The sequence below is a fragment of the Danio rerio genome, chromosome 6 (genome assembly GCF_049306965.1).
Source record: "Danio rerio strain Tuebingen ecotype United States chromosome 6, GRCz12tu, whole genome shotgun sequence".
In the NCBI taxonomy this organism is placed as follows: domain Eukaryota; kingdom Metazoa; phylum Chordata; class Actinopteri; order Cypriniformes; family Danionidae; genus Danio; species Danio rerio.
The window spans coordinates 9,398,793-9,524,854 of NC_133181.1; the positions used below are offsets into that span (position 1 = coordinate 9,398,793).

The window sequence follows — 126,062 nt, forward strand, 5'->3', positions numbered from 1 at the left end:
AGATTTAATTCCACTTCCACACACGTTCCAACATTTTTTTTATTGCAGTTACTTACTTAAATTAAGTGGAGCGTCTGTTTCCTGAGGAGCCCAGAGGGGTTTGGCGGAGGCCAGAGAGAGGGAGGTAGATGGACTGCTATCACCAATTCTGGATTCAAGAGCCTTCGGAAGAGACGAGGCCACAGGACTGGACACTACAATCTTCTTTGAAGATTTTTTACTAGTCTTCCCTACAGCGAAAGTCAGACCAGCCAGTGATCCTTTTACAGCAGAGGGGGCAGACGATGAGGAAAGAGCATATTTCTTCTTTACAATGTTGGATATTTTAATCTTCAGTTTGGGCCCAGGTTTCTTTTTGAGGATGTGGGACGGAAGTTTACTTTTTTTAGCAGGCTTGGCCTTGACCTGGGACTTGTGTTTGTACTTTTTGACAGGCTTGGCCTGTTTTTTGAACTTAGGTAGAGTTCCACCTCTTTCCTTCATGAGCTTGGACAGAAGGTCTATAGGAGCTCCACTGCTGTCAGACACCGCCACTCCCAGCTGCCGAAGATGAAACCGTGCATGACTAGAGAGGCCAGGTCTGGTTTCAAAATTGGTCCCACAAAACTCACAACTGTGGATGCCTGCTGTAAGAATGTGAGAATGCATAAAGTGAATATATCTGTATGCCGGGTTCAGAGCTTTTTTTCTACTGGTTCGATCGGGCCAGAGGTTCAGGTTTTTACTTGCCCTGCCAAAATTTTCACTGGCCCCACCAAAAAAAAAAGGGAATTTAATAGTTATTTTTTAGCCACATATTTTAAATAATGTGTCAAAATTGAAGTCTGTGAATCTAGAATTTCAATACTTATTTTTTTTTTTAAATAAAAGTGATATGCAAACAAAAAGAGCAGAGGAAAATGTGGAGGTATTTTATTGCGGTTCGAAATTTTTTAACAAAAGGTGGCTGACTTGTCAAACTGACAGCAAACTGTGCAAAACATTACTTTTTTTTTTTTTTTTTGCTTCCAAGACGTTAAAAAATTGTTTTAAAACATTTCTTTTAGCCTTATAATTTGATGTTGCCGCCATGTTGCCGTTTCTTCACTGTACTGGCTGTTACCAGGTTACGGAAAAAAATAGCATGCTCAAAACATCAAATCAGATAAGAGGAACTGGAGAGCAATATGGTGTTTACGGCATCACAGAGAAGGTGGTGTTTAAAGACAAAAAAGCACAAACTTAAAATGCACACAATTGACAAATAGTCGCAGACAAAATAGATGTTAGTGACAAGGCAGCACTGTCCCAATCTGGCCAGTAATGATCCTGTCTACTGTCCCAAGCGTCTCTCACGCTAGCCCTGGGCCACCGGGCAGTACTTATGGTTGAGCCCTGGTATGGAATGTGAACATTTATACTGTTTTATAGATTTTTCATATATAAACAAATACCAGGGCACCTATTTGCCATATATTATGCAAAATGTTGCTCATATTTGGGAGTTTTTGAGTTCGCCTGCAAAAGGTTTATTAGCAACCAAGGGCAAACATACATTCAAAAATTAGCTAATGTGTCAAAATCTCAAAATGATTGGTTTGATTTCTCTTATTCTTCGTAAACCCCTCCATTCCTACTCTTTCTCATTACCGAATCTGCTTATGAGGCTTCTTTACCTCAGTGATTGTGAACAACATAGACAGTAATGCTGTGTTCAGACCAACTGCAAAGAGAAAAATACCATTGTGCCACTCACTCTAGTTTATTTGCCTCATGCTAATTTTTTACTCAAGACGGAAATTGAGGTGAACACTTCACAGTCATGTCATTAAGGCCATCCAGTGGAAATTTGCCTCTGTTCGCTTATTTGCACTGATTTTGTAAAATCCAGCATAGCAATTTTACTATACCATTTTCAGCCACCGTTTAATTATTAAACGCTTGATTAACCTAACCCTCCAATACAAGCATTCCACTGGAAAGTTTTTAAATTGTGGTATAAGATAAAATCTTAATACAAGGCTTCTAAGCTTAACGTTGACAACATAAAGCAGATACAATGTTTGATGCTGGGCCAAAGTAAACATTGTTTGTGGGCAGTCAGTGAAGAGGAAAGGCTGGATTTTTGGAAATGTTTTATGGATTTATGTTCAACTTGTTGCATGTAGACAACATAGTGATATTGAAACATGTTTGGTATCCTCTAACTGAATAAAATAAATGAAGTAAAAAAAAACATCTGTCTCTGTCATGCATGCTGTTTTCTGTGCAATATGTCAATTCTCAATATCTGCAGGCTGGCTCTAACTTTAGGCAATGGGGCAAAAATCAAGGAATTAAACTGTTGTGTATTCTAGCATATTTAAGTACTTTATTATACCATATCCAACTATCATAGCCAACTATGTAAATTCAATCATTGATGTACTTACAGTCTGATTCGTCTTTATGCACTTCTGACACCAGAGGCTCTTTGGAAAAGGTGGCTGTGCTTGTCTTTGCTGTGTCTACGGCTGTATTCTCCATGGCTGAAAACTCCTGGATCTTAAAGATAATAAAGTTTAAACACATGTAGATCAGTCTTTTTTTAAATACCCACATTTTAAACGAAAAGACAACTAATAACAGTCGGTAAGAGGAAAAACACACTCAAGTTATACAGTAGTTCCACCAAAAATAAAAGCTCTGTTGGTTGTTTACTTCCCTTTACTTGTCACAAAGATGTTTTAGTTTCTTTCTTCTTAAGATAATATTCTGAATAAAACTGGAATCATTGACTTCAATAGCATTTGTTTTCCATGGAAGTTGATAGTTACTGGTTTCCAGCTTTCTTCAGAATATCAGCTTTTAGGTTCAACAGGAAACAGACACTCTTGAAGCTGTGGAACCACTTGACGGTGAGTAAACTGCGAGAATTTTTATTTTATTTTGGGGGGTAAACTATCCCTTTAAGCTTCTGTAACCAAAACGTAATAGTAACTACAGCTAACGTTAATTCTACATTAGCATAACATTGTTTGCATCCTATTAGGAAACATGTATTAAACATACCTCTAACAAAACACCAAATAAAATCAAAGAACCAAAGCAAAACGTACTGTTTTACCTTCGGTAAGCATTAACATGATCGACTATAGTATTTTGATTCATGACTGCACTTTTCTTAGCAATGTTTACATCTTAGTGTGACACTGCAAATGCACGTGCAGCCACTCATGTCTCGGCTATAATATTAAATGGTTGAATTTATACGCAGTCATTAGCTTTAATCACAACAGGAGATGTTAGTGTTGCAATATTATGAGGAACCAAAAGCAAACTTTCCATCTCGAAACATTTCATGCGTCAGTTTCAGCCATTTAACACAATGGACGCGCGCATGCAGCTAGCATGAGCAATAACTGATCACACACTGCAAGTACAAAAAGCGTTACGAGTGTGTAACGTAAAGCCACAAAACATACGGGCGGTTCTGCTACATGTCGCCAGTTCTATTAAAAACAAAATGAAGAAACACATAATGCTAAAAAGCATACCTTTTAAGTTGCGAGGTTTCTGTTACAGTAGGAAAGCCAGCCACTCTAAACAACACAGCACAGTCGAGCTGCAAGGCAAAAGCAGTCGATACCACTTTCGGAAAACACCACGTGAGGGCGAATGAATCACAGAGGCGTGACTGCTGTCACAACACAATTATCATAGATTCATTCTTATTCATTTATTTGATGTTTTGGATGAATGTGAAAGCTTCTTCCCTTTTTCTTTACTGCTTACACAACTATATTGAATCTGCAAGACCACAACTATAATGAATGTGCAAGAACAACGCAAAGGCCATGTTGGCAGACTTTCATTTCATGTTTAATTTGAAGACATGAACTTGTAATAGCAGCATGTATAAGTTTACGGGTAAGCTGCAGGTAAGTTATGTAAAATATTACAAAACATTATTATAAAATATTATTAATAATATTACACAATAATATTATAAAACATTATTGTGCCGTTTAGCCTGTAAATACTGTAATATGACAGATTTATTATGAAACAATATAGCTTAACAGACAGTTCCATATTTGGTGGAAAACAAAAACCGTGGGTTTTCTTGTAGTCTATCTATTCAGTGTTTGACACACAAATTTCCTCATAAAATGGAAAAATTAGTATTTCCAAATTTCCCAAAATGGAAGATTAGCATTGCTAGCTTACAGTGCATTTTCGGGGAGGAAACCCCAATCCATACAAGCTAATGTACAGGAAATACAATTATTTTAAATTTATGTGCAAAAAACTTGACAATACTTTGAGTCAAATTGGCAAATTAGTTGCAAATGGTTAAATACTAAATAATGAATTTTACTAATCATTAACACAGTCATAGGGCCCAAAAGTTCTGAAATGCACCTTTTCTATTTTATTTATTTTTAATTGATTTATTTTGACAGGGCGACACAGTGGCGCAGTAGGTAGTGCTGTCACCTCACAGCAAGAAGGTCGCTGGTTCGAGCCTAGGTTGGGTCAGTTGGCATTTCTGTATAGAGTTTGCATGTTCTCCCTGCGTTCGAGGTGGTCTCCGGGTGCTCCGGTTTCCCCCACAGTCCAAAGACATGCGGTACAGGTGAATTGGGTAGGCTAAATTGTCCACAGTGTATAAGTGTGTGTGGATGTTTTACAGAGATGGGTTGCGGCTGGAAGAGTCCAAAAGCTTGCTGGATAAGTTGGCGGTTCATTTCGCTGTGGTGATCCCGGATTAATAAAGGGACTAAGCTGAAAAGAAAATGAATGAATGAATGATTTTATTTTTTATTTATATCACTCAATCACCCCTTTCTACATTTTGTCCTAATGTAAAATAATGACACGTAAAGCATCTTGCAAAACGTTATAAATCATTTGTTTTCTTAAAACGAATTCCTAACTAAAAGATATGTATAAAATATTTAGTTTTTAAAACTAAATCTTTACCTAATTTGACTGCTGGACTTCTCCATGATTGTTGCGCAGATGTAATAAACATTAAACATTTATTTTTTTAGACAGTCATCATAAAAAATATGACAGAAAAGGATGTTATATATTATTTAGAGGTATAATTTATACTTAAATGTATTTATTTGGGGGGCCCTCAGATTTCCTGGAGCGTGAAGGAGTCTAGAGGCCATTTATAAAAGTAGGCCAATCAAGTAGAGGCTTCACTATGCTGAATAAACTGCTAGTTTGGTTTAATCCCATCTCAGAGTTTACATTAAAAAAGCTGTTTTATAAGGGAAGTACTTGCAAACGGTCATAAGTACTGTTCAATTTAACGTTTACACATATAGGCAAGACTGTTAAAATCTCTGTGTATTTGCTTCGTCTCATTTACTGATGATCCATAGGCAGGTGACTTGCACAAACTTGAGACAGCGGTAGTCCAAACAGGACAAATTCACATCTACAGGGCAGTTTAAAGTGAGGACAGCTTTGGCCAACATATTAAAGCAGGGGTGCCCAAACGTCTTCGTGTGAAGGGCCAAAAACTAAATACCGTTGAGATCTGTAGGCCGAAGATAAATCTAACAAACTATTTTACATTAAAATTGCCATGGGAAATTTCCTATTTCATGATATTTCAAAATAAATATAAAACATTACTTTAAATTGTATTATAGAATGTAGTATAACTTTATTTTTTTAATTGTTTAGATGATTACGTATTGCAATAAAATCATAAACAGTCACATGTATAACACAATTGTTGAATGCTAAATACACTAGTCACGCAGAATCTGCATTGGCTTGATTTGCTTACCAAATTCTCTGTCTTGTTGTTTGACGGTATGTACATTTAATTTTTTTTTAATTGAAACATTTAATTTCAGTTTGATTTTAAGAATAAAGCAAGCAAGCAAAGGTTTACATTAAATTTGAATTGATTAAATTGAGTCTCAAAACCATCCCCTTTAATCTCCCTCTCTTCTCAAAAGGGATGGTGGGCCAAATCAAAGGTTACCATGGACTAACTTTGGCCCACGGGTCCTAGTTTGGGCATCTCTGCATTAAAAGGTTTTAAAATGAAGCACTCAAAACTGGGCACTTTAAAGGGCCATAATGGAATGAAGGATATAAAATTAATGGACACTTTTCACTCCTGTGATGCTGCTTTATGCTTAATTTATGATGCAGAATTGGTCCTCTACACTCTTATTCAACAGGACAAAGCCTTTAAAAAGGATTATATCACAGAGATGAGCTTTTAGAAATGGAGCACAGCCAAGGTATACTAAAAACCATTTAAACCATTCAATCATCCCTTCAATCTACAAAAATCCAAGCCAAAATTAAGGCAACTCTAGGGTAGTTAGAAATGTAATAATCATTAAAACACACACCAGTTCAAGTATAAGATCATGTGGTTGTATCACATCTGAAAATGTAATTGTTATATATGAGTTGGTAATAGGGCAACACGGTGGCTCAGTGGTTAACACTGTTACCTCACAGCAAGAAGGTTGCTGGTTCGAGCCCTGGCTGAGTTTCTGTGTAGAGTTTGCATGTTCTCCCTGCGTTCGCGTGGGTTTCCTCTGGGTGCTCCACTTCCCCCCACAAGACCAAAAACATGCGCTATAGGTGAATTGGGTAAGCTAAAATTGTCTATAGTGTATGTATGTGAATGAGTGTGTGTGGATGTTTCCCGTTGATGGGTTGCAGCTGGAAGGGCATCCGCTGCATAAAAAAACATGCTGGATAAGTTGGCAGTTCATTCCGCTGTGGGGACCCCAGATTAATAAAGGAACTTAGCTGAAAAAGAAGATATTTAGGCAACTCTATGGTAGTTCGAAGTGTAATAATCATTAAACACACACCAGTTCATAAGTATATAAGATTATGTGGTTGTATCACATGTGAAAATGTAATTGTTATTTATGAGTTGGTAATCACAGTGGCTCAGTGGTTAGCATTGTCTTCTCACAACAAGAAGGTCGCTGGTTCGAGTCCCAGCTGTGTAGAGTTTGTATGTTCTCCCCATGTTCTTGTGGGTTTCCTCCGGGTGCTTCAGTTTCTCCCACAGTCCAAAGACATGCGCTATAACTGAACTGGATGAACTAAATTGGCTGTAGTGTATGAGTTTGTTTAAATGAGTGTATGGGTGTTTCCCAGTAATGGGTTGCGGCTGGAATTAGAAACATATGCTAGAATACTTGGTTCATTTCGCTGTGCCGACCCCTGATAAATAAGGGACTAAGTAGCCGAAGGAGAATGAATGAATTAGTTGGCAAGGATTCCCTTTACTCTGGCTAGAGTATTCAAGAGTAGGAATGAGATAAGGATATTTACGTCATATTACATTTTTTTTGTCATTCAAATTATTTTTGTTACAAAAGGAATTTAAATTAACAAACGAACAGTTCAAAACCAAGATGAAAACCACACACTTCTATGTAGAATTTAATGAATATTTTTCCTTTTACTTATATTTGACACTTATTTGCCATTGAGTCATTGCAGTGACTAAAGTATCAAAGTTAAAATAATAACGGTGATCCAAAATTTGTTTTATGCACAATTTATTTGCTAAAATCCGCAAAACACAGTCGAAGAACTCTTATGCAGCTCTATTCTTTATATTAAACTCGGAAATATAGACAAATGAGTTTTAATTGTGTAAAAATGTATCTGTTTTACTGTGACAGGTAGCCATGCAAGCTCAGTGAACTCATAAAATCTGACAAAAGCTAATGACATTACGCAATGGCACTCTGTAGCGCACCACACCAGAGTATTTCCTGTCTTGCATCAGGTATTGATGTAAGTCTGTCTTAGGCCATCGGAATTAGCCGCATAGAGGTGGTGCACATCTTTCAACAACCCAGCAAACTGCTCCTCCTGTTAACAAACACACAAATGCAAGTGTTAGTTATAACATATGCACGAGCTAGAATGAATGATGTGCACTTTTAAAAATATATAAAAACACAGTGATAACTCACCAAAACATTCATGCGCTCTACTGCAGCCACTGCAACGTTCAGCTTCCTCTCATCTTCCTCCCGCTCCTCTTCTATGACTCCAAGTCTACACAAACAAGTAAGGAGATACAGAGACATGACCCCAGCTGCCTTATCAGTATTTGCAGATGTAAACATTTTGCCTTTTTATTGCTTTATTTACCTGAAAGTTGCACTTGCTAGTTGTTCTTCACGGATGGCCAAGAGATTACGAAGATCCTGAACCTCTGCCTGTAGCTGTGCATTCTGGTCTTGAGTTAAAACGATGAAGTCTTCTAAGCGCTTGGCCATCTCCAGCTCACGTTCCGTCACCTGCTCCACTCCCATACGCAGCTCAGACAACTCTTGCGCATGCTATGGGATACCAAACCTTTGTCAACATACTGAGGTATTTTGGTCACACTATTTACTCTGAGTATCCTAAAGGCCCTGGTAAACTTAGGGCACAGCCTTCAATTTCCAACATTTTCTAGTTCTGTTGCCAAAATAGCATTGAAATCTCTATTATGATTACTTGTGAGTAAAAAAAAAAATGCGGACACCACATTATCCTAGTACTCTACTGCAGATTAGTAAATCTAAAATATGCACCTTGCAATTGGTTTTTACGCTGTATTGGGTGTTAAGGTAAGTAGCTACTCGTTGTGTTTATAGCACAGTTCCTCTGAATGACATAACATGATTGCTTTGCATTGTGTTTTTACCCTTTCTGCACTCTTCAAAAACATATCAGTTGTCACCTATGCCTTGTTTGAATCGAGTTGCACAGTTTAGTATAGTACAATATGGTACGGTATGGTACAGGTCACTCTTATCAGGCTTGCGTTTCCATTGCCACCAGTAACTATATTTGTTAGGCAGAGTGTATGCCAGAATGAAGTGATCAATGTGATTCTTGCTCTGCACTCTTCAAAAACATATCAGTTGTCACCTATGCCTTGTTTGAACCGAGTTGCACAGTTTAGTATAGTACAATATGGTACGGTATGGTACAGGTCACTCTTATCAGGCTTGCGTTTTCCATTGCCACCACAGTACCTATATTTGCTAGGCATGGTGTATGCCAGAATGAAGCGATCAATGTGATTCTTGCTCGAAGAAGAATGTCACTTAGGTTATTTGCATATAACGTTTTGCTCAAGTTTGAATCATTTCAAATGCAAATAGCTCTCACACACGACAAGTGAACAGTCCAGTAAACAACAATTAAGGACACGGGAGTCAAACTCAGTTCCTGGAGACCCACAGCACTTCACAATTTAGTTCCAACCCTAATCAAACACAAGCTAATTGAGTCTTTCAGGCTTGTTTAAAGCCTCCAGGTATGTGTGTTGGGGCAGGGTTAGAACTAAACTGTGTAGGACCACCTGATTTAGGACAATGGTCTCAAACTCAATTCCTGAAGGGTCGTGGCTCTGCATAGTTTAGCTTTAACCACCTCAAACTCACACCTGCTTAGTAGTCCATATTAAGCTGCGGTCACACTGGACATTTCTCCCCAAAGACTTCCATTCATATGCATGCGAATGCGTCGGATCGAAAACACAAGTTCAGAGTATTCCCCTGCAGAGTTCAAGCCTTGTGAATTCTGATCTGTGAAATTGCATCACTTGACTGTGTGAGGATCAAAACATGACCTTTCTGAGCAGAAATTTAAAATATGGACCAATTGCTTGATTATTTTAAATGCATAGTAATCTTGTTTAATCCCACCCCTTTTCGCAGCGCCGTACTACAGAATTTCGCAAGCACAAGCTCTAGTGTGACCACAGCTTTAGTCTTGAACACTTTGATTAGTTGGATCACGTGTGTTTGATTAGGGTTGCTGCAAAACTGTGTAGAGCTGCGGCCCTCCAGGAATCAAATTTGAGACCTCTGATTTAGTACATACGGCAGATCCTGTTCTTGCTACTTGGCATGCGGCTAGTCGTCACAAGAAAAAAACAGGCTTTGTTTGAGCTTGGGTTGACCGTGGTTCATTGCTGCATGTCGTCATTGTATGCTGTCATGTCTCAGCTCTGTATTTAAAAATGGAGCTTCCTGTGTCTTCCTGTGTTCCCCTATTTGGAGGGTTGCTGCATGCTCAAGTCACGATTCTCAGTAAAACATTAGCATTCAGCTGGGAGTGTAGCTTCACTATACTGGTACTATGCTGTTGTGCCTGGTACTCTTATGAAAAGGTCCCAAAAAAGTGGTATAGTATGTTTCGCTGTTTTGAACTTCTGACAGTGTAGATAGACATAATTACGTACTGTACCGGTAACTCTTCTGTCTATTTATGTACAACATTAAAATACACTTAAATCAGTCAGTTTTTAAAGCATGATAAGCAGACTCACCTTATCCAACGTGTTTGTCTCCTCTCGATCTTGCCTTCTTACTTGACAGGTCTCACTACCGTCAGGTTGTTTGATCCAGTGTACTTTTGCTGCTGCGGCGGCTTTGGATTTTTCGGGCTACATTCAAACAAAAAATACACATCAGTGGATATATTTGAAAGCAGATGATTGCCAAAATGTTTGGTAGATTTTAACCAGTCATACTAACATTGCTAGGGGGTGAAATTTCTAAACGGTGATCTTGATTGTCGTCCGGGCACTGTGTAGGTAGCTCTTCATTGCTTGCCTGTCTCTTCATTGGTTGTCGCTGCTGCCTTGATGGTCTGTTAGGCACACTGAATGCCCTCTGCACCTGCCTCCGCTGACGTTCTTTGGTACATTGGTTGGGTTTCGAGTCTATGGGAAGCTGCTGCATTGAGGTTTGTAATGGACTGTACTTGGGGAGATCCCTTGGAGGTACATATATAGGCTTTGGCATTGCTTGGTTGCTGTTTCAGAAAGAACGGTGACACAGGTGAGTGGTAAGTAAAAGTAGCTTGCATGAGCATTAATTTGATACCACATATGAATACTGTGTATATTTAATATAACTGCACCTGCTAACAGGAATCTGTTGTGCATCATGGCCAAGGAATTCAGTGATCTGGTTAAGAATTCTAGGCAAGGGATGTAGATTGTCTATTTGGTCCTATGAAAAAATATGTGTTATTGCTCATGAGCACATTGTTTAATAAATTAAGTAAGTAATCTCATGACAGCAAAGGACTTGTTTAAAAGAAACTTAATCTTTTGGTACCTGTTTCATGACAGATATAATATCAACCAGGAGATTGTGAAGGACAGCTAGACGAAGAGGCAGGTCTACATAGCCGTCAAATCGAGACATGGTGATTTCGCTCTCTGGATTAGAGACTTTCTGTAAGAAGTCTCGCATAGGCTCCCAGTGTTGTGTTAGAAAGTCATTCATGAAAAACATGTACTCCTCTTTTTCACCAAACCTGGTGGACATTGAGATGAAATGGTAATGTAATTATGCTAATTACAAGAGAGCAAACCATACAAAAAGTAAATTCAGATCAAATATGACTTACAAGGTGAAGTTTGCAAGGTTTTGAATGACTTTGGCTGTTAAAGTAAGAGTGCGAAGGGTGTTTGTCTCTGGATAGGGTTGGGTAAGGCCAAAGAGTGATGGACTGAGGATCGCTGGGCATAAGAATCGAAGGAACAGAGATGCTGATATAAGACGTTGTCCAATGTCCTGTTGACCTCGATCCTCACAATCTGATACCCAACTGGAAAATATGTCATTCAGCTCTGCGGGGAATGACCTGTTTGCAGGCAGGTGAGAATAGAGTAAGTGGACATGGTAAATCTAGTCACTATTAACCCTTCATCTGTAGTTTGAATGACAGGTGATCTGGTTAATCATAACGTTAATATTCAGTGCCCCGTTACTGTGTCATTTTGTCCAACAAGCAAAACAATCCAATTAACCGGGCATAGACGAAAATGTGAAAATGGACGTGTATGGGATGGCAGACAGCAGATAGGGATGTGGGGACTCAGTGAGGGGGACTGGTGGGTGGATGGGAGGTTGAACATCAGTTTGCTATGAGAGAATTGTGGTTTGAACCGTAGAGGGCATATGCTGTTTTTTTTTTTTTTGGTTCAGTTTGAATATCATTACACCCCTATTCTGTTCTATCACTATTTATTATAATATACTTTGTAGTGTGTGTGTCCATTTAGGTTGATCTTACTCTTGCATGTCAGTGATTCTTTTCACAACATCCTCACAAGTCTCTTTAAGATGTCTCTGGTTGATTGGTAGATCAGAGGGCGAGCATTTTAGCGGGTCTACCTCACAGTTCTCTCCTCCATTGTACAGTCTTGCTATAAAGTCACCTATGGGTGAAGGTGGTTAAACAGGAGATTAGAGGGGGGGAAAAGTAGTTTCATAAGAAGATGCAACTTTCCTTACCAAGTGTGTCAATGAGATACTTCTGGCCCACCAATTTCATATATTCATCAATAGCTTTTGTAGCCAGAGTATTCTCCCTGAAAATCAAAGCCTCATTTTCTCCCAAGCGTTGAACTTCTGCACTACCAAGATCAATCAGGAACTCCTGCAAAAAAAAATTAAAAAATGTTTAGAAATTTGAAGAACTCTGCCCAGTCCTACGATTTGTGCTGTGCTAATTACCTTAGCTTTCCCAATGCTTTGGAGCACATGAACAAGTGCTCCAGCTAGTTCTTCTTTCTCCCGCACATTGAGAAGGGGTTCAAGGCTGCTACACATATCCACATAATTCACAGTGACATACTCTGCAAATTCCTTGTACCTCTCAATAGGTAGAATTTTCAGGTTCTTGAATTTGGCCTTGACTCGAATTGAAGCCTGCAGTTCAACCGAATCCTTTGCTGTACTTGTTCCCGGGGGTTTATAGGCAACAATTCGATACCATTTCTCTTGATAGGCACGTCCTTTTATGTCTGCCAAAGGGAGAGCTACACTTCCTAAAGGATGCAGGGTAGCGTCGTCCCTGGAATGCCGTTTCTTCTTGGGGTCTTCACCTTTAAAGAGGTGCAGGGTGATCTGGGTGACAGGGGGCAAGTTGTCAAGTTCAAAAAATTCACCCCAGAACAACTGGCAACCTCCTGAAGTACCACCACTGCCGAACGCTCCAGATCCTCCATCAACTGCCTGGCTGGAGCGTTGGACAGACTTCCCTACAGCCCGACTACTTGTACGAGCAAACAGTGTACCATCAAGGTGGACCTCACAATAATATCTCTTCTTTGGGGGAAGGTCTTTTGCTTCATTGATCCAAAGGCACAGTGAGTTTTCAGTGCGCTCACAGTTGTCCTTTCAGAACACAAGAGTACAAATAGATAGTATTAGAATAAATAGAAATAATATAATTTAAATTGGATATTAAAATTGAAAGATATGCTATACCTTATTTGGATGAGCCGTACGACGCAAGTCCTCAATCCAGCGGTCTCTTTCTGCAGCTGAAGTGCACCCAAAGCAGTGGTTATTTTCTGAGTTTATAACCTATCATGGGTTGGATGTAGAAATACCCAGAAAATATGGCATTGGTTTGAATTATGGGGTGTCATTTGAAACATAAAGTGTGTCCCAAATTGCATACTTATGCACTATTGTACGCCATTTTATAGTATAAATAGTGTAAGAAGTGCATTAACAAGTACACTTAAAATACCTGGATGATGCCGTTAAAGTGAAGTGTGGAATGTTGGACACTTCACGCACTCAACAGCCGCTGCTTTTCTCATGTAGCGAAAGGGGTGGGGTGGGGGTGTGGGGGGGGCACTTTCGGTTGCTGATGTTGGATTACTTTATTTACTTTGGATTGTAAAAGCAAAATTCTCCACCTCCCGATGGTAAATGCGGTTATACTCACGGCAGGTATTATTTGGTAGTTTGGTCATTTATTGCACTAATCTGGCAACCGTCAAACGTCATCTAAGAAAGTTTTTGCTCGATAAAAAAAATTGTTAGTGTCCTATTTAGTACGACACTACATACATGTACTATGCCAACGTGATCTCACAGCAATTCGTAACTTTTTGATTTAGTGGCTAATTAGTATCAATTCGTACAATTTAATACGATTTACTTATCACCCAATGATGGTTGGGTTTAGGGGTGGGGTTAGGTTAAGTTCCATGCCGCCTTTTAAAATCAAACAATTTCGTATGACAAAACGTAAAATACTTACGTTGTCTCTTGAGATCAGACTGACAATGCTGTTGAGTGTGTAAGTGCATAAGTACATAGTGCGTAGTGTGCCATTTGAGACATAGCTATGGTCTATATTAAAAGAAATCATCTATCTATACCCTTAAATAGTGTCTGAAACCATAGTAGATGTTCTGAAGTGGACTCGATCAACACCACAATACAAATTATGTACAACCAATGGCTTGTGAATACCCATAATGCACTGTGAGAGTTTAAGTGGCAAATGATTTTCGTGCCTGACCACAAAATGGGAATTCTATTGAGGTAAGCTTCTATATAAAGTACTATTTAATTAGCGTTTGTATACATGTCAGAAATCAAAATATGTTGTCACTAATAGAGACCTTGCTAAATGTTAAATAATTATCACAGGGTCTGACCAAGAAGTTGAAAATCTGATCCATCTGAGGAATTTATCCAGCAAAGCACAAACAAAATTACATTCTTGAAGTGGACTATATTAGTGGACTAATGTAGGGAATAGTGAATGAGGGTGAAGGGTGCGATTTTAGATTCACTGTAATTTGGATTTCACTGTAATTCGCAACTGCAAGGTCTACCTGAAAACAGTACTTCTCCCCTAGAATAGAGCTGTGGACCGGCCTGATGACAGTGGTCTGGTCTGCACTCAGATTAAGGCTCTTTGCAGCACTGACTGGGATGGATAAAGATTCTTTGGAACCATACCTTGACAGAAAGTGTAATAGACTGGTAAGTAACATTGTATAACAAGTTGTTAGATTATACGTGTTCCAATTGAAATGAGACATTGTAACAGTTTCTTCACCTTGCAGCAACACTTAATCCTGCAGTATTGAGCTGGGTGCTGCTTTTCCGTTTATCATCACCCTGTAAGCGGCGCTTGATTAAACCCTAGCATGAGAATAAGAGGGAATGTCAAAGAAAGCCATACATCTAGTTTCTGATTGTACTGAATGTACTAATCTATACTCACTTTGACTCCGCCATCTTGCCCTTTTAATTTGGTACCACTTGAGGGGACCACAGGATCTGGGTTTAGCTCTAAAGAGAGTCAAAGAACACTTTCCATGACTTAAATTCTTTTGCATTGCAAATATCAAACATGTTTTAAAAAAAAGAGACATTTACAACAAACATGTTCATGTATGTCTTGTTTATTTCATTCTAATGGGAAAAAATACTGCAGAAACCATGGCAGGAAGCATAGTCATTTCCTTCCTCATGTGTATCAGATCAATAATTTCCAGTTTAACCGAAAATGTGTTTGTTAAATTCTGTTAACACAAAAACAGAGCAGACATTTGGGGTCTTATTTAATCTTTTTGTGAAAAATTAGCATTCCCTTGATCATCCATGTGCCTTTATGAAAGCTGGAAACCAGACAAGCAGAACCGTGCAGAGGATGCTCTCCCAATTTTTGGATTTACACGATTACAAGGGACAAACTTAAGGGTGCCATTATAAATCACAAATGCAGAAGTGGCAGCTCTAAAAAATGAGTCATACTAAGTAGGCAGTTTATTAACATATGCCAATTAAAGTCAGAGAGCTTGCACTTTGGCATGAATTTTAATAGCAACTTGAAGGATGCAAGTTATTTTGCAAAGATGTAAAAAGCACAACCTTAGTGCAATCTTAAAAAATGACAAGAAATTTAACTAAATAAGCGACCACTCAATACAAAATTAAAGCTATAAGCTGTGGTACTAAAAACACTGAGCTTTTACAAGTATGCTCAGATTCCTTTCAACAAAATACAACATGCAGTGCATCAGGTTAAAGACAACAGCCTTCATATTAGAGTCTTTAGATTGTGTGATGTTTCTAAACCAGCACTAAAAATAAGCACTAAAAGAGTTTTTTTTTTTTTTTTTTTTTTTTGCAGTACTGCAATAGACGAACCACAAAAAAACCTTTTCACTTCTTGAAAGGACCATTTATTTCTTAAAGTGAAAAACAATTTAAGGATGTAGAGAACTTTTTCAACATTAAAGAACCTTTTGAGTTGTTATAAGCAGGGTTCCCACACTTCTTAAATGTACTTGCATCTCAAACATATGGATTCAAGGTCCGTGAAAGTGCTCATATTAAAATGTTTATGGTGTTATTATTGTGCTTCTGTCATAAACAGAACTAAAAAATGACATTACATTTAAATCTTGTACACAAACTTTGACAAACAATGCACATTTTATCAATATTTCAGAAACCACATTTGAATATCACCAAGTTTGACTCGGTCAAATTTTTGAAAATGACACATCCAAAACATCATCATTACTCTGACTTTTTAATGTAAATATTAAGTGTAAGTGCAGGCCCGTAACAAGGTGGTTCGAAAGAAACAAAGGTCCACAATTTGTCCCATACATGAACTCATTTGTCTTTAAGACAAGCGGAGGCTTGTCTTAGGCTTTAAAATCAAGCGGAATGCTCTGTTGCCCATCACACCGGTGTGACATCAGCTAATCAGTTTTGGCCAATGAAAACAATTATTTATAAAGAGTCCAACATCCAGCCGTGCAAGAAAACACGCAGTCTGACGAATGTGAAATCATCTTTTGCTACTGTATTGTTGTCAAAAATGAAAAACATTTGACAACTTTTATTCTAAATCTGGGAGCTTCTTCTTGAAATCTTAAAACCATATAAAAAAAGTTTTATTATTCAAAGGGCCTGACTGAGGATTGTTGAATGTGCTTGCCAGTTTGTTATTTGCCTAACAAATGACAATAGACTACAGTTTTCAATCAAAAACTTTAACAGATTCCTATTTTTTTCTAATGTAATTTGTATTTTAAAAATAAGTATCTATTCAGTATTTATTTCGTTATTCTAAATCTTTCTGAAATACTTTGGTACATTAAAAAGTGTGGTTATGTTGACCACCTGACAAGCTAATCCAGCTAGTGCTTAAAATATCACTGAATTAAATAGAAAATGAGGCGAATAACTGCAAAAAGGTCCACATTTTGAGAAAAAAGAACAACCCCTTTCATCAGGCTGGCTACGGGCCTGAAGTGAGATGTTAAGTAGGGACTTTCATTACGCTACATATGCTTGGAGAATAAAAAGGTGTTCATTTGAATATAATGATGCTTTAAAAAGTCCTTGAATCTGCTGTTCATGAAGGAGTGGGAACCCTGGATAAGATTCCATGTATTTTTTAAAGGCATTTTTAAATATTGCATTAAAATGTACACACTGTCAATCTTAATCTTTTAAATGACCATCTCTTAATATCTTTAGATATTTATGGAAGCAAAGAAACTCCCACCTAAATATGGATAATTATTTGACTCGAAAAATCCTAGAACGACTGAACTCAAGGTCAAACTCCACTACCCTCTTCATATAAAGAATCACAGCTTTAAAACATCAGTTCAATATTCAGTATCGACAACTCAATTACCTGAAAACGAAGGCCAATGTCAACTCAATTAAGCAGTCTGCAGTCTCCTTAGATTTGTTTTAATACTGATTGAATTTAACATGCATTACACTCGCCGTAAAAATAATTACACTGAATCAATTGTAAAGAGAAATTTAAAATTATTCTGCTTACCTAGTGCCCCTCCACATACTATCCAGCGCCTGAAACCCATGCTTTGGTGCAGCTTAGATTAATCTACCTCCCACTTTCAGACCATTAGTTCTTAAAATCCCCCTTTTTACTTTTAACATGAAGGCTCTGCATGAGTTAAAGTAAACTAGACAGCACAGCCCATCAGTCTCAGTCGTCCTCTGCTAGATGGAACACTCAGTTATGATGATATCTTCACAAACTCGAAGGAAGCAATTTTATAAGCACACGCACACACAACCACGTCAACCATTTCCTGAGTCAATATGTTATCTAGCTTCACTTTAGTCACTGGCAGAGAGTCATTGGCTAGATAGAGACAGACGATATACCTCTCATCTCTCAAAGTCATCTCCAGATTTGTTATTGTGGAAAGATTTATGTCGTTATTTCAGCAATGCGTCCTGCAGTCTTCCCAATGAGCTTTATATAAGATACATTGAAATAATAATTATGTACATTTGGGTTTTGGGGGGCTTAAATATGAACCACACGTATAAATGTGCACTGTAAAACCCAACAGTCAACTTTATCAAATTAAAGGAGTGTGGTTAACTTAAAATGTACTGTTACTTAAGTTAATTCCTCTCATTTAAAAACAGTTTTGAACTCAGTGTTGAAGGTAATAAGTTAATTAAATACCTCATTACTTCAACTTAAATGAAGTAAGCTCAACTTCACAGTACTCATATATATTCGTTTTCTAATTCAAACGGTTTGAGTTACCTTAATTCATTGGGTTTTACAGTACTCAGTTGGTTTGAATTCCATTTATTGGGTTTTACTGATCAAATTGCTTCGTATAGTCAAATGAATTAAGTTCACAGCACTCATAATGATTAGTTTTTGAACTTAAATGGTTTGTTGTAATTGGTTTCCTCAAATGGTTTGTGTTACCTTAACTTATTGGGTTTGACAGTGATATTATTGTTTTAGATAACAAAATACCAAACCAAACTGACCACTACCCCTTCACCTACCACCAAGGCATTCGAAATTATTCGAATTATAGTCAAAATTCTAAATTATTAACCTCCTGTGAAATTTGAATTCTTTTACCCAGTTCCTATTTCCCAGTTGATGTTTAACATCAATAGAAAACACAATAACTACTTCCACTGTATTAACTTTTTTCTGCTGGAAAGGCTAGTTTGTCTGTAGTATATATTTTTTGTTATGTATATATATATATATATATATATATATATATATATATATATATATATATATATATATATATATATATATATATATATATAATTATTTTTTTATTACAACTGTCATGACTGAACTGAAGTGTCAATTTGCAACATTACACGTGGAATATTAAAAATATTTATATTTTAAACATGAATATTTTTAATATTAGTCTATAATATTAGCGTCCTTAATACATTTTTTCCCTATTGGCTGCAGAACAAACCACTTTTATCCAGTGACTTGCCTAATTGACCTAATTAATTCTTTAAATTGCGCTTTAAGTTTAATATGAACATCTGGCAAAATAACTAGTAAAATATTATGTGTATAAGTTAGTGCTGGGCAAAAATAAATTGTGATTAACATTGTTTTTGATGTGTGTGTGTGTGTGTGTGTGTGTGTACACACACACACACACACACACACACATATATATATATATATATATATATATATATATATATATATATATATATATATATATATATATATATATATATATATATACAGTTAAAGTCACAATTATTAGCCCCCCTTTTAATTTTTTTTTCTTTTTAAATATTTCTCAAATGATGTTTAACAGAACAAGGAAAGTTTCACAGTATGTCTGATAATACTATTTCTTCTGGAGAAAGTCTTATTTGTTTTATTTTGGCTAGAATAAAAGACGTTTTTAATTTTTTTAAACCAAGTCAAAATTGTTAGCTCCGTTAAGCTACATTTTTTGTGATAGTCTACAGAACAAACCATTGTTATACAATAATTTGCCTAACTACCCTAACCTGCCTAGTTAACCTATTTAAGCCTTTAAATGTCACTTTAAGCTGTATAGAAGTGTCTTGAAAAATATCTAGTCATATTTTTTTATGTCATCATGGCATAGATAAAATAAATCAGTTATTGGAAATGAGTTACTAAAGCTATTATGTTTAGAAAAAATCTGCTCTCCGTTAAACAAAAATTGGGGAAAAAATAAACAAGAGGGCGTATATATATATATATATATATATATATATATATATATATATATATATATATATATATATATATATATATATACATACACATACATAGAAGCAAATCAAATTTGTTACAATGATGTTTCAATTTATAAATCATTTGTATGCATATCCACATATTTTATATCTAAATATTAAAAAAAACTATTTTATTAAATATATACATGCGTGTGTGCATTTACATATACAAAATAAACAAGCATAGTTCATTCATTCATTTTCTTTTCAGCTGAGTCCCTTTAATAATCAGGGGTCGCCACAGCGAAATGAACCGCCAACTTATCCAGCATATGTTTTACACAGTGGATACCCATCCAGCTGCAACCCATCACTGGGAAACATCTATGCACACTCATTCACACACATACACTATGGACAATTTAGCTCACCCAATTCACCTACACCACATGTTTTTACAAGAAGGTCGCTGGTTTTAGCCTTGGCTGGGTCAGTTGGCATGTTTTCTCAGTGTTCGCGTGGGTTTCCTCCGGGTGCTCCGGTTTCCCACACAAGTTCAAAGACATGCACTATAGGTGAATTGAACAAGCTAAATTATCCGTAGTGTATGTGTGTGAATGAGTGTGCATAGATGTTTCCCAGTGATGGATTATGGTTGAAAAAGTATCTGCTGTGTAAAACATATGCTGGATAAGTTGGAGGATCATTTTGCTTTGGCGGCCCCTGATGAATAAAGGGACTAAGCCAAAAAGAAAATTAATAAATATTTGTGTGTGTATGTGTGCTATCATGGCAAAAGAAAAAAAAATTGTTTCAAAATTTGTAAAAAAAATTATTATCATTTTTCGTCTTCATATTTAGTATGATCACCTATTTTTAAAATACATCATAATAAGAATTGGTCAGAATAAGTACGCTGCTTTTTTATTTTTTACATATATATGTTTTGCTGAATAATTTTTGATTATTCATTTTTGATCATTTTAACAACACGCTATTTTAAACACTACCTGTATATGAAATGCATTCCATTTCTATGTAATTCGACTTAGTTTGATGCGGACACCAAAATAACTCTCTTATCTTTGACACCCACAAACATTAGTTATTATATATAACTGATACTGACCAGCATGACTTCCGCTTATGTTCTGCAGACTGACGCTGAAGAGACAACTGCTGGCCCGGTTCCGCACTGTCATCATAGGCTGAAATGAATAAAAAAAAAAAAAAACAATCATACACTGGCAGCATCAATCAATCCATCAGCATTTCCAAACTAACTTTGGCACGCATCCAGCATCTCAATCTGTTAAGCACAACGCCTCATCTTTTGACATTATTGAATGTATTAGATGTCCATTACCTCCTCTTCACGTGGGATAAGGATCTGTCCATCCTGAAGAAAGCAGTTGCTAATGTCCCAAACGGGAACTTCTTGTGGGGGGGCCCAGGATAGCCGAACAGGGTCTTGGAGCACATAATCAGGTTCACACTTTTCTTTGTTTTCACATAAAAGGAAAAATATGTCACTTTAAATATTATCAATAATAATAATTCATAACATTTATATAGCGCTTTTCTGGACACTTAAAGTACTTTACACATTGGAGAGGATGTTCTCATCCACCACAAGTGTGCAGCGTCCACCTGGATGACGCGATGGCAGCCATATTGCGTCAGACTGCACACCACACACCCGCTGATTGGTGGAGAGGCGACAGAGTGATGAAGCCAATTATAATATGAGGATGGTCAGGAGGCCATGATGGACAGAGGCCAGTGGGCAAGTTTGGCCAGGATGCCAGGGTTAAACTCTTACTCTTTTCGAAGGACATCCTGGGATTTTTAATGACCAAAGAGAGTTGGGACCTCAGTTTAACGTCTCATTCAAAAGACAGCGCTTACTGACAATATAGTGTCCCCTCCACTATACTGGGGCTTTAGGAAACACACAGATCGCAGGTTGAGCGCCCCCTGCTGGTCTCACTAACACCTCTTCCAGCAGCAACCTAGCTTTCCCATGTGGTCTCACATCCAGGTACAGACTGGACCCAGCCCCGCTTAGCTTCAGTGGGCAATCGTGTGAGAGTTGAAGAGAGCTAGCTGCTAACAAAACATCAAATGCCTAACTTTTATAAAGTTAACTTTTGGAACACTTATTAAATAAAGGTTCTTTATTTGCATTGATAGTTAAAGAGCTTTAAAGAGATAGTTCCCCCCAAAATTAAAATTCTTCCATTATTTGCTCATTCTCCACCTATTTGAGTTTCTTGAACACAAAAGAAGGTATTTGGAAGAATGCTGGCGCTCATTGACTTCCAAAGTATTTCTCCCCTAAAATATCTCATGTGTTCAACAGATGAAAGACTTGGTTTAAAACCACAAGATGGAGAATACATTATGTATTTTTCATTTTTGGGTGAACTATCCTTTTAAATGACGTAAAAGCATTATATTCTGGTAATAACTTTTATGAAGTTAACTTTTGTAACACACCATAAAATAAAGATTCTTTCGTGGCACTGACGCTTCCATGAAGAACCGTTAACATCCATGGAGCCTTTTTTATAGTGTATTTTTATTTCTTTTTTAAGGAAGGAAGAAAAAATAATAATAAACAAATATAATAACACATTACCATCGGGAACTTAATTGAACAGACAGGTCACACACTTCCTTACAGCTCACATTAACAAATACATATAAAGATCAGTTTACACAGTGTAAAGGCATAAGTACACTCCATTTCTCCCAATATTGCAGGTATTTATTTGTAGTTTTAATGAAAACGCATCCTCTCTATATTTTGAACATATTGAGATACAATATCTCACCATTCAGATTTTGTAGGGGGGTTGAGTTGTAGTCACTTCAGAATTACAATTTTATTGCTGTTTGCTATAAAGTATTTTTAATAAATACTTGTCTTTTACTATTAAGTTGGCTGCTATATTTCCCAAGTAAATGGTTGTAAAAGAGAAGTCTTCCATCACCAAAAATATTTTGTATTACTTGTATTACATCCTGCCAGTACGAATGAATGGCTGGACAACTACATTTTTCACAAAATATTCTTCAAACTGAAAAAAGTTCTTTGAAGAATCACTACAAGGTGGTGAACCTCTTTAGCATCTTTATTTTTATTCATGAAAGTGGTCAGATGAGACTCTTTCCGCCCGCAATGTTCAAACATGTCCCTGTACGATCATTTTGTGGATGGCAAGTACAAATTTTTTTATGATTTGTATGCTTTGATTCATTGCAGCTTAATGAACAACTTGTTTTAGTGTGCTTTCTGACAACACATCCCGTAACATTCTGGTGTTCGGTCAGCAGGTGGAGAATAGATGGCTTTTTGCATGAGCAATTACACACCGAAAGCAATCTGATTAAATGTGTTTTCCACTACCTTTGGAAGTGTTTAACAACTTAAAACGTTTCACTGATTGGCTTGACGAAAACATCTTAATACCAATACCAACTTAATACCATTACTGACCTCCAATTATATCCAATTTTAACTTTAAAAGGGTTTAAATATAATGATTGCAGTAATAATCGGTAACACTTTATTTTGATGATCCATTTGAGTAGTAGTATACTGCTGCTAAACAGACATTTAACCGACAATAAGAAACTGCAAGTACATGTCAACTTACACTAACCTTAACCACAACAGTCTACTTATAAGCTAATGAGAATTAGTTGGCATGTAGATGTTATGTAACTTAGATTCAACAAACATCGGACCATAAAAATTAAGTGTGACCTAATAATCTTGCTAATACTAATATTTTCTTCAGTGAAGGGATATATCACTAATAAATCACAGCCTTCAACAGTGACGTTTATATTTAACGGAATTGAACTTCAACAGTGATATTTGTATATTGAACTCAAATGCTGGGTTGGGCCAACATGAAGGAATTAAGTTCACTTATTAGATGTTACAAATTTAAGTGGATCGAACATAAAACAATTAAGTTGTCCTTGAAAATCTTTAAGAATTGTGATGTTTGAGCTCATTTTAAGTAAGTAGTTTGTAAAAAAGCACTATAGGAATAAAAATGACTTGACTTGTTGTTTAATATTCCATCTCAATGTCACATCCTGTTGTTGTACCCTCATTCTTTAGCGCCATTTAGTGGCATCTGCATGTGCAATCATTTTAATAAGCAAGTTCACACAGCCGTCCAACAGAGGTACATCTAAAAACCTCCACATATCATAGATTAAATGAAATATTTAGCATATAATTTAATTTGCAAACACATTTTATATGGTGAACACAGAAAACAAACAGCAATAGAAGTATGTATAATTAGAAATGACAATGTAGTATTTAAATAGCATTCATAATTAAAATATGATAATATTAATAATAATACTAAAGTTGGTGATGATAAAAGTAATATGTGATGCCACAAACATGGATATCCATGTTAAGCATGCTGTACTTTTGTGTTTTTATGTTGTTGGTGGTGTTTACATCCTTCCATGTCATGTGTACACCCTATTACTATTGCACACACAAATCTGGCTGTTGTTGACTATCTTGCGTGTTTTTTTTGATAGCTCTTTTTCCTTTTGAACCGTATCATCTAGTTTCATGTATCTCTTTACATAATGATATTCATTCATCATTTATTTTCCACAGTGGAATGAACCACCAACTATTCCAACATATGTTTTACGCAGTGGATGCCCTTCTAGCTGCAACCCGGTACTGGGAAACTGCATAATAATATATAAAATCATAATAAAAAATTAATATATATATCACTGTAAAAAAATTTACTTGAAGCTGCGCCAACGACAAAGTGTGATAAAAATAATAAACCTAAAAATTATGATGTCACAACAATAGTAATAACAAAAAAAAGCATCTAACATTGCATCTCTTACCATGCTCTGTGACAGTACTCTGCAGACGAGGCTTCTTGAACCTCTGCGAGACCGTTTGCAGGTACTTTCTGATTTTGCCTCTCTGTGTCGTGTCCTGGACGGTGGACCCTGTTGCCTGTGCGCTCGAAGACGCGGGGGCCGAGGAGGCCAGGAGGGACCCCGGTGGCTCCGAAAGAGCTCTGCGAAAAGGGTTTTTCCTTGAAGTTGTCGGCTTGTCTGGTTTGGAGGGGCTTTCTCCTCCTCGATTTGCAGTTGAGGACTTTTCCCCGGGGTCTTCACTCAGAGCTTTGCGCCAGCTCTGCATTTTGTTCCACTTGTTTGAAGCCCCTTTCTCCAGCCTTTCAATGGCACCCTGTGCCACTGTTTCAGCCTTGGCTCCAGTGTGCCACTTGTATGTATTAAGCAGCTTGCCATCCTCTGTTTGTCGTGGGTCTTGATCAACCGGGCTGTTCTGTTCAGGAACCAGCTCCATGTCTTCCTCAATCTGCGATGCTGCTCCAGCCTGCTCAGCATTTGACTCTTTGTTTGTACCCATCTCAGATTTCTTTCTCGGTGAACTTTCTGTGAATGTTTTCTTACAGTACCAGAAAGAGTATGGATTCACCTACCAGTTTAAATCCTTTGCATCATCATGAAGTTTTCAGGATTTCATCATCAGCTCACTTCACCTATTAGCTACTTCCTCAAACTGTTTTGCGCATCATCAGCTTTAAAACCTCTCTGGTTTTGAGTGAGTGTTGAGGTTTAATTCTCTTACACTAGTCACTCTAGTCTAGTATTTGCCCCCAAAAATGCTTTTTGGGACTAAATTTGTGCTCCTTATTGTGCAGGTCTTCAGTTTTTATAGGTATGAGCTGTTTTTTTTTCTGTGCGCACTTATCGTGTAGCGTTCAGGAAGTCAGTCAGTTTGTGGGTGGGGAAGTCAGGTTAGGTTTACAGGTTGATGATGCATCTCTCAGCTTTTTATCAATCTGTAAACCTAACCTGACAGAACCAGAAACTGCCTGTCCTGCTTTATTTGCTCCAATTGATCAAAAACTACTGTGGGAGAGCATAATCTTTTATTTAATGTTTGTCTTACTTACAGTTTGAAACAAAAATGGTTTTAAAATGAAAATAGAAAGATTATTATTCAAGCATAACATGATGCTGATTGGATTTAGTTAATAAATGACACACAAGTTTGACGGTTTACCCTAAATACCTGCTTGTTTTGTTCAGTGACTGTTACGTTTCCTGTCACAACAGCAGCACACTTCCTTTCTCACTCTTGGGCCTGCTATGAAAACCACTTCCTGTGGTGGTAAAAAAAGAAAAAAACTAGAAGTAATCGTGTCAACCTTTTCTTCAATCTAGCTGTAGCATAAAAAAATTAAACGAGTAAGACTGGAGATCACAGTTTATTTTTGCACACGTAATTCTCACGTACGCACAGTAATGTTTCATAAATCTCATTTAGACACTCAACCAAAACTCAACCAAGGTTTGGTTTCATGCCGTTGACCTTGCAGTTCAGTGTTAAATTTAAATGTTTGTATGCTTGATTCTGATTGGCTGATTAAGGTTTGCAGATGTTTTAGATAAACACACAGCTAAAGGCCTTGACTGTATTTCAGTTTCACAGTCAAGACTCAAAATCGAACAAAAAGGCTTAGGATGAGATTAGCAAGAATCTAGTCTTATAAGAAGAGGTTTGAGGACAAAAAACAGACAAAAAGTCTTGATACACAACATTTAAAACAGTTGCCAACCTAATTTTACCAAGTAGGACAAAGTTCCTGGATCTATGTTGATCCTGGAACAAAATTCCTCTCAGCCTATCAGAATTAAGGGATACGTTTACAGTTAAGTTTAGGCTAACGGTTAGGTTTATGCACTTCATGATTGTTTTCCAACTATTATTCCCCTCTGATTTTAGGAATAATTTGCTGTTATGGTTGGGTTTAGTGGTAGGGAATAGGTATGAATTACATTTTCGAAACAAAAATTATGTTCCAGGATCAACATAGATTATACAGTGTCTTTAGGTGTGGGGACTGTATAAACAAAACAAATGATTATTATTATTAATATTGTTTCATTCTGCTGTGGCGACCCCTGGTAAATCAGGAAGTAAGCTAAAGGAAAATGAATGAATGAATAACATTGAATTACCATCAATCTTTCCTCATGTTTTTTTCAGACAAATTAAAAGGCTTAGTTATTGTAGCAGTCCTGCACAATAAACCATGACGTGTCAGTGAGATCTCCAATGTTACTTCAAAGGATCCTTATCCTGTAAGAAACATAGTAGAAACAAAAACTCTTAGTTTGCATGTTGTATGTACACTATAAAAATAAAATAAATTCTGTTTTTTGTGGTTCACAAGTGTTTTCCGTTTAAATATGGTTGGTAACTGCATTATGGGAGCTTGATTTCTGCACTGTTGACTTTTGATGTCGAAAATTCAACTCTACAGTTTACTAGTTTAAAATAATATAATGTATAAGAAATAATATATAAAGAAATATCCCAGCAAGCATTTTCTGTGTTTAAAAGATATCTAATAGATGTCTAAAGACATCTTTGCTAAAACAAGGGTATAATTGGCCCCTGTGTCTGTGAGTAAAAATCTAGTACAATAGCCCAAAACTAGACTAGTTATCAAATACACATGATTAAATACTACACATGTGAAGCCTGTATAATCAGTGTATTTGTTGATTGGTCTAATTTTGGGCTATTCTTAGACATTTATTATGTTTTCACTGACAGAAAACTTAGCCTTGTTTTAGTCAAAACATCCATGCTAGACATCTATTAGATGTGTATTAAACATAAAATTGCTTGGTGGTCTGTAAAATAACAGAAAATGTACTGGCAATTTATTACAAGGATTTTGTAGCAAAATATAAACTACCTGACAAAAGTGTTGTCGTCAATCCCAGTTATAAAAGCAATAAATAATAACTTGACTCCTAGTTGATAATAAGGAAAAGTGGCAGAAGGTACATTTCTCTAATGAATCATCTGTTGAACTGCATCCCAATCATCACAAATACTGCAGAAGTCCTATTGGAACCCGCATGGAGCCAGTACTCTCACAGAAATCAGTCAGGTATAGTGAAGGAAAAATCATGGTTTGGGGTTACATTCAGTATGGGGGAGAGCGAGAGATCTGTAGAGTGGATGGGAACATCAACAGCCTGAAGTATCAAGACATTTGTGCTGCCCATCACATTACAAACCACAGGAGAGGGCAAATTCTTCAGCAGGATAGCGCTCCTTCTCATACTTCAACCTCCACATCAAAGTTCCTGAAACAAAGAAGGTCAAGCTGCTCAAGGATTGTCCAGCCCAGTCCCCAGACATGAACGTTATTGAGCATGTCTAGGGTAAGATGAAGGAAAAGTCATTGAAGGGGAATCTAAAGAGTCTTGATGAACTCTGGGAGTCCTGCAGGAATGCTTTCTTTGCCATTCCAGATGACTTCATTAAGTTATTTGAGTCATTGCAGAGATGTATGGATGCAGTCCTCCAAGCTCATGGGAGTCATACACAATATTAATTCTTTTTCCACTGTACCATGACTTTATATTCTATACTGTACATTATTTCTGTTAAGTGACAAGGCTTTTGTCTAAGCAAAGTCAGACCTTAATGTCCTAATTAAATAATTAAATCAAGGCATGATTATATTTTATTTTGGTAAAATAAGCATAATCTAGAGGCCTTTGTCTTTCATATAAGCCACTTCTAACACCAAATGATCAACTAGAAGTCAAATTATTATTTGTTGTACCTAAAGCTTGGATAGGCGGCAAGACTTTTGTCACATAGTGTACAACACAAAGCCAAAATGTTAATAAATACCACAAATTAACTTTCAAAGTTAAAAGTTGTTGGAAGAAAGATCAATGTCCCATAATGCAATTCAAAAGCATAAATAAACTAAATAAAAACATGAATTACAAAATATGTAAAACTGCTGATTTTTAGATTTTTTTAACATTGTAGATGAAAAGTATTTCAAGCATTTAACTGCATTTTTGAAAGATGTTCGATACATTTAAGACTGTGGAATCCTACATACTTTATAGTGCATCCAGGTTGTGATCTCAGAGTAAAGGGCATTTCCTGGGCAGCTGGTGGTTACTACTACTTGTCTGTGTCCGAGAATGGTGAAATCCTCCTGCAGAAATCCATTGTTCACTCCACACTTGACCAGATGATGGCGCACCAGTTCCATGTCATGAGTGGAGGGTAAACGACCAGAGTAATCGCCAATGAAAGCTACACCATACCCCACGTTATTGCGTCCTTTAGTGTGAGCCCCTTGTGACATCCAGCCACGACCTTCATAGATGTATCCATCAGACCCAACCACAAAGCTTAATTAAAAAATATGTAAATAAATAAATAAAATGTGGTAGCATATGCCATGTTATGCATATAACTGTTCTAGAATTGCCTTAGTTAGTTGCAATATATTAACTGAAATGTAAATCTAAATTTGTTTTAAATGCTCTAGATAGACAGTAACTGTGTCGTCATTGATTTTGACTGCTTACTTAAATTTGATTGATTCCTACATTTAGTATTTTGTTAAAATAGCCAGTTGTGAATAAACAAAATCAAATTTTAACTTTGCTGAGCTATGTATACCTAATGCTTTTCAACTTTAATAAAGCAAATGTGGGGAGCACGGTGTGGAGTTTGCATGTTCTTCCCATGTTGGCATGGGTGTCCTCCAGGTGCTCCGGTTTCCCCCACAGTCCAAAGACATGCGCTATAGGTGAATTTATAAACTAAATTGGCCGTAGTGTATAAGTGTGAATGAGTGTGTATGGGTGTTTTCCAGTACTGGGTTGCAGCTGGAAGGGCATCCGCTGCGTAAAACATATGTTGGAATTAGGGCTGCTCAATTATGGGAAAAGCCATAATCACGATTATTCAAAACGATTATCAGTTGAAGTCAAAATTAATTACCCTCCTGTGAATTTTTTAAAATAAATATTTCCCAAATTATGTTTAATTAAATAAATTAAAGGAATTTTTCACAGTATTGCCTATAATATTTTTTTCTTCTGGAGAAAGTCTTATTTGTTTTATTTTGGCTAGAATAAAAGCAGTTTTAAATATTTTGAAACCCAACTTAAGGTCAATATTATTATCGCCGGCGAGGCAGTGACGCAGTAGGTAGTGCTGTCGCCTCACAGCAAGAAGGCCGCTGGGTCGCTGGTTCGAGTCTCGGCTCAGTTGGTGTTTCTGTGTGGAGTTTGCATGTTCTCCCTGCCTTCGCATGGGTTTCCTCCGGGTGCTCCGGTTTCCCCCACAGTCCCACAGACATGCGGTACAGGTGAATTGGGTAGGTTAACTTGTCCGTAGTGTATGAGTGTGTGTGTGAATGTGTGTGTGGATGTTTCCCAGAGATGGGTTGCGGCTGGAAGGGCATCCGCTGCGTAAAAACTTGCTGGATAAGTTGGCGGTTCATTCCGCTGTGGCGACCCCGGATTAAAAAAAAAGGGACTAAGCCGACAAGAAAATGAATGAATGAATGAATTATTATCGCCCTTGAGTAATATATATTTTTGATTGTCTGCAGAAGAAACTACTGCTATACAATGACTTGCCTAATTACCCCAATTAAGCCTTTGAATCGCACTTTAACCTGAATGCTTGTATTTTGAAAAATATCAAGTGAAATATTATATGCTGTCATCGAAATCATAAAAGAAATCAGTTATTAGAAATGAATTATTAAAACTATTAGAACATTTAGAAATAAATTTAGAACATTTAGAAATGTGTTGAAAAAAATCTTCTTTTCATTAAACAGAAATTGGGGGGAAAGGGTGGCTAATAATCCAGGTGAGCTAATAATTCTGATTTCAACTGGATATATATATATATATATATATATATATATATATATATATATATATATATATATATATATATATATATATCACACGAGTAGCAGTGCGATATGGCTATATATCAGCACTGGTGGGAGGCGTGCGTTGGCACCGATTTTATGTTGTTAAATTTAAAAAAAAAAAAAAAAAAAAAGGACTGTGTGTATTTATATCACCCCAATATGACAGTATATACACTTTATCTACACACGTCTGTCCAAACAGCTTTTCACCAACGGTGCCCTTCAAAGTACACTTTTTGATTCTGGATTTGTCAGTGTTAACACACTACTTGCACTATTTATATTTAGAATAATGCACATGGTTTTGTGCCATTGTCATTTACTAATCACCATGACATATATGTCAAGTGGATCCAACCAAAAATAAATATTTTGTACACACTCTAAAAATGCTGGGTTGCTGTAACCCAGTGTTGGGTCAAACACGGGCAAACCCAACCGATGGGTTCAAAAGAGCAATTTAAATTTATTGAAAAAAACAAACTTTGAGTTTGTCTATATTTGACCCAATGTTGGGTTACTCATAATTTTTTGAGAGTATAGTCTAACCCTGGCATACAAAAGTGGACCTACTTAAAAAGAAAGTCACACTGTAAAGTGCATTATTTGATTTAGAACAGAGTATATGTCTCAAATATATATCAAGATGATAGTACCTGTAGCCGATGTCATACCAGCCCCGGTCCTTCTGATGGAAACGCTGCATTGCCCTCATGTTTTGGGAGCACGTCTGAAGGTTTAGACAGGGTTTGCTGGGTATTGCTGTGTGGTGAATGTACAGAAATGACATTGGTGGAGAGAGGAGTTCAAGAGGAACCTGAGGTGGCGCTGCGCCCCATATACATCTAGGAATGATGCTCGGGCAATCTGTAGGAAGAACACTTTTCTCAATGTGGTATTTAGTGGTTTAAAAGATCAGTTCACTTTCTGAACAAAACTTTACTGATAATTTACTCAACCCACAGTCTTCCCAGAAATTCACTTCGTTCTTTCTTTCGTTCTTTCTTTCGTTCTTTCTTTCTTTCTTTCTTTCTTTCTTCTGCTTAAATGCTACAGCATGACGACTGCCAAAAAAATATATATATATAAATTAAAAAATAAATACGTTTTTAGAAAATGACTGATAGTTTTGCTAGGTAAGACCCTTGTTTCTCAGCTGTGATCATTTAAAGCTCTCAAGTCTGCATTTAAACTGCATTTGTAAAGTTCTTGCTACTTCTTGTGATCATGTGCTAGTCCCGACCAGCAAAGAACCAGATTAAAGGAACTTTATTTATTTTTTTATTCAGCTAACTTTACAACGGGGCGAGGCAGTGATGCAGTAGGTAGTGCTGTCGCCTCACAGAAAGAAGGTCGCTGGGAAGCTGGTTCGAACCTCGGCTCAGTTGGTGTTTCTGTGTGGAGTTTGCATGTTCTCCCTGCCTTTGCGTGGGTTTCCTCCGGGTGCTCCGGTTTCCCTAACAGTCCAAAGACATGCGGTACAGGTGAATCGGGTAGGCTAAATTGTCCGTAGTGTATGAGTGTGTGTGTGGATGTTTCCCAGGGATGGGTTGCGGCTGGAAGGGCATCCGCTGCGTGGAAACTTGCTGGATGGGTTGGCGGTTCGTTCCGCTGTGGCGACCCCGGATTAATATAGGGACTAAGCCGACAAGAAAATGAATGAATTAATGAATTTTACAACTCCCTTAGAATTTAACAGTTGGGTTTTACAAATTTTAACCCAATCAGCTGATCTCCAGATCTGGCAGGAGCACTTTTAGCTTAGCTTAGCTTAGCATAAATCTGATTAAATCTCACTCAATAAAAAAAAAGGTTCTAGCTATTTTCTAGGTCAATATGGATAGGAACTATACTCTCATTCTGGAAGAAAATAAAGGAAAATTATCGAAACTTATAAAACAATATTTCAATTTGAGTGAGATGCTAATGGCCTAATCTGATTCAATGATTTATGCTAAATTGATCTAAAAGTGATTCCGCCAAACATGGAGATTGGATGATCGGATTCAAAAATGGTACTCAACTCAACTGTTTAACTATTAGGGACTTGTAAAATGAGCCTACTTTAAAGTTCACTACATGGACAAAATCTGAAATGTTCTGCTCAAAATACATATTTTCTTTATGACTATGAAGCCAAAAATATCTTGGATGACAAGGGGTGAGTAAATTATCTGTAAAGCAGTTCAGAACTTGACCAAGTTGACAGACAGTACCTTAACTTACCCATGTAACGTAGCACAAATTCTTTGATTCCTTTTGCTATAAGACTCTCCAACTCAGCGTCCCCTTGACTAGGGAGTACACCAGCTACCTTCTCTTGAAGCAGCGAAGAACTTGTGATCTTCTGAAAATTCTGTCTGCGATATCGACCTTTCAGATGAGGATCCAAAACATCATCCAGCTCTTCCACAGTCCTTAAGTAGTAACTCCTCAGCAGTGTGCTTACATTCATTTTAGAGCAATTAACAACAGAAAGGTGCTTCCCAAGTATGGCTCCATCCATTCCACCATGAACCACAGCATCAGTGACCAAAGACGGAAAGTTGGAGAGAGTAAAAACCATTGGTGCAGATACACTGTCCCAACAACCCTCTGCACCAAGTCTCACAGTTGGAGTTGAGTTAAGAAATGACAAGCCTAACGTCCTGGCCAGTGGATGTAGGTAGAATCCATTAGGCTGGTTACTGTCGTTTTCTGCTCGTAGTCCAGATTCAAGACCTAAAAGTAGGGGAGCGAGGGCAACCGTTGTGCCATCGGGAGTCAGAACAACTCCCTTTTCTTCATAAGCAGCTGTTATAAAATGATGAAGTGCTTGGCTGAAGAAATGAGAGAGATTGAGGTTGATATTTAGCCGCTCTTTGATTTTCGGATGAGTTTCAGTTTCGTTGTTAGATGATCTCATAAAACCGTGAGTGATATTGTGTGTTTGGTCTGCAATCTGGCATAGATTCGACACTAAAGCCAGTGAACTCAGTTGTGGGTTTAAATGTTCTAAATGTGCAACAGCAGTAATAAAGTGCTCCATGTTTCTCAGATGCACAGCTGTAAAATACATAAAGAATTATTTCAATATAATCAAAGCACAATTAATACTGCCTTCATGTTGAATTATCATAAATGTTACTTTTTTTGGAGTTTGGCATTGGGATCCTGCTGTAGGTGTAGCTTGTTATCATATTAATGATAAAACATAATTTATGATAATCCCCTTACACAAGTGCAGCGTATTTGCTTATAACATGAAAAAATGTTTAATGTTTATTTCAACATATGCCAATATATACCAACTGGAATCAACAACTGTGGTGCTAAAAAACTCGTGCTGAAAAAAACCTCACAATGTAATGTAACGCTATAAAAACATGATCTTATTATCTGTATTAAAACCTCAGATGGTCACATAATAATTCATCTTTTGTAAATTATTTAATTATAGTAATTTGGGGCGATGTATGTTTGGACAAAGTACATCAGCTTAATTAAACAATGCTACTAAATAGCTATTGAGATAAATATACTCGCTGCAAAAAAACAAAAAAAATAAATAAATAAACAAAAGTATATTTACCAATTTCATAGTAAATGCTATAGTTTTTGAACCAGACTATAGTAAAATATAGTAAAACCTACTAAGTATTGTTGCTGACCATGTCCATCCCTTTATGACCACAGTGCACCCATCTTTTGATGGTCACTTCCAGCAGGATAACGCGTCATGTCATAAAGCGTGACTCATCTCAGACTTGTTTCTTGAACATGACAATGAGTTTACTGTACTCAAATGGCCTCCACAGTCACCAGTTCTCAATCCAGTAGAGCATTTTTGGGATGTGGTGGAACAGGAGATTCGCATCAGGGATGTGAGGCTGACAAATCTGCAGCAACCACGTGATGCTATCATGTCAATATGGACCAAAATCTCTGAGGAATATTTCTTGTTGAATATATGCCACGAAGGATAAAGGCAGTTCTGAAGGCAAAAGGGGGTCCAACCCGGTTCTAGTAAGGTGTACCTAATAAAATGGCCGGTGAGTGTATATTATTACATCTATTTCGCATATTTTACTGTAGTACTAATTTAGTGAACTTATAAACGGTAAAAAATACTATAGTGTACTTTAGGTTTTAGTACAAGACACCGGTTCATTTTAAAATATAATTGTAGAAAACCTAGCCCAGTAATGCGTCATTTGTTTATATTAGGCTACTATAGTTTTCAATTACAGAATCACCACAACAGATTTAATCAACTGTACTATACCATAGTATGGTTCAAAAATAACATTTAACAATTAGGTTCCGTCTTCAAATCCAAATTTAACACTTGTCATTAGATTATTGACATGAAAATCTGAATAATTAAATATAGCGTACGTACCTGAGCTCTGCATGCATATTCCAGCCATGACCATAATCCATAATGCACCTGGTGTCATTATTAGTACTAAATCTTACCATTTGCTTCTAAAAGTGTCTGAATGTACGGTAGCCTATGAGCATATACATATGGCGAAACACTAAAGGCGGGACAGTCCAAATTCTGCAATTTACCATTCCGTTATTTCAGGTGTGGTATTCCGCCATGACAAAAATGTTTGTGGTGTTTCCGATGTGTTCGATGTATTATTTGAGTAAATATCTGAAGTGATAAAAGTCTTCCTCGTGAACTGGAGTATAGATTTTTAATGGCAGGGACTCACAGTTCTGCTGTTCTGTTTGTTGTTTAATGATGCGTACCGAGTTACTGGAAATTAGGAAGGTAAAGGTCATAGCTAGGTGGTCTTAACTTAGCAGACTGTTTTGACGACGCAGGGTTGCCAGGTTTTCGCAACAAAACTAGATCATTTGCAAAATTATCCCAATAACAAAACTCTATATTCTACTGCCAATACGTAAAAGGCTTATTTATCCTTGTATTTGTGAAAATCACTGTTTATATTAGCAATTACAAACATTGTTTTCATAAATAAATAAAAAATTTGCAACAAAACTGGACAGTATATGACACAGCAGCACACATTTCACATTTAGTACCCATGCATGGACCACACACACTTGTGCTTACTCTATTTCAACAGCCTAGTTCATTTTATAGCACTCTTAACATCAGTATTTGGTAAAGTAAAACATTTTAACACAAACATATAAATAAAATCTATGCAATCAAACAGATAACACGTGGAAAGTGGTTAAAAGTACAAAATACCGCGGGGAAACAGCGGACTTGGCAACCCTGTAACATTGAATTAAATAAATGCATAGTTGCTGTGATGACTGGCTGACAAGATATTTATTTGATATAATTGAGATAATTAGCAGTTGAATGTATGCCTTGTATTATTTTTTTAAAGACATGGTGACATTGTGGGTATTCAGTAAAGCTTATACAGACATATACATAAATATTGTTTTAATACTGTACAATTTACTAGGAGTATTATGCTAGCCAAAATTACTATAAGTAATGTACCAATTTTGCCTTTTTGTTAATATTTTCATATTTTAACAATAATTTTGCATCACTTTTAATTCAAACATGTGATATAAGTTTAAAAATAAATATGTAACCAAACAGATCAATTTAAAACAGCATTTCGGCATGTAAACATAATTTAAAGAAGAATACAAGAGATTTATTTTCAGACTTTATTTCATGTGCATGTGGTTTCACAAATAACTAGATGGAAGTGAATAAATCCAATGACATGGCATTCCCAATGTACTTTAAATTGTGCCAAGTGAACGTATTGGAAAAATAAAACTTTATATATATTTATATATTTTCAAAGTTCTTTTACAGGCATTCTATGTCAAAAGATCTCTAATCGACTGCATGAATTTGAATTGCAAGTCTGTTACAAATATTGAAACACTTTTAGGCAAATAATAACCATAATATTTGACCGTTTTTAAGAAAATACTTTAAGCAAACATTCAGAGGGAACATAAAATGCTATAAAAAAAACTACAGAGGTTTCAAAGGTACCTGACTGTATGATAAAGAGGTAACATTTCCATATGTTATATTTTATAACTACTTTTCGGGAACGATACATACCTTCATTGATATTATGTAAATATCAATACATTTCATTTCACCGTCCACAAGTACTCGGTGTCTCTACAGTAATAATTAAAAACTAAAAACTTGACACCAAGACACACTGGTAATTGGGAGAAAAAAATCGATGACCTCCAGAATTCCTCAAAACGATCCATTTTGTTGCTTGTGCAAGCTGTATTTCAGGAATATATAGCAAATAAATGAAAAAGTGCAGGAAATTATGCAGTAAAAACAGTGAACAGTCATTTACCTGCAGTTGAGACATTAAAGAATAAAACAAAGAAGATATTTACCTCAAATCTGAGTGAAGGTAAACTCTAAAAACCACCAGGTTTTTAACTAAGAAGAAGGTTTTTAATAAACAAAACACTTGTTTAGATGAAATTTTAGAAGGTCTGCAGCCACAACGATCAATGTAAAAACTGGGGGTTGTGATAAATGAGCTAACAAAACTATAACTGCTAATAAAATAAAATAAAAATATAGAAATCATGACTGGCCAAATGCCAAGTCAGAGCGCAGTGCTTTGTTGCGGTCAAACAAATATATTAGAAACTAAATAATGACCCATGTAAAAGTAGACTTTGGTTGTTTGACTAGAAGGTATTTTGAAAGGTGATGTTTATTCATTAGATTTGGTTCCGTTGTAATCGCTCTGCATGTCGGCATCATCCTCCGCAGCATCCGAGCTGTCGATGATTCCCCGTCGGCCTCCTCCTCCAGTGCGTCTCGGTGTGCTGCTGAAGGATGACGTCTCATTGCCTCGCCTGAAATATCACAACAAATCTTAGCATGCAAATAGAAAGACTTTCATTCTAGGTTGCTTGGTTCCTGGTACATCAGTGTTAGATGTTACACTCTAAAAAATTATGTATGTTGTTTGTTTAAACTACTTATTTAAAATAAGCTAAAACAATTACAAAAACCGTTCCAAAAGGCACACCAACAGTACACAAACGTCAACCTCTTCCTATTCAAACACTCCTGAATCAAACCATCAGAACATTTGAAGAGACTTGAAAACCTGAAATGAACTGTTCTAATAAGGGAGACATCCAATATATGTATTGTTGATGTGCCTCCAGGAACAGGGTTGGGAAACACTCATCTCGAGTAGCGTTCAGTTGCTGCTGTGTTCATACTGCATGATGGATCTGCGACAGGAGGATACACACTGTATGACTACAAATCAATTGCTGACCACTCTGTCTGGCTCACAAACACACACGAGAAATGATAAGATCACTTAACATCCAAGACTGGAAATTGTTCCCTGCAATAAATATTTTAAATGATCTGCTATTCAAATGGTCCACGCACTGAATGCTGAATGATTTACAAAAGTGGTCACCAAACTTGTTCTTGGAGGGCCGGTGTCCTGCAGATTTTAGCTCCAACCCTAATCAAACACACCTGAACAAGCTAATCAGGGTCTTACTAGGTATACTTGAAACATCCAGGCAGGTGTGTTGAGGCAAGATGGAGCTAAACCCTGCAGGGACACCGGCCCTCTAGGACCAGGATTGGTGACCCCTGATTTACAACAAAGGGGCAAAATGAAAAGAAGATTGTGGAGGAGGAAATGTTTAGGGTGATGCATTGAACAAACCGAAAAAAATAAGTGGAAGTCAATCAATAATTTTGACTGATCAAGCAAATGTTCCTTTGTTTCTGTTTAATGTTATTGTAAATTAATTTTTTATATATATTGTGGTCTATAACTCCTCCACTGACCTGTATCCTGCTCTCTCATTGGCTGTTGATCATTGCTGATGCTTTATTCAGTCAGAACTCATTCACACATCATGATTTTTAATCACAGACAAGTCCAGACATTTAGCATGCCAAATATTTTGCAGACCTTGGTGATTGTCTCTGATTGAGTTTTTGATTATTCGCACTGTGAAAATGTTGCCCACGTCAACAAGCAAAAATCAGAGCTAAACGTTTGCAGTGTGAACTTCATCTTCAGATCTACTAGTTAAGTTTCATTCAACTATTCCTGATGAGACCAGTGCTATTTATTTTTGTAAGTATGGACAAATTTGGATAATATGTATATTATATACGTAGACCTATACATTTTATTCATTCATTCATTTTCTTGTCGGCTTAGTCCCTTTATTAATCTGGGATCTCCACAGCGGAATGAATCGCCAACTTATCCAGCAAGTTTTTACACAGCGGATGCCCTTCCAGCCGCAACCCATCTCTGGGAAATATACACACACACACATTCACACACAACGGACAATTTAGCCTACCCAATTCACCTGTACCGCATGTCTTTGGACTGTGGGGGAAACCGGAGAACCTGGAGGAAACCCACGCGAAGGCAGGGAGAACATGCAAACTCCACACAGAAACACCAAATGAGCCGAGGTTCGAACCAGTGACCCAGCAACTTTCTTGCTGTGAGGCGATAGCACTACCTACTGCGCCACTGCCTCGCTCCCTATACATTTTATTTTCTAAATATTATTTTTTAAAATCTGAAATATTAATATAAATATTTCCTAATAAAAAACATACATTTAACTAAAAAAGACTATCACTATGGTAACATTTAAAAATTTGAGACATGAAGTGTACAGCTGAGAAACACAGTAGACACTGAATACTTCAGATACTTCACTGAAATATACATTTATATATAAAAATATTTTTAAAAATTGCAATTTGAAAATAGCATTAGACTAATGCAAAGAAATAACAAAATGTTGTATTGTATTGGTATGCCATCAGAATACAGTCACAAGCATCCTTTACAGTAGAACGTGGAATCAGAACGTGGGATCAGTTAAGGTTTGTTAAGGTTAAGGAATCTGTTAAAGTAAAGTTGTAAGAGGTTAAAGGCAGCGTTAAAACCTCATTTGTAAACCTGAAAACAGGCTAAACGAGGCTGGTTCAGAAAACTGAACCATGCTTGGAGAGCGAAGAGGGAAATATGGTCCAATATAGGCTGCTATTTAATAATAAAAAAACTAATTATATGCTTATATGCGATTACTAAAATACTATTGTTGTGTTTCATTCATTCATTTTCTTGTCGGCTTAGTCCCTTTATTAATCCGGGGTCGCCACAGTGGAATGAACCGCCAACTTAAATCAGCCTTTAAGCCTGGTTTATACTTCTGCGTCAAGTGACCGGCGTAACCCACGGCGCATGCAACGCGCGCAGCTGTGCATTTATACTTCTGCGCGCTCTCTCTGTTGGTCTGCATTAACACTTCCGAAACGCTAGTTGGCAGTGAGGTGTAAATGTTCCTCTGTGTCGAGTTTCTTCGCTTCTGTTTTGCGTTTCCTGAGCACTTCCTGGTTGTAGAAGTGACTCAAACTCGCTCATTTTGAGGCAGGAACCGGCGGACGTGCAACAACTTTAACTATGAGGTAAACACAAAACAAAACTTTCCATCCGGAGCTCCTTCACGGGACTCCACACTTATAACCAATCGCTCGCGCCATTCGCGCGGCTCTCGGTCCCGCCCCGACTCGTCAGCGCTACCAAGCCGACCAATCACAGAGCTTGCGCTACGCATCATTGCGACGTGTAGTTACATTTTTTGAGAGGTGCACGTCAGCGACGCCGACGGCCACGGCGAAGGGCTATGCGTCAGCGCCGTAGCATACGCCGGCGTTTGACGTTGAAGTATAAATCCGCCTTTATCCAGCAAGTTTTTACGCAGCGGATGCCCTTCCAGCCGCAACCCATCTCTGGGAAACATACACACACACATTCACACACTAAAGACAATTTAGCCTACCCAATTCACCTGTACCGCATGTCTTTGGACTGTGGGGGAAACCGGAGCACCCGGAGGAAACCCACGCGAACGCAGGGAGAGCATGCAAACTCCACACAGAAACGCCAACTGAGCAGAGGCTCGAACCAGTGACCCAGCCACCTTCTTGCTGTGAGGCGGCAGCACTACCTACTGCGCCACTGCTTCGCCTATCGTTGTGTTTATTTATTTAATTTTATTTTTTGTTTAGGTTTTTCTGTATATTTTCATTTAGTTTTAACTTAAATATTTTTTAGTTAATTTTTAGTTATAATATAATTACAGTAGGTACCTTAAGTGTTCTGCTGTCCTAAAATATATATAATTCAACTTTTTTTTAGATGAATGAAAGTCTTGTGGGTTTTGCAATGGCACGAGTATGAGTAAATGATAAAGTAAAACAAATTATTTATTGTTTAAGTTCATGTGTGCGCTTTACGAAACATTAAAAGAGTTGTAATAAACCATATTTCACTCTCACTGGCAAGAAACACAGTATACAGTATATTGTGGCAAGTAAAAGGAAAGATTTGTGAAGAGTACATCTTCTGTGTCAAACTTTTGAGCACAGAGGTACCTGCATAGTCACTGTGTGGGTTCAGGATTGCCTCTGCAACAGAGATAGACAATCTTGGGTTTTCAGTTTATAAAAGGAAGAGATCTGGGAAACAAGTGCTGAGAATCTGCTGAAAGCTCGGTCTTGTAGAAGTTACTGGCCAAGCATTTCACTACTTTCTAGATATTAAGGGCCAGATTTACTAAATTATAAGAAGAGCGATACTAATTATAATATAATTATATTATAATATACTAATAATCAACCAACAAATTTCCTAAATTGAGGTCACTACTTAGTCCAATTTGAAAACATCCTAGCAGGACTACAGGAGCAGTTTTAAGGATTCATTCATTCATTAATTTTCATGTCGGCTTTGTCCCTTCATTAATCTGCAATCGCCACAGCGGAATGAACCACCATCTTATCCAGCACATTTTTACGCAGCCCTTCCAGCCGCATCTCATCTCTGGAAAACATCCACACACACATTCACACACACTCATACACTAAGGACAATTTAGCTCACCCAATTCAACTGTACCACATGTCTTTGGACTGTGGGAGAAACCAAAGTACCGAACGCAGGGAGAACATGCAAACTCCACACAGAAACGCCAACTGAGCCCACTACCTACTGCACCAATGCATCGCCTAGTTTAAAGGATATTTCACTGATATATAAGAACACAAAATTAGAGATGATTAATGATTCCTTATAGTTATTTGTATGAAAAGGGCACTTGGTGGTAATTTCCGTAATTGTTCTGACAAACCCTATTTAAAGGGATAGTTCATTAAGAAAATGGAATTTCTGTCTTTATTTAATCTGCATTCACTTGTTCCAAACCTGTTTGAGTTTCTTTCTTCTGTTGAAGACAAAAGAAGTTGGTTTGAAAAATGTTGGGAAAATGTATTCATTGACATCCAGAGATTTTTGTACTTACTATGGTTTTTTTTATTCAACATTCTTCACTATATCTTTTTATCATTATTATTATTTACTATTTTAGTTTCTGTTTGTGTATTAGATGTTAAGTGTTGGTATTTACTGTGTTAACTGTGTCATTCTTGTTGTATGTAAAGGACCATATCATGTCAGAATAAATTAATTCATAATAATAAACCTTTAAACTAAACTATATCTTATTCCTCATATGCTCTGGAGCTGTCCATTTTTGGAGACATTCTGGAAGTTTGTCATTGCAACATCCTCTGAAATATCAATTAATCAAATTGATCCAGATCCTAAAATTTGGATACATCAGTTCACTTAAGTTGACCTACCATAGCGGCTATTTTATTTTGCTTGCAAGCACTGCAGCTAAAAATTTATACTTCAAAAAGGGAAATCTGAGAACTTCCCTAAAAAAAACACTGGATCAATGAGCTTGTATCTTATAGTACTCCTGAGAAAATACTGTATTATGTCAGACAAAAGCCCACCAACTTTAATTATATTTGGGGACCTTTTGTGAACACATTACCTCTGTTAGATTTTAATAATTGACTATTGTGTATAAGTATTGTTAGTTTGGGTAGTGTTTGTTGTTGTTGTTTTTACTTTCTCTTATTTAATGTTATTGTTTTAATTGAATGTTTTATTATACACAGTTAAAGTCAGAATTATTAGCCCCCTCTGACTTATTAGTGCCCCTGTTTATTTTTTTCCCAAATTTCTGTTTGATGGAGGGAAGATTGTTTCAGCACATTTCTAAGCATTAGGTTTTAGAAACCTATTTCTAATAACTGATTTATTTTATCTTTGCCATGATGACAGTAAATAATATTTTACTTGATATTTTTCAAAACACTTCTATACAGTTTAAAGAGACATTTAAAGGCTTAACTAGGTTAATTAGGTTAACTAGGCAGGTTAGGGTGATTAGGCAAGTTATTGTATAACGATGGTTTGTTCTGTAGACTATCGAAAAAAAAAATAGCTTAAAGGGGCTAATAATTTTGTCCCAAAATTGGTTTTTAAAAAATTTAAAACTGCTTTTATTCTAGCTGAAATAAAACAAATAAGACTTCCTCCAGAAGAAAAAATATTATCAGACATACTGTGAAAATTTCCTTGCTCTGTTAAACATAATTTGGGAAATATTAAAAAAATAAAAAATAAAATAAAAGGGGGCTAATAATTCTGACTTCAACTGTATGTAAATGTAATTTATTTGTGCATCATTTTGGACATTATTGTTTAATCTATATTTCCATCAACCATTTCAGCTATCTTTACGTAACATCAAAATGAGAAATGTTTTGACAAAATTTGTGACAATTATATCTTGTATGGATGAGGGGTAGCGGGGTAATGTAATGTAATGTGTACTTATATAGCGCATTTACTGTGTATGGCCATACACCCAAAGCGCTTAACAATCATGAAGGGGGGTGATGATGATGCGACGGCAGCCAAAGGACAACAGCGCCAGTCCGCTCACCACAAACCAGCTATAGGTGGAGAGAAGAGACAGTGATGGAGCCAATTCGGTGGATGAGGATTATTGGAAGGCCATGATCATAAGGGCCGATTGAGGGACTTTGGCCAAGACACCGGGGTTACAGCCCTGCTCTTTCACAAGAAGTGCCATGGGATTTTTAATGACCACAGAGAGTCAGGACCTTGGTTTAACATCTCATCCGAAAGATGACGCCCACTGACAGTATAGTGTCCCCTTCACTTTCACTGGGGCTTTAGGACTCACACAGACCACAGGTTGAGCGCCCCCTGCTGGTCTCTTTAACACCACTTCCAACAGCAACCTAGTTTTACCATGTGGTCTCCCATCCAGGTACTAACCAGGCTCAGCCCTGCTTAGCATCAGTGAGTAACCGGTCTTGGGCTGCAGGGTGATATGGCTATTGTATTTGTGGGTTGTATTAGTAGGTTTTTTTTTTTTTTTTTTTTGCTATTATTATTTGTCTTTGCTAATTGTTAAAAAGTCCTGATATTCTTTGTATTCTCAAATTCTACATAATGTTATATATATTGTCAATAAACAAACTAAACTAAACTATATCTTGTTTTGTGGTTAACAGAAGAAGATCAAAAGTTTAGAAACACTCCATTGTAAGGTAAATGGTGAGAATTGTTTTATTTCTTTTTTGTGAACTATAATTTTAAGTACCTGTCTTAATGCACATTCATCGAATCATTCATTCAAACTATTCATTCAAAATGGCTAAACTGAAATTACATTAAAAAATGAAGTGACTTATTGAATTATGGATTTGTTTAAAAGATATTCTGCTCTGGCTTAATTTAGAACTATTTTACTATAAAACTTATACTTCTGACTCAAGTAAATATCACTGTGTGTCTTTGGTTTTAAGACCAAAAGAGTGTTTGCACTGACATAAGCTGCTGGTAAATCTGGCCCTAGACGTCACCTCTTGGGTTAAACGCTCACATATTGTACCTGAGTTTGCTCTTGAGGGAATTGACCTCACGGCTCATGGCATCGTTAGTCTCGGTGGCCTCGTCCAGCTCTCGCTGCAGTTTCCTGCGGGCCGCAGTGATTCTCTGAGACTCTTCCTCGCTCTCCTCCAACTGCCTCTTCAGCTGCTTGACTCGAGCGGTCGCCTTATCCGCCTGTGAAGAACAAACACTCCTCAGGCCAAGCACAGTTCGGTCATTTAGAACAGTGTCTCTCAACCACATTTCTAGAGGACCACCAGCACTGCATGTTTTGGATGCCTCCTTTGTCTGTCACGCCCATTGCAGGTCTTTTAGTCTCTGCTAATTAGCAAATGATCAGAATCAGGTTTGTTTGGTTAAGGATGAATGGAAAATGTGGAGTATTGGTGGTTGTCCTCTTAGGACGTGGTTGAGAAACACTGATTGTATTTTACTTTTATTTGTAATATGATCAGTGCATTTTACGACAGAAGTAGAAAGTAGAGGCCTGGTGCTGGTTTGAGTTTTTACCTATGTTTAGTTTGAGCAAACTTTGAGTTTTTGGGCTCAAGAAGGTGGGATGGTTTTGATTGAATTTCGTCGGCAATGTTACTTACAGATTTATTCTGGGTTAGAGATCACAAACCCAAACTGGACCAATCAGCTGCGAGTATAATGGCATATCTGATGCTCCCACTCCCAGAGCATCCTTTTTGCTACAAATCAAAGCATTTGTTAAAATTGTCTTTTGTTTATCTTACTTGTTTTTTTCTTATGTGTAAGTTATGTATTTGTGCAAACTCCACACAGAAGTGCCAACTGGCCTAGCCTGGACGCGAACCAGCGACTTTCTTGCTGTGAGGTGACAGTGCTACTCACTGCGCCACCACGACACCGGAATGTTTTATATATGTATCATATTATGTTTATTTTTTTTGTGTTTAGCTTGTGTCATCGATGCTGCGCTGTTCGGTGAGCGCTCTCGCTCAGCACAGTGGAGATTTCTCTAGTTACATCGCTTTAATTATTAGGGATGCGGTGACACGCAGTCAGATATTTTGCCGAACAGATCAGCCACTTTGACGGTTTGCGTATTTAATAAACTACGACAGTTTGCATTTACTGAACGGTAAGAATGATTAATAAATCCATATGAAACAGTCCTTTAGAAGTCACAACTTGCTTTCAATTTCGGGCTTAGGCGCGTTTCGCACTCACACACAAGCGTACTGCGCCAAAGCCCAAGTGAACCGCGCTCAGGCACATCTCTGCCAACTGGGCCAGGGTCGGCCAAGTGAACCGTGCCTGAGCCCGTTTCAGCGCACTCACACTTCTCAAACGATCCAGGAAACAGGCCCGGGCACGGTTCGGATAGCATAGTGTGAGTAGGCCCGAAAAAAATGAAGGCAGCAAGAATTTTTTACAGTGAAGTGTTGTGAAACAACTTGATCTTAACCATGCTGGATTTGTTAGGTTTTGTCAACCAGAAACTTTGGGTGCTTTCACACCTGTGAATCGATTCAGTTGTTCCGAAACAGAGATTAAAATTGTTACATTGTTGCTCTTTGCTGTTGGAGCGGTTTGCTTTCACACTGCAAAGTTTCTAATCGGACTAAAAGAGCTAAAACAAGTCACGTGCGAGTAAACTCTCCTTACATTGTCAGGGTTTATTTTGCAGCATCCCGCTCAGCTGTCAGGAGAGGTGGTGGTTTGGTGGTGATTGACAGGGTGCGCGCGCATGACGTGTCTGAGGAGAGACACGGTGGGGAGGGGTGAGAAGGGTGCGCGACGATGCCTATTTGAGGACTGGGAGAGAGACGCGAGATTACCGGGAGATCATCACTCGTTTGCGGGCATCCGGAGACTCGCGAAACTTCCTGCCCTACTCATAATTCTCTCTTCATATAGCCGTAAGCCTATTACATATCTATAAAACACTGTGATATAACCGCGCTCGGATCGGATCACTTTCTCACTGCAATCGAACCGCTCCAGGGTTCGTTTCAATCGAGCCGAGACCACCTCATTCAAGCGAGTTCAACGAGTTAGTTCAACTTGTTTTGTGCAACAGACCTCAAAGAGCCTATAGCTGTTGTCTGGCTAACCTGGTCTTTATATTGCTCAGCTTGTTTTCGTTCATCCTCCACTTGGGTCATCATCTCTTTCAGCTTCTTGTCCTTCTGGCGAACCGCTTTGGCTGTGTTCTGCTTATCTCTGTGTTAGAAGGAAAACATCAGTAACATCAGTAACTGCACCAAATAAGACAGATACAATACATTATGCAGTCATGCAGTTTGCAACGTGAGGCCTGTTGCACAAAGCCAGTTTGGGTTTTTACCCGGATAGTTTTGTGTTTAGTTTGACCAAACACATTTTCTGGTTCAAAAAGGTTGATTGTGATCAGGTTTCATCACTATGGTAACTTATGCTATGTGGCTAACCAGCTCCGGAAACTGGACCAATCAGCTGTGATTAAAGTAACAATAACATGAACATGAAGTCACTCTCAGTTCCCTGGCGCTAAGTTAAAACCTTTTACACTACATTTTTTGACAAAATTGTAATTTGTTCTTAATGATCATTTACATAATTATTTATTTATATAATCAACAGTCTTTTAAACTGTTGGTGGAATAATAAATTCAACTAATTTGCATTAATATAATACTACTTTTTTAGCCTTGTATATGTGCTTATATTCATTATATTTCTAATAATGATAACTCTTGATCTTTAACAGAGATTATGAATTGTGAATTTTGGTGACTCTCTTCTGAGAACTGAATCAAACTGGCTTTCTTGTGTCTCGTGTGATTGGCTGCTTACTCGACACATCACAAGACTCGTGTGTCGTGTGATTGGCTGTTTGCTGCATGTGTTACACCTTAATGTGCATGTTCTTCAGAGCTAATCCTTAACTCTGGCTTAAACCCTGAGCTGACTGAACGTTTACTGTATATTAAGAGTCGTGAAAACCCTGATGTTAACATGTTTGTATTTCTTTGCATTTGTCCATAGATATATACACTAGATATCGCATAGGGACCCTGAGCATGCGTCAATAGCGCCGCCACATTGGTACAGTGCTCCCAGGACAAATGTCATTCAACCGCACTAGTCAAGACAGTGTTATTACGTGAAGATGCTGGACTTTAGCGCTGTCTACGGGTGTAGTAACGAGCAAACAAAGAAAACAAAGCACAAAGGCAGAACATTTCATAGGTAATATTAAGTTTTTTTCTGTTTTTGTATGTTCTGAACTTTTGTGCTAATCAGGTAACGTTATTGATGATAATAAAGTCACTTACTGCATTCACCATAAGGCAAAGCAGCTCCAACTCGCACTAAACACTCAGCTTATGCTAGTTTTGTTGAATAAAATCAGTAAACAATGCAAAAGAAATATGACAACGAGATGCTGCGCTGCCAGAAACTTGTATTATTGTCGGCTAGTGAAAGAGTCGTTCGGGGGATTCATTCACAAACGAATCGCTCCCTCCGTCAGTATGAGAAGAGAAAGCAGGAGAGGAGCTGTGTTTCAGGACATGATTAGATCAAATTTAACAGGGAGGGTGAATAGTACATTTCTGTACACACAAACACAAGCTTTTTGTCAGGAATGCCCGTGCGGTCACTGATCCATCAATGTAGAAAAGTGATGTAAAATTATAATTTTCGTAATTAGAAAAAAAAAATTTACATACTAACATCCAGGAAAACTCCTGATCATAGATATATGTGTATATGTGTATATCTCTGGCTTTGCATGGCCACAGTCCTCCACTGTACCTTGGTCCCGCATTCATTTCAAAGGAGCGCTACCCTGTACAAAGATGGCGGCGCTATTGACGCATTCCGTCCAATAGACAACAATAGGCCAGGCGACATCTAATGTATATATCTATGGCATTTGTCAACCTGAAACTTACTCTGTAACCCAAAGTTTGTTCAACTCGTTTTGTGCAACTGGCCTATACTATACAGATAAGAGCATATTACATAAAAATAATAATAATAACAACAACAACTTCATACATCAATAAGACAATTGAATATGATTTTTCACTTCAATATATAATAAATAACTTAAAATACTCATTTAAATGCTACAACAATTCAGTTGGCTCTCCTGAGATCTACACCCAGAGCTGTTCAAAAGTTTAAAATATATCTTACGCAATCTTATATATACATAAAATGTATATATAAGTTTTTATATTGTAATTTAATGTTCAACGTTATAAGCAAATCATGGTCACACTTTATTTTGATGATACATTTGTTACATTGCATCTACATGCCAACTAATTCTCAATAAATTATAAGTAGACTGTTAGGTTGGGGTTAGGGTTAGTGTAAGTTGACATGTACTTGCATAGTTTCTTATTGTGAGTTAAATGTCTGTTGAAGGAGAAGTATCAGCAGATATGAAGCAGACAGTCTACTAATTCTCAAATGGACCATCAAAATAAAGTGTTACTCAAACCATTAACTAAGATTTTTAGATTTCTAATTAGCTCATTAATAGTTAGTTAGATAGTAGTTCACTTTAGGTATTGGGGATGTAAAATGGGGTATATGCCGAAGCATGCTAATAGGACTTTTAATTTGCCATTAACCCTGGGTTAAGCGCTTCCGGCGAATTGAATGGCAATGCAAAATCCGGTGCGTTTAAGGTCTGTTTTCTTTAAAAAATCAGCGATCTCCACTAGCTGAGTGATATCCGATTTAAAGTGGGTCTCAGATTGTACAAGAAGCACTGCATTAAATAACATTTCCCCCGCCATATCTTTATAATATGAGCATTTATTTTACCCCAGTATATTCAATGGAGCTTCTGCGTTAGCCTGCTGATTCTGACGGGCGCGTGCGAGTAAACAGCTTTTTGTCTCGTTTTACGCTTGAGCAACTAAATAAATGCTAAATAAATGTTTATTTAACTGAATGTATTTTAATGACATTACAACATCAATGCTGTATAAGGAACCGTATAAAATGAGAAAAAGTTCACAATAACAGGTCACCGGAAGTGTATCAGCATGGGAACAGCCCTAGCTCAGCATATACCCTATTAGATTTTACTTCATCAATGCTAATAAACAGTTAATACCTTAATAATAGCAGGCAATAAGCCAGTAGTAAAAAAAGGGTTATTACTGAAACTTAAGTGTTACATATTAAATTTGTCTGTTATTCCCACGTGACCCATTTTGAAATCTACTTGCCTGCTCTCCTGCTCAAGCTGCTCCTCCAGTTGTGCCACTTTGGCTTCGAGAGCTGAGATGGAGGACTTGAATTTGGATTTGACTTGGTTCTCCATCTCCTGCAGTTTAGCCTTCAGCTCTTTATTCTGCCTCTCCATCAGCTGTCTGGCGCTCTCGTTCTTTTGGGATGTGGTGCGCTCGGCCTGCAGCTCGTTGGTGAGCTGGTCGACCTGAAGGATGAAGAAAACGTTTGAGGAAATGAGATGGCTTTTTTTGTGTTTATACAAACGACATAAAGCTCTGTTTCTGCAATGGCATTTTTCCATTGCAAATAACCACTGTAATTATGTCTAAATGCGCCATTTTAAAAAAAAAAAAGCTCTGGATTGTGTGCAAGTGCTTTGAAAACAATATCTCTGAAATAAATAAGTAATTCTTTTGTAAAGGGGTCCAGGAAAAAACAGGCGTATTCTAGGATTTTTTTTAACATTAATTAGTTCGTTCATTCGTTTATTCTTTAATTCATTAATTAAGCAATCAATCAATCAATTCATTCATTCATTCATTTGTTCATTTATTTTTGAGTTGAAACCTGCAAATACTGTATAATTTTCTTAATAGCCAAATTAGAGCAAATACTAAATGGGGAAACATTTCAAAACAAAAAAAAAGGTAATTCATTTTAGGAACGCCTATAAAGAAATCCTATAAAAAATACTACCATTTGAGACCAAAGATCAGAGATATATGGATACAAACCTGACATCATAGTATATAATTAAGTGTAATATTTTTAATAATAAAATTATTTAATCACAATATTAATTAGGGATGCACAGTGGCTTTATCGATATCGGCCAATTAATGATATTTTTAGACAATATCTTTAAGACGATAAATCATGTATTATTTTAGATGGTTAAACCACTTCACGTCTTCTCTGCCAGCCAATTTTTTATTATTTTACTGGTATTTCCCCAGTACTCGGTTAAAGCTGGAAGTGCATCTGCTGTGTAAAACATACACTGGATAAGTTGGCGGTTCATTCTGCTCTGGCGACCCCTAATGAATAAAGGGAATAAGCTGGAGGAAAACAAATGAATGAATGGTGTTTTGATTTCGGTTAATGTTCAGCAACTTTGTTGCTTTATTTATGCATAATATTCATAAAGAAGGTTGGCCACAGAAAAGAAACAGTTAATTAATTACATTCAGAACTGTTAACTATACGTGTTTTCCTTTAGTTTTTGCAATCATGCAGAATTTTTTTTATCTTTTATATTTATATTTATTGGCCAATATATTGGTCTCCAAATCTAAAGACTATTATTTTTTAATATAATATTCAAAACTAGCAGGCCATTTAACCTATGGACTTTACGCATTTCCTGACCATCAGGCAGGGTCCTGGATTGAACATGAAACAATTATGTTTCATGTTTTGCCCCCCTATTTGCTCTTACAAATAGCTAATGTTATTTTTAAGTGTACTTGGCTGACTCCTGTACTTCATTTGCATACTTTGTTTAGATTTGTCTCAACCTCTATGTATCACTGCCCCCTAAAATGTGATTGAATTGAGTGCAAAGCAGCACTAGTTTCGATTTTTAAATGATGAATACAGCAACCGTAAGTTCTCATTAAAGGATTGTGCTTTGAAGATACCCGAAAAGTCTCCTGGCCTGTCGCTTTTTCAATTCACAACAGGTCAATATTTCCAAATGGGTCCATCCCTAATATTAATGTCTATTTGATGTACTGTAACGCATGTACCTGCTGTGCGCTCTTTCTCAGCCTGTCATTGAGCATCTCCATGTTGCCTTGCTCCTCCTCCAGTTCCTCCTCCAGCTGCTGAATCTTGGCTTCAAGCCGTCTCTTCTCATCAGACAGTGCAGACCTTTGAGGTTCAGTCAAGACACATATTAGTTTCAATCCGAATATATGCACGGAGCACATTTCTGTGGTAATATTTTAGTACATAAATGCTTCTGGTATGTCTAAAAAGTGCAATATTTCACATAACTGAAGTCTAGAACTACTCTCTGTTCCTGTACAAACAGTTAAACTAAATATGCCTACTATTAATTGTAACAGTGAACCACATGTTTTTCAATGGAAGTCAATATATCAGAGGTTTATAATGAATTCCATGGGATAAAACTATTTCAGTGATATTTTGTTGTCATACTCACTTTCCAGATGCATTGCTGGCCAACTCATCAGCCAGTTCATCTCTCTCAGCTTCAACTTGCTTTTTAGCCCTCTCAGCTGCGGCCAGGTCCTGCGTTTAAGGGATTTTAAATCTTATAATCGTTTCTGAAAACTCCCTGAAACGTATTATGTACTTGAATTGCCACTTAAAGGGATAGTTCAACCAAAAACTAAATTCTGTCACTGTAGACTTACCCTCAGCTTGTTATAAAGCTGTCTGAATTTCTTTCCTCCAAGGTTTTTTTTTTTAGTAAACTAAGACTAAAACTACTGGTCAGAAAACATTTTCATTAACTGAAATAATTTATTTTTTTTACAATTAAAAAAAAACAATAGTCACTGAAATACTACCTAAAATGTAATTATAATTAGCTTGTTTTCAGAATTAAAGCACTCATTCTGCAGTGGAAAATCTGACACAAGCAGCTGTAAATGTGCTTTTACAGACAAACTGAATAAAAAAAAAAAATCTTCATTTGCCAACTGCATATTTGAGATTTAATATGAAGCAGTTTAATCTAAAGAAGTTTAACATGAATGATTCTTCAACATGTTTACTTTTCTTTGTGTAAGTTGCATTTGCGTGGGTTTTAGATTCAGTGTTTGTTCCAACAGTTTTATTCAAACATTTTATTTTTATCACCAGGAGATTTGCGCAAGAGTTAATGTAAACTGTGCAAACACTAAACTTTGCTCTGGTCAACACTGGACATGTTCTGTTGAATCTGATAACCAAGAATTACTTAAACTAAAACTGAAGATATACAAAAAAACTTTATACAAATGTGTTTACAAAATCAGCTTAAATAAAATAAACAAAACCATCAATGAAACAAAGTAAAACTAGACTAAAATTGCAATAGAATAAAAATAAAAACTAATTTAAAATGCAAAGCTTTAATTTCCTTGCTTTCCTCTAATGAAAATAAAAGAAGATATTTTGAAGAATGTTCAAATCAGCTTTTTTTCCTACGATGTATATCAGGGGTTACAGGTTTACAACATTCTTTAGAATATAGAATTTTGGTTCAACAGAAAAAAAGGCAAATAAAACAGTTTTGACAGTTGTTTTGGTGTAGAAAATAGTTCTTGGAGCTTCGTATGACTTTTCTCTCTGCTACCCTCAGTCAGACGGTTCCGCAGCACATGGTCACGCACTAGCCGGCTGAAGGAAAGCTTCTTCCCTCAGACTATCAGGCTGATGAATACTTAACACACCCAACACAGACTCTTCCATACCCCTCACTGCACACCTTCAATGTGTAGCATGCAGTGCACTTTAACCAATCCATACTTGAAACAATACTGCCGACAACTATGTGGACACCTATTCATTGTACATATCGCTGACAATTTTACATTTTCCTGTTTTTTTGGAAGTATGCTGTTTTATTTTACACAGTCGTTGTATTTGCCTCGTCTGTATTTTGTACTGTCTGTATTTTGCACTGTCGTTGTATTTGCCCCGTCTGTATTTTGCACTGTCATTGTATTTGCACTCTTTTGTACTGTCTGGAGCCAGCACCTGAGCTTTTCACTCATCATAGCACACGTGCTGCTGATGATATGACAATAAAAGTGATTTGATTTAATTTGATTTGATTTGTATGAGTAAAGTTGAACCACTGAAGCCACATGGAATGTTTGGACAATACATTAGTTTCCTATTCAGGACCCGAATTGCTCATTGCTTTCTATGGAGGATGAGGGAGCTCTAAAATTAATTAATCTATAATATTTTCATTTGTGTTCCAAAGATGAATAAAAGTCTCAGGGGATTTGAAATAAATGAGGTTCATTAACAAAATTTAACTTATGGGTGAACTAACTCTTTTAGTATATAATAGTGGTTCTCAAACTGTGGTACGTGTACCACTAGTGGGCTTCCTTCTAGTGGTACGCGGAGGAATTAAATATGTCATGTACATGCTCCACACATTTCAAAATTCATCAAAAATGATGTATATAATATGCCATAAATGACATATAGCCTATATTTCTGAGGTAATCTGCCACGTTTTTTTTTAACTGTGCAGACTTGTAGCTGCTTTACTGGGCCTACTACGCTACTGTATTTCAATACTGCTCATTTTGGTGGTACTTGGAGATACAATTTTTTTCTGAGGTGGTACTTGATGAAAAAAGTTTGAGAACCACTGGAATGTAACATATATAAGCCTAATTCCACATGTAAGCATTTTCACACACGTATGCTGACACTCAGTGGGTGTAACTGCTATCTTTTTGATGGGGATGTCACATGCATACCATTTATTGAACTAAAGCTCACCTCTTGCAGCTGTAGAAGTTCAGCCTCCAGAGTCTTGGCCTTCCTCTCATTCTCCTTGGCACTGGATAAAACTTCTTCCCTGGCAGCATGAGCATCATCCAGCTCTCTTTGGAAGTCTTTCATTTGAGCCTAAGTTATAAAAACACAGCAAAATGAGTAATAAATGTATCACATTCAATACATTAAAGGTGCTGTATGTAAGTTTTTGACTCTTCTGAAGTATAAGAATACCTTAATTTATTTCAAGATATTTAAGAAACACGCTAAGTGAACATGCTTTATCTAAAAAACAATGCTACAGTCAGATCTTTTTCTTTGAAAAAAGGGTTTCTGTGCCCGAATGTCTGTCTTTGTTTTGGTCTTTATAACCTGCCCACTGCCATTGTTCTCAATTATATTTCCTTGGTGGAAAAAAACTGTATTTTATTTTTTAGTCATGAAGGTTGCCTCAATATATAAGAGCATGGCCAAAAATGGGGCATTCAGAGGACAAAAGAAACAACAAATAATATAAATATTACAAATGTAAACATTAATTGAGCAGCTTATATTGTAAGGCTTGATCGTCATGCACACTTGCTGCTGTTTGAGTCATCAATCTGGCAACCTGCATCTGTGTTGAGTCATTGCAAAGACTATAGAAAGCACAAGACATGTCACTCAAATTGTTTTAAATAGAGAAAACTGTAATGGTAAATATAGAGAATGAAGCCCCGCCTTCTAGTACAGGAGCCAATCATCGATCGATATCCACTGACGATTCTCCTAGGGAGGGGCTCGGACTAGATGTGAGTTTCTGCAGATTTGTGTGATTCAAATGTTTAGAAATGAAACGAAAGAAACAGTTGTTTTTTCATTTTATTGTTGATTCCTATTATGAAATTTAATAGTAAATTTTATTTAATAGTAATAGTAAACTCACATTCTGACCAAAAGTTGTTTTAAAGATGGCCGTCTAACGAGAAATGACCTGCTTTAAAGGGACTTTAGTCACTGTCAGAGGGCACTAGTGGAAAAACTGCCCTCTCCAATATTTAGATTTTGGACTCCAATACCTAGTTCAACCACTAGGTCAATCATAGGTTTTATAAATCCACACGAGGTGGTTTTAATTAGCAAATAATATAAATATTACAAATGTAAACATTGATTGAGCTGCTTATATTGTAAGGCTTGATCGTCAGGCACGCTCGCTCCTGTTTGAGTCATCAGTCTGGCACCCTGCATCTGTGTTGAGTCATTGCAAAGACTATATAATACACAAGACATGTCACTCATATAGTTTTGAACAGGGAAAAGTGTAACGGTCATTATAGAGAATGAAGCCCCGCCTTCTAGTACAGGAGCCAATCATCGATCGATATCCACTGACGATTCTGGGGGTTGGGGGGGGGGGGGGGGGGGGGGGGTGGGGGAGCTCGGACCAGATGTAAGTTTCTGCAGATTTTTTTGTGATTTGAATGTTTAGAAATGAAACTAAAGAGACTGTTGTTGTTATTATGAAATTATTATGAAATTTAATAGTAAATTTTATTTAATAGTAATAGTAAACTTACATACTGACCGAAACGTGTTTTAAAGATGGCCATCGAGTGTAATTACTTGCCTTAAACGGACTTTAGTCATTGTCAGAGAGGCTGAGTGAAAAAAACATTCCCCTCATACTTTAAATTTGGACTGCAATATCGAGTTCAACCACTAGGCCAATCCTACATACTGCACCTTTAATCTGTTCATGAAATGTTTTAACCTGGAGCTTTCGGAGCTGCTTGATGGCCTCGTCTCGTCCCTTGTTAGACGTCTCAATCTGTCCCTCAAGGTCCTTTAGGTCTCCCTCCAGCTTCTTCTTGGAAGCAGCAAGTGCAGTCCTTTGCTTGCGCTCATCTTCAAGTTCGGTTTCCAGCTCACGCACCTGTTGGTGAGGATATACATTTAAACACTTATATAATTGGATATCCCAGTATGGGTAATGAAGAGCTACTGCACCTGCTTGACCAGCTGCCTCTTCTTTTCCTCTCCTTGCTCATCTCTGCCCTGGAGGTCTCGCTCAAACTGAGCCTTCAGAGCCTGCATGTTCACTTCGAGACGCAGTTTGGCATCTTCCGCAGCCTGTAACTCATCTTCCAGCTCTTCCAGCTGTGTCTTCATCTCTTCGACTTGAGCCTCTAAGCCACGTTTTGACTTCTCAAGCTCATGCACCTGAAATTAGGTATAAGTTTGATTGAAATATTCCAATGCAAGGAATGTTTCAAATTTTCCTTTACACTACTGAACTTACGTTTTTGCCCACGTCGTCTTTGGAGCTGACTAGATCCTCCATTTCAGCACGAAGGGCTTTATTGGCTCTCTCGAACTCCTCGCGGGCTTCTTGAGCTTCCTCCAGAGCTCTGGCCAAAGACAGAGCCTTTGTCTCCTTCTCTCTAGCCTCGGCCTCTGCGCGATCTCGCTCATCTGCATACTTACTAGAGATGCTCTTCTCTTCAGCAAGCATCTGAAAGGAAACAGCAGAAATGAACATAGAGCGGGTAAAATAACTATTGAACACTTCACGATTTTTCCTGATAAATGTATTTCTAAATAAGCTGTTGACATGATATTGACCCAGAGTTTGGATAAAACCCAAACAATCCAAACATAGAAAAATCTCAAAAATGTGTTATGAAAATGGAATGACTCAAGGAGAAAGTACTGAACTACTAAAATGAATTTAAAACTGTGTATAAAAGGCTTTTTTTTTTAGGTAAGGACAGCTTTAAGTGGCCTCTTGTATGCAGATTGTAGTCACATGCATTGCTCAGGTGCTATTTTTTCTTCAACAGTCTTCAAATCTTAAAATTTCTGAGGGTCTCTTCTATCAACTCTGATCTTTAGTTTTTTTTTTTCTATCGGATTCAGGTCAGGTAACTAGTTGCTCCATTCTAGCAGCCTATTTTTTTTTCTGAAACCAGTTAAGAGTTTGTTTGGCTGTGTTTGTGATTATTGTCTTGCTGAAATGTCCACCCTGGTTTCATCTTCATCATCCAATGTGCAGGACTGCTAAATATCTGCTGAAAGATTTCAGCTGCTGTCTGGTCCTTCCATGCCTTTTTACACCTTCCTTTCTTCATGTGTTCAATACTTGTTTTTCCCTGTTTCATCTCATCTTATTACATATAACTCAATTTCTAAACTATTTCGTTTTGTTTTCTTTGTATGTATGGATTACTTTGGTTGCTATAAACATCTGGCGAACATTTCAAGTCAACAGCACCCTTACAAATATGCTTTCCGAGAAAAATAGTGAATATTTTTTCAGCTGTATGTCAACATCCAATGAGAAAAAACAAAAACAAACAGAAACCTGATCAAACTTCTTCTGTTTCTTCTCAAGGTTGGACACCAGCTGTCTCTGGTTGTCCAAATCCATCAGCGTGTCCTCAAGCTCCTGCTGCAGTCTGTTCTTGGTCTTCTCAAGCTTATCATAGGCTGCGGCCTTCTCCTCAAACTGAGTATTCGCTGCCTCCAGGTCTCTCTGCAGACGCTTCTTACCCTCCTCTAAAAGCTCCACGTTACCCGTCATTTCTTCCAGCTTCTTCTTGAAGTCAGAGAGCTGTGGCCATAAAGGATAATCACGAGTGAAACATTGATGCTTTTCCAGATGAATAGAGCAAGACTACTTCAGAATACAATGTTAACCTGAATGTTAAGTGTTGAGACATGTCTCTCCACATTTCTCTTGGCTTCTGCTTCCTCGTCAAGCTGCTCCTGAAGGGCGTTGCGGTCATCCTCTATTTGGCGTAGCTTGGTAGACAATTGCAGCTTCTGTCTTGTTTCTTCAGCTAGCAACTCCTAAAAAAGACAGAAACTGTAAAGCAACAACTCCAACTATGTTGAGAATTACAAATGCCATAGCTGATCTATACAGTACAGTTGATAAATCTAATTGTATATGGAATAACATCTCATACAACATTTTGGTTACACTGTAAAAAGCGATTAGTTGCTTAAAGTAGTAAACTTATTGTAACTTAGAACTGTTAAGTTGACTTAAAAGACACAAAAAATACAATTATGTAATCATTTACTCACTGTCATGATCACCAGCGATCAAACCACCAGAGGTCGCTGGTAAACACTCACGTTCACATGAACTACAAATCTGCTGGTAAATGGACTACAAGATCCAGTTATGCTCCACACACACAACCGGTTCCAGATCCTGACTGATTGCATACACACAGCTGATGCTGCTCAAGTACTGATTACACACACATATATACAGCTCACTTTGAATCTCTCATCGCTGAGTCTTGTTATCTGCTATTGTGATACTACAATGCTTTTTCCTTTGTCTTGTTTTGCCGTTTTTTGATCCTTGCCTTGTTTATCTGTGTATTCCTGTCTGCCGCCTGCCTTTTGACCATCTGCCTGTTAATTGACCACGACTCTGGATTACTCTCATACATCTGTTTGCTCCTGTATTGACCACTGCTTGCCTGACTATTCTAATAAACCTGCATGTGGATCCTCACCTCTGTTGTCAGTGTCACTTCCCGTGTTACACTCACCCTTTACTTGTTCCAAACCACTTTCTTTCTTCTAGTAAACTCAAAAGAAGACATTTTGAAAATGTTGTTAAGCTGTAACCACTGACTTCCACAGTATCTGTTTTTCCTACAATGGAAGTCAATGTTTACAGGTTTTTTAGCCTTCTTCAAAATATAATTTTTAGAGTTCAGTAGCATATAGAAACTCATAATGTTTTATAACCACTTGAGAGAGAGTAAATAGTAAGTAAATTTTCATTTTTTGGGTGAACTATCCCCTTAATGTAATTTTTAAAATTATGCAGATGGTTCATTTCCTTATAATTTTTAATGCAATGAGTTTACTCACTTTTTTAAAGTAAAGCCAGCTAATTGCTTTTTAAAGTGTAGCTTCAGTTTTGTCACTATAAATGAAAGTACCATATAAATATATTAAATATAAATTTTATGTTGAATGATGGTGTTCCGTTATTTTATTTTTTTCAATTGCTATTTGAAACATGCATGTAGACACTTTACTTGCATTAAAGATGAATATGCTGTGTATAAATAAATAATTAAATTGCTAAATTTAATTTGATGAAGACACCAAAATAAGATGTCTCGTTTTTGACCCTCATACCTGTGTGTCTTGAACTTGAGAACTCAAGCTAGCCACATCCTTGCTAAGCTTTATGTTCTTTCCCTCAGCTTCATTGAGAAGGTTGGTAACGCTCTCCAGCTCCACCTGCAATAACAAAGGCCACATGTTAAATACACCATTTGCACAAAATGAATGTCAAAAACAAGGGTGTTTCTAGGATTTTATTCGTCCATTCGTAAATTGTTTCTTCGGCTTATCCCTTATTTATCAGCATTTATATATATATATATATATATATATATATATATATATATATATATATATATATATAGTATATATATATATTAGAATTTTTTTTCTTTTTTAAATATTTCTCAAATGATGTTTAACAGAGCAAGGAAATTTTCACAGTATGTCTGATAATATTTTTTCTTCAGGAAAAAGTCATATTTGTTTTATTTCGGCTAGAATAAAAGCAGTTTTTTTTAAAAAAAAAATCCATTTTTAAGGTCAAATTATTAGCCCCTTTAAGCTTTGTATTTTTTCGATATTCTAAAGTAGTGGTTCTGAACTGGTTTGGCCATGGGACCCACATTTTTACATGGTCATAAAGCCGCTACCCAAATTTTTAGGAACCATAATATAATTTTAGGAATTAGAATTAACTTGTGTTTATCTGTCAACATACACAAGTAAACCATAAGAAAATCACCAAGACCTACAAATAAATAAATAAAATATTTAATTGCTGTCATTTAACAAAATGTATTAAATTATAGAAATATTCCAAAGTAAAAACGTCAAATACTGTGAACAGTGATTAGGGTAAGGAAAAGTTCAGTTACCATTAACTAAACTGAACAGTTAATAAAAATTGTTGAACAGAACAAACCAGCAAATTAAAGTAAAATAATTAAAATTATCATAACCCTTTTTATAAAAAAATTTTCTCTTCTGCTATTGTGATAGCTTTCTTGGCCTTTGATGAGCACAGTAAGATGCGCCTGTACTGAGTGCCTGTACTTGTTGAACATGAAGATGTTAGGCACTTCTTAGCTATTGGGAGTCGTCTTTGAATATAGTCCATAGGTTTGTCCTTGCAACTAGGATGTTTGATTTCTAAATGTCGTTTTAATTTAGAAGGTTTCATGCTCTTGTGAGAGCACCTCACTACATACGACACACTGAGGTTTTAAGCCTTTTTTTTTAAGCCGTCGTCAATATAAGTAAATCCACACTTTACATACTTACCCTTTCACATCATTGTTGCCATAATTAAATGAAATTTCACATGTACAGTTGTCTAGCGTACATTTCAAAATAAAAGTCCGATATAAGCAAAATAAGTTTTTTTTTTTTTTGATCACACACTCCCTGACCCACTAAAAATGTTCCCGCGACCCACCCTCCAGTTGAGAAACACTGGTCTATAGAACAAACCATTGTAACACAGTAACTTGCCTAATTACCCTAACCTGCCTAGTTAACCTAATTAACCTAGTTAAGCCTTTAAATGTTACTTTAAGCTGTATAGAAGTGTCTTGAAAAAATACCTAGTATTTACTGTCATCATGGCAAAGATAAAATAAATCTGTTATTAGAAATGAGTTAGTAAAACTATTATGTTTAGAAATGTGTTGAAAAAAAGTCTTCTTTCCATTTAACATATATTGGGGAATAATTATACAGGGGGGCTAATAATTCTGACTAAAACTGTGTATGAATATACCCTCCATCACTCACAGTGATTTTAGAGACCCGATCTCCCAGCTCAGCTTTGTGCCTCTCGCTGTCATTAAATCGAGACTGCAGATCAGCCAGCTGTCCTTCCAGCTTCTTCTTCTTGTGCTCCACATCCTGTTTGCCCTGAGTAAGAGAACGGAGCTCCACGTGGAGTTCTGACGTCTCCTTCTCCAGAGCTTGCTTGGCTTTCTCCAGGTTTACCTTCACCTATAAATCATTTTACATCAGCACTTCAGATTCAGAAAGTCAATCAAACCAACATCATTTAGTTCTGGATATGGTTGCCTACCCTCTTGGACTGCTCCAGTTGCTCTGTGAGCTCCTCCAAAGTTTGGGTGTGTTTCTGTCTCATCTCCTGCACCTGAGCCTCATGGACGCGGCTCTCGTCCTCAATAGCTCTCTTCAAAAGAGTCACTTCCTGCTCACGTTTGGCCCTGAAAATATGGTATATGCAGCCTTATGATTGAGGTAATGGTACAATGATTTTCTTATTTAGAGTTTTTGTCTTGTTTATAGTCCAAATATTTAAAAATTCTTTAATTAAGAAGCATTTGCTTGAGAAGCAAAAAAAAAAAAAAATCTTATTTTCAGAAATAATGTCAAAATTAAAAGTGAATTTATGAATCCAATATGTAAAATAAAGTATAAAAATATGTATAATAACATCTAAAATAATCTTACTTCGAAGTGAATTTTGGTTTGTCCCTTTGGCCAATTATTTAGTTAGTTATAAGTGGAAAACTCACTTAACTTTGACATATTATTTCTGAAAACATGAAAAAAAAATTTATATATATATATATCTATATATAGATATATCTATAAATATATATATATATATATATATAAATATATATATATATATATATATATATATATATATATATATATTTTTTTTTTTTTTTTTTTGTCTAGAAAACTTTCATACTATTTTTGTTTCCACTATGGATATCAATAGCTGTTTTCTTTTCAACATTCTTTCAAATATCTTGTTTTGTGCTCATATTCAAATTCATAAACATTCGAATATGCTTGTGTGAGGAAATGTTCATTTTTGAGTGAACTATCCCTTTAAATCTATACAAGTCACATCAGATTCAGTCACTGTGTCCACACACACCTGAGCTCCTGCTGAGTGGCTGTGGTGTCCAGTGTGTCCTCCAGCTCTGATTTGAGAGCTTCAAGCTCCTCTCCCAAGTCTCTTTTGGTCTTTTCAGCCTTGTTCCGCGCAGCCCGCTCTGACTCCAGGTCCTCTTGAAGATCCGAGATGTGTCCCTCCAGCTCCCTGATCTTCTTCAGAGCATTGTTTTTCTGACCTGTCTCATCCTCCAGTCTAGTGTAAATGCAAGATGGAATAAACTGTAGTTACTGAAGTTGTCTATGACAGGAAAGTACACAAAAGTTCAACCAAAATGAAGATGTTTTGAAAAATGTTGAAATCTGTAACCATTGACTTCCATAGTATTTGTTTTTCCTACTATGGATGTTAATATTTAAAGGTTTCCAACATTTAAAAAATATCTTCTTTTGTTTTTAAAAGAAAAAAGAACTCATATGAGGGTAAGTAAATGGCCATTAATTGTTTGACGAACGATTAACTTAACATAGTTAACATAGTATTTGTTTTTCCTACTATGGATGTCAATGGTTACAGGTTTTTAACATTTTTCAAAATATTTTCTTCTGTGCTCAAAAAAAAAAAGAAAAAAAAAACTATCCATTTGAGGGTAAGTAAATGGTGATTAATTTTTTGGGTGAACCATTGACTTCCATAGTATTTGTTTTTTCTACTATAGATGTCAATAGTTACAGGTTTTCAACATTTTTCAAAATATCTTCTTTTGTGCTCAACAACTACAACAACAACAAAAAGTATCCATTTGAGAGTAAGTAAATGGTGATTCATTTATCATTTTTTGGGTGAACCATTAACTACCATAGTATTTGTTTTTCCTACTATGGATGTCAATGGTTACAGGTTTCCAACATTTTTCAAAATATCTTCTTTTGTGTTCAACAGAAAAAGGAAACACATTTGAAAGTAAATAAATGGTGATTAATTTTTTTATCTTTGGGTGAACTGTTGACTACCATAGTATTTGTTTTTCCCACTATGGACGTCAATGGCTACAGGTTTCCAACATTTTTCAAAATATCTTCTTTTGTGTTCAACAGAAAAAGGGAATTCTTTTAAGGGGAAGTAAATGGTGATTAATTTATCATTTTTGGGGGAACTATTGACAACCATAGTATTTGTTTTTCCTACTATGGATGTCAATGGATACAGGTTTCCAACATTTTTCAAAATATCCTCTTTTGTGTTCAACAGAAAAAGGAAACTCATTTGAGGGTAAGTAAATGGTGATTAATTTTTCAATTTCGGGTGAACCATTGACTTCCATAGCATTTGTTTTTCCTAATATGCAAGTCAGAGGTTACAGGTTTCTAACATTTTTCAAAATATCTTCTTTTTGTGTTCAACAACAACTAAAAAACTTAACCAATTGAGGGTAAGTAAACGGCTTTTCATTTTTCATTTTTGAGTGAACTGTCCCTTTAATATCCCAGATGTTATATTAATTAAAAAATAATTGTGTGTACCGCGCCAATGCAGCCTGTAGCTCCTCCTCTTTCTTAGCCAGCTGGGCTTTCAGATCTGCAATCTGAGCTTGAAGGTCAGCGATCTGCTCCTGGAGGTCATTGGATTCCGCCTCCAACTTCCTCTTGGCTTTATCCAACTCCTGTCGTGTCTTCTCCTCTTTTTTCAAGCGCACTATAGATTGCAATAAATATTATATTCAAAAATTTTTTGTGATAATTAGACATCAATATAAAGACAATCATTGCAATTATGAATGAAAAGTGAATAACAGACAAACCCTCCAGTTCTGAGATCATTGACTCGTGCTTGTTCTTCAGCTTTGTGAGGTTTTTGGATTTTTCTTCTTCTTCTGCTAGGTTTGAGCTAAAATCTGCTATCCTTTCTTCTAGAATCTTCCTCTCCTGCAAACAGAGTTCTGAAGATTGAGCACACATAAAATTCCCCCGCTACCACAATATGGCATCCAAAGAAAGAAAAACGGAAGCCAAACCTTCTGCAGTTTGTTGTTTTGGTCGTCCATTATCAGGATATCATCCTCTAGCTTTTTGATCTTTGCATCACAGGTGACCTTCTCCAGCTGCAGCTTCTGACGAGCGTCCTCTTCCTCCTCAAGATGCTCCTCAAGATCCTTGCAACATTAATTCAGAAACAAGAGAGAGAAATATGAATGCACATTTCGGCAGGTAAAGGCAGCATTATTAGATTTTCTTGTAAGTGAAGAAAAATAAAATGATGTACCTAAATTCAATATAAAAATGTGACTTGACTATGTTTTAGGTAGAGACCAAACAATACTAAGAACTTGTAAACAATATAAACACGCAATTTTATGTGCTGTGTTTAGGTGTATAGCTTCACCAAACTTTAAAATACCGTAATTGATCAGCTAGATTTAGCAGACCCTGAGATAATATTCAAAGAGTTCCATTTGTTGTTGCTTAAAGGGATAGTTCACCCAAGAATGAAAATTCTGGCAACATTTACTCATAGTAGGAAAAGCGAGTACTATGGAAGTCAATGGTTACAGATTTTCTGCATTCCACATTTATTCACCATTCAAGTTTCAAACCTTTATGAGTTTTTTTTTACTGGTTAAACACAAAAGAAGATATTTTGAAGAAAGCGGAATTTTGTAACCACTGACTTCCATATTATTAGCTTTTCCTAAAAAGGAAGTGAATGGTTACAGGTTTTAAACTTTTTTTTTTTCTTTACAAAATACTTTATTTTGTGTTCAACAGATAAAAATAATCATTAAGATTTGGAACCATTTAAAGGAGAGAAAATAGTGAGTAAATAATTAGTTTTGGGTCAACTATCTTTTAAACTAAAGCAATAGGATGTCCTGAGTCCAGTCAAGTTTTGGTGGCAATGTGGCTATGGTATTCTGCATCTAATTTGATTGGCTCATGAATCTGAGTGTACCAATGCCACACCACATAATCTGGCCTCTGGTTTACAGATAATTAAAGACCTTATTAGGAGATAGTTCAACCAAAAAAGAAAATTATGTAATCGTTTATTTATCCTCAAATTACTCATAGTAGGAAATACAAATACTATGGGAGTCAATGGTTACAGGTTTCTAACATTTCTCAATAACTCCCCTTTTGTGTTCAACAGAACAAAAAAAAAAAAAAAAAAACTCAAGCTGATATAAAACAAGTACAGGGTAAGTAAATAATAACAAAATATTTATTTTGATCCCAAAAAAAAACAATGAACATTTTGTGTTATAAGAGCTAGGGACATATTTTCATTTCTTTTGAATGTGATTCTGAAATTTATTTCACATGAAAATAGCATAATCCTTGAAGTAAAAAATAAAAAAATAAAAAAAGACACTTGCTATAACATAGTCAATGTGACTGACCGTTGACACAAAACATTATAAATTGTTAGGTAAACTGCTACTTGTGGCAAGAAAATGCATCCTTTTAAGATGGACTTTAGGACTTTTTTGGACTGTCAGATGTTCAGGGGGAATAGTCTTGTTTTTGTTTAAATTTTCTATTTATTCAAATGACATGTATTCAGTATGAGGGTTTACTGTTGGAGATATAAAAGGTTTTTTCTGTGTGCTTTTCCAGAGGTTGTGACTGTTCAATTATGTGACTATTTAGTCACCAATATTAGTATTTATACGGTAGATTGTATAACTAATTCTTTTTTATTTATATAACCCCCCCAACCACTCTTCAGGCTCTATCATACACCCAATGCAATAAGGCACAAGACGTGTTTCCACGACGTGTTGCTACTTTCGGACCAATGCAAGCCTAATTTTCCAGCTTTCTGCCATATTGTTTAAATAGGAAATGCATTTGCGCCACTTTGTGGACTCATGGGTGTTTAGGTCTAGAAAAGAGACGTGTTAAGGCACATTGTTGGCGCGTTGCTATTTTGAGGGACTAAAATAGCCTGTGTAATAGACCAGCTGAAAGCAGGTCTAAAGTCCAGCGCAGAGTGCATTAGTTGTGCGCCTCATTTACACATGGCTTAAAACATGCAGGATGTACAGCAATACATAAACATATTTACAAATGAAAAAATATTAAAGGATTAAAATGTTAAAAAATTATTATTTACTACATAAATATAAAAAAACACTGCCTCCATTCCTTCTTCATCTCAGGAGGCTTTTTTTTAGTTTATTCATGACAATTTGCTTTGGTATAATGTTATTATTATTTGTAGTAGTATTTATTAAATGCATATTTATATTTGTTTTATTAAAAACAAGCTTAGATTTGCCCACCTGTCTGGTTTTGGACCATATGTGGTACAGCATGTGTATTTTGAACACACTTCGTTGTTACTGTTCATTTATTCGTTTGCTTGTAATTAGAAATGAATTTAGAAATAGTTTTGAAACAAATCTTTGTGCTTAAAAAACTAAATTAATTATGTAGGCTAATGTATGTCTATGCGTACAACACGTTTCCTTATCCACGAAAGAGAGAAAGTGAAATTAAAGGCCGATTGGAGGAGGCTCATTCTCTCATTCTTGCGCTGCAGATGGTATATTCAACTGTTTACTCTCTAGTTAAGCATTTAGTTTTACCACTTACAAAGTCAGCCATGTAAATAGCAAATGTGCCATGGCGTGACGCAACTAACTCTTAAAGGGAATGGGAGAAGAGATTCTGATTGGTTTATTCTCAAAACACACCCATAACTCATTAAGAAAATAAGCACAACCCAGTTAGACCATGCGCCGCGGCGCAAAGCATATTTTCTGTCCTTAAAATAGCAAAAGTGGATTCAGATATGCCCTTTATGCTTTTGCGCCCTGCGCTTTAGACTTTGTGCCTAGATCATTAAAATAGAGCCCTTTATATTTTTCTTTATTTATTTTGCATTATCATTATTTTCTTCTTCAAATGTATATTTATTTACCTAATTGTACATTGACTCGTTCATTTATTTGGACTGTCACAATTTATTTAAAGTCACTTCTAATTTACTGTATATTTGAATGTAGATTATATATTTGTCCTGATTATTTTAAATAAACATGTCGCAAAAACAACCCGAAACTATGAACATACTTTAATCTGTTCGTGCATTTTCTTCTTTTCCATTTGCAGGGCTGCGCCGCGATCCTCTTCTTCCTCCAACCTGGCCTCCATCTCATGTAAGATCTCCTCCAGTTCCTGTTTCTTGCTTGCCAACCGTACTCTCATCTCCTCTGCCTCCGCATAGAGCTCCGTCTCGGCCTGCAGCTTCTCCTGGAGCTGGTTCCTTTCATCCATAAGCTAAAAAATGGTTCATGATTAGTATACAATTGAATACATGAGGGCGATGTTAGGAGCTCCTCATACCTGTGTGTGCTTCAGTGCAATGTCTTTTAGCTCGATTTCAAACTTCTGTGCAGATTCTTTGGCCTTCTGGAGCTCCTCCTCTTTCAGGCTCATCTCCTCCTCTTGGCGCGTGACCTGCAGAAGAGGCTTTACCTGTGGCAATAGATGGAAAGGTGTTTAGATATTTCAAATCTGTTTAAGAGGGCGGGACAAGTTAAATACTAGAGAGCATTTAATTGGTCAAGATTAAATGAGAAACTGAAGTATGAGGTGACGCAACAATAAGCGTTGATGGATTTAGGCAGAAGTGATAAACGTTAAGCTTTACATGTTTATATCAGTTTTATATTTCATATTGTGAATTTTGTCATTGTTGTGGTGCACACTAGCTTATAGATATCCTAAAAACTAACAATACTGATGCTAACATCTAAAAAAACTTTTATTTAATTTCAAGTAATCTTAAAGTTACATAAATTATTACACAGTTTTCATCTTGACAGCAAATTTTGATTCAGTTTTAGTAATATTTTAGGATTTTTTGTATTCATTGAAAGTGAAAGTAAGAGCGAGTTGTGGCGAGCTGATGCTATTAGTTTAGAAGTGTATTGAGTGCTATCCAATTTACCACTGATTAATACCACAGGCGTATTATTTAACAGCAAATCATAGTTTTAGTCTAGTTTCAGTTGACTACATTTAATGAGATTTTAGTCGACTAAATCTATTCTAGATTTAGCTGGCTAAAATCCAACCACTTCAGTTAAATCATAACGTAATATGCATAAGTCTAAAATTCCCAGGCACATTATATAGAACACACATGAATGAATATAGAAAACATGAATGATATTAATATTTTAACCCAGATTGGCCCAGATTTAACAGTTGTGGTGTAACATTAGGCCTACATTGCAAAAAAAATTTTTCTTTCTTAGATGTTTTGTCTTATTTCTAGTCCAAATATCAAAAAATTCCTAAATAAAGAAACATTTTCTAGACAAGCAAAAAATATAGCCTTGCTTTCAGAAATAACGAGTATTTACTTTAAACAATTTTAATCTAATTTAATTTTGCTTACCCCATTGGCAGATTGTTTTGCTTGTTTTAAGCAATAACTCACTTAATTTAGACTCATTATTTCTTGAAAACGAGAATATCTTTTGTCCTGGTTGATGATAAACAAAGAGAATTATGTAGATTTTAAAATGGAAACAAAATCTTCTTTAGGGGATTGATTAGATTGCAGTTTTAAGACCTCTGAAACTCTGAAACACGAGGCCTTTTTTATATTACAGAATTTAAGACTTTAAAATGAATTTAGAGATCCGCGGACACCCTGTTAAAGTCTCACCTTAGTGAAGAGTCTCCACCACTGCCAGTTCCTGAGTTTCAGATAAGCAGCGCAGTTCCTCTGGATCACCTTCATGGCTGTTAGCTGTTGCTGCCTCTTGGCAAAGGCCCTACGCGTGGTTTTAAATGAATGAGATTAATTAAAATTACACTTTGCTATCATAAAAAGGATTCTGTATTAATAAACTCTACCCACTTTCTGGCTAGGAATCCCCTGGCCTGTGACTGGAAGGCAATGATGATGACTGTGATCTTAAGGTCTCGCTCCTCTTCAAGCTGAGCCAGGACTCCAGTGCGGAAGAAGATTTTGCTCTGACCAATTCGGTACAGGTTTGGATCAATGTCCAGGTGCTTAATCTACGGAGAGTTGAGTAAAAGGACGACATATTTACATTACAACAGTCAGATGATTTTTTTGATGATTTTCTTTATCAAGGGTTCATTAGATAATGTCTTACCATTAGACAGCAGGCCTGCTTGCCATCCATGAAGCCTTTTGGAATAGCATTCGCTGCCAGGATCTCATATCTGTATGTCAATATGTAAATGCAAAAAAGTTTTTAACCTTACTATTGCATAACACCATGCAATATTTTGTATTTGTGCAATGTGAGCACTATACAAATACTGTGTGTGTGTATATATACTGTGTGTGTGTGTGTGTGTGTGTGTGTGTGTGTGTGTGTGTGTGTGTGTGTATATATATATATATATATATATATATATATATATATATATATATATATATATATATAAATCAAGGCCAAAACTATTCATACCCCTGGCAAATTCTTATTTAAAGTTACTTTTATTCAAACCAAGTTTTTTTTTTTGGACACAGAATTCTCCTGAAAAAGAATAAGACGATATAAAAGAGGCATCCTTGTGGAAAAAATATAAATTTCCCAGCTTTTATTTACATTTGAAAAAGTAGGATGTCCAAAATGATTGCAAATTGTCACCGTCTATAGAAAAATCCAAAGTTCCATTCCAAATAGTCCAAGCTTTTCTTAAGCATCCTAGCTACCCTGAGTCATTGGGAACAGCTGCTTCAATCAATTCAATTCAGCTTTATTTGTATAGCGCTCTTACAATGTAGATTGTGTCAAAGCAGCTTCACATAAATGGCCATAGTAATTGGAACAGAGTAGTTCAGTTTTTAGTGTTTAAGTTCAGTTCAGTTTAGCTCAGTTCAGTATGGTTTAAAATCATTACTGAGAGTCCAAACACTGAAGAGCAAATTAATCGATGTGTAGCTCAACCGATCCCAAACCATGCAAGCTAGAGGCGACAGCAGAGAGGGAAAAAAAAACTTCACAGAGGCGAGTGAAGAAAAAAAACCTTGAGAGAAACCAGACTCAGTTGGGCACGACCATTTCAAATCCACAAGTAAATAACAGAAGCTGTTGGTTTGTGGACAGTCATATCTAAGACATAGGAGCTTAGTGAGGACCTGCAGCTGCGCATTGTGGCAGCTCATGAGAAGGGCCAGACAGAATCTGCGGACGTTTTTTGCTATTTCTGCGGAGAATTTTGGTAAAAATCTGCAGATTTCTGCGGAATTATTTTAGGAGTATCCAGCGAAGTATCATAACGTACACCTTAATATATTAAATATAAAGTGATAAATTACTGAATAAAAACTGAATAAATTCAGATTTACACATTTACTCAAGTAAATAAACAGAATGGGCAGAAAGTCTGCAGAAATCTGCAGAAAATCTGCGGAATTCTGCGCGTGCAGATTCCGTGTGGGTCTACTCATGAGTCAGGAAAGTGGTATAAGACCATATCTAAATCTAAATCCAGGGGTATCAATAATTTCAGGCTATATACAGTTAGATGAAGCCAATAAGATAAATAAATCTCACTAAATGACCAACTCAATACAGTTACCCACCGCTGTCGGAACTCCTGGAAGACAATTCTGTTTGGAAATCCTTGGCGGCAGATGCGAATGCCCTCTAGCACACCATTACATCTCAACTGCTCTAGCACCAGGTGGGCATCCAGCTTCCCTGCCTGAAGGCCAAAAAAAAAACATCGATATAACAATTAAATAACTAAATGCCCAAACAGAATTTGTACCACCACTTTTGGTATCTAATACGATGGCAATATACCCGTTTCTCATGGTTGGGGATAATACAGCGGACAAAGTTTGGCTGTGTGTTGTGCAGTGTGGTCATCAGCTTGGCCAGGGACTCTTTGTAAAGTTGGCCCACAGTACGGAACATGCCCTTCTTGGTCTTAGAGGCACTAGGTGCAAGGCTGTCTGACATCTTAGCAATGGTTTCCAATCCAACCACACGATCAGCTGTGAAAAAACGAATGGAGATCTTTAGCCTTTATTCTCAGTGACTAATCAAAACAAAAAAAAAACTGTAAATCATGTTTTTGTGTGACACCAATTACGAACAAACATTCAGTGTCGGCAGGGCAGCTTTGTTTTTAGACAGTGTAATAAAAGAGAGAATGTAATACTGACCATCTTTCCACAGATCTTGCACAAACGGATTGGAGGAATTATTCAGCAGCGCTGTAACGTTGTCATTTAGAGGGTCCATGTTTTTGGTCAACCATGCTACGGCATTGTAATCCACCTAATTCAGAAAGGGTAGAAAATACACTAAGAATTCACTTTGCATTGCACTCCCTCTGATCTCATCATATGGAAAGACTTTCAAGTTCCATGAAGTTCCAGACAGCATCAGTAAAAACTTCCTACTTTGTTCTCATAAATTCACAGGGGATATGTTTTCAAACATGGCACAGTCGACATTGGACTTTCAGAAATACTGTGTTGGCTTTACTAGACTTGTCAGTGATGTCACACTATTTACTCAGTATTTAAGTGTTTTTTACCTAAATTATAGCATCAATGAAGAATTTAGGCTGTAAAACATATATGCAGAAGTGTACATTGGTGGCTGCACAACTGTCCTTTCCTAATTTGGGACTAATCTCATGACCAAAGCATTAAATATGTTTAAATTTGCAAAACTGTTAGCCAATCATACCTATGGGCATTTACTTTAAGTATAAAATCCACTGTCTAAATAGGACAGAAAATAACCTATTCATTTTAAAATATGATGTAAATTTAGATCTCGATACAACAGAACAGTATAAAAAAAGTGCAGTTTGATACATTCAATTAAATGCAGATGAAGGCTGAGAGAGACTTATTTTCACATCTGTTCATGAAGTCAGAACTCACCCGTCCAGCATAATGTTGCACAGAGAATTCAGTTTTGTCTTTCAGTTGCTTAGGTTTTGCAAACTTTGTATGATTAGCATGAGTGTTACAAAGTTTCTCCACAAAGGACACGTCTGTTGCCTTCGGAAACCAACATTCTTCATCCAGCAAAGCCAAGATGCCTGGAGGATTGTTCTGTGAGGGAGTTTCAGTAAAAGTGAGTGACATTACATACTGTAAACACAACACATAATCACTTACACCTAATGTGACGCTGCAGCAAAAAGCATGTCTGTTAGCGTTCATGACAAATGCATTGAACTAAATCTGAGAACAAGAAATCTGCAAATCTACACATAAAATGTACCGGTCTTTCAATAAGCTCAATGCAAGGTTGTAAATCCAGCCCAAAGTCGATAAAGTTCCATTCGATGCCTTCCCGCTGATACTCCTCCTGCTCCAAGATGAACATGGTGTGGTTAAAGAGCTGCTGAAGCTTCTCATTGGTGTAGTTGATGCAGAGCTGCTCGAAGGAATTGTTCTGAAGGAGAAACATGATGTATGTCATTTTGTGTTTTTTTAAACCTACATTTCAAGAGTTCACACTTAGCTGATGATTTATAAAAGCTTGTTTGGCATGCTGTCCCGGGAGAGAGCCCCGAGCTCAAGGACTCCTCGAGCCCGGAGCTTCCTCCCGTTTGGCAGAGTGAGAGGGGAGCCTGAAAACTCTCAGAACTCCCCTGCTGTGGTAGCTAAGGGAACACGAGGGGTTAGATAAATGCTTGGTTGTTATGTATGTTGAATGTCTTTGGAGGGTGGGAGGAAACCGGAAAACCCACCCGGACACGGGGAGAACATGCAAACTCCTCACAGAAACACCCACCGGTCCTGTGGAACCAGGGCCGGCAGTGTTCTTGCTGTGGGCCGTCGTGTCGCCCAGTCAGAGGTAAAGGAGGAGAAAAGGGGAGGAGCGGGGTTTCTTCCAAACGAAGATAAAATGGATTGAAAACTGTGGTTATTTATAGTAGCTTAGAGCTCGTATGATTGGAAGATATTGATTAGCAAATGCGAGACCGGCCGTGATAAATCCTAAGCACGTGATCCTCTCGAAATAAGTTTATGAATAAACTTCACTTAATTACTTTCTTAATTTGTTTTTCCAAACCTCAAATATCTCAAAGCCAGCGATGTCCAAGATCCCCAGGAAAGATGCACCCTGGCGTTTCGTCTTGTCTAACGCTTTGTTGACTCTTAGAAGGATCCAACGAAACAAGCGTTCGTACATAGCTTTAGCTAAAGCTTCAATGGCAAAATCAGCCTGTAATGGGAGATAGGGTATTAATAATATTGTACATCAAAACTCTGTTTCACAACATTACAGCACGACTAGGCACTTTCTTCACCTGTTCTTTGGTTTGGGCCTTTTGCACAACCTCACGACCCACTTTAATACGTGGTGTCAGAATGGCTCTTGTGAAGTCTGTCACATTGATGCCTTGAAGATGGCAAACTTTCTGTGCAGCTGAAAATCAGATACACATTAACACGTTATTTTGGTCTGCAGAGTTGATTTACATTCATCTGAGAAGTCTATAACTTTGCATTGTCTGACCTGTGTTGTCTGGCATGGTAGCTTGTTCTTGGTTCCTCTCTTTCTTGAACTCAATGTTACCCAACTGCAGCACAGTTGAAACTACTTTGAGGACATCTAACAAAAAACAAAACATTTATCAGAATTGATTATCTTTTAAAAGACTGCAATATTTGAAACGTACCAAGATGATAACCAAATTAAGGCAGTAGCCATGAAAAAGGTCCGACTTGAGCAATATTTTGAGTAGTTTGTTTGGCTTTCTATCATAGCGGTAAAATATGCATTTGAGCAAAACTCTGACAGGGAGTTGGCTGATGCATTATGAATGCTGATGTTGTTATGAAATAACTTGTCATGAATTGGTGTTCTATGTGATGAAGACGTATGCATTATTTTGGCACAAAAAAATATTTATTATTAGCCCCTTTCACACATACAGACCTTTTGCCGGCAATTTTCCGGAAAGGTTGTATGTGTGAATAGGTCCTTTTTGAAAATACCGGTAAATTCGTTCTGGCTATTTTCCGGAAAGAGAAGTTGTAACATTACCGGCAATTTGCCGGAATGCTGCGCTGTGTGAATGCAGAAGGAAGATTGCCGAAACAAGCGCGTGCACGTCTAGAACGTGCTGACGTGAGACGTCTGCTTTAGCCAATCACAACAGTCAGACGCATTTACGTCTGCGCGGTTTGTGAAGATAAAAGCCTTTGAATATTTTTCCAGACGCATTTAGCTGCTAGAAGTTAGTCAGATCACGTTTATATGTTCTTCTTAATGCCAACTGTGTAAATAATCATCGATGAGATGCTTATGATAAGCCGTTGTTTGTTTACCTTCAAGCTTTGCGTGCGCCTATGAGCGCCGCACATGCACATATTATGAACATCTCGACATGCGAAAGTGATCCTGTGAAAGTTGTTCACAATATTGATCATCCACAGAGTTTGTAATTTAGTCAAATGTTTACAAATACAAGCGCAGCCGTTTAAAGCTCATTTGTGGTGAATGATGTCAGAATTTACCGGTATTTTGTAATGGATGTGTGAATGCTCTTTTCCGGAAAATTTCCGTAACGTCCTCGCCTGTGTGAACAGCGCTTTTTTGAATATACCGGTAAAGTCGTTCCGGAAATTTCCCAGAAATTTACCGGTATCACTGTGTGAAAGGGGCTATTGTTAGATTCTTAGTAGAACGGGCAGTTATCAATCTGTTAACTCCATTTACTGTATTTTGCACTAAAATTAGCCCTTGTAAAATTGCATTGTTTTTGCTAGGGCTGTGCAATTAGTCGAAGTTAAGTTTCGATTTCGGTTTTGGCTTCTAACGATTACGAAAAGAACATTAATCGAGATAAAACGATTATCGCATCATATACCGCCCCCTTTCCAGTTGTACACATTTGTTGCTCTCCAAAGCTCAGTTTCATGTGAAAATGACTAAAAGCATGTCCTGTAATGTAATGTTTGCAGCACGGGATGCGCATCATTCATTGATGTACATTCAAATCATTCATGTTTTTAAAAGCGCAAAAGAGCGCATGCTGTTGTTTGTGTGTGCGCTCAGCCTCAGAGTCGAGCAGAGCACGCACATCATAAGTCATCTTAATGTGTTTTAAACTCAGTGTTTAGTGATTATTCATATTAATCCTCATTTGTGTAATAAACAAACGAGTTGAGAATCAAAAGACATGTGAAACAGAAACCTTTAATCAGAACCGCACTGCTCTTAAAGTGACAGCGCGCAACTATTCCTGCTGCAACTGTTTTTATCAGTGATCAAACGACAAAAGGAGAAAATCCCTCACTGCTCTTGACTTTTGTAGCTAAAGCTTTTCCTGACATGGAAGGTGCTTAAAGCACAGTTTGTTTCATATTTTTATTCTACTGTATTTATTTCCCTTTGCTTATTTACAGGGAGGAAAATAACTGTATATTTACAGTTGAAGTCATAACTATTAGCCCTCCTGAATTATTAGTGATCCTTTCCCCCGAATATCTGTTTAACGGAAAGATTTTTTTTCAACCAATTTCTAAACATGATAGTTTTAATAACTGATTTATTTTATCTATTCCATGTTAGTACATACTATTTTACTAGGTATTTTTCAAAGCACAAGTATTCAGATTAAAGTGTGATTCAAAGGCTTAACTGGGGTAATTAGGCAAGCCATTGTACAATAGTAATTTCTTTTGCAAACAATCAACCATATATTGCTTAAGGGGGCTAATAATTTGACCTTAAAATAGGTTTCAAGATATTTGAACCTGCTTTTTATTTTAGCCAAAATAAAACAAATAAGAGTTTATCCAGTAGAAAAAAAAATATTATAGGAAATACTGTATCTGAAATAAATATTTCCCAAATGATGTTTATCTGAATCAGATAAACATCATTTGGGAAATATTTATAAAAAAAATTAAAAAATAAATAAATTCACAGGAGGGCTAATAATTTTGACTTCAACTGTATATTGTTTTGAATAATCATGATTACAATTATTACCAAAATAATCGGGATAATGATTTTTACCATAATCAAGCATCCCTAGTTTTTGTAATGCATCCCGTGTATATTTATTTCCTGCAAATAAATTGCAAATTGTGGCATGTTGCAAAACATTTGCATCTTGAGTTTTATTGATGACATCACTAGCGACTAGTTGACGTCAATTTAAATTTAACAACATAACAGTTGACTTCAAAATTTCTAAAGTTGTTCAGCCCCTAAAATGTGCATATATATGCATGTGTTAAACTAAGAAAAGATACAGTTACACAGACTTTATGCCTTTTTGGGCTGGTATTAATAAATGTATAATCTGTATATCCTGCATTTTGCATATATATTTGCTATGAAGGGATCCGCAGTCATGCATGCAGCACAAAACTGTTTACTATTTCTTAAAGCCTGTCCCAGTACCACCCTTATTGTTTAGCCATGCCTGGGTATATCCTGGTTTTCATTCTATGGCACTTTTCATTTTAAAGCTCATTTGCTGGTTCTTATGTCTCTTTATTAACTAGACACTGTTGCAATTATTACCTGCTCTTTCCTCAACACTGAAGCCCATGATCTCCATGGCCTCCATAGTTTCATCATACATCTCATCATCCTGGTTGCCTGGAATCTGGACATGGCCAGCCGAGAGGAAACGGTAGTTGTTGAAGTTTTCCAGCAAAAGCTCCTCTGACAATTTAGAATAAAGATCACATGAATAATCCTCTACAAGAACATTTTCAAAACATTGTTAGTCTCAGTCTGCCTATCATTAGGTAAAGATAATGCTGCAAAATTGTATCCATATGTCACATCTAGAATGCATTAGTGTACACCAGGTTTTTTCCCCCAGATAATTTCCCCATAGAGATTTCAATAAGTGAGAGCATTATAAGGCCCACGATCCAAGAACACCAGCAACAAGGAACACAGAAAAAGAAATAAAATAAAATAAAACCAAGATACAAGACTGTGTACTTGACAGCTTTAATGATGGAAACAACTGTAATGATTATTGACACCATTAGATAAAAAAAAAAAGATGTAGAAATATAAAACTGTCAAAATCATATCTTTAAAGTTATTACAAAATATATACAAATTTGAAAGTATTTTGAGAGTGCAAGGAGATTATTCAATTTTAAAATTACATAATCGATTAAATAATTTATCTGAGTGGATGGAGCTAAAGAACATGTAATGTGCCATACTGATTGGTGGCATTTTCTGTAAAGCATCATGGGTAATGTAGTTTTTCTGCATTATTTCTACAGTTAAATATAATAGATTTAAAAGTTGAACTAATAGCAAGAAATGGGTTTGATGTGAAAATAAATTGAATTATAACTTCAAGGGCCCGACTGTTTTTCTGTATTGAGGTGTTTTTACCTACCACGTAGTTTGTCCTTTGTTCCTGCCACCATGTAGTAAAAGATGTGGAAAGCTCTTTCTGTTTTCGCCTGTCTGATACAGCGAGATTTCTCCAACAGATCTAAAATGGTTGAGAAATTAAGGCAAAACTCTATTATGCTTGAATCTTTGAATATATGAATATCTGAACCTGCTTAATATGTGTTTTATGTTCATTCTTAAAGGATACAGGTCTCGATGTTGGCTCCAACTATGAAACCTGTCACATCAAAGTTAATGCGGATAAATTTGCCCTGTAAAGAAAAGATTTAAAATGATGAATTCGTTCAAAACTTGGTGCTCATTAATCCATCTGCTATCATATAGCATTTGCAAACTTACGAATCGGGAAGAGTTATCGTTCTTGATGGTCTTGGCATTACCGAAGGCCTCTAGAATGGGATTGGCCTGCAGTAGTTGCTTTTCCAGCTCACCCTACAGCAGCAAGGTTAAAAAGTAATTAAAGAATCATTTCATAGAAAAAAAGGCAAGGAGGTAAAGGTGAAGAGGTCATGCCAGAAGATTGAAATACATGGAAAACTCTCCTTTAAAGTACACAAAACAATTTTAAATTGCTTTAAAAGAAGTTAAACAGCTGAATTTAACCTTTTTTGAATCCATTAAGCCGATCTCCAGGTCCTGCGGGAGTACTTTAGCTTAGCTTAGCATAAGTCATTGAATGGGATTAGACCATTAGCATTTCAATTAAAAAATTTGATTATTTATTTATTTATTTATTTATTTAAATAGGAAAATTATCAAAACTCTTTTTATGATTTTTTTAACAAAACGCTAATGGTCTAATCTAATTCAATGATTTATGCTAAGCTAAGCTAAAAGTGATCCTACCAGACCCAGAGAGTCAGCTGAATGTATTAGAAATTGAAAAAGTAAACTTTTAACTTCATAAGTGGCTTGTAAAATGAGCCTATTTAAAAAAAAAAAAGAAAAAAAAAGTGGAGTGTTTCTTTAATTCTATACATTTTTATGCTTGGCAAGCTAAAATAGCCAAAGTTCAGGTGCAAATGATCACTGCTGAAGTTGCTTTAAAGACCCAAAGCGATTCTTAAAATGCAAGTATACCTTCAACGGTGCAAAGAAATTGGGTCATGTCAATTTAGATGGGCATAATCCCCTCAGATCAAAAGTGTGCTGTTCTATTTGCTGCCAAGTCTCAAGCAATGAGAAGCCCTGCCAAGCATGTCCAGCTCAAGGATATCAAGAGGAGCAATTGAGGAATGTGAAAAGAGCATGTATTAAAGGGCTTCATGAAACGGATCTCAATTATTGATCTTTAAACCAGATAAAAGGTGAAACACAGGCTTCTTAAGGGGAATAATGCTGCCTTTGTCATTGACCTTATAATTAGATTCTAGACTCAATCAAGGTACTTTACTTTCTCACCGAGCATAAAAAAGACAACATCTAGAAAAAGAAGATATCTACCAGAGACAGTTTTCTGCTGAGAAGGAAAGAAGATCGCTGATAGCTTCAGACAGGGACATAGAAAGATAAAGTAAACTAGAAAAAAAGGAGAAAAGGGGGCATTTAGAATGATGGAGGTGGACAGATAGTTGACAGAGAGCTTGTAGGGAAGAAAGAGGACAGGGTGAAAGCCGAATAAACATTTATAAAGCACTTGGCTGAATTGGACAGGTTCTCTCAGTGGTTTCGGGCCAGAGAAAATTACTGTAGCTACCAGATGACAGCTTTATTGGTCCAGAGAGCAGTTCACAGTATATGTGAGTGGAAGAGAAATGTGAAATTGTCGTGTTTTCTATTTTTAGTGTAATAGGTTGGTAACAGTTTACAATAAGTTTATATTAAATAATGTTAGTTAGTGCATTTGCTAACATGATCAAAACAATGAACATTGCATTTATTACAGTATTTGTTCATGTTAGTAAATGAAAATAAAGTTGTTCATTGTTAGCTCATGTTAACAAGCATATTTGGATGCATTAGTACATTTTTAATTGTTATTAATATATGCTGTACCAGTATTGTTAATGATGCAGACAGACCTCTTAAATCTAGTTATTCTCCCGATGACATCATTTTGTCCCCGGTACTGGGCACGCAGAGTTTAACTGGTTTATTCATGTTTATGTTACTAAATATATTAATAATGAAACACTTTTGTAAAGTGTGACCAATAAATGATGCCAAGATCACTCTGATTCTGACATATATTACATTGTAATAACCTATAGTGCAATAATATCTCCAGATTTCATGTTTTAATACATTTTAATAAACTAAAGGGGTTAGTTCACCTCAAAAGGAGCATTTGTAACCCTGGACCATAAAAGCATTGTCATGTTGCACTTGTCCATAGCCAGAAATACACTGCATTGATGAAACTTATGTTATTAACCTATTTTTTCTTTTATGTAAAAAAATATTTAAATTTTTAAGTAAAGTGTTGTTTTATGAAGATGTTTTATACATACTGTAAATATAAAAAAAACTCAAAAATTGACTGGTGATATTCGTTGTTAAGCACTTCATTTAGACAGGTTTAAAGACATTTTTCTCTCTCACACACACACACACTTGAAGGCAAAAGGATTATTATAATTAAAATGACTAATTATTGACGGTCATTATATAGTAGAAGCAACATTATAGCTCTGTGCCATACATTTTTCTGATTCTTTCAGTAAAAATGTCAAACCACAGATTTTAAACTTTGAAAAATCTTTTCGGATCCTCAAAAATTGCCTTAGATTATCAAATCACGATATCTAAAAATATTTTTCAAAATACTTACAACAAGAAGCATTTTCTAGGCAAGTAAAACTGGTCTTGTTTTCAGAAATGCCCAAATAAAGTGTTTTTTCCTTAAAACAAGCAAAATAATCTTGTTTTTGCTTTTTATTATTTTGCTTACGCCATTGGAAGATTATTTTGGTTATTTTATAATTTTGGCATATTATTCCTTAAAACAATACAATATATATTTTTTGCTTGTCTAGAAAATGCTTCTTGATTTAAGAATTTGCAGATATTTAGACTAGTAACACTGCAAAAAAAATCTAGGTAAAAAACAACATCTTTTTTGCTGCGTTTAGAGATCTGAATTGGGACACAGCTTAATAATCTCATTTACATTCAAATCGAACCATCTTTCACTCACATCATGATATTAAAATGACAAATCACAAAGTAAAACACTAACTGGGACGAATCTCAGAGTGACGTTCCAATGACCAGTGAGTTCAAGCAAAAAAAAAGAGCATAGGTTGTACTCATTTTAAGTAGTTTTTGTTTCTCTCTTGCTTACATACAATCAACCTTAAGCAAGTTTAACTGCAAGAGAAAGAAAAAATGTCAAACTTTCAAAGGACTACACTGTAAGGCTCATTCTGAAAACGCACTGCTGTATACATTTTTGAAGATTGTGAAATCAGTCACAGGAGGTATGTGTTTTTGCAGATTTTGTTTCGCGAATGCACTGAAGGGCGCTGTTTACGCTTTTTAAGATGTCAAATTTCTCTCGCGAGAGCCATTCACGAGTGTTGTTCCAGCAAAAATCTGCTGTCGACTGACTGATCGACTGACTGACCAATCGACTGACCCACCTTCTTCCTTGCCTAAACCCAGACAGGTGCACAGATAGGGCTCAACCTGTGCAGTGCATATGCCCTTTTTCTCTTGGAAAAAAAGAGCCCCTCAAAAATGAACGAAAGTGCCCCCCGGTCCCCCTCCACCCCCCGCTCTTCAGTTCGTGAACCCCAATCCCTCCCTTTCAGTTCGCTATAAACTATCCGACACCCCTGTTATTTAGTTTGTGATCACCCCTCTCTTTAGTTAGCAAACCACCGCCCCCCGTCTTCACTTGGTGATACTTCAGTTCGCGATCTCCTGCTCCCCTGCTTTTCAGTTCTATCAGCACATGCCCCTTAAAAAGTCTCTGCACAGTACTGCCTAAACCCAACTGGTGTTTTAAAAAGCACTGACTGACCCGTCCACCCACTTCCTTAAACTTAACCAACAGAATGATTTTTACCACGTTTTCAGATTTTACCACATTCTTACCCTTGTTTATTTTATTTTTTGGCTTTTTTTTTTGTCTTACTTTCTGGAACCGTTCCTCACCGGACTCGAACACAAAGCTGTCCATACGGAGGTAAGCGGTCAGCTGATAAGTACGAAAAGGAACGACGTCATATCGCCCCGTAGCTTTCGTTTTAAAGAAATGCAGCCATACGTACTTCTGTATACATAATTTGTGATCTCCAGAAATATAAACAGAGCTACGTTTTCAAAATGAGCCTGCTGAAAAAATATCTGTTAAGTAACAGTTTCCGTATTTTGTGTTTTCCATTTATTTACGGTTGTGAATTGCATTATGGGAGCTTGATCTCTGCTCTGTTGACTTGTGATGTTGAAAATTCAACTCTACAGTTTTCCTTTTACTGACATTTTAGTAGTTTAAAATAATATAATGCACAAGAAATAACATATAGAGAAATAAAACTGTAAAATAACTGAAAATGTACAGGCAGTTTATTACAAGGTTTTTGTAGTGTAATATGCAACACAAACCCAGACAATATATCACTTTAAACTATTAAAAACAACCCAGGCTCATTCTGGAAACGTAGTCCCGCGAACGTTTCTGGAGATCGTGAAATACGTCCCGGGAGGTACGTACTGTGTGTGCTTTTTTGCATCTCGAACGTTCACACCCGTGCTGTTCTCACGTAAATCCGCCGGAGGCTGCTGTCAAGTGACCGTCTTTCCGACTGACTGAATGATTGACTAGGCGACAGGCCAATCGGCAGACCCACCCTCCTCCTCCTCCTTTCCTAAACCCAACCGGTTTTACCAATTGACACGGCCGCCCACCCGCTTGTTTACCTCCCTAAACCCAAGCAACGATTTACAAAAGCCGTCCAGAAAAAGAAAAGCCCTCGTCTGATTTTGACCGCGTTTTCAGATTTCACAACATTCTCGCCCTGTTGTGAACTCGTTCGCTTTATTTTTTGCATTCAGTTTTTTTCTTACCTGATTTCTGGAACCGCTCTTCCCCAGACTCGAACCCAGTCGTCACGGTCGGCTCCCCTCTGAGTCTCCGCTCCACCGACATACACGACGAGCTAACTGGACAAACCGATTGCGGCGGGAAAGTCTTACATACGGAGTTGAGCTGTCAGCCGGCAGGCGCGAAGAGGAGCTTGTAGCGTTCACTTAAAAAATGAAATGCAGCCATACGTACCTCCGGCCACGTAAATCGCGGTCTCCAGAAATATCCGCGGGACTACGTTTTCAGAATGAGCTTGGGTTGTTTAAAAATGTTCACAAAAGTAATTTTTCCACCATTTTAAGGTTAAAAGTTGTCAGAAGAAAGATCAATGTCTCATAATGCGATTCAAAAGCACAAATAAACAGAGAAAAATAAAAACATGAATCACAAAATACAGAAAACTGCTAATTCACAAATATTTTTTATGTAAATTATTATCATATTATATAAAATTAAAAGGATATCAGAAGAAGTTTTTAGTAAATTTCAAAGTAGTGCATTCAGGTGTAACGAAACTACATTTTTCAGAACCAAACTATTATGGACATCCTTTTGAAGCTCATATGCATGGCAAGTTATGCATAAAAATGTCAGCTTACATAATGTGTGCAAATATTTTGGGGGGTTTTCTCGTGTATCGCGTTCATCAAACAATGAGGTAATGGTGTTTATATTTCTAATGCGCACACATATGAGCTTGACAGAGGATGCACATGAACCTGTGGCAGATTAATAGGTGATCAAGGAAGACGAGAAAGGTTATATCAATTCAGAAAACTATAACACTGGCATGCACACACACTGTGCTCAGACAGACCGTTTCAATGCCAGGCGTCTTGCTCTGGCAAAGAAAAAGTTAACCGCATCTCAGATGGGGGAATGGCACACGAGATCTATCTTGATATTTCTTTATTTTTCATGTAATCATTTTTAAGCAACACTGGGGCACTGAACAGTATCCTTATGGGTGGTTTTACTGTCATTTAAATTTAAAAGAAAGCTCCCTCCATGTAAGACTTGTCTAATGTCACTCTCAGTGAGAAATCCAAGCATGCAAATTCTCAAACCCACACAAGAAGGAATTTAGCACAATCCTTTTTTTTTTTTACTCACATAGGCAAACTGTTGTCCTGATTGTTGCTATTTGAGGAAATTCATTAAGGACATTGACATTAGATAAGGGTGAACTAAAAGCATTCTGTTGCAATCACAGGTTCTCTCCTTCAGCATCTGTACAAGTCTGAAATTGCCTTGAAATACAAATGGCTAAACAGCAAATAATCCAAGTAATATATGATCAATCTTGTGATAAATGGCACATATCAAACTTAATAGACTAAACAGAGTGCTCTTTTACAGTATGTTCACAATAGGGCTGGGCAATATAACAAAAATCTCATATCACAATACAAATCATGTACACACTACCTGACAAAATTCTTGTCACCTATCCAATTTTTAGAAACGACAAATAATATCTTGACTTCTAGTTGATCGTTTGGTATCAGAAGTGGTTTATATGAAAGGCAAAGGCCTCTAGATTATGCTTATTTTACCATTTTATCATCATGACTTTATTTTTTATTATTTAATTAGGACAGTAAGGTCTGATTTTGCTTAGACAAAAGTTGTGTCACATAATAGAAATAATGTACAGTGTAGAATATAAAGGCATGGTGCAGTGGAAGAATTAATATTGTGTATGACTCCCATGAGCTTAGAGCAGGGGTGTCAAACTCAATTCCTGGAGGGCCGAAGCCCTGCACAGTTTGGTTCCAACTCTGCTCCAACACACTTACCTGTGGGTTTCATACAAGCCTGAAGGACTCAATTAGTTTGATCAGGTGTGTTTAATTAGGGTTGGAACTAAACTGTGCAGAGCTGCGGCAGTTTTGGAACTGAGTTTGACACCTGTGGCTTAGAGGACTGCATCCATACATCTCTGCAATGACTCAAATCACTTAATGAAGTCATCTGAAATAGCAAAGAAAACGTTCTCGCAGGACTCCCAGAGTTCATCGAGATTCTTTGGATTCATCTTCAATGCCTCCTTCATCTTACCCCAGACATGCTTAATAATGTTCTTGTCTTATTACTGGGCTGGCCAATCCTGAAGCACCTTGACATTCTTTGCTTTTGATGTGGATGCTGAAGTATGTGAAGGAGCGCTATCCTGCTGAAGAATTTGCCCTCTCCCTTGGTTTGTAATGTAATGGGCAGCACAAATGTCTTGATACCTCAGGACGTTGATGTTGCCATCCACTCTATAGATCTCTCGCACGCCCCCATACTGAATGTAACCCCAAACCATGATTTTTCCTTCACCAAACTTGACTGATTTCTGTGAGAATCTTGGCTCCATGCTGGTTCCAATAGGTCTTCTGCAGTATTTGTGATTATTGGGATGCAGTTCAACAGATGATTCATCTGAAAAATCTACCTTCAGCCACCTTTCCAAACGATCAACTAGAAGTCAAGTTATTATTTATTGCTCTTACAACTTGGATTGACGACAAGACTTTTGTCAGGTATTGTGTATAGACCACATGTAAACGACTATTTATGTTTTACACTTTAAAACATATACTCTGGGATTTTTCATATGTGATCATGTGTCTCACTTTATCTAGGGCTTGATTAATCTTCAGGGCAAATATTTAATTAAAATATAGAAACATAAAATAGATATTAATAAAATAAATCAAATTTGAGACACTTTTTATTTAAAATTTATTTAAAAATAGCTAAATTATATGCAAAATGTGAACACTTTAATCAAGCGTACAACTTTCACACCACAATGTTATTCAAGTTTCTGTCATTCTATAATGTTGTGTAGTACTTATATTACGCATATAAATAAGTATGTATTTTGTAAACAATATCGTTTATGACAGCGTGAAACAACCAAGTTTTTATTTTGTCCATACAATGTACAGTTGAAGTCAAAATTATTAGCCTTCCTGTGAACTTTCTTTTTTAAATGTTTCCCAAATGATGTTTAACAGAGCAAGGAAATTTTCACAGTATGTCTGAGAATATTTATTCTTCTATAGAAAGTCTTATGTGTTTTATTTTAGCTAGAATAACAATAGTTTAGATTTTTTTTTAAAAACATTTTAAGGTCGAAATTATTATTAGCCCCTTTAAGCAATATTTTTTTTCACTTGTCTATAGAACAAACCACTGTTTTACAATGACTTGCCTAATTTCCTTTACTTGCCTAGTTAACCTAGTTAACCTAGTTAAGCCTTTAATGTCAATTTAAGCTAAATACTAGTATCTTGAAAAATATTTAGTGAAATATTATTTACTGTCATCATGACAAAGATAAAATAAATCAGTTATAAAAAATGAGTTATTAAAACTATTACTTTTTAGAAATGTGTTGAAAAAAAGCTTCTTTCAGTTAAACAGAAATTGGGGAAAAAAGTATACGGGAGGGTGAATAATTCTGACTTCAACTCTATATATCAACATATTGCACAGCCCTAGTTCGCAATACAAACTTTAGTTCATCATTATTTAAGTAATTTTAAGAGGATTTAAATTGTGAGATTCTGATTTCAGGAAACAGGTCAAAGCAAAGGCAAAGCATAAAACTGATGCCTGACCTCCAAATAAGAACCTGCTTGAGTAGATGACTGAGGTTATCAAACAAAGAAAGAGTTTTTATTTAGACTCTTCATACTTACAGCGCTCATGTCTTTCTTGCCTTTGTGGGATGAGGCCACTACAGCCAAATACTGGATGACTTTCTTGGTGTTTTCTGTCTTTCCAGCCCCTGATTCACCACTAGGAGGAAAAACAACAGTGAATGGCAAAACTGTGCTTTTTTTATCTGAATATTTTAGGTGGATAGAATTATGGGAGAGGAGCCCAAAAATGTCTGTCACAACAAAGTAAATCTGTCTAAGGTCTTGGCATAAATCTGCATTACACTTTATGTGATGAGTATAATAAAGGCTATTTGCAAGTCTTTTCAGCTCATCCAGTATATTTATGATCATCAGCAGAGGAAATTAACTGACTGTGAACCCAAAACACAAGAACAGATATGACATTCAATTCAATGTCTAGCCAGCATCTAAGGACAACGTCATTTTGATGTCCAATACCGATGTCAAATTAAGTTGATATTTGGTTAACTTTAGGTTGTGTTGGAAAGTGACCAAAATCCAACGTCTAATAGATGTCACAGTGGTGACGTCCACACAACGTCAAGGTGTAACATGATTAGAGGTCGATATTTGGAAGATTTTAGGTTGGACGTTGGACAATGACGTCAACCCAAATTTAATTTCCAAACAAGATCCAACGTCCCCAGGACGTCTCTGGACTGTTTTAAGAAGCTTCTTAAGACTCACCTCTTTAGTAGTGTTTTTAATGTGTGATCTATTGTTATCTTACTTATTGTTATATTTTCCTATTTATTGTTTTTACTGTTTTATTGTTTTTTGCCTTGTAGTGCTTTGAGCTCGAAAAAAAGCATTACAAATGAAATGTATTATTATTATTATTATTATTATTATGATTATTATTATTATTATTATTATCTTTAGTGACAAGGCAGCACTGGCAACATAAAAAAATATTTTCAACCAGCCAAAGTGGCTAGTGGGGGTGTCTGTCTAACCCACCACAGCTGAAATCTACCCACATGTGGCAGGTTGATGGGTGTTAATGTCAAGCCCTGGTAACATTACTGATATTGTATGTGAAATAATGTGTTTTTTTCGTTTTAGGTTGCCTTTTTAAAATCTGGCAGGGGCAACAGATAAAAAAAAATTTGCCTTTGTGGCTAACTCTAGCTTATTTATAGTTTTACTGTTGATTTATGAGCAATGTCCCAATTAACATTTATTTATATTTATTTAGACTTATATTTAGATTTTTTTGTTCACTAAGATGGCATTAATTCAAATAAAAAAGACATTATGTGAAATAATTAAATAACTTTACAATTTAAAACAAACCCAAACTATGTTTTTTTTATATAAAACACACATACTGCACATGCAATGCACACACCACATATGAGCACACATCACATAATCCTTAAAAATATATTTTAAAATGCTCAATAAATGTTAAAATAAATGTTGTTGCTCAATAAAAATGTATTTTATTTCTATTTATAAAGAACTGTTTAATATTTTTACATTTGTGGAATCAGACACACTTTAGTATTCTTTAATTAATATGTTATTCACAGTAACATTTATTTTAAACGCATTTAAAGAAAAATAAAACTCAATTTTAATAAATTTAATGTGTCTCAAATAAATAAAAATATGAATTGGTTAAAATTATTTTCAATGCTAGTGTAAACAAACTCAGTTGTATCTAAGAATGTTCATGCTACAAATGCCAGGAATATAACAACATTCACTTTGTTACAAGGATTTGCAGCGCCCTTTTGCCTTCTCTGATACGAAAGAGATATTACTGAACCTCATGCTGACATGCTAACATTTCCATATTAGGAGACCAGAGTGTGGGATCCGCAGGCCTGCTGTTTGGCAGAAGCAGGATGCTCTCAGATCAGCTCACAAAATGCTTTTAAAGTCATTTTATGGGGCACTTTATACTGAAATGTATGTAGATCCACAGTCTTGTTACCTTCAAGTGACCTTTTCTGATACAGTATAGTAAAACTGATGACGATCACGGTTGCTGTTTCCAACAATGTAACCAAATAGTGATTGAGCTGTTGAATTCTTTCAACAGGCTAAATTAAGGAGATTAAGGAGTAAGGTAAGGAACAGTGGTGGAAATTATACTGAAAAGTCAGGCTTAAGTTAAAGTACTATTATTTGAAGTAGAGTAAAATATCTGTTCTAAATACTACTGAAAATATAAGTAAAAAGCAGCCCTTCACAAAAGTACTCAAGAGTACAGTGTAAAAATAATACATTAAGTAAATCAGTAAATAAGCAGTTTTCTGTTTTTTTTTTTATTCATGTTTTTATTTTTCTCCATTTATTTGTGCTTTTGAATTGCATTATAAGACTTGGATATTTCTTCCAACAACTTTTAACCTTGAAAAAGTGACTTTTATGAAAATTTTTAATATTTAAAGTGATATATTTTCTGGATTGGTGTTGTATATTACTGTACAAAAACCTTGTAATAAGCTGCCAGTATATTTTGTGTTATTTTACAGACTTATTTCTTTACAAATTATTTCTTATCCATTGTATTATTTCAAACTACAAAAATTTTAATAAAAGTCACTTTGTTAAACTGTAGAGTTGAATTTTCAACATCAAACGACAGCAGAGACCAAGCTCCCATAATGCAATTCACAACCGGAAATAAACGGAAAACACTTGTGAATCACAAAATACAGAAACTGTTAAATAACAGATATTATTACAGAGTAGTGAGTATTACATTGGGAAAGTTGTCCCACTTTTATGCTAGAAAATAAAAATGTAGCTTACATCAGTGCCACTTTCTTTTAAGCCTGTTTGCCCGTTGCAATTCATGGACAAATGTGAGAACATATCACATTAAGTTTACAATTTGAGTATTTGTTAGTCATTACTTTACACCACTGATAAGAAACTTGAGTTTGTACTTGGTTTTGTTATGTACGCGACCAAAAATTGATTTTAAAACATTTTTTACTTAAAAAAAAAAAAAGCAACAAACTGCAGCTTTAATGACCAAAAAAAAAGAGCTGCAACCCAGGCTCATTATTGATATGTACCCCTGTATACATTTCTGGAGAGCGCGAAATACGTCCAAGGTGCATTTTTTAATTTTTTTTATTTTGCAGTTTTTGCTTTCGTGAATCCACCAGATGCCGCTGTGTATGCTTTTTCAGATCTCAAATTTTTTTCGCAAGTGTCATTCCTGCCTGCTGTTCCAGCGTAAATCCGCCTGAGGCCGCTGTTGACTGACTGTTTTACCTGCTTTCTGGAACCTTTCTTTACTAGACTCAAATCCAGTCGTCGTGGTCAACTCCAAACTGATAACAGCAGAAAATCCGTCCACATGGAGGTAAGCGGTCAGCTGGTAGCGCAAAAAGAAAAAGAAGCATTCAAAACGCCCCGAAGCATTCGTTCTAACAGATAAAATGCAGCCATACGTAGCTCTGGCTACATAATTCATGCTCTCAAGAAATGTACACAAGGGCACGTTTTCAGAATGAGCCTGTGTTGGCCATGGGAGAGTTAGCCCATGCAGAAATTTTCTTATGTCATTAGAGATTTCTCTGCCCTAGCAACAGTTGCCCCGGAGTAGTTTAAAAGGGCTTCCATTTCCTATATTCCACACTGGGAGGAAGTTTGCAGACAGAATCAGTGGGTGACTCCCACACTGACACATCGCATCAACACCACACCGTTTTAACATCCTCATATTTCACAGCTCTTTTATTATCACACAGATGTGGAACAATGATATCGCTTGTGAACATAATCTTAATATGTCTATTCTGTACAATAACAGCTATTTTTAGATGCTTTTTTAATTGTTGTTGTTTCTTTTTGCGCAGGTCAGGAATTCTGTTGAGTCAAATGCCCAATAATGACTCAAAAACAAACATTAATGAAGCCAAGACGCAAGCCGATCTGGATTTAGCATCAGGACGGGGGCACATTTCCTGTGAGGCGACGTGACCCTTGGGGTTCATTTGCCTTGTTCCCACTGTTAAGGATATTTGGAGAAAAAAATACATGCTAGCAGAAGTACTATTAGCTTCAATTGATAACTGCTGCTATCATTTTAATAGCAGAATGTTAGAAGTGGCTTAACAAAGTTTAATTAAGGCATCAGTAAAGTCACAAGAACGTTTTTTTTATTTTTTATTCTCAGCTAATGATGTTGGTATTAGGTTGCTGTTATCATTTTAACAGTTAAGATACCGTGTTAGAAGTGGCATAAAAGAGTTTCAGAAGTAACATTAAGGCATCAATATAGTCAAGGGAAAGTTATTTTTTTGTTCTATGTCTTCTAATGATCGTAATTTGTCTGCTGTTATTGTTTTAGTAGTTAAATACTGTTTTTGAAGTGGTTAATACAGTCACAGGAAAGTTATTTTTCAATCTTCATAAAAACTGCACTGTAAAAATATGTGTTAATTATTAATTGTTTGAAGCTTATTATTTAAGTGTTTCCCAGTGATGGGTTGCAGCTGGAAGGGTATCCGCTGCGTAAAACGTATGCTGGATAAGTTTGGTGGTTTATTCTGCTGTGGCGACCCCAGATTAATAAAGGGACTAGGCCGAAAACAAATTAAATGATGAATGATTCATGTGTTTTTTAGTGTATTTATGCTTTTTAAATGCATTCTTAAGCAGGTCACACACCGGATGTGGCACTCGGCACTGCGACATGGTGTGCACATGACAGTTAAAAGTATCACACACCAGACGTGCACCTTTGCATGATATTTACCATAAAACTATTCAGATGGCACTCTGTGGTGCAGAAGAAATATGAACAGTGTCCTGAATCATGGCTGGGTGCAGCAGACAGTGTGTCTGATGTGTGTTACCTGGTAGACACCTATGTTTAGTATTCTGAAATGCATGGTGCTGTGTGGTGTGACGCAGTCTGACTCAGTGTGTTGCCGAGCAGCGCTTCTGGTGTGTGACCCCCTTTAGTCTCTGCTCTGACAAGTTTAGATGTTGAAAATTGAACTCCAATAATTATGTTTACTGACATTTTTAGTAAGCTGGAACAACATATTGTATAAAAGTAATATCAAGCTGAAGAAGACCAAATTAGTAGCCCTCCTGTAAAATTGGAATTATTAAAAAAGAAAAATCCAAGTTATGTTCAGTTATATACTACTTTTTTTCTTTCTTTTTTTTGTGGAAAAGGTTTTATTTCTTAAGTTTGGCTAAAATAAAAGTTTTTAATTGTATTATTATTATTATTATTATTATTATTATTATTATTATTATTATTATTATTATTATTATTATCAAGGTAAATATGTTAATAGCCAGCTTAAGATTTTTTCCTAACTGCAAAGAACAAATCACTGTTTTTCAATTTTTTTTTCAATGCTAATTACCCTAACTTGCCTAGTTGCCCAAATCAAGCCATTAAATTCCAAATTTGCTTAATAGCAATACACAAGAATTTTGCAAAATAACTAGTAAAATATTATGTACTGTCATCTTGGCCAATAGTAAAAAAAAAACATTCAGAAATAGTTAAAATCACTAATTAGTTAAATCTATTATATAAAAAAATGTGTTGAAAAAATATTATTTCCATTAAACTACATTTGGGAAATACTTTAAATATAACTAGAAAATATTATGCACTGTCATTATGCCAAAGACAAAAACTGTTGTTAAAAATATTACATTTAAAAAAAATTCTGTCCATTAAGCAGCACTTTCAAAATTTGATGGAATAAACTGAGGGAATGAACCAATTCCCAAATCAAAAATGACAAGCCATTAAATCTCTATGATGGACTTGAAAGTTAGCTTTGGTAAGCTGTTTCGAACTCCCAAAACAATACCTTTGTGTTTGCCTGATTTTGACTGAAATTATATCAGATCTATCTTGTTTTCTATTTAGCTTGGTGTCTATCTGGGACTTTATTTCCACTTGTTAACTGTTAGCGTTATTCGGGAATGTAAACAATGTTGACCCTTCCTAAAGATGACATGCTGTAAACCACAGATGTTTCGTATTCAGTCAATGGAGTTCAACTTATCTGTCATCACTATCTGTATGGGTGTTTTTCCCCATGTAAGATATTTCCGCTATTTCTGCTTTCATGATGATGAAGCTGTTTGTTTAAACTTTAGACATTCTGTTGAAATTGCAACTACATTAGAGTATTAGATGGTTAGGTTAGGATTAGTAGCAGTAGCAGTAGTAGTAGAATAAATTGTTAAAAGCTAGCAGAATAACACGATTTAAAAAAGGTTAACGAACCATCAAAACAAAGTGTTAGCAGATGTTGGGTTTACTACTCTAGACAGTCTAGTAATGACTAATAGTTATAATGTTTAGCTACATTAGTTAATATTTTAAGGTCACCATTATTTATGACTATTTATTGATTATATTTCCAAATTTCAAGAATTGATCATGTTTATAAGTGCACTTTATCACACAGAAGTGATAAACCTGCTGAAAAAAAAGCATCTGTGGGTTAGGTAGGTTTTGAGATAACTTTAAGCTGGTTCTTGTTAGTCATGTCTTGGTCCTGACCAACAAAACAAAACAAACAAGAAAAACAATTAAAACCAGCTTAAACCAGCTCATGGCCATCAATAACCAGCTTAAACCAGTCCATGAAATCATGAATCAGACAAAAAAGCTTAAACCAGCTCATGGCCATCAATAACCAGGTTAAACCAGCTCATGATCATCAAAAACCAACTTACGCTAGCTCATGGCCATCAAGAACCAGCTTAAACCAGCCGATGGCCATCAAAAACCAGACAGAACCAGCTTAAATCAGCTCAGGGTCATCAATAACCAGCTTAAACCAGTCAATGACCTCCAATAACCAGCTCATGGCCACCAATAACTAGCTTAAACTAGCTCATGATCACTAATAACCAGCTTAAACCAGTACATGGCCATCAAGAACCAGCTTACACCATCCAATGGTCATCAAGAACCATCTTAAACCAGTCAATAGCATCCTGAATCAGCTTAAACCAGCTCATGGTCATCAAGAACCAGCTCATGACCATCAAGAACTAGCTAAAACTAGCTCATGATCATTAATAACCAGTTTAAACCAGCTCATAGCTATCAAGAACCAGCTTAAACCAGCCAATGGTCATCAAGGACCAGTCCATGGCATCCTGAATCAGCTTAAACCAACTCATAGGCATCAATGACCAGCTCATGACCATCAAGAACCAGATCATGGCCATCAAGAACTAGCTTAAACCAGTCCATGGCATCCTGAATCAGCTTAAACCAGCCCATAGCCATCAATGACCAGGTTAAACCAGCTCATGATCATCAAAAACCAACTTACGCTAGCTCATGGCCATCAAGAACCAGCTTAAACCAGCCAATGGCCATCAGAAACCAGACAGAACCAGCTTAAATCAGCTCAGGGTCATCAATAACCAGCTCATGACCATCAAGAACCAGCTCATGGCCATCAAGAACTAGCTTAAACCAGTCCGTGGCATCCTGAATCAGCTTAAACCAACTCATAGGCATCAATGACCAGCTCATGACCATCAAGAACCAGCTCATGGTCATCAAGAACCAGCTTAAACCAGCCCATGGCATCATGAACCAGCCAGAACCAGCATGAACCAGTTCATATGCACTTTAAAGGTTAACTATACAAAACCTTGGCTTATACAAACATCTCCAGTATGTAGGTCAGCTAGTGGTCATTAGAATATTACTATCTAATCATAGAGTTTGATGCTTTTTTCAGTTCTGCATCCAGAAACTACATATTAAGAAAAAAGCACTTTCAGACAGAACTGCACCCATTTGACCACGTTCTGTTCTCTATTGACGAACTGATACTGTACATGTTGGTGTTACTTTTTATGTAACCACAAAAAAGGCTTTTCAAATGCTTAAATTTATGTGATAATATCCTCCAAATAATTTGTGCCTTACTGCAATTCTGGAGCACCATGACTTTTTTTCAATACAAGATGCACAATTAAACAATAGGTCTACTTTTTTTCTTTAATACCTGTTATGTGTTTTTAATTAGAATAACATTATATATTATTAAAGAGAGAACTAGGATTGTGGTTTATACGATCAAAGACAATATTATTAGCCTTCCTCTGAATTTCTTTTGCTGTTTAACGAGCTCTTATTTTAAACATGATGGTTTTAATAATTAGTGTCTGATCACTAATATCTAATAAATTGTGTTGTTGCCATGAGTATATAATGTATTCAGCTTAAAATGCAATTTAAAGGGCACATAGTTTACCCCTTTTTTAAGATTTAATATTAATATTATGGTTCAGTGTGACAGTTTAGGTTCAGTTCAAAACACATTTCAGATTTTTTGATTATAATGTGTTAAAAAGTGTCATTGTGGGGGCGTGTACACAGCTCGCTGTTGTAGGGGTGTGTTGCTTCACATGAAAATTAGTTTTGACTTCCCGCCCAACGTAACAAGGGGGCGGAGCCAAGAGCTCCCCCACTTTGTGTTTGGCAACAGACAGGCAGACCGAGAGAAGAAACATGAGTGAGAGGACCAGCATTCAGCCGTACATGTACGACTTGGACACAGACCTAGCAGAGAGTACAAAATCATTTGTGTCTTTGTATAGTTTTACAGCCAACTGTGTGCTAGTTCCGAGCTTGTACACCGAGACTAATAACTACGAACACTGAATTAACTTTGAGTGAGGCACCGGATGCGCCTCTCAGAGCTGCGACACGGCACACCAGACACGGACATTCGCATATTATTTAAAATGAAACTATTCAGATATCGCTCTGTGGCGCGGCAGAAATATGATGTGTCCTGAGTGGTGGGTGGGTGCTGCGGACAGCCGCCTACTTGAAGCGCCGTTGTGTGTACTCTGATAGAAACCTATGTTTAAAATTTTAAAATGCATGTTGCTGCGTGGCGCGACGCTAAGCGGCATTACTGGTGTGTGACCTGCAGGCAAGTTCGTTATTTTATTTCTAATGGAGGGACGTGCACATGAGGCAACGCGCTTATACTTTTCAGCTGCAACTAGTTAAGATGGCAGGGAGCTTCTATGACTATGAGAAATGCAAACAGCTTAAGTTTAAGGTAGAAAACTACACATGTTTGCAAATCCACCTAAAGTTACAAACAATAATTCTGATTACAGCGATCATGTGGTGAATGTTGATCTTGTGTTGAGCCCAATGAGCCTTACATCTAAAAATAGAGCAAGGGTGTTCCTTTGGTAAAATTGCTTTGACTTACACGCTGAAAATGGCGGACGTGAAACAACAAACTGAGGATATGGTAATGGCCGCCTGTCAAACAATACTGGTGGGCGGGGGGACCGCATTCCAACGTCAAGTTGTGATCGATCTAAATCCGCTCCAATTAAGTTGTTAAACTAAAAAAAAAGGACTGGGTGTGTTTATATCCCCTTAATATGACGTCTATACACCATACCTACACATGTCTGTCCAAACAGCTTAAAAAGTAGATTTTTCACCATAGGTGCCCTTAAAAGGACTAATTAGGTTAATAGATATAATATGTTAATTCGGTTAGTCATTAAACAATGGGAAAAATCATTTGTAACCAATCAAAAATATAATAATAGTCCCTTTCACACATACAGACCTTTCCGGAAAATTACCGGCAATTTTCCGGAAAGGTTTTATGTGTGAACAGGCTCTTTTTGAAAATACCGGTAAATTCGTTCTGGCTATTTTTTGGAAAGAGAAGTTGTAACATTACCGGTAATTTGCCGGAATGCTGCGCTGTGTGAATGCAAAAGGAAGATTGCCGGAAAGAGCGCGTCATGACGTGAGACACCTGCTTTAGCCAATCAGAACAGTCAGACGCATTCACGTGCGCGCGGTTTATGAGAATAAAAGCCTTTGAATATTTTTCCAGACACCTTTAGCTGCTAGATGTTAGTCAGATAATGTTTCTATGTTCCTTCTTAATGCTAACTGGTAAATAATTATCGATAAAATGTTTATGATAATCCGTTGTTTGTTTACCTTCAAGCTTTGCGTGTGCCCGTGAGCGCCCATAGCGCCAGCACACACACATATCATGAACATTTCGACATGCGAAAGTGTTTCACAATGTTTTCATTAGAGTTGTACTCAATACTGATCCATCCGAAGAGTTTGTAATGTAGTCAAATGTTTACAAACACAAGCGCAGCCGTTTAGAGGTCATTTCTGGTTAATGATGTCAGAATGTACCGGCATTTTGCGATGGATGTGTGAATGCTCTTTTCCGGAAAAATTCCGTAACGTCCTCGCCTGTGTGAACAGCGCTTTTTTTAATTTACCGGTAAAGTCGTTCCGGCCATCAATAATTACCGGTATCACTGTGTGAAAGGGGCTAATTTGTTAAGGAGGCTAATAAATTACATTTTATAAAAAAAAAAGTTAAATAATAATTACAAATATGCCAGCCATACTAAAATGATGCTAGTATTCAGCTTAATGTACAATTTGAAGGCTTAAAGAGCCCGTATTATGCGTTTTTGAAAAGTACCTTCCATACAGTGTGCAACAGAGCTCTAATTAAATGAAAACATCCAGCTGAAAGTGCACCTTGTTTAAAGATATTGTTTTTTTTAAATAAAAAAATTCAACATTGCCTGTTTGCATCGACATTGACATGAAACAATATCAAATGTGAAGTGCTGGATCCGGTAAAACATGAACGTACCTTTCCCTTTAAAAACTAGAGGATGCTGGGTGTGTGTGGGACTAATCATGACTGAAGAGGAGTGAACATTATTGAGTGAACGTTGTGGTTATTAATGCAATAATCTACTCAGCAATAGGATATTTGTCGGATCGTTTGTTAAAGGAAGGATCAGAAAAGACTATTGGTTTATGAAACTTTGTCAGAGCTTGACAGGAACTTTATCAGTACACAGTTCATGGGTCAGTTTCTTCCTCCATTTCATTAGTAAGTGCAATTAAAATGGTTGCCTCCTTGGGTTCTCTAGCTTACAAAACATGTATTTAATTGTGTTTGGTTATTTGTAATTGCTCCACGTGGCTTGTGCTATCTGGCTAACTCTTTATATTCTCATATCGCGCCTAAAGCCAGTGCAAACGATTTCTTTACGAAGTTAAATGCGTTCGTGAGCTCGTGATCCTCTGCCGTTTAATGTTATTATGGCCTCCATCAGCTGTTCCAACACATGTGCAGTGTTTAAGTTTCCGATTAGTTCAGCTTTTGCCACTGTGTGGATTAATACTGAATGTGTGTTGTGGTTAGCTGGTGTTAAACTGCATCAAGATTGTTGATAAGCCATGGTGGGCATTTCTCTCTGTCTCACGCTAAACGCAGTCGACCAATCGCAACAGACTGGATCATCGGACCAATCAGCGCAGATTAGCATGCTAAGGAGGGGATTGAGAACAAATGAATCGCTGGACAAATCATACGGGAGTCGTTGGGATAATAAGGTAAAAATAAATGCATATTATAAGACAATGAAACTGTATTTTGACCTTGCATGCAAATCAGCCTGCTGTTGGAGACCCCCAAAACCAAAATATGACTTTTTTAAATGCATATTAGGGCCTCTTTAACTAGTTTAATTAAGTTATAGGTTAATTAGGCAAGTCATTAGACCAAAATAGTAATAAAAAACCTAAGAGGCTAATAATTGTGTCTCCAAATGTAAATGTTCATTTTATGAGTTATTTATTTATTTACTTATTTGTTTGTTTGTTTGTTTGTTTGTTTATGTGTGTGTTTGTTTGTTTGTTTGTTTGTTTGTTTGTTTGTTTGTTTGTTTGTTTGTTTGTTTGTTTGTTTATGCTTGCAACGTTTGCAACGTTTTGAATTTTAATTTAATTTAGAATTTGTTAATACATTAATAATAGTTTATTCATTTAAGCGTGGTTTAGTCATGCAACACCCTTACTAAATTCCGGTTTAGAAGCACTGCTTTGGATCCAGTCAAGTCAAGTCCACACTAACCAAATTTTCTAAAACTATTTTGTAAAATCTAGCATTTCTAATAGGAATTCACAGAAATGTTCAATACATGTTCAGTTTGGTCTGGCAAATACAGATGAAATGCTTGGTTATAAAGTGGCATATGTGTGAGTTGCACATCGCAGTGTTGTTATGAACGCCCAAGGGTGTTTTCGATCATCTTTAAACTAAAAAGGTTCCACTTTATACTAAGTGGCCTTAACTAATATGTATTTACACAGGAATTAATAGTTTGTTACAATGTACTTATTATGTAAATACATGTGTTTACTGTGTACTTATGCTTGATTAAATACAAGTATGTCATTACATCTGTAAATAACTTTTGTAATTACATTTGTAAATACACTATTGACCATCCCTTACACCTTAACCCACCCTTAAACCTACCCATACTACCAAACCTGTTCATAACCCAACCTATATCCCAACTCAAAGGCACCACAAGTGTTCTCAAATACATCATAAACACATAAGTACATTGTGTTTATTTTTTTGATGCAAGTACATAGTAGTTAAGGACACTTAATATAAAGTGGGGCCACTAAATATACAGATCCTGCAGTGATGCAAATAAAAAAGATAAAAATAAAAAAGACTCACGTGCAAAGAATAGACTGGTCCTCTCGATCTGTAGAAATGAAAATGCAGATATTAAAACAATGCTAGCACTTCCTCATAAAAAACAACAAAGAAGAACACACAAGATTTGCTTTTAAATCTATAAAAGGTTTTCTCCTCAAGTTAAGAAGCTTTAGTCCTATAACTAATCTGCTGTATCAAATACCATTGTTATTACAGCATCATGTAATTCACGTAATCTAATATTGTTTGATTTTTGGAGAAGTGATTTGATTTGCTGAAAATTGAAAAATGGACTCCACTCGTCTCTTGAGACATGCAACACAATACTTACCGAGTTCAGCAACAGGACAATCATTGATTCATGCTGCTAAAATTAGAGCTGGCTCCATTTAAGGTTTTTTTTTTTTACCCTAACCTTACACCAATGATTGCTTATTATCAGATAATTTATCAAATCAGAATTTGATAGAGTCAAACAGATTATGATCCTCCGAAAGTACCATAAGCCAATACATTTGTACTATCAATTCAAACTGAGTTTATTCTTATCTGCGGGCCTGGATTCTGGACGGACGCCCGACTCGGTAATCAGCCGAATGCGAGCGTGTCTGTACTATAGAACTTTCTTCTGCTGTAAACACAATGAACCACTATTGCTCATTTTGGATATGACTTAATCTGGGCACGTTTCCACATACAACATGCAGTCCCCCATTCCCTTGTTTCTTCCTAATTAAGGCACAAATCGAGGCATTCGGGACGCGGAAAAATACTCTAAACAAGCTGATGGGGAACTGTATCGCAGCCAGGAGGTTTGACAAAAAGCAAGATGCACAGGTATTGTTTTATCCAAACCTGTTGTAAGTTATACAGTTGAAGTCTGAATGATTAGCCCCCCTGTGTAGTTTCAGAAAAAATTATATAGGAAATACTGTGAAATAAAACCCTTTCTCTGTTAAACATTATTTAGGAAATATTTAAATAAGAAAGAAAAAAAAATCACATGAGAGAGAACCATTTTGACTTTAGCCGTACAAGTACTTTCAATAGTTTCTGTTCCTTTCCAATGCAACCAGCATGGGCTCCTGCTGTTTTGAATTATGACGGGCTACACCGTGTCACACTCGGTCAGGCATGGAAACCTTTGCTGGACTTCAAAAGGAAGATCAGAATAAGCCCCGGAGCAGGAATGTGAATTTTGCACTCACGATTGATCCTGCTGGATTTTTGCTCTTGTCATCAAATGTAGCGGTTTAGGATACAGCTTTTGCTAATAAGCGCTCAAACATTTAAAACTGTCATATTAATATGATGTAGATCTTTTTGACCTGTAGCCAAAAAAAATTAAAGTGTTGACAGACAGAGGTGTTGTGAAACGAGCATAAAGATTTTTATTGTGATTAATTGAGCCACTGTTTTGCCCTTGTAAAGACCCAAAATAAATTCATTTCTTTAATATACATGTGAAATACACTCTGAGTGTATAAAAATGTACATTTATGCATTTTCTTTTGTGTATGCTGCAATGCAGGCGTACATATGTATTGGTTGAAGTATGGTAATTTTCAAGGGAATCAAACTTATAATATAAGAATTTCTAACAAAACCCTCTGCTACCTAAATTTCATACAAATAAAATAACGTTATTAGTCATTTTTATTAAATGTATTTTAAATGTAATAATAATAAAAGATTTTATTTTTGGATTGTAAAAATACTTAAAAATAAAAAGTTGGAATATTATTTGTTATTACACATCTGCAACAAATATTTTAAAATAAAATAATGAAATATTCTTAAGTAATACTACATAATATTTTTATTTGTTTATTTAAAGAAAAAAAATTATATTACTTGTTATTAAATATTCTTTTCAATTAAATATTTGTTGAATCTGAATATTTATCGAAAATATTATTTTCTATAAATAAATTCATTAAATAAATAAAAAAATAAATAAAAAAATAAATAAATAAATAAATAAATAAATGGGATGGCACGGTGGCACAATGGTTAGCACTGTCGCCTCACAACAAGAAGGTCACTGGTTTTGAGTTACGGTTGGACCAGAAGGCATTTCTGTGTGGAGTTTACATGTTCTCCTCATGTTCGTGTGGGTTTCCTCCGGGTACTGCGGTTTCCCCCACAGTCCAAAGACATGCGGTATAGGTGAACTGAATGAACTAAATTGGCTGTAGTGTATGAGTGTGGGTGAATGAGTGTGTATGGGTGTTTTCCAGTACTGGTTTGTGGCATCTGCTGCATAAAACATATGCTGGAATAGTTAGCGGTTCATTCCGCTGTGGCAACCTCTGAAATAGAGACTAAGGGCAAATAAAATAAAATAAAATAAAATAAAATAAATTAAATTAAATTAAATTAAATTAAATTAAATTAAATTAAATTAAATTAAATTAAATTAAATTAAATTAAATTAAATTAAATTAAATTAAATTAAATTAAATTACCCCTAAGGTAGTGTATACTAGAGGTGAGAGAAAAAAAGCGATGCATTGCGATTCTTTCTCTTAATTCTTTCTGGATAGATCCCAAAAGTCCAGAATCAATTCTACATTCAAATTGCTGCAGGTCGTGATGATTTAGGCCAGCGTGGGGCAAGGTTTTTTTAACGTTGACATTTGTTACCCATAAAGACTCTTGGTTAATTGTATTGAGTCAATTTGACATCCAACATAAAATAGTACCCAGAATTCAAAACATAACATGAGTATCACTCCTATTAATCATGCAGTGTTCAGGTGCTAAAACCAGACTAATTTTATGTTGTGTAAAAAACAGCAGGAAGCTCTGACCACATCATAAAATTACACTGCATGGATACATTTATAGGGTTTGGCCATGAATTATTGTGTAAACAGCTTAATGAGAACTTAATGAGCAGAAGAAAAGTGTGACAGTGCTTCTGCTTTTTGAACACAAGTTTCACAAGTTTGACTCTTTCACAAACAGTAAGATAACGCTTTCCATTACAAAGCATTGCAAACTTTGCTGAAAACTTGCTATCTGAATCGCTTATCTTTTGTCCCTCCTGTTTAATACAATGAGCTGATGTGTCAACAGCTTCATAAGCAACTTTTTTGATGCAAAAAAAAAAAAAAGAAAAAAGCTGAGGTGTAAAACATCGCAGGCCTTTTCATTTAGCACCTCAATTCGCCCTCTAACATGCTGTGGGTAACAGCAGCTGAATAAATGTGTTTGAAAGTGGCATTAAATGTGTGACCTGCTGACAGATAAACACAACCCTCACACCACGGACTGACCTGCGAACATGAGCTTCTGCGCTTCATTTCAGCAAACGAGATCAGGGTTATGAGAGACTCATTCATTCATTTACTTTTTGGCTAAGTCCCTTTATTCATCAGGGGTCGCCACAGCGGAATGAACCGCCAACTTATCCACTCTTGCATTCACACTACAGACAATTTAGTTTATTCAATTCACCTATACTCCATGTCTTTGAACTGTGGGGGAAACCGGACCACCCGGAGGTGGGGAGAACATGCAAACTCCACACAGAAATGCAAACTGATCCAGCCGGGGCTCGAACCAGCGACCTTCTTGCTGTGAGGCGATCCTGATACCCACTTCGCCACCGTGTCGCCCAATGACTAAAGAGATTCCCTCAAAAAAAATCTTTGCTGTTTGTTCAAACTGTTCAAACACAATTCTTAAGCTTTTTGAGCACAACCTAATTATTTTATGTTCTACCAACTTAAATTTGCAAACAATTAAGTTAGCTTAATGGGTTTGTGTTAGGACAACATGAAGGAATTTTGTGGAGACCAGAATTTTTTTTAGTGTACAAACATTTAGATCTTGCACTGTAAAATGCTGGGTTCCACATAATTGATATGTGCTGTTGAGATAACAGGAATTATGTTTATTTAGCAGTTTTGAGGGCGACACGGTGGCTCAGTGATCCTCACAACAAGGCTGGGTCAGTTGGCGTTTCTGTGTTTGCATGTGCTCTATGTGAGGTTAACTCCGGGTGCTTCGGTTGCCCACACAATCCAAAGACATGCGCTATAGGAGAATTAAATAAGCTAAATTGGCTGTGGTGTGTGAGTGTGAATGCCAGTGTGTATGGGTGTCTCCCAGTACCAAGCGCATCCACTGTGTAAAACATATGCCGGATAAGTTGGCGGTTCATTCCGCTGTTATGACCCCTGATAAATAGGGGTTGACTTAAGGCTGATTTTTACTTCTGCGTCAAGCGCACACGTATGCTATGGTCTGGCCTACGTGTGGACGCATAGCCCTCGCCGTGGCCGTCAGCGTCGCCGACGCACACCTGTCAAAAAGGTGTGAAAAAAAAGGCGCAAACTCTGTGATTGGTCGTCTTGGTAGTGTTGGCAGAACCAAGAGCCGCGTGAGCCCGATGTAGCGATTGTTTACAAGTGTCGAGTCCCATGAAGGAGCTCCGGATGGAAAGTTTCATTTTGTGTTTACCTTATGGTTAAAGCTGTAGCAAGTCCGCTGGTTTCTTCAAAATGGCCGAGTTTGAACCACTTGTACATTAAGGAAGCGTTCAGAAAAAACAAAACACCAGCAAAGAAACTCGACACAGGAAAATAAACACCTCACTGCCAACTAGCGTTTCGCAAGTGTAATTACAGAGAAACAGAAAGAGCGCGCAGAAGTATGAATGCACAGCTACACGCGTTGCATGCGCCATGGGTCACACCAATCACTTGACGCAGAAGTATAAACCAGGCTTAAGTCAAAGGAAACTAAATGAATGAGTATAAATTTTTAATAATGTATGTGGATTGAACAAAACAATTAAGTGGTCCCCAAAAAACTCAAGAATTGTGTTGTTTCAGCTCATTTAAAGTAAGTAGTTTGAACAAACAACAAACCTTATTTTTGTTGTCGATTAACAGAAGCAACAATTTGTCTAAATTTGTCTGTATTTTGGTAATACTAAAGATTATATATATATATATATATATATATATATATATATATATATATATATATATATATATATGCAGCTGAAATCAGAATAATTAGCCCCCCTGATTTTTTTTTTATAATAATCATGTAAAGAATAATTTTCAAATTATTCATGTAGGCCTGAAAACTGTTTTAAAGTGCAAATATTTTAAAACAATGCCATTAATATCTATTTGTAAACTATACAAAGTGCAAAAGTGCTTCAAATCAAAACAATAATGGTGAACTTAGTGCTTAGTGTCTTTACAAAGTGATATTGCCAACTATAGGACTGGTATGCAAATTTAGCGTAATCGTTTGCTTTTGTAAATCCTAATATGCCCTGTTACTCTGTAAATATGTCCCTTAATCTATTAAATCAGATTGATTCTCAATTAAAATTACCTTTAATGAATGAATGAATTATTTTTTAATAGAAAATAAGACAAACAAAAAATGTGTTTTTGCAATGATGCTACAGTAAAGGGTGGGCCATTTATATGGACACACCTTAATAAAATGGGAAGGGTTGGGGATATTATTGTCCTGTTTGTGGCACATTAGTACTGTTTATTTGAGGGGTCTTGTAAATAACTCATGAAAGAATAAAGTTACGTTAAAGCCAAGCACACAGTTGTTTTTCCTTGTGAAATTCCTAATATGTTTATTAAGGTGTATCCATATAAATGGCCCACCCTGTATATTCATCTGCGAGTTAATATGCTGTAACGTCCAGTATTGGCCTCACCTTGCATCATGTTCCTGTAGGCGTTGTCCGTGATGGAATAGATGTGAGGAGGGACCTCATGGCGCTTTTTGCCTTTATACATTTCGATGATCTTCTCAGAGTAGATTGGCAGCATTTTATATGGGTTCACCACCACGCAAAACAGCCCAGAGTATGTCTGTAGAAAAAAATTACATCTCAGTTTTCCATTGTATATGAATCCATCAGAAATAGAACAACATGGAGACACGGCAGCACGGTTAGGAACCGCACAAAGGAAGTCAGGCTCGAGTCTGTGTACTTTAACTCATAATATTTGAAAGCATACAGTACGTGATGCATATTCCACACGGAAAACTCAACATATCTCCAGTGCAAAACTGTCATTAGCTAATGGGTTGTTACCAAAACAGAGGGAAGCATGGTTTTGAGGACTGTGAGAGTTATATAACTCAGAACTCTTATAACCGAGCAATGCACGGTTCCTCATTCTTAAGCTTTAACGCATTAGATAGTGTAAACCATCACTGTCTTTTTAAGTTAAATGATTGTCCATGCAAAAATGTTTTGCATTTTTTAGGCCACCATAGAGTTATTTATAACTGCTGCATTGGCTGTAAATAATATGTTATAAAACTGTAATGTCAGCAGAGGGTCAGTGACAAACAAATGTGTAAGATTAAATTAAATAATGAAATAAATATACGTAAGATACAATTGAAGTAAGAATTATTAATTACCCTTTGATTTTTTTTTCTTTCTTTTTTTAAAAATTTCCCAAATCATGTTTAACAGAGCAGAGAAACTTTCACAGTATGTCTGATAATATTATTTTTTCTGGAGGAAGTTTTATTTGTTTTATTTTGGCTAGAATAAAAGCAGTTTTTAATTTTCCAATAAACATTTTAAGGTCAAAAGTATTAGCCTCTTGTAAGCAATTTTTTTTTCAATAGTCTACAGAACAAACCATCGTTGTACAATAGCTTGCCTAATTACTCTAACCTGCCTAGTTAACCTGATTAACCTAATTAAGCCTTTAAATGTCACTTACTGTATAGAAGTGTCTTGAAAATATCTTGTGAAATAATATTTACTGTCATCATGGCAAAGATAAAATAAATCAGTTATTAGAAATGAGTTATTAAAACTATTTTGTTTGAAAATGTGTTGGAAAAAATCTTTTCTCCGTTAAACAGAAAATGTGTTAAAAAATAAATAGGGGAGGCTAATAATCGTATCATATTAATATCGTAGACTTCAACCGTATATAAAATAAAATAAAATTGTGTACATATAAAATGAACTATAGTTCATTTATCTAAGTGAGGATATCAAAATGAAGTAAACTGTGAAGTATTATACACTAATAGATTAGGGGGCTAATAATATTGACCCTAATCTTCATGCCATAATAAAACAAATAAGACTTTCTCCAGAAAAAAATAAATAAATATCAGAAATACAGTGAAGATTTCCCTGCTTTATTAAATATCACTTGAAAATATTTTAATATTTCACAGGAGGGCTAATAATTTTGCCCTCAACTGTAGTTATACAGCGGGGAAAATAAGTACTGAACATGTCACCATTTTTCTCAGAAAACATATTTCTGAAGGTGTCGTTGACTTGAAATTTTCACCGGATGTTGGTAACAAGCAAAGAAATCCTATCTAAAAAAAATCTAATTTAGGTTAAACAAATCTAATTAGATCTTAAATTGGCCATTTAACGAATCTTAAACAAATCTAATTACGTTACAAATTAAGTTATGCTTAATAAAATGAAATGACGCAAGGAAAAGCATTGAACACATGAAGAAAGGGAAGTGTGGAAAGCCCAGACAGCAGCTGAAATCTCTCAGTAGTTCTGCAGCAACCCTCTTCCCTTCATCATTGTAAATCGAGTCCAACATCTACATTAGCAAGATGATAAAGATGTAACCAGTTTGGACATTTCAGCAAGACAATGATGCTAAACACAGACAAGGAAGCTCTCAAATGCTCTCAGAGAAAGAAAATCAAGCTGTAGAATGGCCCAGCCAATCACCTGAGTTGAACCCAATATAAAATACAAATGAAAGGTCAGATTTGATAGACGAGACTCACAAAACCATCAAGATTTTTACACTCTGTTAAAGTCTGTGAAAAACTCACAGCTGAGCAATAAACCAAAACCAAAATTTGGTTCAATTCCTTGTCAACAGCTCCTTTAGAAATATTATTCCCAGGAAAAACATGACGTGCTCAATACTTGTTCTCTCCGCTGTAAATATGACTTGATTTAACTAAGTCCTTTTCAATTTCTTTTCAAATATTTCTGATTTCTGAACAGTTGCATCCCCCAGATATTTGAATAACCCCTGTCATACTCACGTAGATGAGGCCGGAGTAGTAGCGTTCCCTCAGGTTGTGCAGGACGGAGGCTTCATTCAGGCAGGTGAGCTCCGCCATGTCCTCCACCTTGCTGAACTTGGGCGGGTTCATCTTCTGGATGTCGTCCTTGTTGACGGTGATCTTCTTTCCATTATCCATTAGCTCCACCAGCACCTCGTCTCCATGTTCCTCTTTGATGCTGGCAGACTCGAAGCCGTGCTTTTCGGAGGGGACCCACACCAGCTTTTTGGCTGACCAATCGGCCTGGGCCACGGGGCTGTTGATGAAGTCTTTGTCCGTGAAAAGGAATTTCTCATCATCGCTCAAGCCTTTCTTCGTCATCTTGGTGCTGGGTTAAGACAACTGCAAATTTAAGGAGAAAAACTGATTGATAAGTACAATGCTTTATAAATTGTGGTCTTGTTGTGTGTATGACTATACAGAAATATTAATAATGCTAAGTTTTTTTGGCTTTTAAACATTTATTTAAAGGTCCCATTATAATAAAATAAAATTTTTTAGATGTTAGTATCAGTATTGTTTGTATTTTAGGATATCTATAAGCTAGTGTGCTCCAAAACAGTGACAAAAATCACGTTTAGAAGATATATTCAAGAAGAAATAAACATGTAAAGCTTGTAGTTTGTCACTTCTGCGTAATTGGATGAACGTTTTTTTCCCGTCACCTCATACTTCAGCTTCTCATCAAATTGTGACTAATCAAATGCTCTCTAGTATCTGACATGTCCCGCCTCCTTCAAGACGCTTCACATTTGATGCGCTTGAGCTCAAACTAGCAGAGCTGTGATAAAAACAAAACGCTATTGGATGAATTTTTTTAAAGGGGAGGAGCGACACTTTAAAGATTTGCAAAAAATAAAACAGTAGTATAGGTGTCTCATGTCATCATATGCAATAATACAGCCCCCGTTTATACAATTGTCCATCAGGTAGAAATCCAATTGAAGGGTAAAATTAAAATCTTTTTAATATGCATTTTCCAAAAACTCCCATAGAGGTTTGCAGATATGCCAGAAGTCATCAGAATTCTGATGCAAGTCATACGTTTTTGAAGTTACAGTGGAGTATAATATTTCAGTGCTTCTTAAAGTGATAGAAAATGACAATTAATGTTTAAAAAATGGCTTTTAAAAGAATTTATAAAATTGGAGATGGATTTTATTAATGATCTGACTTGAGTTCTATGCAAATGAAAAACATTTCCATGATAACTAGCTGAAATAAAAACTGAAGCTGAAAAAAGGTTTTTATGTATACATTTAATATAACTAAAAATATATTTTAGAATTTTAAATGATCATTTATTTCAACCTAAAAAAATAAAAATAAATAAATAAATATATATATATGTATATATATATATATATATATATATATATATATATATATATATATATATATATATATATATATATATATATATATATATATATATATATATATATATATATATATATATATATCATGTGTGTGATATGTTATTTTAAGTAACAAAAAATGTTTTATGGTTTTTGTTATATTGATTTTGTTAAACGCCGAATTTAAAATATACGCTGTAATTTACATAATTTATAGCCAAATGCGACAAGATAAAAAAAGGTTTTATATACATTTAAGTCAACTTAAAATATTTATTTTTATAATAATTTTTTGAACATTTATTTTAAGCAACAAAACTTTGTTTTGTTTTTTTGTTATGCTGTTTTTGTCAAATGACTCAATTTACTAATGAAAAAAACAGACAGTAATTTACATAAGTTTTATATACACTTAATTCAACTGAAAATATACATATTTGAATTTTTCAGTTTACTTTTGTTTCTAGGAACAAAAATGTTTTAAATTGTTTTTAATAGGTATCTTCCGTCAATCGACAGCATTTTTAATGAAAAGCATAGGCTTTAATTTACAAAATTCCTAACTGTTTGTGTCAAGACAGCTTTTTTCACATTTTCACCATACTAAGAAAACAACATGTATTCATGCCTATTTTAAACTAAAAATAGATTATTTTTCTTCTTCTCACATTTTCTTTATTACTCCAAATCGATTTAATTCTCATTGATTTTATTTAAACAAAGAGACCACTGAGGTCTTAATAAAAGAGAAAGAAAACAAATCAGTTCCACCCATTGTTCAGTAATACAAACCTGACCTTGATTCAGTTAGAGAATATAATCTCTTAATATCGATAGAACATGCAACACCAGATGATTTTTACTTCTAGTTGCAAATACAGTGTAAATATTCCAAAGTTCACCCGACAAACCAGCCCTTTCCCTAAACAAATATTACATATGTCACAGGGGACACTGCTATCATCCCCTATTTAGATGAAAGGATGAGAAAAAATGCTTGGGAAATTTTGCATAATGGCATCATCATTGATTCCAAAAGCCCAGAAACTGCACAAAACCTATCCTGACAGGCAAAACATATATAATCAAGTGATAATCACCACAGCAAACACTGTTTTTTCTTGTTTCTGTTGGTGCTCGGCTGTGTGTCCCGTGCTGCGATGACCATATAAGGCTGCCTTTGACTCTCTGTCCACCTAAACAGCAGAAGCAAGTGAACTCCCAAACAAAGCCCTTATAGGGAATAGTATGCCTCCAGCCGGACTCGCAGTTTACTCCAAAATGATAACATTAGGCAGGGACAGTCAGATGCTGGTGGGGGTCTGATTTTCCTGCCACTTTCTCCCCACCCTTCCCTTCCTCTGTTGGGCTGATATAGGGAAGTTTACGCAAGTATTTTCAAGTACAGTGTAGTTGGCAATACAGCAGGTGCAGCTTTAGAGTATATATGTGCACCAAATATATACAGTTGAAGTCAAAATTGTTAGCCCCTTTTCTTTTTAAAATATTTCCCAAATGATGTTTAACAGAGAGAGAAATTTTTTATAGTAATTCCTATAATATTTTTTCTTCTGGAGAAAGTCTTATTTGTTTTATTTTGGCTAGAATGAAAGCAGGTTTACATTTTTTAAAAACCATTTTAAGATCAATATTATTAGCGCCCTTAAGCAATATTGTTTTCTTCGATTGACTACAGAACAAACCACTGTTATACAATACTTGCCTAATTACCCTAATTAAGCCTTTAAATTGCATACTTAATTGGATATTAGTATCTTGAAACTTGTCTAGTAAAATATTATGTACTGCCATCATGGCAAAGATAAAAAAAAACAGTTATTAGAAATCTTCTCTGCCTTAAACAAACTTTGGGGAAAAATAAATACAGGGGGCCTAATAATTCAGGAAGTCTAATAATTCTTACTTCAACTGTATATATTTTAATCTTTCATTGTATTTATTACTCTAAATCGATTTCATGCAAGCAGAGAGCTTCAAAAGTAGGTTTGGGAAACCAAAGCTACGCCTTAGATATGAATCAATTTCCTCTGACATTACTAGTCATTGTTTGTACGTAAGCATTGTGCGATCTAACAGACTGAAGAAAACAGGAAAACCTTTTTTTCTACCCACTTAGTAGTTACTTTCTAACAGGAGTTAACTTTTAAAATCAGAAAAAAAATCTGAATCTATATTGTCACTGTATGAAATACAATGAAATATGTGTTTGCCCTTCCTTTTAATGCAAAAACAACAACATTCTAAACAACAGTCTGAAACAACAACAATAGTAAATGATTAAAAAAGGTTCAAAATGAAAAAGACAACAACAATACTAATAATAATAATATTGACAATCCAAAATACAATGGAATTCGCATTTGCCCTTCCTTTCAGTGCAAGTCCTTTTTGTCTAAAACAACAATAGCAAGAAACGATTAGAAAATAGTAAAAAGACAACAACAGTAATAATAATAATAATAATAATAATAATAATAATAATAATAATAATAATAATAATAACTGGACATAGAAAGTGGCAAGTGCATTCAAAAACATAGATTGTTTTGATAATTTCTCTTTTAATTTTGTAATAGTTTTTGTGTCATCTTGCAGTACTAGTATGTTTAAAAAAATGCCAGCTGCATTCAATTATTTGATCCTACATTATATTGTGGCCTTTACTTACATTGTAATTAATCATTTGTTTCAATGTACTTTTTGTTTAAATACATGTTTTTACATTGTTTTTGTTTAAATACGTTACATTTTACATTTACAGTTGAAGTCAGAATTATTAGCCCCCTTGAATTATTAGCCCCCATTTACTTTTTCCCCAATTACTGTTTAACAGAGAGCAGATTTTTTCAACACTTTTTTTAAACATTATAGTTTTATTAGCTCATCTCTAATAGCTGATTTATTTTATCTTTGCCTTGATGACAGTACATAATATCTTACTAGATATTTTTCAAGACACTGCTATACAGCTTATAGTGACATTTAAAGCCTTAGACAGGTTAGGGTAATTAGGCAAGTTATTGTATAATGATGGTTTGTTCTACTATCGAAAAAAATGGCTTAAAGGGGCTAATAATATTGACCTTAAAATGGTGTTCAAAAAATTTAAAAATGCTTTTATTCTAGCCGAAGTAAAACAAATTAGACTTTCTCCAGAAGAAAAAATATTATCAGACATACAGTGAAAATTTCCTTCCCCTGTAAACATCATTTGGCAAATATTAAAAAAAAAAAAAAAAAAAGGAAAATTTAAAGTGAGCAAATAAATCTGACTTCAACTGTACATCTGCAATTAATTTCTGTAATCACATTTATTGACCATCCCTTACAGCTTATCCCACCCTCATACCACCAAAACGGTCCCTAGTCCTACCTGTATCCCACCTCAAGAGCACCAGAAGTGTTCTGCAATAAATTGTGAACACAGTAAGCACGTTGAATATATTGTTTGATATAATTACCTAGTAGTTAACCGCACTTATTATTAAGTGGCACCAAATATTCTTAATGAATCAAATTCAATGTTCTATTCATCTCGATTTACAATCAATCAAACTGACTAAAAATATGAAGATAAGAGTTATTAACTTTTTTAACTTAAGTTATTAACTTTTTAAATGATACTCACTTTCTTTCGGCTTATTCCCTTCTTTACCAGGGGCTGCCACAACAGAATGAACCACCAATTACTCTTTGAACTGTTTTACATATACATTAGCTTGGTTTCCATCATCCTCTGTTAATGTGTATTTTGGAATATCACATGAGAAACGTGTAATGGAAACCCTAAATTTCAAATAAAAATCCCTTAGTTTGCAGAAAAGTGTTTTACTTATTTGAGGTGGTTTTGGACTCTCATGCGAATAAAGGAAGATGGAAATGCATTTGCCGAATAAACTCCTACGTAGCAAACATTACACCCGTGTGACTCCATTATGCTTACCTTGTTTAGTAGAGAAGTACAGTCAATACTACAGTACTACAATCAGCCACTTTAACAACTTAATGGAAACACACCTAATTCGCATTTGTGATTTTTTTTCTTTGAAAAGATTTGATTCACTTTAGGATAGAAACTCAGATACTGATAGATTAGACCTAGTAGATGACAAACTTCCAAAACTTAAACAACATAAAAGTAAAACTTTAGCAAATATTAAGCCAGCAGTCTTCTACCCTAATTAAAAGTTCAATCCTTTCCAAGCTTTGTGATTCAGATCATATTGATCATATAACAGCAAAAATATTATCCTAATTAATATAAATGCGAAAGTAGAGAAAGTAAAAATGCTGTAATAAAATAATAAAAAAAAATACAAATAAATAAACTGAACAAATATAAAATGTTTTAAGGTTTTTTAGGTTTTCCTAGGGTTCAATTAAGGTCTACAAAAAATGTTATCAAGCATACAAATACACAGCAAAATCTAATTCAATACATCTTTATGAACATTTCAAAAGTTATTGGTCAAATGCATTTCGTGATTTTAGAGCTAAAATCACTTTAAGACTAAATGCACTAACCTAATATACTGATACACATGCATTTTAAGTTGGCTCAAGTAAAGAAATAACAGTCTGTGTTTACAAGGACACTCAACAATATAATTCAGTAGGGATTTGTTTGTGAAATACAGCTCCTTTATTATTCATACACCTGAATAAAGTTTTATTTAAGTGTCAAGACACCAAACAATTATAGCACCAATAAAACTGTGTTGTCGCCTTGCATTAGCTTTCGTCTGGAAAAAAAAAAAAAAAAAAACTGCCCATAAACACACCAAACAGACGAAAGCTGACTAAAAGAAGAGATTGTGTTCTGGGCCTGCATGGGAGGATGTGTCTTTCTGGACCGCGGATGGCAGTATCTGTTTTCTCGCTCAGAAAGGGAAACCGAAACTTCTGATGCACACATGGAAAGCGTAAACAAAGCAGCGCTTAGTACCATTATCATAGTACTTGTCACTCAACACGAAGGGATTTGCTCCTGCAAATATGTCTGAAAATGTAATAAACCATATCGTTTGCAAATATTTGAGAAATGCAGCACAATTACAGCCGGCCTCTTTGTGTCCCTTCCTTGACTTGAATTGTTTACTTGCTCCGTCACTTCACTACATCAGAACTCACACATCAGAGCTCACAATCAGAGCGCTCTCTTCAGCCAACAGCCCAACGCCGATTGGAATGCAGATTTAACATGCTGAATCGAGCCGACCTGACCCAATGTTAATGCGACTAAATGCGAACTAGCCAAACTGACGAAGCCTAACATAGTATTTACACTACCTGACAAAAGTCTTGTCGTCGATCCCAGCTGTAAAAGTAACAAATAATAACTTGACTTCTAGTAGATCAATTGGAAAAGTGGCAGAAGGTAGATTTATCAGATGAATCATCTGTTGAACTGCATCCCAATAATCACGAATACTGCAGAAGACCTATTGGAACCAGCATGGACTCAAGATTCTCAGAGAAATCAGTCAAGTTTGGTGAAGGATAAATCATGGTTTGGAGTTATATTCAGTATGGGGGGGTGCGAGTGATCTGCAGAGGGGATGGCAGCATCGACAGCCTGAGATATCAAGACATTTGTGCTGCCCATTCTATTACAAATCACAGTAGAGGGCAAATTCTTCAGCAGGATAGCGCTCCTTTACATACTTCAGCCTCCAAATCAAAGTTCCTGAAAGCAAAGAAGGTCAAGGTGCTCCAGGATTGGCCAGCCCAGTCACCAGACATGAACATTATTGAGCATGTCTGGGGTAAAATGCACTCAAAAAAAAAAAAAAAAAAAAAAAAAAAAAAAAAAAAAAATATATATATATATATATATATATATATATATATATATATATATATATATATATATATATATATATATATATATATATATTTACTTGTTCAAACTACTTATTTAAATGAGCTGAAACAACACAATTCTTGAGATTTCATTGGGACAACTTAATTTTTTCATGTTCACTGCACATCAATTTGTTAAAAGTATTAAGTTAACTTAATCAATTTGTGTTGGGACGACATGAATGGTGTGGATACCTTCGTTTTTTACAGTGTGAAGGAGGAGGCATTAAAGATGAACTCAGAGAATCTTGATGAACACTGGGAGTCCTGCAAAACGGCTTTCTTTTCCATTTCAGATGACTTTATTAATAAGTGATTTGAGTCATTGCAGAGATGTATGGATGCAGTCCTCCAAGCTCATGGGAGTTATATAGAATATTCATTCTTTTTCCACTGCACCATGACTATATGCTATACAGTACATTATTTCTTTTAAGTGACAAGACTTTTGTCTAAGGAAAGTCAGACCTTACTGTCCCATTTAAATATTTAAAATCCTGGCATGATCCTATTTTATTTTGGTAAAATAAGCCTAATCTAGCCTTTCATATAAGCCACTTCTGATACCAAATGATCCACTACAAGCCAAGTTATTATTAGTTGTTCCTAAAACTTGGATAGACAGCAAGACTTTTGTCAGGTAGTGTAGTATAAAATCACTGATGACATCTTTAATGCCGATAAAAATCATGGATCAATTATGCTCTACTACTATGACGATGTAGTAACCAATTTAGTTGGGATTAACAGAATATCAACAGTATCTATTAAATTAAGTGAATAATAAACCACAACAACTGTATATTTATGTTTAGAATATTTATCTAATAGGCATGACATGGGAGGACGCTATAAACTGAGCATTTACAAAATGTCAACCAATTTTTTGCACCTCTTATTTTCCAATCCACATTCTTTTGTCCAAATGACGACAAAATCTTCCATCAACAACACGGCGTAGGGAAAAGGGTCATTTAAACGTCCTGTAAACGTTTGAGGGTGGACAAACAAACAAAGTTTTTCTATGATAAGCTGATTTAATTAAAAGAGGGAATTTCCTGTGTCCTGTGTGCAGATTCAAAGCCCGTTCTTCGGGAAGCTCTTTACATTGAGGTTTTTATGGATGAGACTACCCAAAAGCCACCCCCCTGCCCCCCCCCACCCAAAAAAAAACCTAAAAGCTGTGTTTTATTTTACAAATGTTGATATTTCTTTAATTGCAGAAGTGAAAGGTAGCACTATTGAGGGTCTTTGGACCGAGTTCAAGTGGGCATAAAGCCCAGAAGATCATGTGACCATGTGTTGTGCGGATGGATTTTTGTGACCCCTGGTCCTGTGAAAGGTTCCCTGACTTTCCTCCTCTCTCCTCTACTCCTCCTCATCTTTTTCTCATTCCATCCATATGGTTTTTCTGTTTTCTCACGAGCAGCTGTGTCATTTCGGTTTCTTCTATTAACGTTTTTATTGAGATTGATGTTCACGCAGGGTCAACAGCACCAGCTTTAAAACGGTTGCAATTACAATATATACTGCCTGTTTCCTAGATATTTGACATCATGTAGGCATTAATGCCTTTGAAGGCCTTGTTTTGCCAAAACACGTGTTAGTTCTGTGATAAAAGTGGATTAAACTGTTAGTGGTTTTTCAGCTGATGTTTTCAAGATGTTCTGTCAGGTGAACATTGTGGTAAATAATAAGAGTAACAACCAGGCAAGCAGTCTAAAGATAAATATAACAACTGCGCAAAAGACTAAACCAATTAACAATTAAACAACGGCTGGTAATAGACTGGTAGGCCTATATAGCTAATAAACTATATCTTCCGTATTTTTACCAGGCTAACTTCTGTTTAACACACACACCCTTCATACCTAAATGATTAAATATATTCTAAAAAGCAGTCAGAAACTTATCTACAGTACACTGTAAAAAAATTCAATGACAAAAAACTCCAGACTAGGCATAGGTCGGTGTAAGATTCTGACAGTATGATAACCTTGGAAAACGATTTCGCAGTAGTGTGATTATTGCTCAAAAATTTCTTTTTTTTAATTGTCTGGGTAAAAAAAACAAGAAGTTTTTTCATCTTTGAACACAATATATTTTATTTTGAGAAACATTTGTCATATTTTGGAGCAGTAAACAACTGGCTAAATAATTAAAATGAATCATTGACTTCTGCTGTCTTTATTTGTTTTTTTTTACAATTTAAAATGGCATCTTTGGATATCTCTGCTGGAGAAACTGTAGTACAAAAACATGAATAAAAAATTCTTGGCAGATTGGTAGTCAATCAATAATTCTGTTTATTTACTTGAGTAAATGTGTGTAAATCTATATTTATTCCGTTTTTAAATTTAATTGTTTCTGTTTTTAAATAATATTATTGACTAATATAAAAATGTTCATCTGCTTTATGTACAATGCAGTTTGTAAAGTATTATTTTTCTGTATTTTATTAAATATATTATATGAGAGACTTGCTTTGTTTACCAAATAAACTGAATCTAACTGGATTTGCATTTTAAACATTAAATAAAAGTTCAAAAGATATTATTTTTTATTTCACATAAAAAGTAGTTGTGATAAGTATCATTTTAGTTATGATACTTTCAAAATAATTCCACAGATATCGGCAGATTTTACCAAAATCCTCAACAGAAATAGCAAAAATGTCCGCAGATTCTGTCTGGCCTTATAGGAACAATGTAAAAACTTGTATTTAGACAGTGAATACATTTTAACGATTTATTAATTTCAGTTTAGGTACATATTAGGTAAGGTCATTTAATATGTAGTGGGGCTACTAATTTAAGTTAATGAGTTTAAAGTTTTACAAAGTTTAACTTAATATTTTTAGTCTGTTTGGTCTGTAAGTTAAGATGTTTAGAAAAGTTAATTTGATTCAACTAAAAAATTTAAGGCAGCAAGAATTTTTTTAACAGTGCAATACAAGACTCTAATATATATTGACGCTATTATATATTGATTTTCCTTCGGCTTAGTCCCTTGATTCATCAGGGGTCGCCACAATGGAATGAACAACCAACTTATCCAGCATATGTTTTGCACAGTGGATACCCTTCCAGCTCCAACCCAGTACTGGGAGACACCCATACACACTCACATTCTCACACATACACTATGGCCAATTTAGTTTATTCACTTCACCTATAGTATAGCACATGTCTTTGGACTGTGGAGGAACCCGGAGCAGGAAACCCACGCGAACATGGGGAGAACATGCAAACTCCACAGAGAAATGCCAACTGACCCAGCCGGGACTCAAACCAGTGATGTTCTTGCTGTGAGGCAACAGTGCTCACCACTGAGCCACCGTGCCACCCTTATATTAATATCATGCAATTTTATATGTTTATACGTTATGTTAACACATTCAAGCCTAACACAACAATTTTATCCCAGCAACACTAAAGCAACTGGTTTTGGCAATTATTTATACTGGTTCACATTTTAAATATATTGTTTACTAGTCCACATGCAGATCTAAAACTATAATTTTCTCTTTTTTTTTTTGTCTGCAGAACCCAAAAGCTACTCAATTGTGTCTGCTTATTTATTTAACTTTATTTTAAAAAGTTGTCCGAATTCTTTCTTTCTTATTAATAAAAGTGTACAAAAGAAATAAAAAATGAAAAAGTTAAGAAAGACACTGAGGTGAATACAATTACTGTATCTTTTTAAAAAAATCTTTTATTCTATGTGGTAGTCATTGTTAAGTGAACTATCCCTTTAAATCCATAATCACTAATGTTGTATTACTGGTGAATGCCTCTTAAGAGTGTTAATGCTAATAAGAAGTAATCAACGTATAAATAATGACACAGCAAGAACTTAATTCACTGACAGTTCCAGACTTGATCACACTATTGTCTATGGTTAGCCGTCTATATTATCGCTTGCTTCAGTGGGAAATGAGAGGACAGTCAGTTGACAGTCTGCTGTTCACCACAAGCTTCAGAAAGCTGCATTTGACAACCATATTTGGAGAACAGGAAACCCTTTGGTTTGTCAAGCTCACTGCTTCTCTCATTTTACGCACTTTCCTCAACCATTTCCTATGACAGACTCAGCTGAACTAGATCTTATGCATGAAAGAGCGGATGGACAGGCATGTTATTGAAGTTAAAACTCAAGAGATACTTAATGATGGATGGTGTTTAGAATAGAAGGTCAAAGCAGCTAAAACCATTCAAATGATTTACTGTAATAATTTACTAATCCTCATAATGTTTCAAATGCTTTCAAAGAAGTTATTTCTTCAGTGAAACACAGATGATTGACAGTCACCATTTACTTCTGCTGTATGGAAAACAGATGCAATGAATGTGAATGGTGACTGAGGCTGGCAGTAACTAACATCCAAATATTGATGTGCTTTTGCGTTTCACATATGTGATGTTGTGTGTTTGTGATAGCACGAGGGTGAGCAAATGTTTGCAGAATGTGTATTTCTGAGTGAAATATAACTTTAATAGTAGCATAAACATATATTAAACATGTCATACAAGTATTTCGAAGCAGTTAATAGCTGACAGCTTCATATTTAGCTACATGTTCAATCACCGGTTCATATTTACCTTACACTAAGCACTACTTTGCACACTTCAGGCTTAATTTGCTGGCATACAGTCAGTCGCGGATGATTTACACATCTCTGTCAGCAGCCACACAGCTAAAACAAAAGTACACATTAAAAGTAAGCATACTCACAAGGATGATGAAAACGTGCCGCGATTTGGAAAGTTAGGGTTTGGAGAGTCCTGCGACAGTGAGGTACTCCAAAGACGAACCGTCCAAATTAGTCAGAAAAGCATGAGAACATCATTTAAACGAAGATGCGGATGGAGTGGGCGGAGCCGCGCAGACGAGCTGCGCTGTGATTGGCCAACATGTTTTGGCAGTTCAGGTGTAAGACAGTCTCATCTGGAGTGTCCATTTAAATGTGCTGTTTCGACGCAATGTAAAGCATCAGGACACTGCAAGAAGTTTGAGCTACATTTTTAAAAAGTGGAATTGATTGATAGTGAAAATGAAAGTTGCCAGGGATTGTTCCTTTCATATTTGCTTATTATTTGTTCTTTAAATAATTTTCAAGTCTTATGGAATTTTGTGCTGTGCTGGATATAATTCTGTGATGGTAATGGCTAAAAATGGACTTTAAATTTTAATTCTTGGCTAATTTAATAACAGGACATTTTGTTTTTTTCCTTAATGTTGTTTATTATTATTGTTATTATTATTATTATTATTATGCAAAAAAGAACATTACAAAGATACAATATAAACAATAAGACAAAAAGGGTTGCATAACAGGCCCGTAGCCAGGGGGGTTCGGGTGGTTCAAAAGACCCACCCCTCAATGACAAAGATCCAGAATTTGTCCCATACATACGTGAGCTCATTTGTCTTATTTGACTGCTATGTCATCATAAATAGCGAAACTAATCTATTAAAAAAGGCTTAAACCCAAGCAATGCTATATTAAAATTAATTTGGAAACTAATAAGGCTATTTTGTTAATTATGAATTTTAAATCAAATCAAATGTTAATTTTTACATGCAATATAATTGTAAGAGTGTTTTAAAGAGTTCACATATGAATCAAAGTCCTTTCTGAAAATAAAAAAGTAAGGGTGTTTCTTTGAAAATGTATATTTATGGATGTAAAATTTAGTCAAAAAAATAATTAATTTAAAAATAAATTTACAATGAGAAGTATCCAAAGAATACAATTTTTGGGCAAATACAGAAGTTTGAAAAGAAAAATTTGTTATGAAATTGGAAAATTCAACCCAAAACACTTTATAGTGAGTACACTCTTAAAATAATTGACTTTGTGTTTCTTCATATTGAGTACAAAATGAGCATTTAGGGGAAATATTGTTATTAAATTTAGCTAGTTTGGTATATATTGGGTAGCAGTTATAAATGATGTTGATTGAGACTTCAACAGCTTTGTTAGATAAAAAGATTCTTTTCTAAAGAAGCCAAAACTGTTCACAATCAAATATATTATTCCAAAAACCTATGCAAGCAGGTAAAGAGATCCGAGAATTATTCATAACCAGGTGAATATCTTTGTTTCACATTGAACTGAGAAGAGTTTGGTCAACAAAAAGGATTGTGTCGTCAAAAATGTCCTTAATATTGGTATTACACACTTTTTACACTTCATGACATCACGAGAAAATTACTGTATGCTGACAAGTGATATTTACCTTTATTTTTATTTTCCTTAGCAATCTAGATCCGTTGTCTTTTTTGTCAGCAAGTACACTAAATTAAAATTGAAAAAAGTAATATTATCTTGAGATTTTAATATTATCAATAATAGACTTTCACACTGCTTAAAGGGACAGTTCACAAAAAAAAAACTGTCACAATTCTCTCAACTTCACGTTTGAGTTTCTTTCTTGTATTTAGCACAAAATGAATTTTGAAGAATGTTTGAAACTAGTAGCAAATGACTTCCATAGTATTTGTTTTTCCCACTATAGATGTCAATGGTTACCGGTTTCCAACATTCTTCAAAATATCTTCTTTAGTGTAAAATAAATACATGCACACACACACACACACACACACACACACACACACACACACACACTTATATATATATATATATATATATATATATATATATATATATATATATATATATATTTAAATGAAGAGAATTTTGAACTTTGTAACCACATATGGTGACATAATTTTTATTTTGGGTAAATTATCTCTTAAAGTAGGAGAACATCACCTGCTGCAAATTAATGAAAATATTTTTGTTTGCTGATTCAAAACAAGTTACTTTCCTATAAAGTTACAGAAAGATTATTTTTCATGAATTTCTGTTAATAATTTATTTAAATAATTTATCAAAATCTTTTCTTGGCGACATGTTTTCATTTCACAAACACTGTAAGAACCCCTAAAATATTCTTGCAAATTCTAAATATTCCCAAACACTGTTAGATGAACATTCAATGAGCATGTTTTAATGTAGAATAATTTATTTATGATGACATTCATTTTGGGAAAATACAAAAATAAAAACATAAAACTCTCCATGGTAACTGGTACCCATTGACTTCCATAGTATTTGTTTTTCCTACAGTTGAAGATAATGGCTATCATTACCAACATTCTTCCGAATATCTTCTTTTGTGTTCAAGATAAAAATAAGGAAAGGTTCAGCACCACCTGAGGGTGTGTAAATAGCCAGTGAAATTTCATTTTGGGAGAACTATCCCTTTGAAGACGAGATAACTGACCAAAATATTTCATCAATAATACTTATATGACGTTAGTCTCAGTTCTGAGCATGCTTCCTGTTAGCTGGAGCCTTTCTTGCCTGAAACACGGAAGGAGATGTTTTGTTCATCCATTCAGCATTGAGCACCAGAAATATATGACAAATCTACAGACGAAGGAAACAGAAGAATTAAATGCAAAAGAAGGGAGATTCCCCAGGCTACATGCAATACACTACATCTGGACAAGGCAAATCCCCTGAGATCCTTTTTGGGACCCTTATCGTTACGCAAATCACATTCCGTCCCCTCCATTCCCACAACGGGCTCCGGCTATCTAATGGAACTTCCTATATAAGGACAACCTCCTATTGCGTCCAGTAAATCACATCTGTGTGATGTTTCCAGGGAACAGGACCATGGCTGGTATGTTCGGAGGCCTTGATGAAGTCCAAAAGCACAGTGGTGGACAGTAGCTAAGTGTTTTCACTTTATTATAAGTACACATTTTAAGCATCTGTACTTTATTGAAGTATATTTATTTCAGGAAAAAAAATACAAAATATTGCACTTTTTACTTTACTATATATAATAAAGCCGAGTAAAAATTCTCACCTGCTCAGAGATGAGATAGTGGTGTTTAATTTGTGAAAAAGATTAAATTTATCAGTTAACCTGTTAAATCGGTTCACAATTTGGACTGAAGAATTAATTTGTGAACTGTAATGTTACTTACAAGACTGCATCTGTTAAGTCAACAACTCACTGATTCAATTTATCTGTTCAGAGGGAGCCTCCAGTAAATGATTCACTGATTCAATTTATCTGTTCAGAGGGAGCCTCCAGTAAATGATTCACTGATTCAATTTATCTGTTCACAGAGAGCCTCAAGCAAATGATTCACTGATTTAAATGATCTGTTCAGAGGGAGCCGACGGTAAATGATTCACTGATTCAAATGATCTGTTCAGAGGGAGCCTCAAGCAAATGATTTGCTGATTTAAATGATCTGTTCAGAGGGAGCCTCCGGTAAATGATTCACTGATTAATTCAAATTATTGATTCAGAGTGAGTCTCCAGTAAACGATTTACTGATTCAAATGATTAATTCAGAGTGAGTCTCTTGTAAATTATTCACTGATTCATATGGATGATTCAGAATGAGTCTCCAGTAAATGATTAACTGATTCAAATAATTTGTTCTGAGTAAGTCTCCGGTAAATGATTAATTGATTTAAATGATCCATTCAGATGGAATCTCCAGTAAATTCACTGATTTAAATGAATCATTCAGAATGAGTCTCCAGCAAATGATTTACTGATTCAAATGATCAATTTAAAGGTACTCGATTAACTGATTCAAATGAACTATTCAGGAGTCTTCAATAAACAATTAATTGATTTAAATGATCCATTCAGAGTAAAGCTGTGGTCACACTTGACTTTTCTCCCCAATAGACTTCCTTTCATATGCACGCGAATGCGTCAGACCGGAAACGCAAAGTCATGCGTTAAGTTTTGCAGGTCGCTGCTGTGCAAAGTTCAATTTAGTTCAAAATTTAAAACATGGAGCAATCGCTCACTTTTTAAATGTCTAATCATCTCGTTTAATCCCACCCCTTTTCGCAGCGCCATACGACAAAATTTCACACACAAAATCTCTAGTGTGACCGCAGCTTAAGTCTCCAGTAAATGATTCAATGATTCAAATGAACCATTCAGAAAGAGTCTCCAGTAAATGATTCACTGATTCAAATGATCAATTCAGTCAGTCTCCAGTAAATGATTCAAATGATCAATTTAGAGTGAGTCTTCAATAAATATTTAATTGATTCAAATGATCCACTTTGAGTGAGTCTCCTGTAAATGATTTGCTGATTCAAATGATTTATTCAGAGTCTTCAGTAAATGATTCACTGATTCAAATGATCAGTTCAGAGTGAGTCTTCAATAAATGTTTAATTGATTCAAATGCTCCATTTTGAGTGAGTCTCCAGTAAATGAATCGCTGATTTAAAAGAACCATTCAAAATAAGTATCCAGTAAATGATTCACTGATTCAAATGTTTAATTCAGAGTAAGTCTCCAGTAAATGATTCGCGGATACAAATGGATCTGAAAGGGGTTCAGTTGTGAATGTATGTGATTTCACAATTATTTGAGTTTATTTTGAGACAACTTAACAGTTTTATATTCAATCCACTTAAATTTGTAAAACAATAGGTTGTCCCAACACAAACTGGTCGAGTAGAACCCAGCATTTTTTTCCAATGTACTTCTACTGGAATACTGTTTTATTAGGGTATGTGTACTTTTAGTCAAGTATCTAAATTGTGTACTTCATCCACCACTGCAGGAATCATGTCCGAGAACATGAAGCCTGCAGGGAAAGAAGCTCATCTCTGTCACTGGTCAGCATCAAGCTCTCCTGGATGTGTAAAGGAAAAGAAGGGAGGCAGAGCAAGTGTCCCGGAGACGGATGAAGGTTTGGGGGTGTATAGTGAGATTGAAATGGAGACGCATGGCTCCACTGTTGTGCCATATAAGGACAATGGGGTCTGCCTGGAATCTCGGCTGTATGTGTTTAGAAGGGAACACCGAAAGACTCGGACCGACTGACTAAATATGGTGCAACAGCGGTGTCATTGTTAAGACAAATAGGCATTCATTGGGATATCTTTCGACTGTTTACTCACCAACAATAAACTTTTGAGTAGCTGCAGACTCTCAGGCCGGCAAAGACGAACGCCAATTAAGGAATGTGAGGTATTGCACCTGCCCATGATTTGACAGCAGCAGGAACATACATGTGAGCTGGACCATTGAGACTCATGCAGAACGACACTCAATACTGTATATGAGTGTGAACGTAAACACATGAATACCTGAAGAAAAAGAGCAGAGCAACTTTTCTCTGAGCTCCACTATAAACATGTTACTAAAACGATAACATTACATGAACTGTAGAAATGCTACAGTAAATGTATACACTGTTTTTGTTTTCCAAAGTTGTAAATAAAAATTATTGGAACATGTATGGCAGTACAGTTTTGGTATTTCTACTACTTGTTATGGCAAAATAAGTAAGGACTATTTCTAGACCTGTAAAGGGGTACATTGGAGTTGAGGGTTGCATATATACTTGCAAAATAAAAGAAAGAAAACAAAAAGTAAAGCATTGAGCAAAATAAATAACCAAATTAATTCAAATCTCCCAAATTTGCAAAGCGAAAATACATTTTTGAGAAACAAAATTAATTTTGCTAACAAAAATAAAGAACTGAAAAGGGAAAATTAAGTTTTGAGAAATGAAATTTGCAAACAAAAAAATAACTGCAAATAAAACTATACATTTGCAGAACTTTTGTATAGAATTGCCTTTAGAAAACATGTCCAGTCAATTGCAATAATTATTTTGATTTGCTTTTTAGTCAACTGTGAGCTTGCGATGCTAAATGGAGGCAGGTCCAGGCCTGCTGTAAACACCCAAGTTCCCTTGACTCCGCCCCTTGATTTTCATTTGCAGTTCTTTTTTTGCTTGCAAATTTCATTTTTATTTCTCAAAACTAAATTTTCCCTTTGCAGTTCTTTATTTTTGTCAGCAAAATACTTTTTTTTTTTTTTAAATATTTTTGCTTTGTGATTTTTGGAAATTTGCATTTATTTAATTATTTAATTTTGCTCAATACGTTATTTTTTGTTTTGCAAAGCTTTTTTTTGTTTTGCAGGTACATATGGCCCTAGATTGACTCCATAACAAATGCAGTGAATGGTAAAAAACAGGGACAAAAAGGAGCATGTAAAATGATAAACCAAAAGCGTAGTCACAGTACAGGTAAATGGTCGGGACAGATGATAAACCAACATAAACAGTGAAACAAAGCAAAGTACAAAAACTAAGGATGATTAATGTGTCGAGATCCTGAAGCGCAAGTGTTTCGAAACATTGCACCAAAGCATGATCCAAAACACCCAGGTCATATGACAAAGGTGATTCAAAAACACCCAGGTCATGTGATTAAAGAATTTTCCAGGTCACGTGACTAAAGCGATTCAAAGCATTGATCATTTCAGAAGTGTTTCGAGAGCTGGCGAATCTCAGAAAGGGTCAGAAAAAAAAAAACAGTCGTATGTAGCCTTGTGGACTTTCCGTGTGCTTGGGTTTGAATCCCGACTTGTACGAATACTTTAAAAATTATGACTTGATGTATTTTAATAATGTTACAGTTTTGTGACCACAACAAGACATATTTATTCATAGTGCTCATTTGGATGTCAGACCAATGATAAAACAAAACACGTCACAAGAACAGAGCATTAAAAAACTACCATCTATAGCTGCATTACCCTGGATTCGAACCCATTATCTTTGCGTGCTAGTCAGGAACTCTCATTGCTTCAATAAATCACTTAAAACCTCATTTCTACAACGTGGGATTTAATACCTCAATTTGCTGAACTGTTTCATTGCTAAAGCTGTTCCTGAACAAAATATAATAAAAACCACTAGGTGTCACTGTAGAGAGTTTTCGAAAAGTTTCGAAGCTTTTAAACATTTGTCTTGACTGTTTCAGTGCTTCATGAAGCCTTGTTTTGTCCACCACTATCAAAAACATGGCAAGACAAGGAAACACTTTGTGATGCTCACTTACAGTTTGACAAGACTCAGCTGTGTGTGCTGTTTTTATGGTTTATCTGATTAGTCCATAATGAAATTGCAGCTGTGAGTGTAATCAAGGGGAATCAGGAACTGGTGTGTGTGAGGTG

General features: G+C 35.9%; 4 protein-coding genes across 15 annotated transcripts in view; all 4 read right to left on the reverse strand.

Moving 5' to 3' along the window:
• wiza (WIZ zinc finger a) overlaps positions 1-3,580 on the reverse strand; it is a 13,620-nt gene extending 10,040 nt beyond the window's left edge. For 3 of the 5 annotated variants that reach the window (XR_012407614.1, XM_009302168.5, XM_679537.10), the window contains exons 1-3: positions 3,516-3,580; positions 2,412-2,523; positions 57-626 (exon numbers count right to left, since the gene is read on the reverse strand). Coding sequence is in view for 4 of the 5 variants with exons in the window: in XM_009302168.5 (XP_009300443.1) it covers positions 57-626; positions 2,412-2,505 (664 nt within the window). In the remaining variant the exon portion in view is untranslated. The remainder of the gene's footprint in view (positions 1-56; positions 627-2,411; positions 2,524-3,515) is intronic. The other 2 variants (XM_068221883.2, XM_005165748.6) reach the window with 1 other exon arrangement.
• A 3,929-nt stretch (positions 3,581-7,509) lies between these two features.
• rasal3 (RAS protein activator like 3) lies at positions 7,510-25,987 on the reverse strand. Of its 2 annotated transcripts, XM_005165747.6 has the most exons (18): positions 24,726-25,987; positions 21,184-21,317; positions 20,947-21,025; positions 15,031-15,098; positions 14,863-14,948; positions 14,636-14,762; positions 13,266-13,364; positions 12,510-13,172; positions 12,288-12,432; positions 12,067-12,211; positions 11,398-11,634; positions 11,103-11,304; positions 10,903-10,994; positions 10,515-10,794; positions 10,307-10,423; positions 8,131-8,321; positions 7,950-8,034; positions 7,510-7,845 (listed from the first exon to the last, which is right to left on the reverse strand). In XM_005165747.6, the coding sequence occupies exons 1-18, from the start codon at positions 25,258-25,260 to the stop codon at positions 7,756-7,758; spliced, it is 3,375 nt and encodes a 1,124-aa protein (XP_005165804.1). In that variant the 5' UTR covers positions 25,261-25,987; the 3' UTR covers positions 7,510-7,755. The 2 variants fall into 2 exon arrangements, with proteins under 2 accessions (XP_005165804.1, XP_073809699.1); XM_073953598.1 differs by lacking the exons at positions 20,947-21,025; positions 21,184-21,317; positions 24,726-25,987 and adding exons at positions 17,623-18,424; positions 18,466-18,774.
• A 119-nt stretch (positions 25,988-26,106) lies between these two features.
• Positions 26,107-35,498, reverse strand: pglyrp2 (peptidoglycan recognition protein 2). Of its 4 annotated transcripts, none has more exons than XR_012407402.1 (5): positions 35,028-35,498; positions 32,873-33,691; positions 31,303-31,408; positions 28,799-28,897; positions 26,107-27,000 (listed from the first exon to the last, which is right to left on the reverse strand). XR_012407402.1 is itself a non-coding variant. In XM_021476909.3 (5 exons), the coding sequence occupies exons 1-5, from the start codon at positions 35,083-35,085 to the stop codon at positions 26,980-26,982; spliced, it is 1,302 nt and encodes a 433-aa protein (XP_021332584.2). In that variant the 5' UTR covers positions 35,086-35,498; the 3' UTR covers positions 26,107-26,979.
• Positions 35,499-36,281: 783 nt separating this feature from the next.
• myh11a (myosin, heavy chain 11a, smooth muscle) lies at positions 36,282-118,848 on the reverse strand. Of its 4 annotated transcripts, XM_021476876.3 has the most exons (43): positions 118,759-118,848; positions 106,763-107,125; positions 104,412-104,568; positions 98,726-98,753; positions 86,196-86,295; positions 83,614-83,640; positions 77,811-77,903; positions 77,659-77,722; positions 77,452-77,550; positions 76,605-76,748; positions 73,581-73,676; positions 73,372-73,490; positions 73,134-73,286; positions 72,336-72,509; positions 71,990-72,163; positions 71,258-71,372; positions 70,893-71,086; positions 70,670-70,791; positions 69,228-69,297; positions 68,966-69,126; positions 68,771-68,879; positions 67,438-67,569; positions 67,165-67,371; positions 64,104-64,241; positions 63,891-64,014; positions 63,613-63,784; positions 62,132-62,344; positions 61,301-61,445; positions 61,012-61,218; positions 59,308-59,412; positions 57,835-57,987; positions 57,500-57,748; positions 56,438-56,650; positions 56,146-56,358; positions 55,910-56,071; positions 54,160-54,288; positions 51,851-51,939; positions 51,432-51,555; positions 49,680-49,888; positions 46,560-46,668; positions 44,477-44,649; positions 41,073-41,105; positions 36,282-37,480 (listed from the first exon to the last, which is right to left on the reverse strand). In XM_021476876.3, the coding sequence occupies exons 2-42, from the start codon at positions 107,102-107,104 to the stop codon at positions 41,081-41,083; spliced, it is 5,832 nt and encodes a 1,943-aa protein (XP_021332551.2). In that variant the 5' UTR covers positions 107,105-107,125; positions 118,759-118,848; the 3' UTR covers positions 36,282-37,480; positions 41,073-41,080.
• Positions 118,849-126,062: the final 7,214 nt, after the last annotated feature.

Excerpts from the sequence above, each read along its gene's own strand:
- rasal3 (XM_005165747.6), bottom strand. The coding sequence starts at position 25,260 with ATGGGTACAAACAAAGAGTCAAATGCTGAGCAGGCTGGAGCAGCATCG. Across the intron at positions 13,173-13,265 it reads GTACGGCTCATCCAAATAAG|GACAACTGTGAGCGCACTGA; the intron begins GTATAGCATATC and ends GTGTTCTGAAAG. Across the intron at positions 8,322-10,306 it reads AGACAAACACGTTGGATAAG|CATGCGCAAGAGTTGTCTGA; the intron begins GTGAGTCTGCTT and ends GGTATCCCATAG.
- pglyrp2 (XM_021476909.3), bottom strand. The coding sequence starts at position 35,085 with ATGACACCAGGTGCATTATGGATTATGGTCATGGCTGGAATATGCATG. Across the intron at positions 33,692-35,027 it reads AATATGCATGCAGAGCTCAG|CTGTGCATCTGAGAAACATG; the intron begins GTACGTACGCTA and ends TGTATTTTACAG. Across the intron at positions 27,001-28,798 it reads CAACCTGGATGCACTATAAA|GATAAGGATCCTTTGAAGTA; the intron begins GTATGTAGGATT and ends TGTTTCTTACAG.
- myh11a (XM_021476875.3), bottom strand. The coding sequence starts at position 107,104 with ATGACGAAGAAAGGCTTGAGCGATGATGAGAAATTCCTTTTCACGGAC. Across the intron at positions 73,491-73,580 it reads TACCATGCCAGACAACACAG|CTGCACAGAAAGTTTGCCAT; the intron begins GTCAGACAATGC and ends TCTGATTTTCAG. Across the intron at positions 64,242-67,164 it reads AAATGCACGAACAGATTAAA|GATCTTGAGGAGCATCTTGA; the intron begins GTATGTTCATAG and ends TAATGTTGCAAG.